Source organism: Oncorhynchus masou, chromosome 11 (assembly GCF_036934945.1).
Source record: "Oncorhynchus masou masou isolate Uvic2021 chromosome 11, UVic_Omas_1.1, whole genome shotgun sequence".
Classification (NCBI taxonomy): Eukaryota; Metazoa; Chordata; class Actinopteri; order Salmoniformes; family Salmonidae; genus Oncorhynchus; species Oncorhynchus masou.
The window spans coordinates 33,685,885-33,830,063 of record NC_088222.1 but is presented as its reverse complement, the minus strand read 5'-3'; the positions used below and the strand labels follow the sequence as shown (position 1 = coordinate 33,830,063).

The following is a 144,179-nucleotide window of genomic DNA, read 5'->3' as shown; positions in this document are numbered from 1 at the left end:
ACTGTTTAAGACATTTTTACAAAACTGAAATACCTTATTTTCCAAATGCACTGTATTTGACCTCTCAGCTTCCCAATCAAATCAAAACATTTCAAGCAGACAACCTAAGAAAATTAACAACCATGACAAATGGTTTGATGAAGAATGCAAGATCTAAGAAAGAAACTGAGAAACCTATACAACCAAAAACATAGAGACCCAGAAAACCAATACAGAAATAAATATAAGGTACAGCGGATCAGAAATCAGCTCAATGGAACTGAAGAATCCATAGAATCTAACCACTTCTAGGAAAATGGGAACACACTAAACCAACAACAACACAAAGATTTGTGTATGGAAATGTATGGGTATACCACTTCTCCAATCGGTTTGGCTCTATAACAAAGAACAAACAGCAAAAACATATACAGTACCAGTCAAAAGTTTGGCCACACCTACTCATTCAAGGGTTTTTCTTTAGTTTTACTATTTTCTACATTTTCTACATACATACATAGAATGTGAAGACATCAAAACTATGAAATAACACATATGGAATCATGTAGTAACCAAAAAAGTGTTAACATTTGAAACTAGGGGGCACTATTTTTATTTTTGGAAAAATAACATTCCCAAAGTAAATGGCCTATTTCTCAGGAGCAGATGCTAGAATATGCATATAATTGACAGCTTAGGATAGAAAACACTCTAAAGTTTCCAAAACTGTCAAAATATTGTCTGAGTATAACAGAACTGATATTGGAGGCGAAACCCTGAGGAAAATCCAATCAGGAAGTGCCCCTTATTTTGAAACCGTTGTGTTCCTATCCACCCCTATTGGCCATTGAAAGGGATATCAACCAGATTCATTTTTCTACGTATTCCCTAAGGTGTCTACAGCCTTTAGACGTAGTTTCACGCCTTTATGTTGAAGAATGAGCGTAAACGACTACATTGCGTAAGTGGCCAGCAGAGGGACCTCAGAGTGATTCTTGCGTAAAAGACAGATTTTTCCACTCGCTCCTACTGAAAAGCCAATTGTCCCGGTTGATATATTATCGAATAGATATTTGAAAAACACCTTTAGGATTGATTATAAAAAACGTTTGCCATGTTTCTGTCGATATTATGGATATAATTTGGATTTTTTTTCGGCATTGTCGTGACCGCTATTTCCGGTGGATTTCTCAACATAACGTGACCAACAAACGGAGGTATTTTGGGTATAAAAATAATCTTTATGGAACAAAAGGAACATTTGCTGTCTAACTGGGAGTCTCGTGAGTGAAAACATCTGAAGATCATCAAAGGTAAACGATTAATTTTGAATGCTTTTCTGATTTTCGTGACCAAGCTTCCTGCTGCTAGCTGGACATAATGCTATGCTAGGCTATCGATAAACTTACACAAACACTTGTCTTGCTTTGGCTGTAAAGCATAATTTCAAAATCTGAGATGACAGGGTGATTAACAAAAGGCTAAGCTGTGTTTCGCTATATTTCACTTTTGATTTCATGAATATGAATATTTTCTAGTAATATTTTTTGACCTTTGCACTATGCTAATTAGTGTAGTTGATGACAATTCTCCCAGATCCGGGATGGGTAGTTCCAAGAAGTTCCAAAATATATTTTAGATTTGAGATTCTTCAAATAGCCACCCTTTGCCTTGATGACAGCTTTGCACACTCTTGGCATTCTTTCAACCAGCTTCATGAGGTAGTCACCTGGAATGCATTTCAATTAACAGGTGTGCCCTGTTAAAAGTTAGTTTGTTAGCCATTCAGTTGTGTTGTGACAAGGTAGGGGTGGTATCCAGAAGATAGCCCTAATTGGTAAAAGGCCAAGTCCATATTATGGCAAGAACAGCTCAAATAAGCAAAGTGAAATGAAAGTTCATCATTACTTTAAGACATGAAGGTCAGTCAATCCAGAACATTTCTTGAACTTCAAGTGCAATCGCAAAAACCATCAAGCGTTATAATGAACCTTGCTCTCATGAGGACCGCCACAGGAAAGGAAGACCCAGAGTTACCGCTACTGCACAGGATAAATTCATTAGAGTTACCAGCCTCAGAAATTGCAGCCCAAATAAATGCTTCAGACTTCAAGTAACAGACACATCTCAATATCAACTGTTCAGAGGAGACTGCATGAATCAGGCCTTCATGTTCGAATTGCTGGAAAGAAAACATTTCTAAAGGACACCAATAATAAGATGAGACTTGCTTGGGTCAAGAAACACAAGCAATGGACATCAGACCGGTTGAAATTTGTCCTTTGGTCTGATGAGTCAAAATTTGAGATTTTTGGTTCCAACCGCTGTGTCTTTGTGAGAATTAGAGTAGGTGAACGGGTGATCTCCGCATGTGTAGTTCCCACCGTGAAGCATGGAGGAGGAGAAGTGATGGTGCTTTGCTGGTGACATGGTCTGTGATTTATTTAGAATTCAAGGAACACTTAACCAGCATGGCGACCACAGCATTCTGCAGCAATAACCCATCTGGTTTGCACTTAGTGGGACTATCATTTGTTTTTCAACACCTCCAAGCTGTGTAAGGACTATTTGACCAAGAAGGAAAGTGATGGAGTGCTGCACCAGATGACCTGTCCTCCACAATCACCTGACCTCAACCCAATTGAGATGGTTTGGGGATGAGTTGGACCGTGGAGTGAAGGAAAAGCAGCCAACAAGTGCTCAGCATATGTGGGAACTCCTGTAAGACTGTTATAAAAGCATTCCATGTGAAGCTGTTTGAGAGAATTACAAGAGTGTGCAAAGCTGTCATCAAGGCAAAGGGTGGCTACTTTGAAGAATCTCAAAAATAGAATATATTTTGATTTGTTTAACACTTTTTTGGTTACTATATGATTCCATGTGCTATTTCATAGTTTTGATGTCTTAACTAGGGTAGCCTAGTGGTTAGAGCGTTGGATTAGTAACCGAAAGGTTGCAAGTTCAAATCCCCGAGCTGACAAGGTACAAATCTGTCGTTCTGCCCCTGAACAGGCAGTTAACCCACTGTTCCTAGGCCGTCATTGAAAATAAGAATTTGTTCTTAACTGACTTGCCTAGTAAAATTAAAATTCTACAATGTAGAAAATAGTGACAATAAAGAAAAACCCTAGATTGAGTAGGTAATTCTATCCAAGATGGCGTAGCAGTCAGACGTCTTTGTCCTTCATCTTGTCGTGTCCCTTGTATATTTTTATATATTTTTCTTCGCATATCTTTTTTATATTTTTCTAAACCTCAACTTCAAAATACTCTCCTGCAACCCGCCTCACCCAATGTGGTGTGGATAGTTTTTTTCTATAGTATTTTTTTTAACCTCGGAACCGGAATCCCCCAACAGAAGCTTGCTAGCTCACTAGCTACTAGCTAGTAGTCAGCTAACCACTGCCAGCGGTCATCAGCTAAACCTTTAACTCGGAAAGCTCTCGCCAGTTTGTACAACGCAACTCAAACCAGACCTATTATCTCTCCATATCCCCAGATTCCTACCGCAAGCTCGGAACCGTTCACCTGGATCATTGCAGCTAGCTAGCTGCAATCCGAGTGACTACTCCTGGCTAACGTCTGTCCCGAAGTAAGCACCAATTAGCCTGGAGCTAGCCCATGCTAGGCCCATTCTCCCGGCTAGCTGAAGAGGCACATCAGCCACTCCTGGGGTACAATACCCGGACCCCTTCTACTGCCGGTACAGGGCACGGAACCCCGCCGATCCATCACAACTCGGCTACTGACGTAACCTGCTCGAGAGGGTACTCAATTGGCCCCTACATTATGACGTCCCCTGAATGCCCATCTGCTAGCATGCTAACCGTGGCCCGCTTGCTGCTAGCCGCGGCCCGCTAGCTGTCTAGAGCATATTGGACTGTTAGCTGAATAGATCCATCGGCCAATTTCTTGGGCCACGATATCTATTTTGCCAATTGGACTTGGACACCTCTGCTACTCGGAACCCTACTAATCCATCACGACTGGTCTATCGACGTCACCACACGCAGAGGCTAAAACGGACTTTCCTCCACCGCTACGTCCCTCTAAGGCCTTTCTGCTAGCTTGCTAGTCCCGGCCTGCTAGCTGTCTGAATCGCTGTGTCTCCAGCCAGCCCAACCACTCACTGGACCTCTATGATAACTCGGCTACGCATGCCTCTCCCTAATATCAATATGCCTTGTCCATTACTGTCCTGGTTAGTGATTATTGTCTTATTTCACTGTAGAGCCTCTAGCCCTGCTCAGTATGCCTTAACCAATCATTTAGTTCTACCTCCCACATATGCGGTGACATCACCAGGTTTAAACGTCTCTAGAGACAATATCTCTCTCATCATTACTCAATACTTAGGATTACCTTCAATGTACTCACATCCTACCATACCTTTGTCTGTACATTATGCCTTGAATCTATTCTATCGCGCCCAGAAACCTGCTCCTTTTACTCTCTGTTCCTAACGTACTAGACGACCAGTTCTGATAACCTTTAGCCGTACCCTTATCCTACTCCTCCTCTGTTCCTCGGGTGATGTAGAGGTTAACCCAGGCCCTGTGTGTCCTCTGGTGCTCTCATCTGTTGACAGCCTTGGTTTAATCCATGTTAACATTAGAAGCCTCCTCCCTACGTTTGTTTTATTCACTGCTTTAGCACACTCTGCCAACCTGAATGTCCTAGCCGTGTCTGAATCCTGGCTTAGGAAGACCACTAAAAACCCTGAAATTTCCATCCCTGACTACAACATTTTCCAACAAGATAGAACTGCCAAAGGGGGTGGAGTTGCAATCTACTGTAGAGATAGCCTGCAGAGTTCTGTCTTACTATCCAGGTCTGTACCCAAACAATTCAAGCTTCTACTTTTAAAAATCCACATATCCTGAAACAAGTCTCTCACCATTGCCGCTTGCTATAGACCACCCTCTGCCCCCAGCTGTGCCCTGGACACCATATGTGAATTGATTGCCCCCCCCATCTATCTTCAGAGTTTATTTTCTTTAAAAGAGATTATTTTCTTTAAAAAAAGGTTGAGTTGCCACAAATACAAATCTAGACACCATTGCCTTAGAGTACACAAAAACTATACATTCCTCAGTCTAAACATCAGTGCCACAAGTAACTTCCACAAAGCTATGAAAGATCTGACAGACAAGGTAAAAAGGGCCTTTTACGCCATCAAAAGGCACATAAAATTCAACATATTAGGATCTGGCTAAAAATACATGAATCAGTTATAGAACCCATTGCCCTTCATGGTTGTGAGGTCTGGGGTCTGCGCACCACCCAATAATTCACTAAATGGGACAAACACCAAATTAAAACTCTGCATGCAGAATTCTGCAAAATATCCTCAGTGTACAACGTAAAACACCAAATAAAGCATGCAGAACAAAATTAGGCTGATACCTGCTCATTACCAAATAAAAAATGAGCCGTTAAATTCTACAACCACCTAAAAGGAAGCGATTCCCAAACCTTCCTTAACAAAGCCATCACCTACAGAAGAGTTCTCTAAGCATGCTGGTCCTGGGGCTCTGTTCACATATACAAACAGGACCCACAGAGCCCCAGGACAGCAACACAATTAGACACAACCAAATCATGAAAAAACTAAAAGATAATTACTTGACACAGTAGAAACAAAAAAAACTGAACAAACTAGAATGTTATTTGGCCCTAAACAGAGAGTACACAGTGGCAGAATACCTGACCACTGTGGCTGACCCAAAACTAAGGAACGTTTTGACTATGTGAGTATAGCCTTGCTATTGAGAGGCTGCCATTGGACTAGACCTGGCTCTCAAAAGAAAGGCTATGTGCACACTGCCCACAAAATGAGGTGGAAACTGAGCCGCACTTCCTAACCACCTACCAAATGTATGACCATATTAGAGGCAAATATTTCCCTCAGATTACACAGACACAGAAATAATTTAAAAAACAAATCCAATTTTGAGAAACTCCCATATCTATTGGATTAAATACCACAGTGTGCAATCACAGCAGCAATATTTGTGACCTGTTGCCACAAGAAAAGGGCAAACTGTCACACCCTGATCTGTTTCACCTGTCCTTGTTATTGTCTCCACCCCCTCCAGGTGTCGCTTGTTTTCCCCAGTGTATTTATCCCTGTGTTTCCTGTCACTCTTTGCCAGTTTGTCTTCTATGTCCAAGCCTATCAGTGGTTTTCCCGTGTTGCCTTTTCTAGTCCTCCCAGTTTTGACCCTTGCTTGTTCTGGACTCTGTACCTGCCTACCTGACCATTCTGCCTGCCCTGACCTCGAGCCTGGCTCCCGCTCTGTACTTCCTGGACTCTGATCTGGTTATGACATTTTGCCTGTCCACGACCACTCTCTAGCCTATTCCCTCTGGATTTATTAAACATCTTAAACTCCAACCATCTGCCTCCTGTGTCTGCATTTGGGTCTCACCTAGTGTCATGAAATAAACAGTAAAGAACAACCATTGTAAATACAACCCATATTTATGTTGATTTATATTCCCTTTTGTACTATTTGCACAACGTTACAACACTGTATATAGCCGTAATATGACATTTAAATTTTCTATATTCCTCTGGAACCTTTGTGAATGTAATATTTACTGTTTATTTTTTTGTTTATTTGTTTATCTTTTGCAATGTAAACATTTCCTATGCCAATAAAGCCCTTTTAATTTAATTGATTGAAATTCCTGGTTCAGGAAAAAGATTGCGGAAGTGGATGCTGAGTTTGAATCAAGCAGCGTGTCGAGCAAAGTTGGTGAAGACGAATGTTCTGAAAGGACAACAGTAGTAGCGAAAACTGGAACAAAATGGAAATCGTCAAAAATTAGAGTGGAGGATACGTGCATGAATAATAATGATTCACTTATTGTTTGGATGTGTTTGTTAAGTAAGGTGTTTTAAACTTCGGAGTAGAGCACCCGGCAAAGGAGTCATCTCAGGGGTGACGACAGATGTTCAGGTTGAATACCTGAAGAAAATTCCCCTTGTGGTTGGTGCCTGGTGTCTGACCCGATGGGTGAATGGAGAAAAACAAGAAGTCTGTCGGTCCTGTTGTTTTTTGATAAAGAGTCATGTAAGATACACTGTAAGAGCCATCGTCCCCAAACTATTGCAGTGTAAGAATTGTAAAGGATTTGGCCATGTTTCAAGCGTGTGCAGACAGAGTATATTGAAGAACGGTGTGTAGAAGGGCAACGGTGTTGCAATTGTGTTGGGGATCCAGATCCCGAGTGCCCTCTCAGGGTGAAGGAGATTGAGGTTAGAGTGGTCAATCTAATCTCCTATGCGGAGGCGATTAAAATAATTGAGAAAACAAGTGTTGCGAGTGAAGATATGGAAGTGGACGCACCCCAGCCTGTAGTAAATGTTTGCTGCCAGTCAAAAGATACTGTTTGTGTTAAAAAGGTGGATTGGCACAAGTCTCAAAGAAGTCTACAAAACGGGACATTATAGTGGCTGCGGCTGAAAAGTTTTTGGGACTGAAACATTTTACATCTGAAGACTTGCAAAGGGTACTGGCATCGGAAGACCAGCCCTCCTAGGTTCCCCTTTAGCCTGGGTAGGGATCAGGTTTTATTTGGTTTTTTTAAAGAAATGTTATTTGATTTAGTTTATGAATGTATTTTTTGGTAGTTTATTTAGTTTTTTGTATTTTGTTAAATCTTTGGGAATCCTGTTTCCATCCTGAAAAGTAGGTGGTGAGATTCACATTCAATTGCAAGATCACCAATATACCACAGAAGAAGAAGACTGAAGGAGGAGAGGCTACTAGAAACTAACTAGGTTTCCCCTTTAATCTGTTGATTAATTGTCAGAGTAGAGAACACATGATTTTGTGTGACTCAAAATGGGTTGATATTCTACAAATATCCAGGGATCTTGTACAGTTCAGGTAAAATATCAACCTAATGTTTATATACTAGGACAAATTAGCTAGTAACAGAAAGCTAGCCAGCTAAATGTCCATGAATGTTTCATGTGTTTCGAACTGTCCCAGAATGAATATAGTTGGTTCAGTGTTCGTTTTGATATTTCAACCTGCGTGTCCTGATTGCGTCCAGATGGACAAAATCAACATGCGTGTGATGGCGCGTGGCCGTTGAAGTCAGCATGTTATAATCACCAATGCTCTAGGTAACATGAAAACAGCCTAACCAGCTCTGCTAGGGCGAGTAAAATGGTCGGTGAGGTTCTCTCTCATTTCTGTCTGGAAGTAGCTAGCAAGCTAGCCAACTTTTGCCAGTTAGCTTGGGTGCTTGACTGCCATTGTGAGGTCAGAACATTCTGATCAACCCTACTCCTCGGCCAGAGCGCCCAGTGTGCGTTCTGAATGCTCCAAGCACGAAATGCTCTGAATTTACAAAAGCCCAGAGCGCACTCTGGCACTCCAGAGTGAATTTACAAGCACACCCATCGTCAAAAACATTTTGAATCATAGAATGTCAAAAGATCAGTAGAACTTGGTTTCCACAGGAACAATAGCAGACAGAGTGTTCAGAAATCATTTGAATTACAACAAAACAATATAGTTCTCCCACCAGAATATTCTTATGTCATAAGGGCCTTCATCCATAGAACATCGTTGCCTCAGGAATGATGCCAAACAGAATGTTCAGAAATCACTTGAATTACAACAAAGCCAAATGATCATTCACCATCTACTCTTGAAAGAAAGTGACATGATTCAATTCCCAACCTCAAAAGACCAACTTCTTCCTGTCAGAATAACTGGTGGCCTCTCTCCAGGTGAGACCTAGCTATATTTTGAACTTAATTGGTAGTTGTTCAAGTGAACGTAGCTTGCTTGGTAACCAAAATGTTGTGCTGTAAATTCAGGGAGAAACTTTCACACTGGGCTCAGAAGTCAGTTCGTCGTCTAGTTTTGATTTACATTTGGTTGAGTTGTCAACTAACAAGAATTCCTTGTGAAATCAACAAAAAATGTCACCATGTTATTGGATTTAGGTTCAAGTTTGGTGAAAAAAGACGTGAAATGACGTCGAAACAACGTTGATTCAACCAGTTGTTGCCCAGTGGTAGTTGACATTCCATATTCATCTCTGTCTAGTGTGTGACATGAGACAAATGAGCTCCTCAGCCATGCTGGACACCACTTCCACGCAGATGCAGGCTCCATACATGTGGCCTCAGCAGCCCAAGGGGTCATGGGTCCACAGTCATGCCCAGGTGTACTACCCACAGACATGGACAGGAAGGACCCAGGGCTACCTATCACAGTCTGCCACCCAGGCCCAACGGGTGTCTGCCCAGTACATGCACAGTGCGCTCTACTGGCTGCCTCAACACCAGCTACACCAAGACCAGCGTGCCACACAGTGGAGGCCTGAGTCAAACAGAATGGCCTACCAGGCTAGGGTCCCCTGGTCCTACAGGCAACACCTCACAGGAGGGCCCATGGATGCTAGGATGTGTCCTATCTTCTCCACAGAGCCCCAACATGCCCCCACTGGCCTCCTCCCTCAGGCCGGAGACAGCAGCACTCACCTGGCCCCTCACCATCAGCTTGGAGGTCACTTCCAGGCAGGCTCCAACCACCCTCTGTTCGAGTTCCAGAGCTATAGCCTCAGGGCTGCAAGAGTCTCCCAGGCCTCTCTGACCCAGGTCACCGGCCGCAGCCTGTCCCTGCAGGGGTTAGGAGATAGTTCCCTGCCTGCAGTCACCTCTCTGGAGGAGGCTATGAAGATTTTCCACTGTGAGTCTGAGGAGGAACCCAGCCAGCAGGCTGAGGTTGGGCTGAGTGTTCTGGTGCCACAGGGAGTGTTGTCCAGCCCCGCCCAAGAGGATTCAGGCAGGGGTCAGTGTCCCTCCACCCTGGATCACTCCCTGGACCAGGAGGACCTAGAGGCCTGTATGCAGCGCCTGCTGAAGTCGCAGGGATCAGAGGGGTCTGTGGGCATAACCGCAGCAGGGGAGTCTGGCATGGAGTTCTTCTATGAGGTAGACAGCCTGGGCAGCCTGTGTGACCTCCAGTTGTTTGGACAGTGTGTGTCCAGCAGCAACACAGAGGAGGGCAGTGCCAACAATATGGATAACTGAAATAACCACATATTTTAGCCTTATTTTCATGTTCATTCATTATTATTTTTTTATTACCAAAGCATTATCATTAAAAATGGATTGTTGAAAAATCTTAAGGACTCATGACTGCTTCATTTCTGAACTACCAAGTACTCTATATATTTTTGAGTGTGAAAATGTTCTGCACATTGTCACAATCAAAAGATGTAGAGATGAGGGCCATTAAGAGGGAGCAATGAGTCATAGCAGTGTGTGTTATTCTCATGAGAGGCATAGAGAGTCAAATCCATTTAAATGCTCTACTTACTTATTCATCAAACACTACAAGGGGGGCACAGTGCAATTATAGGGAGTGTACTTGGATAACAAGCTACTGTGTAAAGTATGTAGAAAGGGTACAGTGAAGGAACATAAATAGAATGCCATGATAAGTGAGGCGGAAGATTGCTGTTACTCAATCTTCCCCAGATTGAGTAACGGAGGTTCTACACCACTGAGGCTTTTGTAGGATCACGCAGCAACAGGTGACACACACAGACACACACACACACACACACACACACAAAAGCCTCTGATTACACAGAACTCACCACTAAACCAGGGCAATTACAAGGCTCGCCGGAGCTCAGCTCAGGAGGGCTTCAGACTCTGGTCTCAAGAGGCCTAGCCCTGCAGGCGTCAACATCAAGGATGGAACGTTGGTTTAGGAGAGTGATGAAAATTTTAAATGGTCTGAGGAATTAGCCAACAGCCTGGAAAGGCAGGTATGTTCCCCCCTCCTCACCCCACTCCCCTCCCACTAACCCACCTGCCTGGCCTGCGATCCCCCCCGAGGGCAGTTCCCATGGATGGTGCCAAGTTGAGAATGCTCTGTAGGGTCTGGGGGAGAGGCAGGCAGGAATGATAAGAATAAACCCGGCTGCAGATAGAGACATGTCCATTCTGCCTGGCAGTGAAGATGGCCATCATTCTTTCATTCACACATTTACAGGGGCACGTGGGTGCGCGCGCACACACACACCGCACACACACACACACACACACACACACACACACACACACACACACTTGTATTGACACTTGTTTTATTAGAGAATATAGCTTATGGACATGTGTAAACATACCAGCTACAGTAAGTCGATAGCAAAGGAAAATACAAATGGCATTCCACAGATAATGTCAACATTATTTTTTACTGGGGGCCATGAATGTGCATATGCAAAGTAGAAAAGCTACACTATTAAGGGAAAAACATGACATGGAGTCTATATTTAACATAAAGGAACAAAGTGATTTATATGAGCTCATGGTTCTCTATACAGTATACATATTTACATTAAAACTTTCCTTCTCTGACAAGATACCAAAGTAATGAAGGGCGGTAACAGGGGCTTTGAGAGGCCCAAATAACCAAATAATCATAACATCTGGAAATGAATGATCAATCACAGACTGCCATAAAAATAAGACACAATCAAAATAGTATGTACAATTTTTTTTTATACAACTGCTGGTCTCTTTAGCTCGAGACACCTCTCCCATCACATCCAAGGGGAAGGGAATAGAAGAGATCCCTGACTGTTTTTAATTCCAGGACAGTTCTGTACAGTCCAGTCACAGCGTGACTCCCTCCTCTGGACAGTCATTTCCTTCACGCTCCGTCAGTTTCAAGATTACAACCTTTCTCTGGAGACACTTGGCCAACGAGCTTGGCTGACAATCCAGAAGCTTTGGGTAGTCCTCTGCTGCTGGTTGCAGTGTGTCATGGGGGATAGAGTCCCGTGGTACTTCCTCTGGTAGGGGTATGGAGTCCTGTGGTACTTCTTGTGATACCTCCACCCCCTGGGCTAGCAGCATACTGGTGATATCTGTGTAGCCTCCTCTCACAGCCAGGTGAAGAGGGGTGAGGCCCTGCTCGTCTGACAGACTGGGACCCTCTGGGCAGTGGACCAGAAGCTCTTTGAAGACCTCACAGTGCCCCCCTTCTGCAGCCAGGTGGCAGGGGGTACGCAGGTTTTGGTTGGTGCAGTAGGGGTCTGCCCCTTCCTCGATCAGCATCTTCACTGTGGGCAGGTGGCCACGCTGAGCAGCGAGGTGAAGGGCGGTATGACCCTGGGTGGTCCGGGCCTGGATATCGGCATCATGCTTGACTAAGAGGCGAGAGGTGCTGGTGTGGCCCGTCTCAGCCGCCACATGCAGGGGGGTGTGGAGGCCCGTGGAGGTCACGTGGACGTCTGCCCCCAGCTCTATCAGGATCCTTGCCACCCTGTACTGCCCCCTATGGGAGGCCATGTGCAGCGGGGTGCGGCCATCAGTGGTCTGCCCATCTACGTCCGCCCTGGCCTGCTTCACCAGCAATTTGACGATGCCCAGGTGGCCCTGCCAGGCAGCCAAGTGAAGCACCGTCCAGTCATCTCTGCCCTTCACATGGACGTCTGCCCCGCGGCTTAGCAGCACCCTGACCACGTTCTCCTGGCCATGCTGGCAGGCGATGTGTGCAGGTGTACGTCCCTGGGCGTCCGTCTCATTGATGGAGGCACCGCGGTCCAGCAGTAGGCGGGTGATGGCCTCGTCCCCGTTCTGAGCAGCACAGTGCAGGGCTGTGTATTGGTCTTCGTCCCGGGCGTTGGCGTTGGTGCTCCGGCGGCCCAGCAGCAGCTCGGCCAGGCCCTTCAGGTGCTTCTCTGTGGCCAGGTGGAGGGGGGTGGAGCCGTGGGCATTGGCCAGGTTGGTGTTGGCATGGTTGAGGAGCAGGAACTTGACGGCCTCCTCGTTGGCCTGCGTGACGGCGTGGTGGAGCAGGCTGTAGCCGCCCTCCAATAGGAGGTCCACGTCCTGAGGCTGCAGGATCTTCATCAGCTTGGACATGTCTTTGGTACGGATGGCGTCACACAGCTTCCTCTTCTGCACCTCCCCAGAGTCTAAACAACAAGGAGATAGAAGACACAGTATAGAGTCAGGGACAAAACCACAAAGAAATTATCCTAAAGTTAAAAGTGACACTCTGCATGCTCCAGAAGTCATTCAGAACTGTACTACTTATATGTAGGATATAACACCATGAGAAACAAGACTTCATGTCATCTGTTAAAGGAAACCATAGACAAGGCACAACCATTCTTACCACAGGTATTCTCTTTCTCAAAGGAGAGCGTAATGGAGTCTTGAGAGGAAAAGGCAGAGTCTACAGAGGAGATTCCTGACAGTCTCTTGCTGGTGTTGTCTTTGCTGGGACAGCGGTCCTCCTTCACATGGTCAAAGCTCCGAGATATCCCAGAGTCTACCTGGCTCAGCAGCTCTGATAGGCTGTAGTCTTTCTCTGGCAACATGGCAGACTTGGGCCTGACTGGCTTCTGCTCTTTATTCTGTTGGAGACACAGCTATGTTAGAAATACAATAACAAACTCCTTGACTCCTTGGCTCTTTGACAACCTTTATGTTGACATGTTGTTAAAACATCTAGTTATGTAGCTATGTACACTACCATCCAAAAGTTTGGGGTCACTTAGAAATGTCCTTGTTTTTTTGCCCATTAAAATAACATCAAATTGATCAGAAATACACTGTAGACATTGTTAAGCTGCCAGTTGAGTACTTGTGAGACGTCTGTTTCGCAAACTAGACACTAAGGTACTTTTCTCTTGCTCAGTTGTGCACCGGGGCCTCCCGCTCCTCTTTCTATTCTGTTTAGAGCCAGTTTGCGCTGTTCTGTGAAGGGAGTAGTACACAGCGCTGTATGAGATCTTCAGTTTCTTGGCAATTTCTCGCATGGAATAGCCTTCATTTCTCAGAACAAGAATTGACTGACTAGTTTCAGAAGAAAGGTCTTTGTTTCTGGCCATTTTGAGCCTGTAATCGAACCCACAAATGCTGATGCTCCAGATACTCAACTAGTCTAAAGAACGCCAGTTTTATTGCTTCTTTAATCAGAACAACAGTTTTCAGCTGTGCTAACATAATTGCAAAAGGGTTTTCTAATGATCAATTAGCCCTTTAAAATGATAAACTTGGATTAGCTAACACAATGTGCCATTGGAACACAGGAGTGATGGTTGCTGATAATGGGCCTCTGTACACCTATGTAGATATTCCATTAAAAATAAGCAATTTCGAGCTACAACAGTCATTTACAAGCAGGGGAATATAAGTGAATGGTATGTGTGGTTCTACCTGGTCAGTGGTTTGTCCATTGCAATGGTTATTCTCAGGCATAGGAGTTTGGTTCTTGGACTCCTCTTGGGGTTTAGAACACAGCTCCTCGGCTTCTGATGTGATTTCTGCAGACAGAAGACAACAAAGGTCAGGTTTGATGTACAGAATAGCAGATGTACAGTACATCATGACTTTGTGTATGTATTACTACACTTGAATTGTGTTCTTCCTGCTTTCAAGCCTCAAGATAAACACAAACAACTAACCCTTACAGGCATAGGCCCCATTGGATGTCTACTCACCCTGGAAGCTGGGTCTGGCATCAGGTAAGGAGGCCCAGCAGCGCTGCATGAGGCTCAGGAACCCTGTGCAGGCTTGGGGTCGACTCCGGGGCACAACATTGAGATCGGGACGCACCCCTCTCACCACCTTCACCATGATCTGCAGGATGTTGTTCTCCCCTGGAGGAAATAGAGGACATAAAGATACAATCAACACAATATATAAGACACATTGATACACTTCATTCATTTCTCTACTGTTCATATGATAACTCAGTCCAAAAGGTGTACCAGGCCCCATTATTCAAAAGAGCCTGGATCATATCAATGAATTATGCCTTGATTGTGTGCTGGTGAAAGTATAGAAAAGCAACATAAATAAATGTCTAGGTAGGGCCAATTCAAGTATATACCCCTCATTATTATAATCTTTCTGTAGGCTCAGATAAGGAAGGCATATAGATGTTTTGTTAGAGTGGTTGAGTTAAATGCCGGAAAACACCTTTCAGTTGAAGGCATTCAGTTGTACAACTGACTAGGTGTCCCCTTTCCTTTCTCTCCCACACCAAGCCTGGAAAAACGTCTCAGACTTTCTTGGTCATGACATCTTTGTTATTAGGCATTGGGATCAGCCAGAAAGCCAGTCAATGATTCAAAGCAAACAGAAGCAGTGGAGTTAAGCTCAGATCACCCTGGCTTCTTCTGTATCTTTAATACCATTCAATAGAAGGATGAGGAACATGGGAGGAGGAGAGTGCTTTTCTAGGGCTTCATTATTGGCGGACACAGGTGCCGGTGCCAAGGATGTCAATGCCCTGAACAAGAGCTTTCAATTCAAAGGATATGCCTGGGGAATACACCTGTCAGCCTGCCTCCCTGGAATTCACCAGGTAAACACTCAACGGCACGGTCAATATGTGCACTGTGACTAAATGTCTGTTACCTTCACTTAGTGAGACGCAGGACGAACTAACATGGGTGGTCATGTCACAAGGAGTCTATACGCATAATCACGGTCCAGGAACCAGGCCTTTTGAGTTTAAGAAAGACTAGGAGTGAATCTTACAAACCCTAAACGACCACAACATGTCTCACACCAATCCTCAACCCATCCATACATTTCCTCAACATGTCTCACCTTGGTAAGGTTTCTTCTGTGTGAGAACTCCCCAGATGACTATCGAAAAGCTGTAACAGGAAGGGAACAACAGGTCAGTAGCAAGGAATACTGATAAAGGTGATCAATGATTGAACCCACTATGTGTTGTCCAAGCATAATTTATAACTGATTAATATACATCCATTTCATATTCATAGTGATTAAAACCAATGTTGTGAAAACAAACAATGAAAGGGAGAATTGAAAAAAAAAAAACATCATGACGAAGCATTAAACAGACAACGTTCCACTCCTCTGACAGACAAGGGCAGAGAGAAGTGAAGGTGAAGAGGCTCACCTGTAGACGTCATGCTTAGTGTCCGATACCCTGTCCTTCTCCACGATGCTCTCCGGCGGCAGGTAGGCGATAGTGCCACAGAACCCGTCACGGCTGATTTCATCAACTCTGGATAGGCCGTTCCATCGGGCCAGACCAAAATCTGATATCTGAAGGGGAGATTGGAGATACAGAATATATCTTATTAAGACAAGAACCTACTTGACCTCTCCCTTTCCTATTGTTGTCATGGCTATGGCTACCGATAACTAACTTTACCCTCAAGCTGATGGCTGAGCCCTTATTGTATTCTATGCACCCAGAGCCCTGATGAGGGTAGAGGCAGCCACGTCCTGTCCCAGTCTGAGGGTGCTTCCCAGCCATGTCCTGTCCTAGCCTGTGGGTGCTCTACTTACCTCTCGTGTCAGGAGTTGAGGCCCTGTTTGACTGTGAGTTACATGTGTGGGCGAGCAGCTGAACACACAGTCAGTCAGTGTTGGCAGAGTACTGTACTCAGCCTGTTAAGACAGGCCCAGGCTCCTTGTTTACATCAAGGTATTAAAACAGATGAGGTTCCCACCCATTTCTCCTCCACCTCCATTAGTCATCCAGTGGGAGGTAGGAGAGCAGGTGGACTGGGAGGGAGACACCTTTCTGCCCGTAGCATGTGTGTGCAGCAGGGCGGCCGTTTAAAGCAAAATTAAAGTGAAATTTTTTTTTCCTCCCTCTATACATCTCAGCTGAAATTCACACCTGAGCAAATCCTATTAAAGGACATACCACATGAAAGCTCTTGAATTTGGGCTGTTGTTTTAAAGACTCACTCTGTAGTAGAAATGACATAATTTGGGTGAAAGTTGGCTAAATGCACACTATAAGGTAAAATCTGACGTTTCTATTCTATTTCTACAGTGTATTGATTTGACATATTTATGTCTCAAATGTACAAGGACTGCCCACACAGTGCCCTGTACGAACTCCAACGAACACACCAAGTAACTGTTGTGTCTCACCTTGACGTGGTAGTGTGCGTCCAGTAGGATGTTGGCAGGTTTAAGGTCCAGGTGCAGGAGGGGTGGGCTCATGCAGTGCAGGAAGTTCATTCCCACCGCCGTCTCGTGGATGATCCTGAACCGCAGCTCCCAGGGCAGAGGCTCAGCAGCCAGCAGGGTCTCCAGGGAGCCTGTCTCCATGTACTCCATCACCAGGCCCTGGGCGTCGCCACAGATCCCATACACTGGCAGGATGTAGCGGAACTTAGCCGCTTCCATCTTCTTAGCCTCCTCCAGCAGCTCTGCTCGCTCCCTACAGAGGACATGCTTGTCTGTTAACTTAGACTTCATCACACCAATTGGACATAAAGCCCTCGTATAGCTGTCTGTTTAGACTGAACTACATAACTCATACACATAACAGTGATTTTAAATGTAGTTGTCTTCATAAATCTGCCCATCCAGCCACGTCCCTCGATCCACAACAAATTCGTAAAATGTTGTTATTTTATCTTACTTACACAGGTATTCAATGGCTTGTTAAAATAGCAGCACTTGAAAAACCCTTTACCATCGACCCAAATTACACGAGGGAATACAAGGAGACAGCAAACTGAGACGCATGAGCTTTCCTATGCATTAACCTGTCTCTCTGACTGGTTAAATCAGTGAACCCCTGCAGACATGACGCATTTATGGGACAGAGATTCTCCAAGTATGGCAGCCAGGCAGATCTGTCCCAGCGACATTCCTCAGAGAGCCTAAGAATCCATCTCAGTTCGGCGTTATGAACACAACAGACCTCTTGTTCTCTGTGCTCGTTGCTCAACCTTTGAACAATGATCTATTTATTACCTTTATCAGTGTTAGCCCGACTAGGATAGCAGACCCAAACAAAGCCGTGTAGCCCATCACCATTGACCTCAATATAGAAATCTAAAGAGAGGTGGCTTTGGAAAAAGACTTGAATAAACTGCTTAATCTCGTGAATAATGTGTGTGTATACGGTAGTGTCTTCACTACAAAGGCAATGTGCAACAACTTGGAATTTCAAAGGATTCATTCAATATTAAATCAGCATGCTGATAAGATCTTAAAAAGTAAAAAGCTAAATAAACAATGTAGTGTAGTCTCTCTGTCACTAAGGCAACCATTTTTTATGTTTCGAGGGGGACAATTCCATGGGAATGAATTACGCTGAGACGCAATATACCAAACAAAAAACATTGATTTCAAAGTTTTTAAAAACCATACAACTCTATGCACAACCACTACTTTTAACAATTTCCACTGAAAAGTTTACAAAAACACATTTACAAGAAGAACTGTGCAGATAAAAGTTTTGTAACAGAAAACTGAGGGAGATTCACCGTAAATCTGTTACCAAACTTTTGCGCATGTAAAGTTTTTCCAGTAAATGTTTCAAAAAAATAATAATTTACTGTGTACATTGTAAATAAATCTGACAAGCATGACAAATCTGTGCAAATGTGAGGAGTTAGGAGAGTGTTTTACACAAGAGACTTTTCTGTTCCATCTACACGGCACCAGTGTCTAACTCACACCAACTCCTCACCCCGACCCCCCACAAAAAATATAAAGAAATACACTAATAGTACCACTCGCACTTTACTTTTTCCCCCCTTACTAGCTCTGACCTTGCTGATAGCTTTGAGGAAAAATGTACTTACAATGACTGTGATATGTGGTTGTCCCACCTAGCTATTTTAAGATGAATGCACTAATTGTTAATTGCTCTGGATTAGATGGCCTGCTAAATTACTGAAATCTATAAATCTAAAATGTAAATTTCAGGCGGTCATTTCAATCAGCTCTTACACTAAAATGGCATTATCATGATTTTCACAGTATTATTCCAACATCATAGTGTGGAAATATATATAAAACAAGTTTTTGAGACAGGTGGGTCCACCCCAAAGTGCTGCATGTCATGATGACACTCACATGTCTCCATCAATGAGAGAAGATTTGAAAGACAAGATGGCAGCATACACATTGTTGGATTACTTCATGGAGCTGGACACTGACATTTTAGAAGGTACATGTTTGGCCGAATCCAGAACAAAGGTAGTATCCCCAAGTTAAGGGTTTTATATATATTTCAACACTGAGGTTGGAATAATACTGTGAAATTGTGAAAATTATGAGAATGGCATTTTAAGAGCTGTTTAAAAAGACTGCCTGAAATTTCAACCTGTTTTGGTGGGATAGAGTTTTGGCCTGCATGGTGATATCAACAGGCGGTAAATTAGTTAGACTAATAAGAAAGAGAGTTCCAAAACTCTTTGCCAATAACAGCTAGTTTTCAGTTTTCCCTTCCCCACAGTCCTAGCAAAATTATTGCTTGAGAAATTGCTCTTTGCTATGAAGCTTTGTGTATTTTTGTTATTTTTGACCATTTTAATTTAAAACAAACACAGTATTGTACTTAATTGTTACCCCCCCCCCCCAAAAAAATAAAATAATAATTGGATATTCAGAAAAACAGTTGCATTGCACCTTTAAAGTTGGTTGAAAATTCTCTGTGTTATGCCAAACAGTACCTATCCTGTAACGGCTAATGGAGCATCACATTAGACCGTTACAATTCACTAGCTAGCTTTGAATCAGAGGAGTGTGTGGAGGCAGGGAGCAGGCAGGCAAATTAGAGTTTATGTACTTTGCAGAGGTGGGTGCCATGAGTCTAGCTACTATTGATTGGAGAAGGATGTCAATGCTTGTCATTGGCAAAGCTAAAGAACTTCCTCCTTGTGCTTTGTATCCGACATATTTTTTTTTCATAATGTTTTTCAAAAGCAATAGGGTAGAGAAGTGAGATAAATGGTCATAGGAAGTAACACAATCAAACACAAATAAAGGAGTCAATACACTCTGTTGTGTTTGTCTGCTAAAGGACGATTCCATGTATAAGTCAACCTGAGAATGAACAAATAAAGTTAGTTATTTCCAAACGAAACCACTTTCAGAATTATCCTTAAGGTCTATATGTTGGAGTTCAGGCTTAGTAGGTGATTGCATGAATTACAGAGTAGGTGGCCAAGTCTCAAAAAAGGCTTTGCAGTCAATGATATTTCACGACTTAGTTAATGAAGAATTATATCCCAAATTGAAGTGTCTTGAGTTTTGTTTTGCGTGTTCTACAGTCTTGTAAAGATAGAAGGTGACTGGGACAGGCAATGTAATATCCATAACCTTTTTAAGGAAAAGTTTAAAAAAACAAACATGCACTACATCAGTTCATCTTGAAACTTTCTCTTTAAAGCCAATTTTCATTATGGTTTTATATGGTCTATAATTGGGATCTCTTTTCATTATCGTATCTTTTTTTCAGCGTTATGATATCTGCACCTTCCATAACGGCTGTGGATGTGATGGATATTGATGTATCATATCTTATCTTCAGAAGCTTGTGCATTCAACACATTTTGTCTGCTTGTTTCGGGATGTATTCTTCAGACTTGTACTGAAGCACTTATTGATATCTTGAAAATTGTGTGTTTCAGCTAAAATTCTCTTGTAAAATATATGCTGAAATGCATTTCTCATACATGGCAGTACTTTTTTAGATAGAAAGATGAGAAGAGTGTTTATCAACAACCTGTGAAAGGTGCTGGACCCAGTTTCCCAAAAGCATCTTAAGGTTAAGTTCATCGTTAGAACCATAGGATTTAATTTATTTTTATTTTTAAATATAACCTTTATTTATCTAGGCAAGTCAGTTAAGAACAAATTCTTATTTACAATGACGGCCTACCCCGGCCAAACCCTGACAACGCTGAGCCAATTGTGCGCCGCCCTATGGGACTCCCAATCACGGCCGGATCTGATGCAGCCTGGATATGAACCAGGGACTGCAGTGACACCTCTTGCACTGAGATGCAGTGCCTTAGACCACTGAACTTAGCCTTAAGATGCTTTTGGGAAACTGAGCCTGCGTCTTTTTCAAGTGAAAGCTCCCCAAAATATACTGACTTCATCCAGTGTCCAGGAAAATGCATTTGCACTACAGGGACATGTATATTGTTTTATTATCATATTTTGTTACAATAGTTCTGAAAAAAACGTTTTATACAAAATTGTAATTAAACTGTTAATTTTGATATGGTCTTGTATGATATTCAGACTACCTGTTATTGTCACGCCCTGACCTTAGCTATCTTTGTTTTCTTTAATATTTTGGTCTGGTCAGGGTGTGACTAGGGTGGGTATGTTTGTTTTTGCATTGTCTAGGGGTTTTTGTAAGTCCAGGTTTATGTAGGTCTATGGTGGCCTGAATTGGTTCCCAATCAGAGGCAGCTGTTTATCGTTGTCTCTGATTGGGGACCATATTTAGGTAGCCATATTCCTTGGGTATTTTGTGGGTTCTTGGTCTATGTTAAGTTGCCTGTCTGCACTACGCATATTAGCTTCACGGTTTGTTGTTTTGCTAGTTTGTTCAGTGTTCTTCTTTAATTTAAAAACAAGTATGCTTACCACGCTGCGCGTTGGTCTCCTCACTATGATGAACGTGACAGTTAATGCAATCTTAAGGTACTATGCCTCCTGTTGACATTTTACAAACATTCCAAATGACAATAAATTATAGATTTTGATCAAGAAATCTGTAAGAAATGAATGTCTATTTCAAACTCTGACATCCATAATGGAGAGTTTAACATCCATAGCGGTTGTTTTTCCTTTCCGAAGTAATATATATATTTTTTTTAATTAGCGTTTTTGTGTTCAGCTAAGCCTTTCCTTCGAAAATGCAATCCATGTTTTGACCTAACACTTACAAATTCACAGACATATGCTAATATGTTCCGTCTTCCCAAAAAGCTTGTCCATATAATGTAACATCCATTCTTACTTGCTTCATTTCTCCAACATATCAATATTTACAAGTCTGCTTTTTGGGGGATACACTCCCCCCAAGGGGCTCTATAGACACACGCATCAAAAGTTTCATTTATATTATTTTGTCCATTCTGTGAGACATTTAAGTTGGGATGTTGCATGCTAATATAATATCCATAACACTGCCCTAAATAACTCAAATGTAATATACACTGAGTATACAAAACATTAAGAATACCTTCCTAATATTGAGTTACACCCCCCCTTTTGCTCTCAGAACAGTCTCAATTCATCAGGACATGGACTCTACAAGGTGTTAAAAGCATTCCACAGGGATGCTGGCCCATGTTAACTCCAATGCTTCCCACAGCTGTCAAGTTGGCTGGATGTCCGTTGGGTGGTGGACCATTCTTGATACACACAGGAAACTGTTGAGAGTGAAAAACCCAGCCGCATTGCAGTTCTTGACACAAACCGGTGCGCCTGGCACCAACTACCATTCCCAGGCACTTAAATCTCTGAATGGCACACATGCACAATTGGTCTCACTTGTCTCAAGGCTTAAAAATCCTTCTTTAACCTGTCTTCTTCCCTTCATCTAGTATGTCAAAGAAAGAACAGGTGTTCTTAATGTTTTGTACACTCAGTGTAAGTGTCTGTGACTAAATCTCTCAACAAATTGTCAACAGCAAAAAGTTCAGCCTGTGGTCTGTGGGTATATTGCCTCAAGTGAAATGAAGTTTAGGAGCAACCTGATCCAATCATTGTATTCAAAGCTGTAAAAGCTCTCAAAACGACAGAGGCCTCTTGAATACAATGCTCCCAACCTCATTCTCTGACACCTTCAGAAACATTAACTTGATATGCCACAAAAAAAAAAAGTCAAATGCACTAATATTTCTCACTGCTGGTGAACGTAAATAACACTTGTTGTGCCAAAGGAATGAAAGGATATTGTACAGATTCTTGAGATAATGTGTTGTAAATCATTTACACATCCACTCCGCTACATTTTAAAATCAAGTAGGAAAGTAAATTTAAGACTTGGTAGTCCTCTTTGAGGCTCCCGGAGGGAGTTGGGTCAGGGTGGTGACATGGCGTTCTACAGAGTGTTGTAAGAGAGGAAGGAGAGTACTAGCATAATGTTGAACTTTTCTCCCCAGCACACCATGTTACACACACACACACACACACACACACACACACAGACACACACTCGGGACAACACCTGGCATAAAGGTCATACTACTTCTTATAATCATGAGTCAAAACAAACATCCCCAAAGGAAGAAGAGGTTTACATTCCAGAGACATGGTGTAATGTCTGGCAGGGTCTCCTGGACAAAGGCCAGGCATTAGAGTAAAGAAGACTGATCTGATCATCGGAGCCAGCCGCCTTTGTGGCTCCGATAATTGTGGTGGTAATGCCACCAGGGGTGAAAGAGTCCTCTTTCCCACACTACAGCAGAGCATGAGAGTGTATCACGTAAAAAAATCTAGTCAAACATTCACAGGTGTACTGCTCAAGGGCCTTCCATTGTAACCACATGTGAATGACTGCTAAGTGCTCACCTCAAAAACATCAACATTTACATAATAGAAATGTACCCCCATACATGTCCACCCTCCAGAACCCACAAGATAATGAGTCTGTGACATAAGGCTGACTAAGTTTCCAGCATACGTCACACCCTCAGATAGATGAACAAACTCAGAGAACTCCTGCTTTTTAGTCTGACACTCACAGAGGTTATCCAACATATAACATGTAATCTAGGCTTAAATACTTTAAACAACATTCTTCACACCCCCACACACCATCAATCTCCGAATAAAAACAGCTGTCCAACATACTTGTCATCTACATGAAGGCAGGGAGGGCACTTGATAGCCAGCCATGTTTTCCACTGTACATGCCGGACTTTGTATACTTGTCCAAAGCCGCCCGAGCCGATCTTCTCCCAGCTCCCAAACTCAGAGGAGTCAAAGGTTCTCAGCAGCCCCATATTCCCATGGGAAGGGTCCGGAACGTCCATATCAGTCTTTAGAAAGGCCCGAGTGGTGTTAAAGTCCCCAAATCCTTATTTTTTCCCTCTCCAACACACATTCAGAAGAAGTAAACACACACACCTGCCTACCTACTGAGAGCTCCCTTCCTTGTTTTTCACCTCTTGCCTAACTCAATCTGGCCCCTCCTCCTCTTCAGGTGAAAGAAGGGGAAGTGCCTATAGTTGTGACATCATTTCCTGGGTCTGGCCAGACAGACATAAGTCTTTCCAGGTAGCAAACCACTGACCAGGTTTATCATTAATCTAAGCCCCTGAACCCAAACTCTCTCATATTTCTGTTCAGAAAAAAATAGTATTTGTAAATAAGATGGAATTCAAGAACAGTGGAATGTTGTGATATCACCCAATACCTTTGTCCACCTGAGAACCCTAAGACTACCAAAGACCCTGTAAATAACCCGAGGAGACATTGGGAATATCCTTCAACAATTGTTGGTTACGTGATATTGCCCAGATGGCTCTGGTTTGGAATGTGTGTTTATCTGGGAAGTATACTAGCCAATTCATGAGTTATACTACCAGGATAAATGTATCCAAAACCACAAGCCTTGTCATATACCTGCCCGATTCCTTTCCTGTTCACACTGAGTGTGAGAGATGCCAGTGACTCAGCAGTTGTCATACATATCAGCAAACATGAACAATGACTAAGTAGAGAAGACTTGTTTCTCAAAAGTACGAGTCGTGTAAAAAGTACCTAATTGCCATATTTTCTTATTAAAGTGAACTTAATAGAAAATGACTCAAACGGAAGTCAGCCAATAATTCTACTTGAGAAAGTCTAAGTATTTGGTTTTAAATATACTTAACTATCAAAAGTAAATGTAATTGCTTAAATGTACTTAGTGCATTTAAAAAGTTTTAAAAAGTAAAAGTAAAAATAATTTCTAATTCCTTATATTTAATCAAACTAGAAGGCAACATTTTATTTTATTTACAGATAGCCAGGAGCACACAAACACTCGCACATAATATTAATAAGCACGTGAACTGGAACATTTTACTGTCCTGCGAAGCATTCAAAATATAACAAATACTTTTGGGTGTCAGGGAAAATGTTTAGAGTAAAAAGTACATTATTTTCTTCAGGAATGTAGTGAAGTAAAAGTTTTCAAAAATATGAATAGTAAAGTACAGTTAGCCCAAAAAAACCAAGTAGTACTTTGGTCTTTTTACTTACAGTGAGGGAAAAAAAGTATTTGATCCCCTGCTGATTTTGTATGTTTGCCCACTGACAAAGAAATGATCAGTCTATAATTTTAATGGTAGATTTATTTAAACAGTGAGAGACAGAATAACAACAAAAACATCCAGAAAAACGCATGTCAAAAATTGATTTGCATTTTAATGAGGGAAATAAGTACTTGGACTACACCCACTCAGAAAGATTTGTCTCCCAGGTGTCTTTTATATAGGTAACGAGCTGAGATTAGGAGCACACTCTTAAAGGGAGTGCTCCTAATCTCAGTTTGTTACCTGTATAAAAGACACCTGTCCACAGAAGCAATCAATCAATCAGATTCCAAACTCTCCACCATGGCCAAGACCAAAGAGCTCTCCAATGATGTCAGGGACAAGATTATAGACCTACACAAGGCTGGAATGGGCTACAAGACATCACCAAGCAGCTTGGTGAGAAGGTGATAACAGTTGGTGCGATTATTCGCAAATGGAAGAAACACAAAAGAACTCTCAATCACCCTCGGCCTGGGGCTCCATGCAAGATCTCACCTCGTGGAGTTGGAATGACCATGTGAATGGTGAGGAATCAGCCCAGAACTACATGGGAGTATCTTGTCTGATCTCAAGGCAGCTGGGACCATAGTCACCAAGAAAACAATTGGTAACACACTACGCCGTGAAGGACTGAAATCCTTCTTTGGCATCAACTCAACTTGCCGTGTTTGGAGGAGGAATGCTGCCTATGACCCCAACACCATCATCCCCACCGTCAAACATGGAGGTGGAAACATTATGCTTTGGGGGTGTTTTTCTGCTAAGGGGACAGGACAACTTCACCGCATCAAAGGGACGATGGACGGGGCCATGTACCGTCAAATCTTGGGTGAGAACCTCCTTCCCTCAGCCAGGACATTGAAAATGGGTCGTGGATTGGTATTCCAGCATGACAATGACCCAAAACACACGGCCAATCCAACAAAGGAGTGGCTCAAGAAGAAGCACATTAAGGTCCTGGAGTGGCCTAGCCAGTCTCCAGACCTTAATCCCATAAATCTATGGAGGGAGCTGAAGGTTTGAGTTGCCAAACGTAAGCCTCGAAACGTTAATGACTTGGAGAAGATCTGCAAAGAGTGGAACAAAATCCCTCCTGAGATGTGTGCAAACCTGGTGGCAATCAGAGGTCAGACGTTTCTTGTAGTTGGCCAACAAGGGTTTTGCACCTAAGTCATGTTTTGCAGAGGGGTCAAATACTTATTTCCCCTCATTAAAATGCAAATCAATTTATAACATTCTTGACATGTTTTTCTGGATTTTTTAGTTGTTATTCTGTCTCTCACTGTCCAAATAAACCTACCATTAAAATTAGACCGATAATTTCTTTGTCAGTGGGCAAACGTACAAAATCAGCAGGGGATCAACTACTTTTTCCCTCACTGTATATACTTTATACCACTGAAAAGTATTTTGTTTATAGTAGCTTGTCCATGAATTAAGTACCATTTTTAAATGACTGGGTTCAAAAATAATTGTTTTCGTTTACATATTCAGAGGGATATCCCCAAATAATTTCTTACAATGCATTTGTCAGATGCTCTTATCCAGGGCGACGTGCAATCAGTGCGTGCATCTTAAAATAGCTAGGTGAGACAACGAATTTAAGTACATTTTTTCCTCAAATAAAGTTAATCAGCAAAGTTTGTGCTAATAGTAAATGACAATAGAAACCCTCAACCTGCGCTTCCAGACCCCCCTCGAACTACAGAACACATCCTGATTTGTATTAGAGGTAAATAGGACATGTGGGAAACAATGAGATCTTAGCAGATTGAGGCAGCCTTACACCACATAGTGATGCACATCACCACAGAGACAGTTTAATGCTTGGGGCTAATAGAGAACAGAGACACTTGACACATCACATAGGGACATTAACAGTTGAGTCAACCCTGAGAATGAGGGTCTTTTGAGGTGATGGTCCATCTAGTGTAGAGGTTCATCCTTCTTGAGGGTGGACACCTTGGCCCAACCGTGGAAGGAGACAATAGCAAGAACCATACATACAAAAGACCAACACTCTATTTTGCAGTCCTTCAAAACAAAACACCTTTCCTAGACAATGTCTCTACATAATCTAATGCACATGTAACTCATGTTATGTAGGAGCTCGTATGTGAAGATAGCTCCCCCTTCTGGTTGGTCCAGGTTCTGACTCCGGGTAAGCTACAGGTGTACAACAGGTGGGCAGTTCATAGTCAATAACCGAATGGTCGCTGGTTCGAGCAGACTCGGTGAAACAGTCTGTGCCCTTGAGCAAGGCACTTAACGCTACTTGCTCCTGTAAGTCGCTCTGGATAAGGGCGTCTGCTAAATGTAAAAAGACTAACTGGTGCTTTTGACACACACACACACACACAACTGAGTACAATGCCAGCCGAGTTTCCCAGTTGGATAAATCATAACGCCCAAAAGTCTAGAAAACAAGCATGTACCATATCTCAAAATGTATTACTCTATTTAAACATTGATATTTAGACAAACAGAAAATGGGCTAAAAACATTTCATTTTTGTGAAATTTAATTGAAAAACAATGGCAATAAAAAAGGCTTCCAGTATTTTTGACAATTGCTCAACAATGGTTTTAAGTTTCAATGCTTTCAGACATTTAAAAATAAAATATGGTTCTCTCTACTGGTTAAATGCTGTGTCTTGGCTGCTTTACACTATCTACTAAAAAATAATAATTAATTGTCTTCTATTAACCTCTTGTACAAGGCATTCAAAGCCATGTGCCAAAATCACTTAATATTTTAACCCCCAATGAGAATGAAAAACAAAAACACTATTGCATCTCCATAACCTAAATAATTCTGCAGTGAAAATATGCAAATATTGCAAGACGTGCATGTTTAAATTCACAAATTAGAATATTCAATTTCTTGCTTAGGTTTATATTACAACTATTACATTGATCTGTTGATTGGTCAAAACTACACCTAAGAAACAATGCACCCAAATCATGTCATTATTTTAACTGCACATGCATCCCTGTAAACTATACAGTTCAACAGCTTCCTCTGCAGGGTTTTTGACTCACGTTGACTCAAGAGAAAGTGGCTCTTGGTTCATGTAAATGCTATCATCCTCCATCAATGTTCTCATTCAAGGGGTGTATTTTGGGGAATATAACAGGCATTTGGGTGAGAGCATTCAAGGCCTCTAGTCCACACAGGCCTTCCATGTGTCTAGTCTATCCACTGTCCTTCACCAGGACTGAGGTGACCAGCACCTCCTCCCTTCAGTCTAGTAGCTGAACATCTGCTGTGTTGTGTTGGCCTGCTGTTGCTGTGCTGCCTGGGCTTGTCTAGCCTGCTCTGGGGTCTGGGTTTCAGAGTCCTGGGCGTCACCTGGAGCCCCCTCTGCTACAGGGGTGACCTGGACCCCCTCAGCCTGCGTGACAGGCCTCCAGGCCAGGGTGGGGGCCTCCAGAGGGTGGCCCATTGGGTTGACGAAGGTGGTAAGGTTGATAAAGTGGGCGACCGACTGTGGCCCAGTACTGGCACCTCCAGGCCCCACAGTCTCGGTCGTGAGCTCGGCGGGCCGGTTGTGGAGCATGGCGGAGCCGCTGACCGTGTCGAAGGTGACAGTGAGGATGGAGCTGTCCAGAGTGAGGGGCCGGTGGTCGCTGGCTGTCAGGTGGCCCACGGCTACAGGCTGCAGGCTGGTGAACTGGGCAGGAGCATGGGTGGTGATGGGGGTCACTGTGATGTTGGTCAGACCCACTGAGCTGTTGGGGGAGGAGGCGGAGGACACGTTGGGGTCGGCCAGCACCACCACCTACAACAGCACCATCCACACTGGGTCAGAGCATATACTACTAACAGTATGATAGAGTTACAATCTACAAACGATGTTGTGGACAATATGGAAAACTTTAAGGCCAGGTGCAGTCAAAAAAATTATTTTCCTGTGTTTTATATACACTGAGAGTACAAAACATAAGGAACACTGCTCTTCCCATGACATAGCTTTCACCTGGTCAGTATATGATCCCTTTTGACGTCACCTATTAAATCCACTTCAAATCAGTGTAGATGAAGGGGAGGAGGCAGGTTAAAGGAGGAATATTAAGCCTTGAGACAATTGAGACCTGGATTGTGTGTGTGCCCTTCAGAGGGCGAATGGTTAAGACAAAAGATTGAAGTGCCTTTGAAGGGGGTATGGTAGTAGGTGCCAGGCGCACCGGTTTGAGTGTGAAAATAACTGCAACACTCCTGGGTTCTTCACGCTCAACAGTTTCCTGTGTGTATCAAGAATGGTCCATTACCCAAAGGACATCCAGTCAACTTGACAACTGTGGGAAGCATCCCTGTGAAACACTTTCAACAGCTTGTAGTCCATGAGGCTGGTCTAAGGGCAAAACGGGGTGCAACTCAATTAGGAGGGTGTTCCTAATGTTTTGTACACTGTATTACAGTGAGCTATGTAAAGAATCCAGTATATAAATAAGCGGTCTGTATAACAGTAGTAGATATTAGAATGAGCAATTTGAAGAATACAGTATATAATTACAGTGGGAGAAACTGCATAAAGGAAACGGGAAGTGTTTTCGGAAAGTATTCAGACCACTTGACTTTCTCCACTTTGTTAGGTTACAGCCTTATTCTCATTTTTTATTATTTTTAAAATACGCTTCAATCCACACACACACACACACACACAGCAAAAACATTTACTAATTTATACAAAATGTAAAATATCACATTTACTTAAGTTCAGACCCTTAACCCAGGACTTTGTTGAAGCACCTTTGGCAGCGATTACAGCCTTTAGTCTTCTTGGGTATGACGCTACAAGCTTGGCACACCTGTATTTGAGCAGTTTCTCCCATTCTTCTCTGCAGATCCTCTCAAGCTCTGTCAGGTTGGATGGGAAGCATTTTCAGGTCTCTCCAGACATGTTCGATTGGGTTCAAGTCCGGGCTCTGGATGGGCCATTCAAGGACATTCAGAGACTTGTCCCAAAGCCACTCCTGCGTTGTCTTGGCTGTGTGCTTAGGGTCGTTGTCCTGTTGGAAGGTGAACCTTCACCCCAGTCTGAGGTCCTGAGCACTCTGGAGCAGGTGTTCATCAAGGATCTCTGTACTTTGCTCCCGTTCATATTTTTTGCGATCCTGACTAGTCTCCCAGTCCCTGCCGCTGAAAGACACCCCCACAGCATGATGCTTCAGCGTAGGGATGGTGCAAGGTTTCCTCCAGACGTGATGCTTGGGATTCAGGCCAAAGAGTTGAATCCGACCAGATAATCTTGTTTCTCATGGACAGAGGCCTTTAACTGCCGTTTGGCAAACTTCAAGCGGGCTGTCATGTACCTTTAACGGAGGAGTGTATAGAGCTCTGTTAGAGTGAACATCGGGTTCTTGGTCACCTCCCTGACCAAGGCCCTTCTCCCCAGATTGCTCAGTTTGGTCAGGCGGCCAGATCTTGGTGGTTCCAAACTTCTTCCATTTAAGAATGATGGAGGCCACTGTGTTCTTGGGAACCTTCAATGCTGCATTATCTTTTTGGTACCCTTCCCCAGATCTGTGCCTCGACACAATCCTGTCTCAGAGCTCTGCGGACTTGTCTTGGTTTTCGCGCTGACATGCGCTGTCAATTATGGGGACCTCATATAAACAGGTGTGCGCCATTCCAAAATCATGTCCAATCAATTGAATTTACCACAGGTGATCAATAGGATGATCAGGATTCACTGGAGCTCAAATTCGTGTCGCATAACTATGGGTCTGAATACATTTAAATAAGGTATAACTGGGTATTGTGTGTAGATTGCTTTTTTTAAATCCATTTTAGAATAAGGCTGTAACGTAACAAAATGTGGAAAAAGTCAAGGAGTCAAACTTTCCAAAGGCACTGCATATACATGGGACAGCAGCGTTGGCTGTGTTTGTGTGAATATAGGCATATGCATGCGTTTGAGTGTATAGATAAATATAGGAGTGTGCTTGTGTATGAGGTGTGTGTTCTTAAGAATGCAATTTCCTTATTGGAATTTGGCCTTTAGGTACCCTCTCTAATGCCAGAGGTCACCATAAAGCATGTCTTACTTAATGGTATCTATGCCCTTGAGCCATTTAAGAAAAATAAATAAATTCAGCCATGGGTGTTTTTAAGCGATTAAGATGTTTCAAATGTATAGTCTATTCAACCCCAAGGTCTCAGCCTTGATTTAATGCTTTGGCACCGGGCAAAGAAGGATGAAACAACAAACAGATAAGGCAAGAGTGTTTAGGTCTGCCCTCCCCTCTGTAGGGGGGAGAGATTTGCTGCGAACCGGTTAGAGTTTGTCAAGAACTGCAACACTGTTGGGTTCACGCTAAACAGTTCCCCGTGTGTAACAACAATGGCCCCCCACCCAAAGGACAGCCTGCCAACTTAACAACTGTGGGAAGCATTGGAGTCGACACAGGCCTGCATCCCTGTGGAACGCTTTAGACAACTTGTAGTCCATGCCCCAACGAATTTGAGGCTGTTGAGGACAAAAGGGGGTGCAACTCAATATTAGGAAAGTGATCTTAATGTTTTGTACACTAAATGTTTATTTCCACACGAGGTTGGACGAGGCACAAGAGCTATTTGAAAAGACTGCCTGAAATTTCAGCCTGTTTTGGTGGGAAAATCACCATGCCCTTCCATGCAGTAATAAATCACCATGCCCTTCCATGCAGTAAATCACCATGCCCTTCCATGCAGTAAATCACCATGCCCTTCCATGCTGTAAATCACCATGCCCTTCCATGCAGTAAATCACCATGCCCTTCCATGCAGTAAATCACCATGCCCTTCCATGCAGTAAATCACCATGCCCTTCCATGCTGTAAATCACCATGCCCTTCCATGCAGTAAATCACCATGCCCTTCCATGCAGTAAATCACCCTTGCCCTTCCATGCAGTAATAAATCACCATGCCCTTCCATGCAGTAATAAATCACCATGCCCTTCCATGCAGTAATAAATCACCATGCCCTTCCATGCAGTAATAAATCACCATGCCCTTCCATGCAGTAATAAATCACCATGCCCTTCCATGCAGTAAATCACCATGCCCTTCCATGCAGTAAATCACCATGCCCTTCCATGCAGTAAATCACCATGCCCTTCCATGCAGTAAATCACCATGCCCTTCCATGCAGTAAATCACCATGCCCTTCCATGCAGTAAATCACCATGCACTTCCATGCTGTAAATTAGTTAACTTCTTGAGTGTAGGGGGCAGTATTTTTGTTTTTGGCAACAAAAAAAGGTACCCATTTGAAACTGCCTATTTCACAGGCCCAGAAGCTAGAATATGCATATCATTGTCAGATTAGGATAGAAAACTCTAAAGTTTCCAAAACTGTCAAAATATTGCCTGTGAGTATAACAGACCTGATATTGCAGGCGAAAACCTGAGGCAAATCCAACAAGGAAGTGCTGATTTTCCTGAAAGCTCTCTGTTCCATTGGATGCCTTGCCTCCATTTAAAGGGATATCAACTATATTCCTTTTCCTATGGCTTTCTCAAGCTGTGAACAGTCTTTAGACATAGTTTCAGGTTTTTATTTTTCAAAATGAGTAAGAAAGAACCAATCGCGTCAGTGGATGGCTGGGTGCCAGCAGAGTTTTTCATGGTAAGGGCCATTTTCTATCTCTCGCCTATGGCAAAAGCTACATATCGGTTGACATTATTGATTATATATTGTAAAAACAACCTGAAGATTGATTATAAACATTTGACATCTTTCTACGCACTTTACGGATACTATTTGGAATTTGTGTCTGCGATGTCGTGACCGCTCGAGCCTGTGGATTTCTGAACATAACGCGCCAAACAAATGGAGGTATTGTGGATATAAAAATAATCTTTATGGAACAAAAGGAACATTTATTGTGTAACTGGGTGTCTCGTGAGTGCAAACATCTGAAGATCAAAGGTAAGTGATTTAATTTATTGCTTTTCTGACTTTCGTGACCAATCTACTTGGCTGCTAGCTGTTTGTAATATTTTGTCTACTGAGAGAGATGTTCTTACATAAACGTTTGGTATGCTTTCGCCGAAAATCTTTATTGAAATCTGACACGCCAGGTGGATTAACAACAAGCTATGCTGTGTTTTGTTATATTGCACTTTTGATTTCATGAAATTTAAATATTTTTAGCAATTTAATTTTAATTTGGCACTGTGCAATTCAGCGGATGTTGATGAAAATGATCCCGCTAACGGATGGGTGAGTCAAGAAGTTTTAATAGACCAATTAGAGAGTTCCAAACCTCTCTGCCAATAACAGTTCATTTTCAGTTTTCCCTCTAGTCAAACCACTCCCAGACAGTCCTAGCAAAATTGTTTTAGAAATTGCTCTTTGCTAAGAAGCCATTTCATCTAACACAATAAGGTACTTAATTGTTACCCAGAAATAATTTGATATTGGGATAAAAACAGCTACATTGGACCTTTAAAATCCCATTATCCACAGCATTAATCAAGACATGTATAATGGACAGATGGACCCAATTGCAATAAATACAATCTCAAACCTAATATAATTGCTAACATAGATGATCTGACAAATACATGACCCACCCACCTGCTGTATACTCTGCACAGCAGAGCTGGTCTCATCTCCCACTATGGTGGTGGTGTACTGTACTCCTTTGCCTGTGAAGTCAGCGTACTCGTCAGAGTCTGACAGCTCCGGCTCCTCCAGCTGTTTCTGCTTCTTCCTGGGCGGCCGTGGGGTCCGCTGGGGTCTCTCCCCAGAAAGAGCCTCCTTCTCCAGGGTTAGAGTTGGCTGTGAGGGTGGTATGAGAACCAAGAGTATTAAAATAGTTCCATCTCTGCATATAGTGTAGTTAGCTCACCACCATAGGCATTGTATGGCACTCCTACCTGCACAATGCTGATGCTTGACTCATCGATTGTTGAGTCTTCTTGGAGCTCGTCAAACTCATCTATTCTCACAGTGACCACCTGGGGTAGGAAAGAGCAAAAGTTTAAATAAAGCTGAGATTTCACCATTAATGACAGGTGGGATAGGAAATTATGTTGAAAAGAGAGCTGGGCCTGGTCTGGAAAACATAATAGAAAATGTCAGTTTCAGCTGACACTAAGAACTCCATTCAAGATGTGGTAGATCTCATGTATATACTGTCCCAGTTCACCTCGGGGTGTCTACGGTTTAACCCCTACTGTCCCAGCTCACCTCGGGGTGTCTACGGTTTAACCCCTACTGTCCCAGCTCACCTCGGGGTGTCTACGGTTTAACCCCTACTGTCCCAGCTCACCTCGGGGTGTCTACGGTTTAACCCCTACTGTCCCAGCTCACCTCGGGGTGTCTACGGTTTAACCCCTACTGTCCCAGCTCACCTCAGGGTGTCTACGGTTTAACCCCTACTGTCCCAGCTCATCTCGGGGTGTCTACGGTTTAACCCCTACTGTCCCAGCTCACCTCGGGGTGTTTGCGCCTCATGTGGCGGTTCATGGAGGCTCGGGTGGACACCTTGGTGCCACACATGTGACAGCTCTGGGCCTCCACCTTCTCATGCGTCAGCTGCACGTGCTTCTGGAGCATGTATTCTGTCACATACTTCTTATCACACACCGCACACGACCACGTCTTCCCCACTGGGGAGCGAGAGAGAGAAATCTAATAACGGTTCTCAAACAGAAGGTATTCGTGGAGTTGTCCAAAACGAAAACATACAATAGGAAACGACGAGTATTCATCCAGGAACTTGCCTGTGTGAATGAGCTTGTGTGTCTCCATGGTGTTCCTCTCACTGAAGGTCTTCCCACACAACTCACACATGAAGTCCTTTATTCCTGCAGGAGTAGAAACGGTACATGAGTGTAAGCCTTAACCAAATAAGCCCTTTGTACCTTTTACACGCTTCATTAGCTTGGTTGTATCTGTAAGATATGACAATGTTCAGCCATGCATGTTAGCCTACAATGCCCAACCCATGTTTATAGATGAAAGTGGCCTTTCTTCACCACTGCCTCTGGGTTGTTTTGTCTAGTTGTTGCTGGGACCATCTTACCCGTGTGTCTCTTGTAGTGTTTCAGCATGTTGACCTTCTGGGCAAACTTGCGGTTGCACTCCTTACACTCGTACTCTTTGATGCCCTTATGCAGCTTCATATGGTGCCTCAGCGCATGCTTGGTCTTCATTCCTGCAGAAAACACATAGGCTTCTTACCCCTGTGGATGCTCTTACCAAAAACAAGTACATGCATGCTTTGATCAGAACATTTTCCCAATTCACAGAGCCACATATTTCTTGCTATTACCATTCACAGTAAGTGCTTGGTAAAGGCAAAAACAGCAATTGGAAAAGCCACCAACAATCTAGGTCAATTTGGTCTCAATTTCTAGTCTATTGTGCAAATGTCTTTTCCCCCCCTAACTATTTGACAAAGACAGTTGTCATGGTGACAGCCTCACCTTTCCCACACTCAGCACATAGGAAGTCTCTGACGTTGTCATGGACCCTCAGGTGTTCCTTTAGCATGTCCTTCCTGGCAAACGACTTCCCACACTGGTCACATCCGTGGCTCTTCACCCCTGTGAGAACCACATTACAGAGGAGATAGCAATCCCCCCCAAAAAGTTGAATAAGCCCATAAAGTTCAGATATTCTTTATCATGCCTTCAAGACAAATATTGGGTGGCTAACATAGTGCCAAAATATGTGGTTCATGTGTGCTAAAGAACTAAATTTAATGTGGTCCAGTATCCAGAAAGTATCTTGTTAAGAGATGAAGGGTGAGGTTCATACCTGTGTGAATGACCTTGTGTCTCTCCAGGTTGCCGATGCTGTTGAAGATTCGGCCACACATTTCACAGGGGTGGATGTACCTTTGGAGCAAAATTAAAAGTGTAACAGACAGGGTTAGTGTCTGGGTGCTAGTAACGAGCCAAGAAGGAGAGTGTACAACAGTGCACCTGTTTCATGTCCTACATCTCTGTGTACTGGTCCTTTTGTCCCTCATATGTCCCTGTCCCTCATACCTCTGCACTGCAGGGTCTGGGAGCTGTTCTCTGTGGATGACCAGGTGGGCGTTGTAGGTGGCTTTCAGAGCGAAGCGCCGGTTACAAATGATGCAGCCATAACCCCTCTCTTTGTGCAGGTCCATAATGTGCTTCAGGTAATCTCTGCCCTTGAAGAATGTCACCTAAAACACAAAGACAGATTCGAACAGAGGCCATGGAGAGTGCGAGTGTGCTTGTTTAACCACCACCGTGGTGCGAGTGTGTTTGCGTGACAGAATGTGTGCCGGGATGTAGGCATGCGCGAGAGGTGCGTGACTGACCTGACACTTCTTGCAGCTGTACTTGTGGGTCTCTTGTCCGTAGTCTTCATCCTCCTCATCAGTGTCGTCGCTGCTGTCCACTGAGATGCCGATCTTCCTGATGAACTCCTCCCTCTCCTGCTCGTCCATCAGGGCTATGTCCTGGAGAACACACACAGGAAGTTGAGCAATGACACCATTATGGACCTAGTGTCAATCTCTATTTCTTGTTTGAGTGTGAATGAAATGTGTGGTTTATGTAGGAGTTCAAAAAGAAGCACGAACTAAACGTTTGATTGCAACATCCACATCATCCCTCTCACCTTAAAGTGCACGTGAATATGGTCCCTCAGGACGTCCACTCTGAAGAACTTGCGTCCGCAGATCTCACAGGTGTACTTCTTATCTCCGTGAGTCAGCAGATGCTTGTTCATGTTGCTCCTGCAGGAAAACACCTGGACACACACAGTCAGGGTAAATGTCTTCTTTCAAGGCTTCTTCTTATTTTGACTCATTTGATCCAATGCCAAAATCAATATATTTTCAGGTATCCGCGTCACAACACCTTGCCACAGATAGGACATGCTGAAGGCTCCTTCCTGTATTTGGTCCCTTCCTCCCCATTGGCCTCCAGCTCTTCCCTCTTCAGGTGCTTTGGGTTTGCTGAGACATACAATAACAGTACAGCTGAGCTCAGAGAGAAGGCTGATTGATCATTTGGGATAGAATACATTTCAGGATCATGAGCCACGCACTTGGAAAAGTTGCAGGCTCTGCTCTGTTGAAATAAACTAATCAAGTACATCATATACTATAACAGACCCACCGGGCAAAAAAACGTAATCAATGTTATTTCCACATTTCAACAACATAAAATCTACGTGGGAAAACTGATTGGATTTGCAAAAAGTCATCAACGGAAGGGAATTTCATCTGTTTTTCACCTAACTTTTAACCTTAATCCAATGACATGGTGAAATGTTTTGTTTATCTCACGTTTGAATTCACGTTAGTTGTCAACAACCCCATTTAAATCAAAACTAGACGTTGAGCTGACATCTGTGCCCAGCGGGGAGTATCACCCAAATAGTCATGAATAGAGATGGATCATGTCCCCCTGGTCCCTCTGCCAGTACTGACCCACAGTATGTCTCTTCTGGTGGTCCTGCATAACATCCTTGCGGTAGAACATCTTGCTGCAGATCTCACAGGCGTACAGCTTCTCTCCGTGCTTCTTCTTGTGCTTAGACAGGTTACTGTTGGTGGAGAAGAACCTCGAGCAGATCTCACACTGGAACGTCTTGTCATCTGCCGCCCACAGGAACAACAAACAATCTGACGTGTCATTCAATGAAATAAATAATGGATGGATAGGATACTGTGTCAGTCATGGATGGGACAACGAAGCCATACAGCACCACAGTAAAGTAACATACAGAAGTACTTCAAAGATGGATAAAGACAGCGAACATCCAAACAAAAATGGCCTGCAACTAAATCATGTTATTTTTCATTCATGCTGCACTTACCGGTTCTACAGTTGTGGAACTCTAATGCATTCTCCAGACGGAAGGCTTTGTCACATGTGTTACATTTGTACCTGTACTCCACATCGGGCTGAGGGAGCGACGGACGGACACACACACACAATGTACAGTGAATCAAGGAGCTAGCCACTGCAACACAAACAGTGACTATCCTGGGCAAAAGCTGTAAAGGCCAATGTTGATCTAGGTGCGCCTACCTCATTTTTGCTGTGCTTGTATGAGATGTGCTGCTTCAAGCTCTCCTTGCGGCTGAACATCTTGTCACATTCATCACATTTAAAGAGCTTATCACCTAAAGAGAGCACAGACAAATAAAACATATGCACTTGTGTGTGTCTGTATGATATGATTAGTAAACACTGATCTCCACATATTCCATCTCTTTTCTCTGGAGAGCGGTGTTAGGAACAGTTCAGTAAGACATCCACAAAAAAAAAGGGGACAAAAAACAGAGGGGGGAGAGGAGAGAGCATTACCGTGGGAGCGGATGTGTCTGTTGAGGTTGCTGCTGTTCTGGAAGACCTTGTTGCAGAGGGTGCACTTGTACAGCCTCTTATGGTCTCCTCCCTGCCTCAGGAACCTCTTCCTCGACCCAGGCCTGAGGAAAAGGGAACAAGGACGAGAGAGAGTGGAGGGAGTGAGAAAGAGAGAGGGACAGGACAGAGTAGAGAGAGTGGAGGGAGTGAGAGAGAGAGATGAGAGGGACAGGACAGAGTAGAGAGAGTGAGAGAGAGAGAGATGAGAGGGACAGGACAGAGTAGAGAGAGTGAGAGAGATGAGAGGGACAGGACAGAGTAGAGAGAGTGAGAGAGAGAGATGAGGGACAGGACAGAGTAGAGCGAGAGAGAGATGAGAGGGACAGGACAGAGTAGAGAGAGTGGAGGCAGTGATGAGAGGGACAGGACAGAGTAGAGAGAGTGGAGGGAGTGAGAGAGCGAGAGATGAGAGGGACAGGACAGAGTAGAGAGAGTGGAGGGAGTGAGAGAGAGAGAGGAGAGGGACAGGACAGAGTAGAGAGAGTGGAGGGAGTGAGAGAGAGAGAGGAGAGGGACAGGACAGAGTAGAGAGAGTGGAGGGAGTGAGAGAGAGAGATGAGGGACAGGACAGAGTAGAGAGAGTGGAGGGAGTGAGAGAGAGAGGAGAGGGACAGGACAGAGTAGAGAGAGTGGAGGGAGTGAGAGAGAGGAGAGGGACAGGACAGAGTGGAGGGAGTGAGAGAGAGGAGAGGGACAGAGTAGAGAGAGTGGAGGGAGTGAGAGAGGACACGACAGAGTGGAGGGAGTGAGAGAGAGGGACAGGACAGAGTAGAGAGAGTGGAGGGAGTGAGAGAGAGGAGAGGGACAGGACAGAGTAGAGAGAGTGGAGGGAGTGAGAGAGAGAGGAGGGGGACAGGACAGAGTAGAGAGAGTGGAGGGAGTGAGAGAGGAGAGGGACAGGACAGAGTAGAGAGAGTGGAGGGAGTGAGAGAGAGGAGAGGGACAGGACAGAGTAGAGAGAGTGGAGGGAGTGAGAGAGAGAGGAGAGGGACAGGACAGAGTGAGAGAGAGGAGAGGGACAGGACAGAGTGGAGGGAGTGAGAGAGAGGGACAGGACAGAGTAGAGAGAGTGGAGGGAGTGAGAGAGAGAGATGAGAGGGACAGGACAGAGTAGAGAGAGTGGAGGGAGTGAGAGAGAGAGAGAGAGGAGAGGGACAGGACAGAGTAGAGAGAGTGGAGGGAGTGAGAGAGAGAGGAGAGGGACAGGACAGAGTAGAGAGAGTGGAGGGAGTGAGAGAGAGAGGAGAGGGACAGGACAGAGTAGAGAGAGTGGAGGGAGAGAGAGAGGAGAGGGACAGGACAGAGTAGAGAGAGTGGAGGGAGTGAGAGAAGAGAGGGACAGGACAGAGTGGAGGGAGTGAGAGAGAGGAGAGGGACAGAGTGGAGGGAGTGAGAGAGAGGAGAGGGACAGAGTAGAGAGAGTGGAGGGAGTGAAAGTGAGGGACAGGACAGAGTAGAGAGAGTGGAGGGAGTGAGAGAGAGGAGAGGGACAGGACAGAGTAGAGAGAGTGGAGGGAGTGAGAGAGAGAGGAGGGAGACAGGACAGAGTAGAGAGAGTGGAGGGAGTGAGAGAGAGGAGAGGGACAGGACAGAGTAGAGAGAGTGGAGGGAGTGAGAGAGGAGGGACAGGACAGAGTGGAGGGAGTGAGAGAGAGGAGAGGGACAGAGTAGAGAGAGTGGAGGGAGTGAGAGAAAGGGACAGGACAGAGTAGAGAGAGTAGAGGGAGTGAGAGATGAGAGGGACAGGACAGGGTAGAGAGAGAGAGAGGAGAGGGACAGGACAAGGTAGAGAGAGTGGAGGGAGTGAGAGAGGAGAGGGACAGGACAGAGGGAATGAGAGGAGGGGGACAGGACAGAGTAGAGAGAGTGGGGTGAGTGAGAGAGGAGAGGGACAGGACAGAGTAGAGAGAGTGAGAGAGGAGAGGGACAAGAGAGAGAGTGGAGGGAGTGAGAGAGGAGAGGGACAGGAGAGAGGAGAAGGAGTGAGAGAGGAGAGGGACAGGACAGAGTAGAGAGAGTGGAGGGAGTGAGAGAGAGGAGGGAGACAGGACAGAGTAGAGAGAGTGGAGGGAGTGAGAAAGAGAGAGGGGAGGGACAGGACAGAGTAGAGAGAGGAGAGGGACAGGACAGAGTAGAGAGAGTGGAGGGAGGGAGAGAGAGTAGAGGGACAGGACAGAGTAGAGAGAGTGAGAGAGGAGAGGGACAGGACAGAGTAGAGAGAGTGGAGGGAGGGAGAGAGAGTAGAGGGACAGGACAGAGTAGAGAGAGTGGAGGAAGGGAGAGAGTAGAGGGACAGGACAGAGTAGAGAGAGTGGAGGGAGGGAGAGAGAGTAGAGGGACAGGACAGAGTAGAGAGAGTGGAGGGAGGGAGAGAGAGTAGAGGGACATGACAGAGTAGAGAGAGTGGAGGGAGTGAGAGAGAGGAGGGGGACAGGACAGAGTAGAGTGTGGAGGGAGTGAGAGAGGAGGGGGACAGGACAGAGTAGAGAGAGTGGAGGGAGTGAGAGAGAGGAGGGGGACAGGACAGAGTAGAGAGAGTGGAGGGAGTGAGAGAGAGGAGAGGGACAGGACAGAGTAGAGAGAGTGGAGGGAGTGAGAGAGAGGAGGGGGCAGGACAGAGTAGAGTGTGAGCATGCCTGGTATCTTTCCAAGTCTATGGAAGAACTGATTGATGTTAACTGTACTTCAAAAGGAAATATGTGTACTGTAAATAAAGCATGCAATTGAAAGGTGAACTGCAGTTGAAGGATAGCAATGGAAAGTGATGACTCGACTAAGAGGAATTTATTTTGTCTCAGTCAGTCATGACATAGTGGAGAGGGCGTTGATCCTTACATCCCAGCTGAGAGCAGAGTGCGGGTCACCCTCGGCATGGTGACAGCCACCCCGTCAGGGCCAATCTCCAGGTCATTGCCATCCAGCATGGCCTCTCCTCCATCTGCAGGGACGGTGTTGAGGGCTTTCTCCGCTGGCTCCAAAAAGGCTGCAACTCGAAGCAGGAAGGTATGAATAGAATTAACATTTTAGGGGAGAATGTGGTGGAAACGGAACAGTGCATGTGAAGGGGTAGTCAATAATGTAACAACATAAGAGGTGGAATCTGTCTCACTTTTCTTCTTTGCTGCTATAGTTGCAGTGCTAGGTTTCCGTCCTCCTTTGGCCCTCTTCCCCGGCCTGCCCAGCCTTCTTTTGGGAGCTGGCAGAGGAGGAGCAGGGATGGGCTCAGCACTGAGGCCATCGTCAGGGGTTACCAGTTCTGCTTCCTCCTGCTGCTGGGACTGGTCGTCAGGGGGCGGGGCTACATCTTTCAATTGCTGCAGATGGCTCAGTAGGTGGTCTGGGAAGAAGACAGGCGGAAGGATGGGGAAATTGAGCCTTTCATGTAAAAACAGAAGAGCACCTCGTCCTCTTCACTACGGTCCTGATTAATACGAGCAATGCAGCTGCCCGTCTTCAGCCAGCTCTGAAGCCCTCAACCATCATGCCTCCCTTCTATGTAACGCAAGTGCTAGTGTTCATGAGGAGGAACTGTGTTTCCTGACCCCAGTTTCAACTGTTCTGCCTGTGGCTATAGAACCCTGACCTGTTCACTGGACCTGCTACCTGTCCCAGACCTGCTACCTGTCCCAGACCTGCTACCTGTCCCAGACCTGCTACCTGTCCCAGACCTACTACCTGTTCACCGGACGTGCTACCTGTCCCAGACCTGCTACCTGTCCCAGACCTGCTACCTGTCCCAGACCTGCTACCTGTTCACCGGACGTGCTACCTGTCCCAGACCTGCTACCTGTCCCAGACCTTCTATCTGTCCCAGACCTACTACCTGTTCACCGGACGTGCTACCTGTCCCAGACCTGCTATCTGTCCCAGACCTTCTATCTGTCCCAGACCTACTACCTGTTCACTGGACGTGCTACCTGTCCCAGACCTGCTATCTGTCCCAGACCTACTACCTGTTCACCGGACGTGCTACCTGTCCCAGACCTGCTGTTTTCAACTCTCGAGAGACAGCAGAGGAGCGGTAGAGATACTCAATGATTGGCTATGAAAAGCCAACTGATATTTACCCCTGAGGTGCTGACCTGTTGCATCCTCGACAACCACTGTGATTATTATTATTTGACCCTCCTGGTCAACTATGAACATTTGAACATCTTGGCCATGTTCTGTTATAATCTTCACCCACCACAGCCAGAAGAGGACTGGCCACCCCTCACAGGCTGGTTTCTCGCTAGGTTTCTTTGTAGGTTCCGGCCTTTCTAGGGAGTTTTTCCTAGCCACTGTGCTTCTACACCTGCATTGCTTGCTGTTTGGGATTTTAGGCTAAGTTTCTGTACAGCACTTTGAGAGATCAGCTGATGTAAGAAGAGCTTTATAAATAAAGTTGATTGATTATAACAGTATGAAACCATCTACTTCTCCTTCCCTGACTTTCTATGGCTAGTCTTGGTGGTGTGGAGGTCACTCCCCGGTCAGGAGCTCTGGCTTCATAAACACGGCCCTTGCCTACTGGACACAAAGCATGGGTCGGGGTCAACCCAGCAGGATCGGGCGTGTGGTTGTTTCTCTAAAACATACTTACAGTCCACTACAGCTGAACGAATCCCTGTGGCCATTATTCATCTCTGAAATGTATTCTGATCATATCATTCATATGAATGATATAGGTAGTTATTCCTCAAAGGTTAATGGGCTGAATAATATGTGGCTGAACTGTTACTGTAACAGAAAGGGATCTGTATTCACTTGTTGACAGCAGAGGTATTTCCTCTAACAGTGGTTTCATGAGAAGGTGTTGATGATGTACGCCTCAGAAAGTACGTGGCATCTCTGGGAGTGAGCTCACCTGCATCATTCTCTCCAACCACTAGGGCCTGTGACACTCCAGCTTTATTCAAAGCCCCCTCTGGCATGGTAGAGGTGGTATCCACAACTGAGAGATAAGGGAGGAACAAAAACAGGACAACACAGTCATACATTTCATATTGATTAAGCGCCTAGCAATCGAACCCTCAGTTGATCTGCGTTAACAGAAGGGTTCACGCTACAGTGCACCCGTTTGCATCTCAGGGGACAATAATGCCGAATCTGGTCTGCCAGAGGGGCTCCATACCTGCTGGTGGTGGATGGACTGGGGCCTTCAGCATGGGCCTCTCCATCTTCTTGGCATAGAAGGCCCCATACCAAACCCTCAGCTCAGACCCTGGCAGCACATCCTGGGGAAAAGACAGAGGTGACCTTATGAAAGAGTAGGGAACCATCTGTGACTCCTGGAAGAGATCTCTCTCCCATTTGTTCACCACCTCGTATGTAGTGATGTATTGGCCATGGACACTAAATAGTATGCTAGTAAATAAAGAATGACCAAAACTGTCCTCAGTTGCTTTGTTTGGGGAGTTGGTATATGATACCTGGGAGGTGTTGAAGTAGACCTCATCGTCTTGCTGGTAAGCAGTCAGGTTCTGGTGCTGATAGTCAGTAGCGGGCCGAACCAGCATCATCCAATTACAGTCATCCTCATTGGCTGAGTCAAAACAGACTACTAGGCCTTCTCTTTGGAAGATCTGTCCAGGTCACAAACAAAACCAAAGAATACAGAGAGTGGGATATTAACACCACCGCAAAGAACACAAACATCTTACTCCATAATAACAGCAGTCTAAGTTGAGAACACACCTTCAGAGGGAACAGGCCTTCTTTGTCCAGGTGGGATATTCTCCTAGCCTCGAAGGGACCAAACCTGGTCCTCTTGACCAAACGTTGGAGGACAAACACTCCCTCCTTCCCATCGGGCACCTGTCTAATCTCCAGACTCTCCGGCAGAGAGGACCTGACCCACGACAACAATACAACATCAATCAATACATAGCCTCCTACACTTCTGTTACTCCAATATCAGGTTCAAGATTTGCTGCTTTAAATACACAATTTGTAAGATGACCAGCTACACTGGAAACCCACTCAACACCCTCTCACTGGGTAGCTTGCAGGGTGAACTGTTACTCACCGTGCTCTGCTGAGAACGAATGAGTCCTGTACAGTCACCACTGGACCCAGCTCTGGACACTCAGAGTCATGATACTGCCCACAGTCCTCACACCCTGACAGGTACCATCAAAAAGTCACATATCAGATACCACATCCTGATGTCTAAATAGACACAGGCATGCAACGTGAAATACACACACATGCGCATGTAGTGCGAGATACACACCACACGCACACATAGTGAGAGAGATACAATACTAAATCAATGTGCACTATGTCTATATGTACATAGCTACCTCAATTACTTTGTACCCCTACATATTGGGCTGGTACTGGCACCATAGCCATGATATTTTTACTATTCCTGCTATTCACGCTTCACTTATTACTCGGTCACTATTTCAATATTGCATGTTTAAATCTTTATATTGCATTGTTGGACAAGAACCTGCAAGTAAGTCTACACCTGTTGTTTACAAAGCGTGTGACAAATAAAATCTGATGCCATTTCAAGGGTATTGAAGTTTTCAGTATACTCACAGATAAACTCATCTGGTTGCTCTGTCATCGTGACAATCTGCACATTCAAGAAAGGGATGTTGTTACTAATCTTTGTAACGTGTGTAATTGTGTATGATTTGCTTGATCTAAATCATAACGTTTAAAGGGGATATCAGCAGTTGATACATCCATTTCTGGACTTTTAAATTAATAATGTATACGCATTGATTCTTGAAGGCTATAACTTTAGTTCAGTGCACGTGTCAAACTCATTCCAAGGAGGGCCGAGAGTCTGCGGAGTTTGATCCTTCCTTGGACTTGATTGATGAATTAATGTCACGGATTAGAAAGGAACTCCCTTCACCTGGTTACCTTGGTCTTAATTGAAAGGAAAAACCTGAACCCCAGACAGTAGGGCCTCCATGGAATGAGTTTGACTTCCCTGGTTTAGCGTAACTTTCCATCAGTACCCCAAATATACGTTTATTTTACTCCAATGTTTGTAAACACTGTATAGCCTCAATATATGCTTAATACTGTTATTTTGATATATTGGATTATCAGGCTTTGCATTAATAGCTCAATTAAATTCAGTGGTTGCATTTCTCCAGGCCCATCCCTCAGATTTTTACGAATAGAGATGGAGTTGCCGCTTTATTTACAGGCTACATTATTACTTAGAGATTATTACTTCATGATCATAGACGATGTAGTTATGCTGCCACTGGTGGTTGTAACATAAACACATTAAGAAATGCCAAATGGGTTCGTCAAATAAATGAATACTTAAGAATGTGTGCAATCCTCTGAAGCAGTTCAAAATAGTGGCAAATGTGAGGCCTACACTTCTTGACTAATGCGGATAACTCAACCTGGAGCTATATTCTGATCAAAACAGCGGTGTGGTAAATGTATGGGGACCTCAATAAAGCAAAGGCCATTCTTCTCCACTGTGCATTCCACGCTAATAACAATACAGCAGTGGAGTAGCTACATATTAATATAGACGATCCAGTAAAGAACGGGATCCAGGATTTTAACAGATTCCAAACTCTAGCCGGGTTTTAACTCCGATCTCAGCCTACTCCGTCTTCTGCAGTCATGCAAATGTAACAAAGAACAATCGGCATGGCGGATGGAATGGGGACGCAAACTCCATCTGGAGCCAGTTAATTTCAATGTCAGAACGGCGTTATACTGGACTCTCCGCGAGATTCCGTGTGCACCTCGAAAACTAAAAATATATATTTCTGCACGGTGGCACAATTATTGTTTGTTTAAACTGCAGAAGTTAGAAATAAACATGTTACCTGTTTTCCAAACGACTACACATTTATTGAATCCTGACTCCGGGTTGCAATCCGCTCCAAGAAACCGCGCAGGACCGGAACTGCAGTGAAGTGCAGCTTGGGAATCGTAGTTTTCTTCAATCGCTCGAGTTATCAATGGATTGCCAATAAAACAGCTACGTTTTCAAAATATCTCATTCATGACTCGATTTCTTTACACAATTAACGCACATATTTGAATGCACTAGGTCTACATTACGTTAAAATGTAATTGCTTAAAACAGGTGTGGCCTCCAAACATAAAATACATATAGCACTATTAATCAGAGAAAGACAATAAGCATTTTGTCACAGAGATTCAAAGAAAACCGCACACTTGAGTGGTTATTCAGTTAATATTTATTGCTCAAGATGTTAAACCTGATATGTCAATAATTAGTCATAATCCCTGCATGGCATTGACTGGAATTAAATATTAGCAGGCAACCAGGTTCTGTACGTTTCACAGAGACAATATAAAATGTCAGCAAGCTGTTTAATAATATACAGGCCCACTGCTTATTGAAATGCATAATCTTGCACTTGTCAGTTGCCATTGATTAGGCTTAGAATCAAGTTTGCATGTTTAAAACTCCCCACATTCTTTTCTGAAGTTTTAACAAGGTTTAAAGATGACTTTGGGTTTCGGCATACACCTCTAGCTGCAAGATGGCTTTAAAAGGGACCTTATTTACTGAAACAAGGAGCAGTCAGCTCATTGGGAACCCTTCCAGGAGCTTACGTCAATATTTGACCCACACTGTACAAATATGTGACCGGTTACAGGATCTGAGGCGTTTGACACTCGTTCATACTTCACAGGAGGGACGTAAAAAAAAGAATAATATGGACACATAACCCATACAGTATCTGCAGCAGACAGAGAACTTAGTTAATGCTGTTGTTCAAGATCAACACAAATGGCATACCCTTTTTTTCAGCAACCAGATACCCCAGTGTAATCAGTCATCCAAGGATATCATAAAAACACAGCTCATTGATTAGGTTTTCATATGGGTTGTTGAGGGGAAATCCAACTGGCTCCTCTTTGTCATTTTAATGCCACTCAGCAACATTCTCAAGTCCTCTGAAAACACCAGATCATAGGTATAGATAGCACAGCTACTGCTGTTCTGGGACAGCATGTCCCAAGTCATTCGAAGACTGGTCATACCTGAAGAATTGACCATTTTCAAGAGGGAATCCCACTACAGTTTGTCACTACTACACAGGTAGAACAACTGTTCTCCAGTCTCTTCAAAAGCCTTGTAAACAGTAGGGCATCTGACTACTATGTCCATGTTGAGTACTGCCATCATGTCCATAACAGTATAGCAGTCCTCTCAGTAGGCTCATTCAATGAGAATAAAAACAGTAGTTGGCAGGGAATTTATCTTAAAACAACTCATTTAATTTACCTGCTTAAATAAAAGTACAATCATTAGCTAGATAAAATCTCAAAGCAGTCAAACCATTCAGATTTCCCAAAGATGTATCATCCTTTCTGTTGAGACAATGTTTAAAGCGCTGATATGTTACATTTCATTTTTAAAACAAAAAACAGCAGAAACGCATGAGTGAATGACCCCTGTGTTTTTAGTGAACACTGCAACAAGTATGCCTTGAGGTAGTGTCACATTCGTTCCCTCTCCCAGCATGATGTCACTGGGGTTCCATTTTCTACCTCACCAACCCCAGGCAGTTGTAGTGTAAGGAATCTTTAGGTCAGAAGACTAGAGGAAATTGCATTTAAAACACTGCAATATTTAAAGGAAAAGTGATAACACAAAGCAAAAAAATATTTTAAAATGTTATCAAACAGAAAATTGCAATTTTCATATTTTCCATAATGTCACTGCACTGTTTTGAAATAGTGTTTATGGTGGAAATTCCCAATTCTTTATTACCAAGTGTAATTTTGGACTTTACAAAACTGTATGAGATAACCAATGACATCAAAAGATAACTTACACAGAACTGCCATAACTGTTGATGTCTGAAATGTTTAGTCTGGCAAGATTTTCTCAGTAGCTCTGAAGTTTGTATACTTTTGATAAGATGTCTTGAATTAAAATGTTAGGCTTTATCATCTCCCACTAGTATCAGCCTTGCAGTGGAACAAACTGTCTCCCTTTGTCAACACAAACTCCTCTCTCAATCACAAAGTGCCTCCACAAACTGCTTGATATTTATACAGAGAGGTTATCACAAGAGCAGTTCAAGTAATTACTCTTAAAAAGCTTTTTTTTTTTTTAAATCACACCTTGAGTGTAAAACCTAGAAAATGTATCTAGCAATGTGTGCAAATCATGTCAACACCACTCTTCTCTCCTTCTTTGGTACCTCTGGGCCACATTTCAATCGGACCCTTTAAGAGGTCAAAGGTCAGGGTTGACCCCACTACCAAATATTTTTATAACCAACCCAAAATAGACCAGAGCCTGTCGTTTCCAATGGGAGCAAATTAATCATACTGGGCAGAACAAACAAGGAGGTGGGCAGAGCCAAGCACGAGCTAGTGAGATCTTATTAGCGCTTTATAGAATTTATTTTAATATTTCCGTTCGGGAACGCCTACTATGAAGTGCGCGTGTGCAATAACAAATCGCCTTTGCACTCCAAAACAACGGCATTTTCAAAACTTTGGCAAAGGGTAAAGTCTACAAAGTGTAGTCCACTCGGTTTGTTACCGATTCTAGTTATGGAAGCAGAAAACTGTATGGACATAAATGTTTAATCAATGAGAAATCTAGCAGGAGGTTGGCCAAAATCCATCTCACTCCATCTTCTCCCGCTGACAACCACTTGGCTTTCTCTCATAACCATATTTGGTAGTGAGTGGAAACACCAACCAGATGCTTCACATTTATACATCCGGTGAAATATCTGTCTCATTGTTCTGTGTTACTACACTAATAGGATGAGGGTGCAGGTTGGCCACAAGTAGATTATTCTTCTGGTTTAGAAGGCCACAAATAGAGAATATGTATTTTTTTTAAATTACAAAAATATTATCATGAAATGGCATGGAGGTGAAAAAAAAACATTTCAAATTAGCATTACCCAAAAACACTTTCAAATATTTCTTGCTACAAAAAAAAGTGAAGTTTGTGGAAGAGCCGGAGGGAGGGAGATAAAGAGAATATTTTACCTCCATACTGCCTTCCAACCAGTAATGGAGGATTCACGGATCAGGAAGTGGAGTCTATCAGTCAGTGCAAGGTGGTAGATGTGGAGGCAACGTGGGGGGATGGAGGACTATCTGAGGGGAAGAAGAGGGTGGTGAGTACTATCTGAGGGGAAGAAGAGGGTGGTGAGTACTATTGGAGGGGTAGGAGAGGGTGGTGGAGTGGGGGGATGGAGGACTATCTGAGGGGAAGAAGAGGGTGGTGAGTACTATCTGAGGGGAAGAAGAGGGTGGTGAGTACTATCGGAGGGGAAGAAAAGGGTGGTGGAGTGGGGGGGTGGAGGACTATCGGAGGGAAAGGAGAGGGTGGTGGAGTGGAGAACTATTGGAGGGGTAGGAGAGGGTGGTGGAGTGGGGGGGTGGAGGACTATCGGAGGGAAAGGAGAGGGTGGTGGAGTGGAGAACTATTGGAGGGGTAGGAGAGGGTGGTGGAGTGGGGGGGTGGAGGACTATCGGAGGGAAAGGAGAGGGTGGTGGAGTGGGGGGATGGAGAACTATCGGAGTGGAAGGAGAGGGTGGTGGAGTGGAGGGGGGGTAGAGGACCATCGTAGGGGAAGTAGAGGGGGACTGGAGCCCCAGAGGGGAAGGAGAGGTGGGCTAGAGGCCTAGAGGAGAAGCAGAGGGTGGTAGGGGTGGTAGAGTGGGGGGGCTGGAGGTCAGGCTGCATGCTGCTCCCCTGGGGTAGGAACAGGTGTCACTGTTTGGGTGGTGGTGGAGCCGTTGGCTGTGCTCTTGCTCGTGGGCAGCAGCTTGCGGTTCAGCATCCGGCTGAAGGTGGACGTGCGTTTCTCCCGGTCTACCGTCACAGGCTGCTCCAAGTACACCAGGTCGTTGTGCGACTGGCTCATCCCCGGGTCTTTGCACTGGCGGCGCCGGCGGAAGAACAGCTTGGCACTCCTGTGCAGGAAGCTGCCTCCTGGTGGGAGGGAGAAAAGGAAACCAGAGGAGGTTGTCCTAAATTAATATAATTAATTTGACATTTAAGTAATTTAGCAGACGCTCGACTTACAGTTAGTGCATTCATCTTAAGACAACCACGTATCACAAATGTACTTTCTATCAGTCAAGGTAGAAGGGGGGGTTAAGTGCAGGTGAAGTTTTTGTAAATTGTTTTTGGGGGGGTATTATTTAAGATGGTGTTTACAAAATTTTCAGAAGATGGCCAGGGACTGCTGTTCTAGCTGACAGTAACTGTCAGATAGTGTCCTCTACCCTCATAATCCCAGTCTATATTCACTAATACAATAGGGAAAAAAACATGAATTCTTGTTTGCACAATGCACCTCATAAATTGGAGCCAAGTTATATGCAAGAGATACTGTGAATATGTGGGCCAACGTTCACCCTTAGTTTAGGAAACTTGACACACGCTTCAATACAAAACATTGCCAGATACATCTAGATACCTATCATTTTATCTTGGGAGGAGAAGAAAGGTGAACCACACCTTTATGCAAACCACATATTGATGAATGGGAGTAAATTAGGGTAAGTGGGTAAACAACAAACACACACAAACACCATTGAACAAGGACAAGCTGAAAACAAGGACAATCAAACACGGACAAAGACAAGGTCAAAAAGAGAAAGTGGATTAACTAATAAACCTGGACTTGAAAAATAGAACCAACCATGACAGAATGCGCCTATAACTGCTCCTGACAACCAAACGAGGCACTGCTCCGGCCTACAATTGAATGGATGTTATACCATCTGAAAGCAAATGTGAATGTCACATTTCACAGAGGGATAGCATTCTAATCTAGTCAAGCTACTAACAGCTGTTCGGGAGGTGACTTACTCTTCTGGAAATCATTTCTGATTAGTTTCCTCTAAGAAGGCAAAGAAGAAAGTGACAAGGGAAGACATGATAAATTGTGTCAGGAGGAAGGAATGATGAGAAATTAGATACATGACATGGAAAGAGAGAGAAAGTGATATGCCCAGTAGAATATTGTAGGAAAGAAAAAGGCCAAAAATAAACCCAGCAATGAGATCTGTCTGCACAGAGCTGGCATAGGGCACATTCCATCACATCTCACCTCTGCTCTTTTTGGATCCAGACTCTGAGATGCATAGTGACATGGAGGTTGTGTCTGGATCTTGGTCTGTGCCCTGTCCTGCTTGGCACTCCAAGTCCTCCGGGGCCTGCTGGGCTTGAGCCTGGGCCACTCCACTGGGACCCTCCTGGGGGTCTGACGACACCTCCAGGGGTTTGCTACTGGCTTTTAGTACTGATGCAGTTGCCACAGCAATCTCCTGAGATCCCCCCTCCGACATAGTGGCATCCATCGCAGCAGCATAGCCCGCCATCAGAACCATCTCATCATCCTGAGACAGAGGAGTCTGGGAAATGGAGTACAGAACAGAAAACCCACTATTAGAGGTAGAGTGTACTGCCTAGCTGCTCTGTAAGGTACATATTTGGCTTTCAGAAAAGCCCTATATAAATCCTATGTATTATGGTACCTTGGTCACTCCTGAGATGATGATAGTGCTCTTCTTGACCGGGGACTTGAGCTTCTGCTTGGCGGACTCGTGGAGTTGGCGGATGGCAGCCTCGGCCACGGGGTCGGTCCCGTTGAGCATGAGTAGCTCTGTGTCGGAGGAGGACAAGGCCTTGCTCCCCATGGTCCCCAGCATGGACGGCTGCTCCGACACCCTTCGTCCTGACACCTTGGACTTGGTGCCTCTGGGAGGATTGGAGGGGGTCTCTGAAAACATACAAGATCACTTGGATAAGTGGCTTATCAACTAATAACTTATACAAATATATATTTTTTATTTTTGATACATTTGATTTAAAATGATCTGAGTCCATCTTCTGTAAGCAACATCTCATAGTAAGGCTTAGCCTAGAGACAGTAATTTGTGTCAAAATGCCCGAAAATCCGGTCTAGGGCGCACTGCATCGCAGCACTAGCTGTGCCATCAGAGACCGAGTTCGCGCCCAGGCTCTGTCGCAGCCGGCCGAGACCAGGAGGTCCGTGGGGCGACGGGCGCAGTGCACGCTAACCAAGGTAGCCAGGTGCACGGTGTTTCCTCCGACACATTGGTGCGGCTGGCTTCAGTGTTGGAGGCGTGCTGTATTAAGAAGCAGTGTGGCTTGATTGGGTTGTGTTTCGGAGGACGCATGGCTTTCGACCTTCGTCTCTCCCGAGCCCGTACTGGCGATGAGTAGCGATGAGACAAGATGGTAATTACTAACAATTGGATACTACGAAATTGGGGAGAAAAAGTGATACAATTTTATAAGAAATAAATAAATAAATAAAAAATAAAAAAAATGCCTGAACATCAAAGCTCCAGAGAATGGTCGTCTGTAGTATGTGGATAAGGACCTCCAAATGAGTCTCTTATTGACATATTTTTAGTGTTCCAGATTAAAATGTTACTTCAATACGTACGCTGGGTTATATTTAGTCCAGGCAGTAGTGGTCGACCTGGTTTACTCTTCACTGCAGTGATTGTGGTGACCACAGTACCGCAGGGCATGACTGTGCGGTCCATCTCCACTCTCTTAGTGGGGGCTGGAGTAGGGGACTGCCACGACCGCACCTCACTGGGTTTCAGGTAGGTCAACTGTGGTACAAAAGAAAGAAGGTAAAGACATGATTATCACACGTGTTCAAGTATAACTGATTGGAATTTCAATAAAACTTCAAAAACATTGTGTGAAACAATGTGTTGGATAGACTTGAATATGATATGCATTAAGTAGTTAAAAAGCTAGTTCTTACCTCAGCAGTAAGTGACCCTGTCACTTGGTCTTTGGTCATGATTGTAAATGTTTGCTGTCCTTTGGGCTGCTTCTTCACCAGATCAAAAGGCACAGATACTTGACCCAGTATGGAGTCTGTCAGGAAGACAACACATCACAATCAGTTTGCGATTACAAGACTTCATACCTACAGGAACAATAAATGAGTAAAATGGCAGACAACATGATACAGAGGACATTTTAACTGTCAGACAAAGCTTTCATTGTTATTAAAAACAATTTCAAAGTAAAACTATTGTGGGTGCGTATGGGACAGATTATTAGCATCATTCCCTCTCCCTGTACCTAAAGACAGAGATTCAAAACAAAGATACACTTACTCTCCTGTGGTTTCCCATCATCCAGCAGCTGAATTTTCAGCTCTTTTGATTGTCCATTCAGCTCACTGATGAGAGAAAGAGAAACATTCACTAAACTGAAAATGAGTAACTAAGACAATGAGGGAGAGAGGAGAACTGTGGGTTGGATATTACGCAACCGGTGGCAAGTGTTTACTAAGCGATTGAGCTCACAGGCTACAAATACATTTTTGCTTTCCCTATAGACCCGGGTCTGTAAAGACGGTTTCTGGCAGCATTGGAGCTGGACTCACAAGATGAAGGGCTGGTCCCAGGCTGGACTGGCTGTGTTCTGTAGGACTGAAGTGGAGAGTTTCTGTGGAGGGTCATCTAGCTGCAGCACACACAGGGGATTCAGACTGCCTGCAAAGTGCAAACAGAAGATGAGTTTAACAGAAATGCATGTTCACATGCAAATCAATTAGGGTTGGGGATAATGAAACACCAGTCAATACAGTACACTGACAACTCAATTTATGAGCATTATGATTTTTGAACATTTGATCAAATTGACTTTAGATGTCTGAACCACAGAACTACAATGAGTTCATTCTACTTCCATGGTCTGAACACTTTAGTTTAATAGCATGCTAATAACTTTGAGTGACTTCGTGACCAGTATCTTTACATGTCAATGACTGAGATAAAGCAGCGCTGGCTATCAGGCTTGTAACAGAATGAATAATGCATCAACTGGTAGAGACACAAGTTGCCCTGGCCATTGGCCAACTAAACACTCAGCTTCAGGCCGGACTGAGGCTAAACTAAGGGGAATGGAGCCATTACAAGATAACAGGAAACTACACTAGTGATTGGCAAGCCAGGCTGAAACTCAATGAAAGGGACCTGGATTGCTTTAATTCATTAATTATCTGCAGTTATGTAGAGCCTTTCAGACAGCACACACCAAAAAGCTGCTGCCTCCTCAGCTTTGGGTCACAGCCAATTTCAAAAATCCTAGCAGCATAATTGTCCACTTTGCTTTAATGAAAAAGAAGCCATGGGGGTGAGAAGTGGTGACCGCCACAAATTAATTTATCAATGGTAATCTATTCAGGGAGATACGCTCTGCCCCTGCTGTGGGGTGATGAGCTACAGCTATACCAGCCCTGCTACTGTAGGAGAGTTTAGAACCACAATGATTAGGGTTCAACAGAGGTCAGAAAATAACAAGTCTCAGTGGCTCCTTGGGTTCATGATGCAGTCATCTCTTCTGGCAGCCACCTCAAGATGAGGCACATTTGGAGCTGTAACAAAACTTCAGTGTTTTGATCATGTTTCCATAGTCGAACCAGGTTGTGAGCCAGTGGTGTCGCTCACCTGCAGCACCGTCCTCCTGCTCCTTACACGTTACCCGGATATTCTTTACCAGCAGCTTCCAGTCGTGAGCGCGGGGGGGCTTGGGCGGTGATGTCACCTTGTTACGGGCCTCCTAGAAAAGGTGACAGAACATGGCGATACTAGGCACTTCCATATGCCATGTAGTGCAGAGTAGAAATGTAGAGCTAGAGGGTGTGCAGGCTATTGTTCCAGCTCAGCACTAACACATCTGACTCAAGAACGTGGGGTGTAGAGACTAAGCAACCTATCAATGTTGCTATGTAAGCTTCAGCACATCAATCAATGGAGAGGTATAGAGATGGCCACGGGGTGACAGGAGCACGATGTGCTGACGCAGTGTTTTTGTTATCGTATGTCTTCCTCTCACCTTGACCTCTGTGGCCTCAGCAGGCCTGCAACTCAGCATAATGGAGGGACGCACCGCACACAGCAGCTGTCTCAGCCTGTCCTTTACTGCAGCCACACTGGGGCCTGTGGCATGGTCCTGACAGAGACGTACAACAAACAAACCAATCAACTATCCCATCATATCACTAGCAATCATCGCCATTACACTTTGACTTGTCTGGACTGATGGTTTTGGGATACATCCTAAAGGAACATGTTCAGGTTTGCAGTTTACACTCAAGAAGTATTGAAGCGCTTACGTCGTTTTTTCAAATGTGTATTGCCTTTAACACTACAACTGAGACGGCAGGCTGTACCTGTGTGAAGCTGGGGCTGAGCTGCAGGTCCCAAGTCTCGAGATGGCACACCCCCCAGACCACCTGCACCTGCCCTTCAGCCTCCCTCATCTGCAAGTCCAACTGGGGAACAGAGGGCAACAGAACCACCATAAGCAACAACACCATTTCACACACACACACACACAGCTCAGAGTGCAAGCCAACACAATCAGCTGTAATTGAGCAGTCCAGCACAGAGAGAGTAAGTGAGAGAGAGTGAGTGAGCGAGAGAGAGTGGAGGTGATCGTCAAAGGTAGAACTGTACTAGTGACTGAGCCATCCTAGGGCTGTTACGGTGACTGTATAACCGGCACACCGGCAGCCACGAGTCATGCCTGCAGTCAAATTACAGTAACTATGCTCCTCCAAGCTCTGACGCTGCTGCTGGTCATTAGTAGCATACCAAACGTGCAAACTGCCTGGTACTCAGCACTCTATTGACCTTCTAACCACTCTGACATCAATGCGAATGTAATTGAAAATCTAATCAAACACTTCATGAGAGCCCATGAGCTCATGCTGTGCAACATTTCTATATGCTTTGCAATTGCATGAGTTTTTTATGGCCTCTACTAAAAAGAGGGTAAGCTTTCTATAGGTTAAGCCTACTATATTTATTTATCCACTTTACTAATATTAAACCCATTGTTTTTCTTTACAACAGGAGTATAGCCTAATTGGCTAGCATAAAAATTAACCACAGGAAAAACATCCTCCATACGCAATTTAAGTGCAGAGATTATTTTGTTCTGAGACCGGTGCATGATAACAGTCCATCCTAAATCAAAAGTAATTTCACACATATATTTAGTATATGTGAAGACAACATTAAATTAAGAAGTCTGATGTGTGACAATATTATCACCTGTGAATGATGTATTATCACTTGTGAATGACACCCAGCATGTGCAGTAAGGCAAGAAACAGTGCATGCCTTTTTTGTTGTTGCACTTTTTCAAATCCTAGTCGCACACCCCATGTCGCCTAGCCCATAATCCTATATGTTTTGATAAGGATTGTATCACAACTAAAGTAGCCAAATAACTTCTTAAAATAAAGCACATTAATCCGCATTACAACCGGCATACATAGTCGGTGCTTGAGCTTCAAGTTCAGCGAAGATGATTTAAACCATAAAAATGCACCTTTATATTAAAGAATTACATGCATAAATCAGATTTGCAGTCACTTTTGTGTTATCCCGCAAATTGATTGCATTTTGGAACATTCGCGCCTACTGCTGTGTGCTGCACTTATAATCTAAAGAAACAGCCTAATAGTTTACCAACCTTTTAAGCTAAACGTTCTGATCTGTTGCATCAGACTCAGTGCTTTTAAAAGAAAAATTGTTGCGAGTGGTTGTATTAATTTGGGATCTATCGCATCACACAACTGTCCCAAACTATGTTTCACTGGAATTGGGGAATTTGGCTTAGATTAATCAAAAAAGTTCTGTACATGGAATTTTATTTTATTTTTTTACTCATTTTTTTCTAATCTTTACTGCCCTGCCCACTTCACTTTTGCTCCAAGCAGTTCTGAAATACATCAGACTTCTGCCTCAGCGTACATGTTGGACCCCAACTATGCTGGCAAGAGCATCCTGTCTGGTGCAGAGATCTTTACAACTGTGTCTCGCCACCTTGGCCAGGATGAGGGCAAGGTTCTTGGCAGTCTGGCGAAGTACACTACCAAGAAAAGGCTTTGGGATGGAGTTGCAATATGGCATATGGCCAACATATTCCATCAGCCACCTGGTGGAAGGGACTTTGTGTATGCAGGCTCTTCCCCTGTTGCATCCATCATCCTCCAAATCCCACCAACATCAGCCGCCTCAGAGTGCAACTGGTCCTTGTTTGGGAACACACACCAAAGCATGCAACAGGCTGACCAATACAAGGGTTGAAAAATTGATGGCCATCTGGGCAAATTTGAGGCTTTTTGAGCCTGTCAACAAGCCATCTTCAACAAGGTTGGAAAGTGACAGTGAAGATGAGGCCACGGAGTCTGATGTTCAAGAGGTGGACATTGAGGAGGTCCAGGCAGAAGACACATAAGCCTGAGAGGAAGTCAACCAAAGCTTTAGTTTCTAGACTATCATTTTACAGATGCAAATGATCATTGGGGGTCATTCAGTATTCCCTTTTGTTGTTCATTGAAATCATCCCATGTGAAGAGTCAACTCATTTAGTTAAAGTTCAATTCTTACCTAAATAGTTATTTTTATTTATATTGGAAGGATTTAATCATTTGCAATTATGTCTACTTATGATGAGGTAAAAGGTTTATGTTTCTGTCTCCATATGATATGGTAAATATATCCAATGCAAGAAAACATCTACATTTAAATGGTATTAATATTCATTTGCATATATTCCCGTTAATTCCCATGGAAAGTTTCCACCTCTGAATATTCCCCAAAATGTGCAATCCTACCCGCCACAGCCCTGGGCTATACTGTCCCAAAATGCCTAGATTCTGCTCTGGCTGTACAGACAAATCTGTGTTACCAAACAAAGGCTTTTTCTGATAGCACTGAAATACCCAGGTAAAAATGCCTGGATTAAGTAAAACAAAAAGTTTGATCAGTAAAAGTAGATTTCGATCAGACTGGAAACAGTGTAGGCCTAAGGGTTACTTAAGTTTGCTTGTACTGTGCTCTAAGTAATGGAGAGCACAACAAACATACAGTGCATTCGGGAAAAGTATTCCGAACCCTTGACCTTTTCCACATTTTATAAATTTTACAGCCTTATTCTAAAATTGATTAAATAAAAAAAAAATCCTGAATCTACAAACAATACCCTATAATGACAAAGCGAAAAGGTTTAGAAATTATTGCTAATTGTATTTTTATTTATTTTTTAATCAGAAAGACCTTAAGTATTCAGACACTTTGCTTTGACTCGAAATTGATCTCAGATGCATCCGGTTTCCATTGATCATCCTTGAGATGTTTATACAACCTGATTGGAGTCCACCTGTGGTATATACAATTGATTGGATATGATTTGGAAAGGCACACACCTGTCTATCAAGGTCCCACAGTTGGCAGTACATGTCAAAGCAAAAACCAAGCCATGAGGTTGAACGAATTGTCCGTAGAGGTTCGTGACAGGATTGTGTCAAGGCACAGATCTGGGGAAGGGTATCTAACAATTTTTGCAGCATTGAAGGGCCGAAGAACACAGTGGCCTCCATCATTCTTAAATGGAAGAAGTTTGGAAACACCAAAACTCTTCCTAAAGCTGGCTACCCTGCCAAACTGAGCAATCAGGGTGAGAAGGGCCTTGGTTAGGGAGGCGACCAGGAACCCGATGGTCACTCTGACAGAGCTCCAGAGTTCCTCTAAGGAGATGGGAAAACATTCCAGAAGGACAACCATCTCTGCAGCACTCCACCAATCAGGCCTTTGGCGGTAGTCGCCAGACGGAAGCCACTCCTCAGTAAAAGGCACATGACGGTCCGATTGGAATTTGCCTAAAGGCACCTAAAGGACTCTGACCATAAGAAACCAGATTCTCTAGTCTGATAAAACAGGTTCGCCAAGCTTGTAGCGTCATACCAAAGAAGACTTGAGGCTGTAATCGATGCCAAAAGTGCTTCAACAAAGTACTGAGTAGAGGGTCTGAACACTTACAGTACCAGTCAAAAGTTGACACACCTACTCATTCAAGGTTTTTTTTTTTGTAGAATAATAGTGAAGACATCAAAACTATGAAATAACATGTAATCATGTAGTAACCAAAAAAAAGTGTTTAACAAATGAAAATATATTTTATATTTGAGATTCTGCAAAGTATCCACCCTATGCTTTGACAGCTTTGCACACTCTTGGCATTCTCTTAACTAGCTTCATGAGGTAGTCACCTGGAATGCATTTCAATTAACAGGTGTGCCTTGTTAAAAGTTAATTTGTGGAATTTCTTTCCTTAATGCATTTGAGCGAATCAGTTGTGTTGTGACAAGGTAGGGGTGGAATACAAATGCCCTATTTGGTAAAATACCAAGTAAAAAACAAAGAGAAATGATAATCCATCATTACTTTAAGACATGAAGGTCAGTTAATACTAGAGGTCGAACAATTAATCAGAATGGCTGATTAATTAGGTCCAAATTCAAGTTTTCATAACAAATAAATGGTGAAAAAAATATACATGTTTTTTTTTTTCCTCAATCGGCCAAATAATCTTTATTTAACTAGGCAGTCAATTAAGAAAGCATTCTTATTTTAAATGACAGCCTAGGAACGATGGGTTAACTGCCTTGTTCAGGGGCAGAACGACAGATTTTTACCTCGTCAGCTCAGGGATTCAATCTTGCAACCTTACGGTTAACTAGTCCAACGCTCTAACCACCTGCCTTTCATTGCACTCCATGAGGAGCCTGCCTGTTACGCGAAAGCAGTAAGCCAAGGTAAGTTGCTAGCTAGCATTAAACTTATCTTATAAACAACAAATCAATCAATCATAATGACTAGTTAACTACACATGGTTGATGATATTACTAGTTTATCTAGCGTGTTCTGCGTTACATATAATCGATGCGGTGCATATCGTTGCTCCAATGTGTACCTAACCATAAACATCAATGCCTTTCTTAAAACCAATACACATAATTATATATTTTTAAACCTGCATATTTAGCTAAAAGAAATCCAGGTTAGCAGGCAATATTAACCAGGTGAAATTGTGTCACTTCTCTTGCGTTCATTGCACGCAGAGTCAGTGTACCTGGGCCGCCTAATTTGCCAGAATTATGACATAACATTGAAGGTTGTGCAATATTTGTTCCTGTTCCCAAGAAAGCTAAGGTAACTGAGCTAAACGACGACCGCCCCGTAGCACTCACTTCCGTCATCATGAAGTGCTTTGAGACCATATCACCTCCACCCTACCTGACACCCTAGACCCACTCCAATTTGCTTACCGCCCCAATAGGTCCACAGACGACGCAATAGCAACCACACTGCCCTAACCCATCTGGACAAGAGGAATACCTATGTGAGAATGCTGTTCATCGACTACTGCTCAGCATTTAACACCATATGACCCTCCAAACTCATCATCAACCTCTCGACCCCGCCCTGTGCAACTGGGTCCTGGACTTTCTGACGGGCCGCCCCCAGGTGGTGAAGGTAGGAAACAACATCTCCACCCCGCTGATCCTCAACACTGGGGCCCCACAAGGATTTGTTCTGAGCCCTCTCCTGTACTCCCTGTTCACCCACGACTGCGTGGCCATGCACGCCTCCAAGTCAATCATCAAGTTTGCGGACGACACAACAGTGGTAGACTTGATTACCAACAACGACGAGACGGCCTACAGGGAGGAGGTGAGGGCCCTCGGAGTGTGGTGTCAGGAAAATAACCTCACACTCAACGTCAACAAAACAAAGGAGATGATTGTGGACTTCAGGAAACAGCAGAGGGAGCACCCCCCTATATACATCGACGGGACAGTAGTAGAGAGGGTAGTAAGTTTCAAGTTCCTCGGCGTACACATCACGGACAAACTGAATTGGTCCACCCACACAGACAGCATTGTGAAGAAGGCGCAGCAGCGAGCCATTGCCTGTTCACCCCGCTATCATCCAGAAGGCGAGGTCAGTACAGGTGCATCAAAGCTGGGACCGAGAGACTGAAAAACAGCTTCTATCAAGGCCATCGGACTGTTAAACAGTCACCACTAACATTGAGTGGCTGCTGCCAACACACTGACTCAACTCCAGCCACTTTAATATTGGGAATTGATGGAAAATGTATGTAAAATATATCACTTGCCACTTTAAACAATGCCACTTAATATAATGTTTACATACCCTACATTACTCATCTCATATGTATATGTATATACTGTACTCTATATCATCTACTGCATCTTGCCTATGCCGTTCTGTACCATCACTCATTCATATATCTTTATGTACATATTCTTTGTCCCTTTACACTTGTGTGTATAAGGTAGTCGTTGTGGGATTGTTAGGTTAGATTACTCGTTGGTTATGACTGCATTGTCAGAACTAGAAGCACAAGCATTTGGAGACTTATCTCCATCACCAACTTTAAACATCTGCTATCTGAGCAGCTAACCGATCTCTGCAGCTGTACATAGTCCATCGGTATATAGCCCACCCAATTTACCTACCTCAGCCCCATACTGTTTTTATTTTATTTACTTTTCTGCTCTTTTGCACACCAGTATCTCTACCTGCACATGTTCATCTGATCATTTATCACTCCAATGTTAATCTGCTAAATTGTAATTATTCACTCCTATGGCCTATTTATTGCCTACCTCCTCATGCCTTTTGCACACAATGTGCTATTGTGTTATTGACTTGTTTATTGTTTACTCCATGAGTAACTGTGTTGTTGTCTGTACACACTGCTATGCTTTATCTTGACCAGGTCGCAGTTGCAAATGAGAACTTGTTCTCAACTACCCTACCTGGTTAAATAAAGGTGAAATAAAAAATAAATAAAAATAAATTTCGCTACCCTCGCATTAACATCTGCTAACCATGTGTATGTGACAAATAAAAATGTGATATTTAGACTTATGGATGCCACCCGTTAGATAAAACACGGAGCGGTTCCGTATTTCACTGAAAGAATAAACGCCTTGTTTTCGAGATGATAGTTTCCTGATTCGACCATATTAATGACCTGAGGCTCGTATTTCTATGTGTTATCATGTTATAACTAAGTCTATGATTTGATAGAGCAGTCTGACTGAGCGATGGTAGGTACCAGAAGGCTCGTAAGCATTAATTCAAGCCGCGTGGAGTGATGGGTAACGCTGCTTCGAGGGTGGCTGTTGTCAATGTGTTCCTGGTTCGAGCCCAGGTTGGAGCGAGGAGAGGGATCGAAGCTATACTGTTACACTGGCAATACTAAAGTGCCTATAAGAACATCCAATAGTCAAAGGTTAATTAAATACAAATGGTATAGAGAGAAATAGTCCTATAATGCAGGGAAACCATCATCCGTTTTACCACATTTCTATCAGCATGTTAAATGTGCAACCTGAGTGGGGAAAAAAATACACAAAAAAATACAACTCTGGACCATCTTTACTCCACACACAGAGACGCATACAAACCTCTCCCTCGACCTCCATTTGGCAAATCTGACCATAATTCTATCCTCCTGATTCCTGCTTACAAGCTAAAATTAAAGCAGGAAGCACCAGTGACTAGATCAATAATAAAGTGGTGAGATGAAGCAGATGCTAAGCTACAAGACTTTTGCTGGCTTAGACCGGAATATGTTCCGGGATTCCTCCAATGGCATTGAGGACAACACCACATTGGTCATTGGCTTCATCAATAAGTGCATTGATGACATCATCGTCCCCACGGTGACCATACATACATGCCCCAACCAGAAGCCATGGATTACAGGCAACAGCCGCACTGAGCTCAAGGCTAGTGCTGCCGCTTTCAAGGAGCGGGACTCTAACACGGAAGCTTATAAGAAATCCCGCAATTCCCTCCGACGAACCATCAAACAGGCAAAGAGTCCTGTATTGACGAAGATCGAATCATACTACACCGGCTCTGACGCTCGTCAGATGTGGCAAGGCTTGCAAACCATTACAGACTACAAAGGGAAGCACAGCCAAGAGCTGTCCATGACACGAGCCTACCAGATGAGCTAAACTACTTCTATGCTCGCTACAAGGCAAATAACACTGAAACATGCATGAGGGCACTAGCTGTTCCAGAAGACTGGCTGTGGAGAGCGTGATCACACAATGCGAGTAAGACCTTTAAACAGGTCCACATTCACAAGGCCGCAGGGCCAGATGAATCACCAGGACGTGTACATGCGCTGACCAACTGGCAAGTCTTCACTGACATTTTCAACCTCTCCCTGACAGAGTCTGCAATAACAACATGCTTTAAGCAGACAACCATAGTATCTGTGCCCAAGAACACTAAGGTAACCTGGCTAAATGACTACCGACCCGTAGCACTCACGTCTGTAGCCGTAAAGTGCTTTGAAAGGCTGGTCATGGCTCACATCAACACCATTATCCCAGAAACCCTAGACCCACTCCAATTTTCATACCGCCCCAACAGATCCACAGATGATGCAATCTCTATTGCACTCCACACTGACCTTTCCCACCTGGACAAAAGGAACACCTATGTCAGAATGCTCTTCATTGACTAAAGCTCAGCGTTCAACACCATAGTACCCTCAAAGCTCATCAAAAAGATAAGGACCTTGGGACTAAACACCTTATGTAACAAGATCCTGGACTTCCTGATGGGCCGCCTCCAGGTGTTAAGGGTAGGTAACAACACATTCGCCACGCTGATCCTCAACACAGGGGCCCCTCAGGGGTGCGTGCTCAGTCCCCTCCTGTACTCCCTATTCACTCATGACTGCACGTCCAGGCACAACTCCAACACCATCATTAAGTTTGCAGATGACACAACAGTGATAGGCTTGATCATCGACAAGACAACCTATAGGGAGGAGGTCAGAGACCTGGCCATGTGGTGCCAGGACAACAACCTCTCAACGTGATAAGACAAAGGAGATGATTGTGGAATATAAGAAAAGAGGACCAAGCACTCCCCTATTGTCATTGACGGAGCTGCAGTGGAGCAGGTTGATAGCTTCAAGTTCTTTAGTGTCCACATCATCAACAAACTAACATGGTCCAAGCACACCAAGATAGTTGTGAAGAGGGCAGGACAAAACCTATTTCCCCTCTGGAGACTGAAAAGTTTTGGCATGGGTCTTCAGATCCTCACAAATTTCTACATCTGCACCATCGAGAGCATTCTGACTGGTTGAATCACTGCCTGGTATGACAACTGCTCAGCCTCCGATCGCAAGGCAATACAGAGCGTAGTGCGAATGGCCCAGTACATCACTGCCATCCAGGACCTCTGTACTATGCGGTGTCAGAGGAAGGCTCTAAAAATTGTCAAAGACTCCAGCCACCCTAGTCATAGACTGCGCTCTCTGCTACCTCACGGCAAGCGGTACTGGGGCAACAAGTCTAGATCCAAAAGGCTTCTAAACAGCTTCTACCCCAAGCCTTAAGAATCCTGAACACCTAATCAAATGGCTACCCAGACTATTTGCATTGCATCCCCCTCTTTTACACCGCTGCTACTCTAAGTTGTTATCATCTATGTATAGTCACTTTAATAACTCTCCCTTCATGTATATATTACCTCAACTAACCGGTGCCCACGCACATTGACTCTGTACCGGTACCCCCCTGTATATGGTCTCCCTATTGTTATTTTACTGATGCTCTTTAATTACGTGTTACTTTTATTTCTTATCCATATTTTTCTTAACTGCATTGTCGGTTTGGGGCTAGTAAGTAAGCATTTCACTGTAAGGTCTACACCGATTGTATTTGGTGCATGTGACCGATAACATTTTATTTGATTTCATCACGTGAGTCACATGAAATGCCTCCACTGCAATCATACTACAGTAATGTTAGAACTATGTGGTTTACATAGCCAAAGTGCACTGAGCAGCGCAACCACAGAGTGTGTGAGGCAGAAAGAGAAACACGCACTGTCTCAATATACTGTATAAATACACTGTGTACAAAAAAAGATTAAGAACACCTTCCTAATATTGAGTTGCACCAATTTGTTGGGGCATGGACTCTACAAGATGTCGAAAGCGATCCACAGGGATGCTGGTCCATGTTGACTCCAATGCTTCCCACAGATGTGTCAAGCACGTACCATCATAACCCGTTCAAAGGCACTTAAATACTTAGTCTTGCCTATTCACCCTCTGAATGGCACACATACAAAATTCATATCGCAAGGCTTAAAAATCCTTCTTTAACATCTCCCACCACCCCCATCATCTACACTGATTGAAGTGGATTTAACAAGTGACATTAATAAGTGTTCATAGATTTAATCTGGATTCTCCTGGTCAGTCTATGTCATGGAATTCACAACGTTTTGTACACTCAGTGTATATCTGTTCACAATTCCTCATGACAAGAACAAGAACCATTCTAGTGTTGGTTAGTCAGTCATTCGTCGCTACGTAAAAAAGGATGAAAATATTTTGAAAGGCCTGTCCCTAGGACTTTTCCAGACCAAACCGAAGAGACCTGTAAAAAAACAAAGTCTCCTTCTACACCACCCAAAAACAACAGCATATCCAAAACAATAACAAAGGTGTCCTGACCGAACTTAATCCAGGTTTCAGCTTATTAAAAGGGATTGCTAACTAGCATTAGCGCAATGACTGGAAGTCTATGGGTAACTGCTAGCATGTTAGTAGATTCCCATAGACGTCCAGTCATTGTGCTAACGCTAGTTAGCAATGGATCGCAAAACTACCTGTAACTTCCTTCATGCTGGACACAGAGACATAGAAATGGTATCCACGAGTCCATCTGACTCTGGGAAAGTAGATACAGGGCCTCATTGCCAAAATCCTAAAAGTATCCTATTAAACCTCTCACTGGATGTGTATTTATGGCAGATTCAGATCAGGCCCACAAATGAGGCAAAAAGCAAAGCACCATATTTCAAAATAACTTTAATTCAAGCAGAGAGACAAAGGCTAGATTGCGTAAACATTGTGGGTAAACCTGAGACTTGACTGTAAATCATGCCCAGTCAGTTATGGGCCGTGATACAAAAATAAATGAATCAAGCCATCTCTACTTGGTTTTGCATGAAAGACCATTATTTTTGGGTGGAAAATTCTTAATTCCATTAGTATGTGATTGTGATTATACTCCAACAATAAAAGTGGAGGTAGTAGGGAAAGTGGGGCACCTTTACCAAAAAATGAGGGAGCTGGGAACTCATCCCCTCCAGTATTTTACATAACACTGACAGTAATTTAAACAAGGTCTCGAGGGCATTTATCAACCTCTGAGTCCTCGCCATTTAATCTGATTCTCGTAGCAGAAGCGAAGCTCTGCTGAAGTGCGTCATGTTCAATAAATCAGAGCTTCCTCCATTAAGACAACCAGGAACCCTGCCACCTCTGACTCTCTCTCCCTTTGTTCGTATTAAGCATAGCTCCAATTGAAATGGGAAGGATTATAGCTGCAGATGTAGTGATCACAACGGTTGTGTTCATTTACCTGCAGTTCAAGTGGAGATATCTTTACGCTGTACCTACAGGGATCTCCTGGAGACATGGCTGATGGTGAAGCACTGAGGGAGAACTGAAGCTTGTCCCCGACCACCTTGCATCGTGCAGCCTATAGGAAGACAAGACAGCAAATAGTTACAATAGTACCATACAATAAGCGAGGGAACACTCAAAAATGTATTTGAGGTAAAAAGGTGCTTGGTGCTAAACATGCCTAACACTGCATACGTGGCTCACATTACAATTGGTTAACCTGTAGTTTTTCCTTAATGGGAACTATGTGTATTGCTTATCTCAGAGTGTGACAACAATGAACTTGAAAGCTCAAACATGAAGCATCTCATTAAAGGAGGGTACTGCCCATTTCTCCCTGCTTGACCCTCCTTGTCATTGGTTCCCTAGTCTCCTTATGGTGCTATCAAGACAACTGGTAACTCTGGGGGGGAAAGGGGTTTCCCACTTGGAGGGGGGGCTAGGTAAAATCATGACATCATTGATCTTCAGGTTGGAGCGCTAGAAAGATGCCAGAGTTTCCCACTTGGAAATCTGAGTTAGATGACCGTTCTAATGATTTTTCCTAGTCGGAGCTAGTTTTTCGCCACTCCAGAGTTCCCGGTTGTCTTGCACACACTGGAGTCAGAAGTTGGAGAACTCGAGTTCTGAGTTGTTTTACAGTGCTGATCTGTACTGGGCTGGCTATAAGGGGACTGCTACATAAGCGTCTTACTGCATACACATACCAATGGAGGCAGGGCAAGGGCACACCTTTGTTTTCTGCTCCCAGAGACTTTGGTGAACAATGAAGCTGCATCTGGATCTTGAATATTATAGAAAAGCACCCAAAAAACTGAGCAGACATTTAATAACACAGACTAGTTTAAATCGTTGCTTAGCTTTGTTTCTCCATACAAAATCTGCCAATGCTATTGTTGAAAATCTTATTGATAACTTGTTATTCATCTTCCTTTTAGAAGAGGGCTGGTTATATAAGGATCCCATAAACTTAGAGCTGGAGAGGAGGTAGTAAAAGTGTGCTTACAGCATGAAAACTGTAAAGAGGCTGCTATTGGCTCCAGCCAGACAATTTCAGGGGAGGGAGAAATGTCTGGAAGTGCCAGTGAAGTTAATGGACATTGTAACTCAGGATATTGGCCACTGCAGACCTGAAATTAAGTTAAATGGCTGTAGCACCAGTAGATCAGCCCCTCTACATTGAATTACAGTGGAAGAGTGGATTGACTACAGAGCTGGGTTATGACATTAGGGCATGTTGATTAGGAAATGGCAACAGCATAAATGCTTGCTTTTCTAGCTGTAATGAATGTCAAAGAGGCCAACACTGCCAAAATATAAAAAATATTTCACTGGCTATAGGAGGAGAATGAGGACGCTGCACTGGGTTCAACAATGACAACATTGATCCAGATTCCTCATCTTAACTCGATCTTGATTTTATCAGGAAAATAAGCATTCAAAAACAATGATAAAACCATGTCTGGGCTATAATGCATTAATGTACTGAGCTTTTCATTGTGTGTGCAATTTATTGAGAACCATTGGATGAGAGCCAGTCCCTGTGTATCAGACTATCTTACCTTCTGACGAGCAGACTTCTTGAAGCTGGACACTTGGCCAACCACCAGTTCTGATGACTCGAGGCCGTCCTCTTCTAATATTAGTTGCACTGGGCACTGTGTGAGTTAGGAGTACACCGGTCAGGTCAGGAGGTGATCAGCAATAGGCTATGCCCCAACAACGGTCATTATCTCAACATTACACTTCATTTTGACAGTTTCAGTCAAAGAGTTAGAGAACATGGAAGAAATGGGTCACCTTTACAATTTGGATCACGCTTACAGTTTGCGGCTACAGGAGCTTCAACTCTTGACAGTAGCTTGAGAGATGAGGTTTCAACAAGGCAGTGTCAATGTATGGGAATCAAGATTGTTGACACTGTATTCCGTGACTGGGAGCCTGTGCTGTCACGATGCTCACATGTGTACTCAAGTCTTGTTAGGTTCATACAGATCCTGTATTGATATATTGTTTGTTTGGCTACAGTGGATTCATTGTCATGTCTACCAGGGACTGACTGACTGACTGACTGATATATATAGCTACAGTCAGCTCTGTAGTAATCTGTTAAGTGAAACAATCTATTGGTCGACATGGGACTTGAATTTTTCAACTAACCTGCTATTAGCGATCCTGTATTTGTTTTCGTTTCGGAGGAAAAGGGTATCTTGTAAATGTTCATGTACAGTTTCAGGTGATTCTACAAAAACCACAGAAAGCTTAGAAATTCCAATTTGTAAGTCGCTCTGGATAAGATCGTCTGCTAAATGACTTAAATGTAAATGTAAATATTTAAATCCACAGTAGCACCAAGAGCAGGTTATTTGAAAATTCCATGGTGGCGTTAAGAATACGCTAACCTGTAACGCCCAGTAATGGAAACATATGTATCACATATATGTCGTACAAACGGTAGTTAGACTTACCCCAGACTTCGTCGATTCCTCATTCAAAGCTCTGCACCAAGCCCCTCTCCATTGACTTTTCCAACTGTTCAGTGAAAGCGCCCATCCCAACAGAACGTCCGCTTCCCCCGAACCAGCATTGTTTTGCTCAGGCATCTGTATCCGTAGATCGCTGTAAAAATACTGTACTAGATACAGTATCAATGTAATGATGGAGGCAATGAACAGCGTAACCATGCAAAGCCATGGCAAGTCTCCCAAACCGGAGTTTGAAGGGAGACTTTCTGAGTCAAATTCTCCCAAATCAGCATTTGAAAGATTAATTTCTGAGCCAGTCATCCTCAGCAATTTTCTTGTTTCGCTAGCTATGTATTTAGCTAATAACAATGGTCCCTTAAAAGTAAGACCATTACAAAAACATGGTCCGATGATCTTTGCAAGAAAGTCCCTGTCAATCAAGACAGCTAGCTAACAGAGGACGAGATCCAACTATTATAGCAATGGGAGCTAGCCTTGCCACCACAAGTTCAACCACTGAACCAGTATGAAAGCTAATGTTAGCCTCTTGTCAATAATATCCTGGCTCCTGATATAATATCCCCGCAACTTTAAACGAAAATAAAATACCCAAGACGAGTAACTTGGCTGGCGACAGACTTCTCAAGGATGTAATATTGCTATCTAACGTTATCTGGTTTGAAAACGGCAGTCAGAAGAATGCTAGCTAGGTAGCTAAAAACAAGCAAGTAAAATACATGGTTTCCTTTATTGCAAGTAGCTAGCTAAAATAACATGAGTGTTATTCTGAGTAACGTTAAGTTTTACCAAGCTTCTAAGTAAGTTCCACAGCTCTAGCTGAACAACATTGTATCAAATGTCTGTCTTTGGCTAGCTAGCCAACAACAGTAAGTCAGCTACACATGGTTACTAGCTTTTCATAAAAGTTAGCTAACTTCAGACCTTTCTTTCATTTGATTGCTAGCTAACGTGTATTCAAGTAAATTGCAGTAGGTAGCTAACAAGCAAGTTCGCTAGCTGCTACCCAGTAACACGTATTCCAAAATGTAATGTCCATGAATCATTTCTGGCGTCCATGGTGTAAAACAAAGTGAAACTAATATGTGGCTAGCTTTAAACGGCGGAGGGGAAAATGATAATTTCGTGAGGTTCTTATAAAGCCTCATCTCAAACTTGCAGAGCATCTCCGATACCAACGATGACCGAAATCAAAAACTTGCCAATACGATATATGTGACATGAACTGTTATTCCCAGAGTGCATAGCGATATCTTAAAGCACCCCAAGTGCGCCCTGTTTTAACCTCTTGCGGGTCTTTCGAAACTGTCAATTATATCTTCAAATACATTTTCTTATATAAGAAAATCAGCTTTCTGATGTGGGAATAACTGCAATTACAGAGCTATTATCGATACCCTTTTTGTTACCTTGCAGAGATACAAGGCTCGGATTGGACCAAACTACATTCCGTAGATTTTCCAGTGTTGTGTTTACAGAAATGACTCCTCCTCTCTAGTAAGAACGACGACATTACACTTTGTGTCAGCAAGTTATTATGAATAAATACATTTAAAGAACATAGATAGCAAGCAACAACATATGTAGCTATATTCATCAAGTGAATCTGAAAGTTGCGCCTTCTCTTGATAACCTTCGAACTTGCTCGAGGGAAATAACGTTTGCTGCGCGTTATAGCTAACTACTCACAATAGCTATCTAGCAGTAGCATCTAACGTCCGCTAGCTAGCTCATTTTGATGTTTAGCCCTGTTTTATGGAACGTAAACAACCATTGAAGGGTGTGTTTCAATAGCTTGCTAGTTTCCCCATATATTCAACCTGCCACTGTGGGGAAGCAGATCATCATGAACTGCCGTTCGGAGGTTCTGGAGGTGTCGGTGGAGGGAAGACAGGTCGACGAGGCTATGCTGGCTCTGTTGCACACTATCCTATTGCATCGCAGCACTGGAAAATTTCACTACAAGAAAGAGGGCACCTACTCCATTGGCACTGTTGGCACACAGGACATTGACTGCGACTATATTGATTTCAGTTTTGTTCGTGTTTCTTCAGATGAGCTTGACAGGGTCATCAGGAAAGCAGTGGGCGAATTCAAGGTAAGGCCTGTCTGATTATTTTGATTGTTTGGCTATTGAAATTATACATTAAAACATGTAGCTAGCTGTATTTTTTTTTTTTAACTGGCATCCATTGACCTCTGGATCTATGTTGTTCTTTACAGGATGCCATGGGCAACGGGACTGATGGAATGGGACAAATCTCACTGGAGTTCTACCAGAAAAAGAAGTCTCGCTGGCCTTTCTCTGATGAGTGTATTCCATGGGAGGTCTGGAGCATTAAGGTCAACGTCGTCAACCTGGCCAACGAGCAGGAGAGACAGATCTGCCGGGAGAAAGTGGGCGAGAAGCTGGGCGAGAAGGTGATCAACATTGTGGAGGTGATCAACCAGCACGAGTACCTACCCAAAATGCCCACACAGTCGGACGTGGACAATGTGTTTGACACCAGCCTCAAAGACGTACAGCCTTACCTGTACAAAATCACTTTTCAGATCACTGATACGCTGGGCACCTCAGTAAGCACCACCATGAGAAGGCTGATAAAAGACACCTTAGCACTATGAGGGAGCCTCAAGATGATTTGCATCGTAAAACATGGCTGTGGGTAGCCTGGTTCCAGATCTGTTTGTGCTGTCTTGCCAACTCCTATGATTGTGACCATAGGATGTTATTAAGACAACACAAATGGATCAGGGGCTAGGCTGTGTACTTTATTGACTATGGGATGTAATTGCTTCATTGACATCGGCATTTGCAGGCCTGTGAGTGTCTTAAATATTAGTTAGAAGCACTGGTAGTACGCTAGAAGTATCACCATCAAATGTCTAATCCGCTTTATTCACATTTGTAAGCAGTCATTTTAGGATCCTACTTATCTATCCCTATTCTTTCACAAAATGCCTTTGTCAACACTGAAACATGACCTTTCACATCCGATAGTACAATTTGAGCTTTTATGTTTTTGTATGAAGAAAGTGCTGCAAAAGTAGCATGTCTGTCTGAAACAGGTTTTCATTTAATAACTGCTTTAAGTAATTGTAAAGTAACTATCTTATTTATGTTTATGACATTAGCTTTTGTTATTAGAAAATAATGTGCAGAAAGGTGTTACACTTTTGAAAATAAAATTGATAATCCTAATTGACTTCACTTTGTTATTCTAGAAAACCACCTGGTTCTGTGCTTACTGATGTTAATTAAGGAAAAGACAGACCAACGCGAACTTCGGCCTTGCGCAGTGGGTGGCCGTCCTATTGCGTCTGACCACAGAACATTGGTCATCATTTTCTGTTAATTTCCTGACTACACGTTGACTTGCCGCGCTTCTTCCACACCAAGCAGGTGATTTACTGCAGATGACTGACATTCATGTTAGTCTGTCTTCTCCTTTACTAGTTCAGATTTGTGCAGTATATTCAAAGACAGTACAGTATGAAGATAGGCAGAAACTGCTTCTACAATAGACAGTGGCGATTTTAGCATGTAAATGTTGGGGCCAACTCCCCACATTTTGTTTTAGATGCATGTCATTAAAGCCACTACACAACACTAAACAATACATTAATTGGACTATAACGGTGACAAACGGTGTTGGGACTGCTGCCCCAACACCTTTCCAATTTTACTCCTGGCTATCAGCGGAGCCTTGTCTGGCAGTGAAACAGTTCATTCAGCCTCATTTACTGCCTTAAAAAACATATCTCACATGGCTGACTGGCTTAAACAAATGTGGTTTCTACTGACAATTGAGATGTACAAACTATGGCATAAGGGGACGACGAGAGGGTAAATGGTAAAGACAATGAGCGAGTTAAGACGGACATAGTCAATATAACTAGTTGTTCAGCACTTTTTAAACGTACGATGACAAAATTCAGAACATGGGCCGTTCTTACAGTATTCTCCCTGTACACCAAGTCAGAACCATAGGGTAAATAAAGGGGGATATAAGCAGACAATTAAATTCTTACAATATTCAATGATGACATTTCTCTAAAACAGGCTATAGGTTACATGTGCACCACCAAGTCAGAATAGTAGACTAAATTATGAGGGGAAATGGCCCAAATTATTAGGGTGGGACACATGGGCTACTAAAATTTTTCCAAACCACTCATTGTTGAATTTGCCATTTCCAACTTGTTGTGTAATGTCAATGTCCAGTGGTCGATGAGCATCGATACGTTTTATCTATAATTTATCATCATATGACAAGGATTTAAAAGGATTTGCCAGTAGGTTGTCGACTTGATTCGTGATGATGACTTACGTAGCTTGCTAACTAAGATTTTGAAAGTTGATGTTGACATGATCAGTCCAATCAAAGCTACTGTGATTTGACGTAATTTTATCTGTGGCCAATGACTTTGAGCCTTCTTGCATGGGCACTTCTAATGTAACTCTATGACAGCACCCCCTGTGCTTGAATTTTTGAGCTCTCCCCATAGATTTTGCAATTACGTGGCATCCCTATGAGTGACAGAACACTGAGCCAATTACGACGCAACAAGAGAACATTACCAACCCCTACGCAGAAAGCACTGAGCTGGGCTGAAACACCTGCATTTTGGAGCTGCCAAACTCAAGAAAGCAAAAAAGAGACCATGTTTGTATGTGGCTTTATTAACTCAATTATTATTTTTTATATTTATTTTTACATTGTTTGCAAACTGATATGTGACACGTATTAATGCCAAAACAACATGCAAAACAGCCAAAATCATAGCTAAACAGGTGGGGTTCAAAACACGTGGGGCTCTGGCCCTGAATGATGTGTCGCTACTGATAATAGAAATCCCAGATCACACTTATAGGCAATGTCATGGCGATGTTAGCTAGTTCATGCACAGAAACGCGTCATCAGGTTAAAGGTAATCTCGTGCCGAACTGCACATGTGCAGGTCTTCAATTCATAGGCACTCCTTCGATATAAACCTGGTTTGTTAGGTCTATTTCGCAAGTATTCCGGGAAGTCTCGCCATTTTGCCTCTCTTGGTAATTATCGACCTCATACAAACTATTTCAGACTTAATCATACTCGTATTGAGCCGACAGAGAGTAAAATCCACATGTTCTTAGCCATTCAAATTCACTCTTGTGAATTCCATTCAAATTCACTCTACTATACAAGTCGCTTATGTGCTGTTGTGTTTGTGTACCAAATTAATAATTAAAAACATCTACCATACACCACACCCAGTATATATATAATATATATCATTTAGAAACTGTGTTATACTGTATACCAAGCATGCAGCTTCAGACAGGTCAAGTTGTAAAGATGTTGAGGAAATCTTCAAATAAAGAATTAGTAACTAAACAGTCAAGGCATTTTTTAGGTTGAGAGGCAAGATGCTATATTCAAAAGCAGTATTTGCCATGCAGCTGTGTGGATGTTTTTCCTCATCTAAGTTGCAAAGGTTTCCTCTCCAATCATGTATTTTTCATTCACAGGATGACCTTGTACAATAATGGAGAGCAAAGCATTTCCAGTCTCTATATTCTCAAGGGCCACAGAGCAGACAGCAAATTCACTTCCAGAGTCACAGCCAAAAAATTAGTCACCACTGTCCAAGTGGCTAAACAGTTTGAAAAACATATCTGTGACCCACGGCAGTGACCATTTGTCCAAGGACAAACTTTGGCACCATTTCTCTGTCATATTAGTTAATTTTAATCTACTTTGCATTGTTATCTGTAACAGCTTTGGTAATGCCTTAATAATGGTGCAACTAGTGCAAACATGATAGCAGTTTCAACCATTCCATAGTGGAAACGAAAGCCAACTAGAGACATTACTAATTTAAACACATACCAACTTCTCCTGAAAACAATCATGATTCCAGGTAGTAATGGGGGCGAATCGCTGCAGTTACATTTAGGGATATTATTTTTGACGCTATATCGTATAGTTTGGACAATAGAACAATATATTTCTGGCGTTAATTGGGTGTACCTGCACCAAAACTTCATATTTTTAAATAGGGAGCCAATTTGTTTTCAGCACTTATTTCCATGCCTGATAAAAACGTGTTTTCTCATGACTCTCTCTTATCCCTCTGCAGCAGACTTATGGTGAGCAATATGTTTATTATATCTAATCGCAATAAAATCACAGTATTGAATTGCAATATATATCGTATCGGCACCTAAGTATTGTGACAATATCGTATCGCAAGGTCCCTGGCAATTCCCAGCCCTAATTACAGGGTGTTAGTTTCTTATAAGCACAATACAAACAATATACACACTCAATATCAAGGCAGCTACTGAATTATCAACTCTTTATTACAGAAAAAAATTCAAGCACAAAAACTGTAGAAAAAACTAAACGGCTGTAGTTCATGTAGAGCAACCATACAAATATTAATCATTGCAGAAATAGCACAGTAATACTAAAAGTATGTATTTTCATAAACAAACAAATTATAGGTACACAATTATACAAACGCTGCCATATACACAAAATTATATTTCATTTCTTTGCACTCAATTTCATTTTTTAATGATCTTGCATAAAATCCAGAGCACATATATAAATATATACTTTGTTTGAACCTAACCACCGAATTTCAAAATCCCTTTTCCATGTGTAATTAAGAAGCCATCACCACCACAGCAAAAAGTATACACTTAAACAACCAAAATACACACTTTAAATTCTGACTCTGTTATAGGACAGGGAATTATTTTCCAAACCCCCCCCCCCCCCAAGGGACAACAGTCTTGCTTTCACATGTTCTTAATTATTATATACATATATATTTAATTAACTTTGAACAAGGCACACCTGTTAATTGAAATGCATTCCATGTGACTAGAGTGTGCAAAAGTGTTAACAAATTCAAAGGGTGGCTACTTTGAAGAATATAAAATATATTTTTTAACACTTTTTTTGGTTACTACATGATTCCATGTGTTATTTCTTAGTTTTGATGTCTTCACTATTATTCTACAATATGGAAATAGTAAAAATAAAAACCCTGGAATGAGTAGGTGTCCAAACTTTTGACTGGTACTATATATATATACACACACATACACACACATTTATTGGCTCTTGGTTGTAAATATCCATGTAAAAAAAGTTAATATGCAAAAACACTGACTGTGCTTCATTTTAACAGATCTATTGTAAAATTGTCTCAGGATGCATACGCTAAGGCCATGCAATCAATTCATAGGATTACTTGTGTATTTATCAACAAACTATTTCACACTTAATCATACTAGTATTGAGCCGACAGAGAGTAAAATACCCATGTTCTTATCCATTCAAATTCACTCTACAAGTCGCTTGTGTGCGGTTGAATTTGTGTAACAAATTAATAATTAAAAACAAAATCTACCATACACCACACCCAGTGGGCAGAATGTAAACAAAACTCCTTTCCCAAAAGTACATATTTGCCATATTCTTTACACAATAATCCACTAATGATAATCTGTAATTTAATGAGTGATAGCTAAAATTAAACAATAAATTATTTATTTTACTCAGGATTTAAAATAACTAAAAAAAAAGTGTCAGTTGAAATACTGCATGCGCTTCCAGTTCTTATCCCCCTGCTAATCTAACTGGTCTTTGGTCTTGTTAACTTGTATAATCTACATGAAATATCATTGAGGCCATGACAAAATCAGAATGAAGAATTAACACAAATCGTCAATATGAAAACCATACTTTTATGGTACAAAACAGATTACAGCTGAAATGTTAATGGAATGCAGAGGATCCAAAATAAAGATTCATATAACTGAAATTAAAATCAATGTAATTTGACCATTATAAGTAATGTAAATATTGAACAGAATTGCAAAGTGCATATCAATAAACATGATGCCTGAGGCCACTAATATCATCTTCATAATGTCATCTTCACACATCAATCAACAGAAATTCACAACGTGCAAAAGCACGGAACTGTTCTTGAATTGTACAGTACAGCAATTCCTAAATAAAGCACTTTCTTGAATCCAAAAAAATAGTTATATAGGTAAATCCAACTGAAAGAGAGTTACTGAAATAGGTCAGTACTGTGTAAATCCAATATCAAAGGCAAAGTAACCATTGTAAGGAGCTGATGAGTCAAATAGCAGTTCATTGCAGACATTCACTTTCTCACCTCTATGACACATGGCCACTGGAAAAGATAACATGAAGGCAAGCCAACTACCAACAGCAATAGATACATTCAAAATCTTTCTTGTGCCGGCTGAGTTGTATTTGATCTCTTACGATGCTGTGAGCATAAAGTATCATCTCAGAGGCTCAAAACGGAGTACAGGTGTTTGAGTGAGAAACATTTAAATATGACTATGGCTCTTCTCGTGGCTCCAAAGACTAAAGGCAGTCTTGAATGTTCTGTGGCAGAGCTTACACATGTACTGCCTCTTAAATGTGAGGGCAGAGAGAGTGGGGGCATGGTAAAAAAGGGTTTCTGATTCCTGAGGGGTGAGGGAATTATCCACACTATCCATTTTGGGTAGGGGGCTACTGTGTGATCTGTCCATCTCTGGCCTCTTGGTCCTGGGCATTGACGATGAGCTTCCAGGCTTCTCCTTCTCTTTTGCTACCACAGCTTTAGCTACCACTGAATCTGCCTCCATTGGTTTAGGTGGAAAAACTTGTGGGGCAGGACATCCAGTTGCATGTGTGACTGCTGGTGGTGGTGAGGGGGAGGGAGACAAAGGGCGCCTGTCATCAACCTCTCTCGTTACAGGTTCGTCAGAGGTTGACATGTGGGACTGGAAGTGGCTCCAAAGGCGGAAGTTGGTCCTGAAGGCCTTGTTGCAGATGTGACAGATGAAGGGTTTGATGTGGCACAGCAGCTCCTGGTGACGCTCCAGGTCTTTGTGGCCACCAAAGAGCTTGCCACATTTTTCGCATGGCCACACGCCTGGCTCCTCAGGTTCGACGGAGGCCCCAGACGTCATGTCCTCCCTCTCGCTCACGGCCTCCTCAATGGGCTCATCCTTCACGGTCAGCTCGCCGTGATGTTCGTTGTGACACTGGCTAGCATTCAGGTCCTCGGGCACGAATGATGAAGAATCCTCAGAGTCTAACATAGGCGGACCTGAGGAGTCACTGTCGATGATGTCCTCTCTGGAGCTCCCCACTCCCACAGACTCCTCGGTATAGAGAGGCCTTCCAAGGTGGTCAGATACCTCTCCATTGTTCTCCTCTTGATGGCTCAGCTGCTCCTTAACAGTCATAATATTGTGGTTGTGAACCTCCACCTGGTGTCTCCATATGCTGAAGGAAGACTTGAAGGTCCTCATGCACTCCAGGCAGGTCAGTTTCTTGTACTTGCAGTGTGCTTCATGCTCTTTTTTAACCGCTGGGCTGGAGAATCGGAGGCCACAGTACGGGCACACGGTTGCGTGTCGACAGCCCCTCTCGTGGTCTCCCTGCTCAAAGAGAGAGGACAGCTTCTCATTGCAGAGCCTGCAGGAGTAAACCTCTGTGTCCGTGTTCTCTCTCTGACTGGGTTGGTCCTTTTGGCAGAGACCGCTCTCTCTCTCAGTCTCTTGGTTGTCTCTCTCCGCAGGGTGTGTCTTCAAATGCTGCTTGAATTGATAGAGAAAAACAAACAATTTCCCACAGTAAGGGCATATCATATTTGACTTGGACCTCAGGCCACCTTTTTTGGCAAATACCTGAGACTGTGAACCCTGCTTATTTCTCCTCAGCTTCATGAGCAAGGCTTTCTTTATTTCTCTCTCCCGCACAATATCAATCAGCTTCCTCTGAAACTTCTCATCCAGCTCGAATGAGCTGGAGGATGAAGCAGGGTTTTGTACCACTCCATGCTGGGTTTGGCAGTGGGTCCAGACTTTGAAGTTAGTGTGGAAGCGTTTGTGGCAGATGTCACAAGCATATGGCTTATCTGGGTTGTGATACATGTTAACATGACGGTGCAATCCAGCACTGGATCTGAACACTTTCAAACAGATCCAGCATTTAAACATCTTGCTCTTCCTGGGATCATCAGTCCAGTCATCATCATTGTCATCCATGTTGGAGTTGTGAGGTACAGATACTGACATATTGTCATCGTCATCTTCACATGGGAAATCATGTTCGTTCACCCCTTTAGACTTTTTGAATGGGTACCTTCGATTGTCTCTCCTCACCCTTCTCTTTCCAGGGAGTTTAGAAAATGGCTTAGTAGGGTCTTGGTCAAAATTCATTTCATTGTTTTTGAGGTTAACTGGTAGAGAATCCCCAACTGTGATCCTAATGATCTCCGAGGGGTCAGACAATGGGCTGCTCGGCTCGGTCTTCACATGGAACTCCTTTCCTGGAGTTTCATCTTGATCATGCCTGCTGTGGTGCCTTGACTTGAGAAGAAGCGACGGAACTACTTTCACACTTTGTTTGTGCTCTGTCTGAATCTCTTCCTCTGTATTTGCCACCATCTTAACAACAGGCTGTTCTCGGCCTTGCAGTTTATTGAGCTCCAGTGTGGGGGAGAAGACTGGGATGGGACTGTCCATGGATAAGGACCTGCGCAGCAGGCTTTTTATGAGTGGGCCACTCCTGTCAATGGTCTGACTAGGCTCCCCTACCTGGCCCTGAAATTGTGGTTTGGATCTGTAGAGCCTCTGCTCCTCCTCCTCTTCTTTAGTGGTTAGATCAGACTGTAACATGACTGTTGAAGATTCACTGAAGGAGACTGAGGAGGTGAGCTGTGGCCTTACTGATGACCCTGTGTGTGATGTCTTCCCCTTTAAGATGGAGGCATATGAACTGATGGGCTTGCTATCAGAACCCTCACCAGTTGCTTCAGCAGATTTTCTGGGATTGGATGCAGTGTTCCTGGCTGATTCGTTTGGTTTCCTGTGTCCTGAAGCTTGAGTCTGTTCTCCTTGATCATTTGAACCATAGCATCCGGCCCCGGGAGCATCACCCCTTCGGCTCTGGCGCACAATGACACTCCTCAGCTGGATGTCGTTATCGTCCTCTGAGAAGGACAGCCTTTTTCTGGAGACGCAGTAGGACACATGCGGCCTTGTTGACATAATGTTGGTTAGAAAAGGGATTCCTAGACTGTAGCCCAGCTCCTGGATGGCTGCCAGGCTGCCTCTGTCCACGAAGAGGGAGGATGAGTATATGTAATTCAGTACTATCTCAAAGGTGTCAGGCTCACAGAAGTCCAGCTGTATCACTTTGTGGGGCTCAGACTCCCTTCGTGTGAACAGTGATTGGAAATACTCACTGCTAGCAGCGAGCACACTCCTGTGGGCCTGGTACCGCTGATCCCCCACAACCAAGACTGTGTCACAGAGCTGCCCCCTCAGGCGCTGCTCATTGAGCACCCCCAGCACAGAGAGGCCATGGGATGGACTACTGTAGTGCACCAGACTCTCCATTCTGGCTGAAAGGCAAGAACAATACAGAGATCCTTTTAATTTAAAGACCTGCATTTTGATTCACATGTTTTCAGTAAAAAAGTTACCTAAAAATGTATAGGCCTATACATAAAATCAAACAAATAAATCAAATCTGAAGAAATATATAACAGCAGAAAAGTTGCAATAAGTATAAGAATCTAATAGCATTATGCCAAATTCATATTTGACCATGTTTCAGAAAAGTATGAATGAGATACAGATGAAAGCATGTATATTTATTGCTACTGTATTTATTTTGCTATGCAGTCTGTGCCAACTGATTGATATAAATATATTAGTGAAAATAGACTATTATTTCTCGTTATATAAATCATTCATTTTAGAATACCAAAACACATATTATTTTGAATAAAAGTATGTTAAATGTAATTGAGTAGTTTAGATAAATCAGCTACTGGTAGGAGTTAATGTATCTAGGCCTATCTGTGGTAAAACGCAAATAACATGACGCATGCGCACTTATAGGTTCTATTTCGATTACATCATGTCTTTAAATCAGAAGACATGGCATGCCATGGGGTCATATTTAGCAGGGACGCAGGCAGCGTTCATTCCGTTCCACACACACACATAACTGTGGACACGGATATCAATTTCACATGATAAATAAACGTGTCTGACACGTTCCATATCAGGAAAGTTTATAACGCTGCGCGCCCATAGAATGTGTCTGATGGGAAGTCAGGGGAGCAAGCATTAGATCATATGCGAGACGTGGCTTAAATTCCCGATGACACGTACGTTAAGAATGAAACTGGTTTTATCACTCTGGCAAGTATCTTCCTCGTTATGGTATACATTGGTGAATGAAAATGTAAACAAATAATGCATTGCGTGGTCTGTTTGTTACTGTTGCTGGCAGTGATATCACATGATCACTTGGTGTTGCAATGTTTCCGAAAGTGTAAAGTTGCATCCGAAATGCGCATTCTGAGAATGATTCAGGACTTTCAATGGAACACAATCAAACCCCAGTCCTCGAGAAACGAGTGCGTGGTCAGTGAGTGTGCGCGCACACACCCGCTACTGTATTTTCGCCCTCATTACAGCGCAGACGCAGCATCTACAGCACACATAGGGCAGTTGATCGTGAGGCTTATAAAAATAAGAAACAACCCCCTCTGAGTTACGTCAGGAAAAAAACCTTTTCTCCAAAGAAGACTTCAATATAAGGCACTACCGCCAGATAGTCTAAATCAAGTAGTTTTATGGCTTTCTAAACTTACCCCTATGTCTTCGTTCTGTTCCCAAAGAGCACACGAACAAGAATTTATATCAGAATTCTGTTGAGTGTGTGGTAGTCGTGATTCCATCCATCTTGAACTTGACGTCATCCCACTCCAGGGATGAGGTCATCAAATACAGCGCTCGTCACGTGTGCTGCGTTCTGATAGGCTGCTTTATACCCGTAGGCGGGAATGTAGGACATGACAGGCAAATTTAAACCTCTTAAAGTGGCAGGTCATATTTTCGTTCTTTGAGACTTAAACATTTCATTGGGAAGCAATACGAGTTAACATAAAAAAACAACAACATATTCCTATCAGATCAACATTGCTGTCTCAGTGGCAAAGTATCAATATTCTGTAGGTGAGAATGTGATTCTCTAAAACCATAGACAGATAGCCTACTATTGATTTATGTGGAATTACTGAATGGAAATGCATAATGTATTTTGCTCTTATTACTAGTTATGTTAATTTATTTTTATATATCTAATGAATGACAACAATCATTTGAGGAAAGCATTAGATAAAATCAGCATTTGACATTGGTGGATGAATGTGTTTCTCTGTAACCAGATCCACTGTACCACTGAAACTAATTAGAGAGGTGTGATTATAAGACATCACTATGGCTGTATTTACACAGGCAGCCCAATTCAGATATTTTTTCCACTAATTGATCTTTTGACAAATCACATCAGTTCTTTTTCATAGCTGCTCTGATTGGTCAAAAGACTAATTTGTGAAACAATTATCAGAATTGGGCTGCCTGTGTAAACGCAGCCTATGGCACGTCTGCTCTCTTTCATTGCATATATCCAGAAGGCACTTGATGCTGTGGTCTTCTTGCCATTTCTGTATGGACCTTGCTTTGTGCACTGGAGAATTGTCATGCTGAAACAGGAAAGGGCCTTCCCCAAACTGTTGCCACAAAGTTGGAAGAACATAATCGTCTAGAATGTCATTGTAGGCTGTAGCGTTAAGATTTCCCTTCACTGGAACTAATGGGCCTAGCCCGAACCATGAAAAACAGCCCCAGGCCATTATTCCTCCTCCACCAAACTTTACAGTTGGGACTATGCATTTGGGCAGGTACCGTTCTCCTGGCATCTGCCAAACCCAGATTTGCCCGCCGGACTGCCAGATGGTGAAGTGTGATTCATCGCACCAGAGAACGCGTGTCCACTGCTCCAGAGTCCAATGGTGGCGAGCTTTACACCACTCCAGTCGACTCTTGGCATTGCACATGGTGATCTTAGGCAGCTCTAGCAGGGAAGAAATTTGATGAACTGACTTGTTAGAATTGTTGCATCCTATGACTGTGCCACGTTGAAAGTCACTGAGCTCTTCATTAACGCCATTCTACTGCCAATGTTTGTCTATGGAGGTTGTGCTCGGGTTTTAGACACCTGTCACTAATGGGTGGGGCTGAACTAGCCAAATCCACAAATTTGAATGGGTTTCCACATATTTCTGCATATGTAGTGCATGTGCATACACTGGATAGAACAACCTGAAACTGAGGGTGAGGCACTGTGATTGTGGTGCTGCAGATGATGGCCATTACCATCATCTGTGGAACTACGTAATGTGATGCCGACACCTTGAAATGGTTATTGTGCCACTCAGGTTGAGCCACCACATTCCTATTACTGATGGTTAAATTGCAAATCACATTAGAATTACAAGATGTAGAACATCCCCAAGCCAGTAAGGAATGTGCTGTGATGAGTAAAACTTTTAAATTCCAGAGGATATAGAGATCTTTTTCTGAAGGGGTGGAACATTTTTTATTTTTTATTACAGTCTTTGTGGGAAATGGGACAAAATCAATACCCCTCCTGCCTGCCTCCCTGTCGGAGGCTGTGGGTGAGGAGATGAGTGAGGATATGAGAGTAAACACTGCCATGGGGACCTGAGTAGAAACCAAGTCACCTGGGACAGACACTGCTGCTCTCATCTAACAGATACCATTTTTCCCATCTCATCTCACAGCCACCATGTTGTTTGCTGGCACTGACAGTACCATGGCAGGTCATAACACAACCAGTACACAAAAGCAAAACTACAAATGTGTACAAATGCTTGTATGGTTATATATTATAACTTTTTGGGGTGATAATTTGCCACAGTTAACAGTAGTTTTACATCCCTGAAATACTCTGTCAAAACATACAGAAACATAGGAACATACAAAGGAATCAATTTGACTCCAAAAATGGCCCTTGAACCAAATGTGAATGAATACACCCTCTCCATGTAGTTGTATAATCTCTCCATCTAGATTCTACATATTGCCATGCAGTGTGTTACACTTGGGACTGTGGGAGCAAGGGAGAAGGTGATCAGGGGGTGTGGATGATGAGGGGAAAGAAACTCAGAACCGTTACCAACAACTTAGCTCTGAAAATGGACGTGCAGCAAGGTCCTTGAATGCATGCCATATTTGATGTATTCAAGATGAGTTGGATGTCCTTTCTCTGTCTGGCCACAGCCTTTCTGGACCTCTGTAGGGGACACAACACTTTGTTTGAAGGTAGGAAAATAAGCCAAATGAAATTATGACACAATCAATATGATAATGTGTATGCTCTACTGTTTATTACCATGTTCCATGATATATCTTTGTCAATATGTACAAGAAGCCCTATGCAAATTATTTACTGTACCTGCATTTACTGTACCAGCATTGATACTGCGGGCGCTCCTTGGCTGTGGGCACTCCTATGAATGCTCGCAGTTGTGGAAATGAAAACCTTTTATTTGTTTGCGTTCATATATTCTGTTATTTATGCAACATTGATCTGCAAATACTTATTTTCCAATATTATGTTTTTATGACTGTTTTTTTGGAATGCCCTGCCCATTTGTCTTAGATTCTGCAAACATAAAAACATGGATAGTCTCCATTAGATATATAATATAACTATTCCTGTATTTCAGGATATGACCTGTCTATGTCCAGCTACCACCTGTGTACTCGACATGAGAGCACGGTGGTGAGTAAAGTGTTGTCCTATAAGATCTCTTACACGGTCAGAAGGTCATGTGGCGGCTGGTTACCCTGGAAGATGTGTGAGGTCACAGTTTACAAAAAGGCATATCGGACTGAGTACATGAATGTCATCAAAGACGTTTTGAGGTGTTGTGATGGCTATGAACAAGTGGGCAGCTACTGTGCTTTACGTGAGTATTCTTGCTTGTATTTTAGGATTATAAAAATATATATATATATATATATTACCTTTATTTAGCCAGGCAAGTCAGCCTAGGAACAGTGGGTTATAACTGCCTGTTCAGGGGCAGAACGACAGATTTGTACCTTGTCAGCTCAGGGGTTTGAACTTGAAACCTTCCGGTTACTAGTCCAATGTTCTAACCACTAGCCTACCCTGCCATCTCCTCATGTTGTTCAACACGAAGAGAAAATATGTTTAGGAGAACACAGATGTATCTAAAAAGTGTAAGAAATGTTCATCAGTACTATGGGCCTGCCCTAATACAATCAGGACCAGTCGTCATGGAGACTTGTTTATATGGAGCAGCTAACAAAGAACACTAGATGGGGCTGTGGACCAAGAACACAGCTATAGTATGCTATTTACAGTGCTCTTTGTAAACATTTAACCGGATACTCACTCTCTCTCTCTCTCTCTCTCTCTCTCTCTCTCTCTCTCTCTCGTTCACTGCTAAGCCAGGGTCCTGTCCTGAGGGTGTTGTGGAGGCACCCAGGAGTGGAGGGTGTGAATGGGACTTAGACTGCCCAGGCTGGAAAAAGTGCTGCCAGAGAGAAGGCCTTTCTCTCTGTACTGACCCTCAGTCTGCAGGTAAGTATAGATCAACTTCATAGTGATCAAAGATATACAGGTAAATGCCAAAATAAAGGATGGGCCACTACGAACCAGAACAGCTTCAATGCTCTTTGGTATGGATTCTATAAGTGTCTGGAAGTCCATTGGAGGAATGAGACTCCATTCTTCCATGAGAAATTCCATAATTTGGTGTTTATTTAATGGTGGTGGAAAATGCTTTCTCGGGTGCCGCTCCTCATATGTATATTCATTGTATAGTACAGTCACAAAAAAAATATATTGTAAACATACTAGTATTCTTAATTATTTCACTCAGGCAGTAGAAGCTGGTGCTTTCACGTCACTGTGACAGCGAAGATAGATTACCAGCGGCTGATATCCATGGACATGGGAATCCTGAACCACACAAGACTGCTGCACTCTGTGGTAGGTTCCTGTATCTCCCTATGTTCTTCTCAATGATGGTCCATTATATAGTCCCTATATTTCTCACCGTATGTGCCCAGTATAGGCCATGACCATTCTGTATTGGCTTACAGGTGACTGGAGCGCTGGACTCTTATGACGTCTCTGTATACTATATCAGATCCTGGCCTATATGGCCATTTAGAACCTCCTCCTCTCTGCTGATTAGTTCCCCTGAAATTCTGTCCCTGTCCAACACGACCACAAAGCTGCACCTTCTTCTCATACACATTGAAGAAGTCACCTCGGTGTCAGTTGAAGGTAAGGGGATACTGTACTGTACTGTGGGGCGTAAAACACACAGGGTTTTCTGGTGGATATAAGGATGTGTGTGTTAGAGTTGTTCTCTTGTTACTGAAAACCCTGCTCAGGAAAAGCTGACTCAGTAACACCACGGTGTCCCACTCTGCCTCCACTTCCTCTTTACACTCATCTGTGACATGTTTCCTCTGGAAATGGAAAACTGGCCGTTGACACACACTCACAAAAACACACGCCAGTGCGAACACACACACACAAAACAAATAGACACACACACTGAATAATGTATATCCTGTACACAGTATCTACTACACATTATGCTGCTGTCCTTTCAGACATGAATGAGTGTAGCCATGACGCTCTCAGCAGCTGCTCACATCAGGCAGACTGTACCAACACAGAGGGCTCCTACAGCTGCACCTGCCATCCAGGATTAATTGATCTCAACCCCAACAACAAAGGGGTACACTGCCAAGGTAAGGACAGGGAGTGGTGTGTACTTACTCTGGGTTATATGACGTTCATGGAAAGATGTAAAGGTTTGTAGCTAACACTCAAACTGCTCATTCTCTTTTCAGCTGCTGATCCTGTGACCTCACTCGTGCCCAGTAATGCCACTCATATGTTCTGGTGGGCCAATGCTACAGAGTTGCCACCCAACAGTACCAGCTATCAGTCCTGGGTTTCCAGCTTTACTGATACCCCAACAGCCATAGCCACAAACAGGAGCATGATGCTGAGCTCGAGCCATATACATGCCACCACACATAACCCAGTTAATGCCAGCTCCAACAGGTCTGAGACCAGTACCGCAGTGACACCCTCGAGTACTGTATTGACCACCGGCAGGCCTGAAATCAGTACAGCTCTCACATCCTGGAGTAGTTCCACCTCACTCCAGCATACCACTAACCCCAACTCTCCAACCCCAACCCTCTCCACCTCGGCCCCCTCTGTACCGGCATGGCAGACACATCACCAGCAGACCAGCACTATGCCACAAACCAGCCTGGAGCCCACTCTGGTGGTGTCCCTGAGTGTTTCACCACCATCTCCATCCACATGCTGTATGGAAATCAATAACACACCCATTATACATTGTACAACGGCAACAGTTTTAAGCATATGGACTTTTTTAAATATCACTTCTAATATTTTGCTGATAGAAATTCCCCCAATGACTCCCCTGCTGTTTCTAAGAACCCCTGTGGCTGTTTGCATAATATTCTCCAAAGTGCTCCACATACATCTTTAATAATCATTATTAAAAAAAATAGACTCACAAAGTCATTGATAATTGATAAAATTATATTTCATAGAAGTTGAGATTGATTACTGTATCCCTTCTCCCCCAGACCCCACCCCCATCACCAACCTGCAGGCTTCCAGCGTCACTGGCTCATCCTTCTACGTGTCCTGGATGACGGGCCAATCCCAGAGCGGGTTTAGCTTTCTGGTGGTGCTGATGGAGGGGTCAAAGGTCAGGGGACGTTGGGAGACGGGGCTGTCAGTCTGGGAGGTGACATTGTTGAAGCCTGGGGTTCTCCACAACGTTACTGTCATTTCCTGTCCCTATGGGAGTCAGGGGGCCAGCCTGCTGGTTAAGACTGGTAAGTTCCATGTAAAGAATGCGTTTAAAATGTCAACTTTCTGTCATCTTTTTCAGTTTTGTTATGTCAATATCACTTAAAATGTGTGCATACTTAAACTGATGCAGTACATTTTAGCTATATGTGCTTTATGCATGAGGAGGCTGATATGGTGTGCCCTATGCTGCTAGCCAAAGCCATCTGAACAAGGACAAGAGGAAAGCCCTCTATTATTCATTATACACTGACACAGCAATATGATTTGGTTTCACTTACGAGAGCACTTTCACGTTATGCTGACTCTTATAGCAGATATGAAACTGTTCTAGTGACCACAGTGCTTTGGCTGGATGTGTGTATCCAATTCACAGCTGCACAGACACTTGGAGCAACAGCTCACTTGACCAATGTGCAGTTCACTGATGCCCTGCTGGACCCTACTAGCCAGATGTATCAGAATCTTAGTCGTAGTATTATGGAAGAGGTAGGAGCCTTCCACACAACGGCTGCTTTGACAAATGTTTTTTGAATGTTTACAAATGTTGAATGTTTGAAAGTTGTCATTGTCCTCACTCATAGAACGTGGAATGAATGAAATACACTTAAACATGTTTTGTAGTTGTTACATGTTGTAGTTTCTATCAAATGGCAGACACGAACACACTGTCTCCTCTAACTGTCCCACAGATCCTCCAGTCTCTCCCTCCTGATATTCTGGCCCTGGTAAACTCAGGAGATGTGAGAGTTCAGATCACAGGTCTGGCCCCCGGCAGTGTAGTAGTGAACTTCACCATCATCTTCACACCCAGTCAGTCCCTGGACATCCTGAAAGTGTCCTCTGTTCTGATGCAGGCCCTACAGAACAGCTCCAGATACACTGTTGACAGCAACAACACCAGCATAGATGGTAACGCTGTCTTAACTTTGTACAGTTGTAAGAATACGTAGTCTTGGATAAAAGGATGTGTACAAGATAATGTGCCAGGTTCTCCAATGGACCTTTCTTGAAAATTATTATTTGAATTAATGTGACTTCCTGCTTAAATATAGGTTGAATATGAAATAAGATAACTCTGTTAGCATTAAATGGAGAGAACATTTAGTGATACCAATCTGCATAAACTGTTAACCTGATATTCAATGGCAGATTTTTGTTGTTGTTTCTAACAGATGTTGATGAGTGCAGTACAGGGGACATGGATTGCGCCCCATGGGCCCAGTGCACTAACACCTGGGGCTCCTACAGCTGTCTCTGTCTGGATGGATTCACGGACTCTAACCCCTCTAGGCCGGGACGGGTCTGTTCAGGTAGACAAAATGGAGTAATCGCTTTCACTTTTTTGATAGTCTAAATTCAGATCTGGATATGGTTACTAGAGTATTCGTCTCACACTGCCTAATCAGTTCAAACTGTAATTGTCTTTTTTTTTGTTTCCATACAGCTCCTTTGACCACAACCACACCTATGTCCGCAACCACAACAAACACTCCGGTTACAACCAGCAATACAGTGTCAACCACTACCACCTATAATACAACCTCAATTACATCCAACAATACAGATGAAGCTACAATGAACGCACCCGTTACAACCACTGTCAACAATACAGTTAGAATCAACAACACAGTTTCAACAAAAACTCCAGTCACAATCACAACCATGGCGCCAGTTACAACCTCAACCATCACTGAAGTTCCTACAAAAATGCCCAGCGGTCTCATTAAAACCAGTCTGCAGCCTGAGACTCCTACATCTCTGGCTCCTCTGGTCTCTTATACAGAAGCCATCTCAGTGGAGTGCAGGGCCAGTGCCATCACGGTGACAGTGGCCAGGGACTTCCTGTGGTCGGGGCACATTGGGGACTCTTCCCTGTTCCTAGGGAGACAGGAGTGTGGCGTGAACGGAGGGAACAGTAGCCACGTCCAGCTGACGGTGGCTTGGGACGAGTGTAACACACAGCTCTTATATGTGAGTCAGTAAACTTGTCAGTCAGTGGCTAGAGGGTGCTACCTACTGCCCCCTTGTGTCACAAAGAGCATAGTCTGTGGTGTGTTTTGGCTAAATAAAAGGTTATTCTATAATGCACAAAACAGACCTGGATTGAACAGGTTAAAATGTCCTTATTTATGTACCATTTATTCTATACATTAAAAACGTGAAGCCTGTGACCATGGTATCTTGTAGGTGCAGGTGTTGGATGACCAAACTAGATCAAACTGTCCTCATGGTCTGTTAGAAAATAAAATAACCAATTTCCCATTTGAACTTTTGCAATTCAGAACAGCACTCACTACACTGCTCAGGTGAATCTGTACAACTTGCCTGATGACACTACAAGGGTTCCCACAGTGTGGCTGAAGGTCCCCATCATGTGTACCTTCAGGAGGAGCATCATCATCTCATCTGGTTACAGCACCGCAGGGTACGCTCTGCCAGGCGCCATGGTTACCTTATCTATGTCACTATGGTCACATGATATATTTAGCTATTTATTTACATCATATCTTATGGTGTATTGACAGGTATGATATGACCAATGATGCTGTCATGGGCTCAGGGACGTTCTACGTGACATTTCAGCTCCTGAATGGAATGTCACCACTACCCCAGAACTACAGCCTGTCTCCTGAGGAGGACGTTGTGGTCGAGGTCAGCGTTGACTCCACGGTTGCCCATATCAAAGTGGTCATCAACAAGTGCTGGGCCACCCAGAGCAGCAACCCCTTAGAACCAACAACCTATGTTTTTCTGGAAAACAGGTCTGTTCTACAATTGCTTTTGAAGGTGCCCTATTATAGTTAGCTTAGATGCTCGGTTTTCATTCCGTGGCATATAATAGAATAACATTTATATGTATTGTCCAACCGAGGATGGACATTTGCTTGAAGATTCAGATGTGTTTGGGTACTTTCTAAGCTTTGTGCCGGTAATCTCTCTCTCTTTCTTATCAGCTGTCCCCTCCCAAACACATACACCACAGTCGTGGAGAACGGCAACTCCAGCAAGTCTCGCCTGTCTCTTCGCATCTTCTCCTACATCAACCTAAATGTCATCTACCTGCACTGCCAGATTCAGATCTGTATCGAGACTGGCTCGGCCACCTGCCAGCCTGTGAGCATCTGTCCAGATTTATTCATACTGTACTATTCAAATATACAGTATTTACTTTGATGTCTAGATTTACTGTCCAACCATGGGTTAAATGGGGTATTTGGAGGTGGGGAAGCTCTGGCAGGTTAAATAAAAGGATTATGCCAAGATTAGGGTTAGAATTAGGGTTAGTGTTACTGCTGTAAGTACAATGTATTACTATTCTAGGGTTTGGGTTAGGGTTACTACTTTTTATCCTACTCCCATAAGGTGCTGGAGCTCGGCTCTGCCTGGCTCTCGCTTTGATCCGGGTATCTCCAGTTCAATTTAACCACTGTTTTCAACCTCTTTGATATGACTACCTAGAGGCTCTTGAAAAATGCTCTACTTGGAGAATGTTTAATTATACTGAACAAAAGTGTAAACAAAACATGTAAAGTGTTGATCCGATGTTTCATGAAAGATCCCAGAAATGTTCCATATGTACAAAAACCTTTCCCTCTCAAATGTTGTGCACAAATGTGTTTACATCAAATCAAATTTATTTATATAGCCCTTCGTACATCAGCTGATATCTCAAAGTGCTGTACAGAAACCCAGCCTAAAACCCCAAACAGCAAGCAATGCAGGTGTAGAAGCACGGTGGTTAGGAAAAACTCCCTAGAAAGGCCAAAACCTAGGAAGAAACCTAGCATCCCTGTTAGTGAGCATTTCTCCTTTGCCAAGATAATCCATCCACCTGACAAGTGTGGCATATCAAGAAGCTTAAACAGCATGATCATTACACAGGTGCACCTTGTTCTGGGGACAATAAAATGCCACTCTAAAATGTGCAGTTGTGTCACACAACACAATGCCACAGATGTCTCAAGTTTTGGGGGAACGTGCAATTGGCAGGCTGACTGCAGGAATGTCCACCAGAGCTGTTGTGAGAGATTTTAATGTTCATTTCTCTACCATAAGTCGTCTCCAACGTCGTTTTAGAGAATTTGGCAGTACATCCACCCGGTGCACAACCGCAGACCACGTGCAACCGCGCCAGCCCTGGACCTCCACATCCGGCTATTTCACCTGTGGGATTGTCTGAGACCAGCCACCTGGACAGCTGATGAAACTGTGGGTTTGTACAACCGAAGAATCTCTGCACAAACTGTCAGAAACCACCTCAGGGAAGCTCATCTGTGTGCTCATCATCCTCACTAGGGTCTTGACCTGACTGCAGATCGGCTTCGTAATCAACTTCAGTGGGCTAATCTCACCTTCAATGGCTACTGGCACGCTGGAGAAGTGTGCTCTTCGCGTATGAATCCCGGTTTCAACAGTACCGGGCAGATGGTAAACAGCTTGTATAGCGTCATGTGGGCAAGCAGTTTACTGATTTCAACGTTGTGAACAGTGCACCATGGTGGAGTTATGGTATGGCAGGCATAAGCTTCGGACAACGAACACAATTAAATTTTATCGATGGCAATTTGAATGCACAGAGATACCTTGACCAGATCCTGAGGCCCATTGCTGTGTCATTTATCCGCTGCCATCACCTCATATTTCAGCATGATGTCGCAAGGGTCTGTACACAACTTCTGGAAGCTGAAAATGTCCCAGTTCTTCCATGGCCTGCATACCCACCAGACATGTTGCTCATTGAGCAGGTTTGGGATGCTCTGGATCTACATGTACAATAGCATGTTCCAGTTCCCGCCAATATGGAGTAACTTTATGCGATGGAGATGTGTTGCGCTTCATGAGGCAAATGGTGGTCACACCAGAAACTGACTGGTTTTCTGATCAACATCCCTACATTTTTTTAAGGTATCTGTGACCAACAGATTCATATCTGTATTCCAAGTCATGTAAAATCTATAGATTAGGACCTCATTTATTTATTCCAATTGACTGATTTCCTTATTTGAACTGTAACTCTGTAAAATCTTTTAAATATTTGCATGTTGTGTTTATATTTTTGTTCAGTGTCGTTCAATGTTGTTCTCTTTCCATAATCTTTTCCTTTGTCAGGATTGCTTTGGGCGGACAGAAAGATTCTCCAATCTAATTGGAACAGCAAAAGCATCCTGTGGACCATTGCTTAGATCACACAAAGGTACAGTAAATGCATTTCAAAGTGTGACTGCATCAAAATAAGCTATACTGTGACAACGTGATGACTAGGCTACTGATAATTTCATAGACAGCCAAGTCCAAAATTATTGGCACCCTTGATAAAGATAAGCAAAAAGAATATATAAAATAAATCATGCCAATACAGAGCTATAAATAAATGGGAAAGTATATTATTTTATACTAATACAATTGCTCACCCAAAAGAGATGGTGTAACTTGTAATATTTTTTTCTCTCAAAAGGATAGGGGTCAAAATGATTGTCACCCATTTTTAATACCTTTCAATACCTCACCTTGCGAGGATAACGGCACTGAGCCTTTTTCTAAAACGTTTTAGGAGATTGGAGAACACATTGGGAGGGATTCATGTCATTCCATTTTGAAGATCAACGGCATCATGAACTTTACCCAGTACCAGAACATTTTAGACAAAAACCTGGTTGGCTCTGCCAGGAGGCTGAAACTTGTCCACAGGTGGATCTTCCAGTAAGACAATGACCCCAAGTACACATCAAGAAATTGTTCATTGGCCCCCCAAAAAATCAACATTTTGCAATGGCCATCTCAGACTTGAAACCCATTGAAAACCTGTGGATTGAAATGAGGAGGGCAGTCCATAAGGGTAGATGAAGGATATCAAGGATCTGGAAAGATTCTGTATGGAGGAATGGTCTAAGATCCCTCCTAATATGTTCTCCAATCTAATAACACATTTTAGAAAAAGGCTCAGGATGGTTTGTACGAGGCTACATGATGTATAGGATGATCAACTGTACATATTGTGGAGTTAATATATTCTGACGTGTTTTCTGTCAGTGTCCGTCGAAGAGAGATCTGATACACTTCGTCTGGTGGGCTACAGTTTACTGGGAATAGGACTATTCCTCCTCTTTATCGGGAGTCTCTCTTCCTTGTTCTTCAGCCACAGGAAGCGAATTGGAACCTACAGCTTCAGCCTCAAACCCAAAGAAGATAACTATACCTATCATGTTTTCAATACTTAGGGCTAGTTTTAGTGAACTCAAAGACATAGTAAAGTTGGTATTTCATTTCTTCAAGCTGTTGCCTAGTAGTCAGAAATGAAGAGGTCAATACAGATCATTATGATTAAACTAAAAGGCATATTATTAAAAAACTAAGTGTATCAAAAGGGCAGAATTCATTATTAATTTGGATGACATCAGGGTCTCTTCAATTTTTTCAACATTGATACATTTAAATACATACTGTATACAAAGCACTGTTTGCCTTGGAAATTAATGTTGTCTTGTTAGGATTTGTATAGTGAATCTTATTTAAAAAATATCATATTGTCACGAATATTACCGAAGGTGACTCCCCTTCTGGTTCGGGTGGCGCTCGGCACTCGTCGTCGCTGGTCTACGAGTTGCCACCGATCCATTGTTCTGTGTTTGTTTGGTTTCTTGTTTGGTTGTTAGGGTGGGGTTATTTAAGTTAGTTCAGCCCGCTTCTGTTTGTGCGGGCTTGTTCATCTGTATGTGTTAGAGTGGTTGTGTTTTTGTACTTTTTTTTCCTTTTTTCGCTGTCCTGTTAATTCTTCACATGTGTTGTTCGCCTGTTTTTGTTTGTGTGATTTTCTGGACATTAAAGCGTGTTTTCGCCGTATCCTTGCTCTCTGCGCCTGACTCCACACCTATTCACTCATTTACCGTTACACATATATTCTGCAATCCCTTCATTTTCTTTTAAACTGATATTTTTCTATAACTGAGAAAATCTACCATTTATAAATATGGAAAATGCATGTATTTTATAAGTATATCCTGAAGTCTTATAAAGTCAATAGCAGAAACATCCTGAAATATTGACTTGCTAAAATATGTGAAATATGTTCATAAACGAACAACTAGAAATAAAAAGGAATTATTTGTATATTGGAACATTTGTAGCAGAGGGAGAGAATATTCCCCCAATCTTTATTTATGAGGTGAAATGCTGAATTTGTGATACAATCTAAGAACTACTGTAATGATCCATACACTAGAGGACACTGTTGGGTCATTGCATAAAAAATAAACATAGGTAGGACAACAGATGTTGTGATTTCACAGTGTTATGATATCATGAATGAGATATGGTCACACTATAAACATTTCGGATGATTGACATTAGCTAACATGACATGAGGGTATTGCACATTTACCAAATACATCGAAGACTTGGTGGTCTATATGTCTGTGCTGCGTGCACGTGTAAATGTGCAGGCCGGGCCCATCATGTGTATGATGACTTCACACCACCACTTCACACACACCTTTGTGACACACACACCTTTCTCTCTCTGAGAGGCGAGCCCTGTGGAGGGATACATGGTAAACAGCAGGAGGATGGTTTCTTTCAGAGGCGTACCCTGGAGACCAGGAGGGTGGTGGGATGGGGGGGTACAATCTGTGTGGACGAGGACTGATAAACCCTACCCCCAATTAACCCATACAACCCCAACCCACCTTCCTACTGGCAACTCATTTCTATGGAAACATGAAGGGGGGGGGGGGGGTAGAAGTAGGGAGGAGGATGTGAGGGGGGATGGAGGAAGGGAGGGTGAAACGGTGATCTGAGGCAAAGTATCAAAGGAACAGACTTCCATCAAAAGAAAACAAAAATAGTTGATTGTTATGAAATGCTTGCTTACAAGCCCTGAACCAACAGTGTAGACATTACCGTGAAATGCTTGCTTACAAGCCCTTAACCAACAATGTAGACATTACCGTGAAATGCTTGCTTACAAGCCCTTAACCAACAGTGTAGACATTACCGTGAAATGCTTGCTTACAAGCCCTGAACCAACAGTGTAGACCTTACCGTGAAATGCTTGCTTACAAGCCCTTAACCAACAGTGTAGACATTACCGTGAAATGCTTGCTTACAAGCCCTTAACCAACAGTGTAGACCTTACCGTGAAATGCTTGCTTACAAGCCCTTAACCAACAGTGTAGACCTTACCGTGAAATGCTTGCTTACAAGCCCTGAACCAACAGTGTAGACCTTACCGTGAAATGCTTGCTTACAAGTCCTTAACCAACAGTGTAGACCATACCGTGAAATGCTTGCTTACAAGCCCTTAACCAACAGTGTAGACCTTACCGTGAAATGCTTGCTTACAAGCCCTTAACCAACAGTGTAGACGTTACCGTGAAATGCTTGCTTACAAACCCTTAACCAACAGTGTAGACCTTACCGTGAAATGCTTGCTTACAAGCCCTGAACCAACAGTGTAGACCTTACCGTGAAATGCTTGCTTACAAGCCCTTAACCAACAGTGTAGACGTTACCGTGAAATGCTTGCTTACAAACCCTTAACCAACAGTGTAGACCTTACCGTGAAATGCTTGCTTACAAGCCCTGAACCAACAGTGTAGACCTTACCGTGAAATGCTTGCTTACAAGCCCTTAACCAACAGTGTAGACGTTACCGTGAAATGCTTGCTTACAAGCCCTTAACCAACAATGCAGTTCAAGAAATTAAGTTAAGAAAATATTTACAAATAAGCTAAAGTAAAAATTTTAAAGTAACACAATAAAATAACAATAATGAGGATATGTACAGGGGATTCCGGTACCTAATCAATGTGCGGGCGTACAGGTTAGTCGAGGTAATTTGTACATGTAGGTAGGGGTAAATTGGGGGGGTCAATGTAATAGTCCAGGTGGCCATCTGATTAATTGTTCAGCAGTCTTATGGCTTGGGGGTAGAAGCTGTTTAGGAGCCTTTTGGTCCTAGACTTCTCGCTCTGGTACCGCTTGACATGCGAAGCAGAGAGAACAGTCTATGACTTGGGTGACTGGAGTCATCGACAATTTTTTGGGCCAGCCTCTGACACCGCCTAGTATATAGGTCCTGGATGGCAGGAAGCTTGGCCACAGTGATGTACTGGGCCTTATGCAGTACCCTCTGAATCGCCTTACGGTCGGATGCCGAGCAGTTGCCATACCAGGCGGTGATGGAACCGGAAGTTGCCATACCAGTACCCACCAGTATGATATAACATCCTCCTTCAATCAAATTCATTCAATGATTTTCAGCACCATAGGTTTTATTCCCAATTATCCACTTCTGCAATTTTGTTGATTTCATTTCACTCCAAAAATTAACAAGTAGGTGTTTTTCCCCTGATCTAATGACCTAATTAAGGATTCCTTTAGCAATGAATCTGGCTTTAAGAACATTAGCCAGGGTTTTTGTTCACCCCTGTGGTGTGCAGATGTGTTGGATCATCCATAATATTCACAGAGTGAATAAGAAAACACTGCACTGAATTTCCAAAGAACCCCAATTGTTAAATACCACTATGAGTGTCTGGGAGTCCTTTCCAAACATATTACATCGAATCTGGGGACTAGGCAGGGCCACAGAAGACTAATGTCTTTCTTTTTAACATCCCAATAAACAGTATTCTAAAAGGCAGCTGAGCGAAACATCCATGTAATGGCGGCAAATTGATCTTTCTGTCCTTTTTTCCTTCATCCTTCCCCTCCTCCTCCTCTCTTCCATCCTCAGTCCATTTGGCAGGTAAGAGGCACAGACAGCATTTATCACCCTAACTGCTGGTCTGTCTGTCATCTCCCTGGGCTTTCAGACCATTACTAATTCATGTTCTCTCTTCCTCTTACTTTCAGCCCATTGTCTGTTCATTTGCCATTAACAGCCAGGGCCGAATCTAAGCACCTCAACTACATAATTACTGCTGGTGGTGAGGATATTCACCACGTGCGTGCGCCATCGTGCATACATTTATTTTGTCCCCCTACACCAAATGCGATCATGGCACACAGGTTAAAATATCAAAACAAACTCTGAACCAATGATATAAATTTGGGGACAGTACGAAAAGCATTAAACATTTTTGGCAATTTAGCTAGTTAGCTTGCACTTGCTTGCTTATTTGTCCTAGATATAAACATTAGGTTGTTATCTTACCTGAAATGCACAAGGTCCTCTACTCCGACAATTAATCCACACGTAAAAAACGTCAACCGAATTGTTTCTAGTCATCTCTCCTCCTTCCAGGCTTTTTCATTGTTTAACTTATATGGTGATTGGCATCTAAACTTTAATAGTATTACCACGACTACTGGCAGCAGTTCGTCTTTCAATCACACACGTGGGTATAACCAATGAGGAGATGGCACATGTGTACCTGCTTCTATAAACCAATGAGGAGATGGGAGAGGCAGGACTTGCAGCGCGATCTGCATCAGAAATAGAAAGGACTATTATTTTACATTTACCAGACCGGACACGTCGCGTGCGCGAGCGTCGCAAAATAAATGTAGAAATCCATGTTATTCAATTATTGCACCCACACTGCTCACGCACCAACGAGCGTCTGCGTTGCCAAGGACCAAAACAGAACTCCTTCCTATTTCTGACGCAGATTGTGCTGCAAGTCCTGCCTCTTCCATCTCCTCATTGGTTTATAGAAGCAGGTACACACGTACCATCTCCTCAATGGGCACTCATTGGTTATACCCACGTGGGTGATTGAAAGACGGAACTTTGTTGCCAGTTGTCGTGGTAATATAATGAAAGTTTAGATGCATCACCATATAAGTTCAATTATGAAAAAGCCTGGAAGGAGGAGAGATGACTGGAAATGATTCGGTTTGCCGTTTTATGTGTGGATTAATTGTCGGAGTAGAGGACCTTGTTCTTTGAAGAGCCTCATCAATCGCTCTGGCATCACTGAAGGCTAACTTCTTAAACCTGGGGTCAAGTGCAGCGGTTTCTAATAGCACGTGATTATATTCCATTCTGTATAACTTTCTGTCCATTGATGAACATAGGGTGTCCATCAACTCTGTCACATGTCCTGTGGTTACATTTGCTTCTCTCTGGTGTCTGGCTGTGATTCACTGCAGACCCTTACACAGGAGTATCATTTTTGAGGCTGTCACATAGCTGAAAAGAGAGAACAGTACCTTATTAGTTCAGGTTCATGTTTTGTCTACTGATACTACATACTCATCTACTGCTCATATACGTATATAATACTGGATTAACTAATGATATAGTAATAACTGCTTACTGTACCTCTCTCCACTGATCTCCACAGTGCCCTGCTCAAAGGGTTCCAGGACTCTGCACATCTCCTCCACCACCTCCCATTCCTCTAGAGTCAGAGCATCAACAGGTGCATTGACAATGGCCAAGGTTGAGATGATGGCATCCTTTGACTCAATAAACCGCTTCAACATATACAATGTTGAATTCCACCTTGTAGTGCAGTCATGTTTAGGCCACAGCTCAGGCATCCCCATCTGGTGTTGTGTAGACTTTAGTTTTTCAGCAACTACTGTGCTCCTGTGGAAGTATTCCCCAGCTGCGTCCACTTTGTCCACAGTGGGCTTCATCACCTTCAGAGCATTTCTTTGTCATGTCTTGTTATGTCTGTTCCTGTCCTTTCTCTTCACTCTGTCTCTCTCTACTGGTCTTTTTAGGTTACCTTCTCTGTCTCTCATTCTTCAGCTGTTCTACATCTCCCCTAACTAGCTCATTCACTCTTTCCCACCTGTTCTCCCTTCCCCCTCTGATTAGGTCTCTATTTCTCTCTCTGTTCCTGCTACTTTCAGTGTCTGATTCTTGTTTGTGTTTTTGATGCCAGAAGCAAGCTGTCGTCCCGTTTGCTTCCACCTTGTCCTATCCTGTCGGAGTCCGCCTGGCAGGTGCATCCTGCATTATACTAACGTTCTTTTTGTTCCATTGACTACGTTGGAAGAGGATTTATGCCATTCCTGTTTTTTCATTAAAGAACTCTGTTTTCTGTTAAAACCGCTTTTGGGTCTTCACTCAAGTACATAACAGAAGAATCAGACCAAGAATGGACCCAGCGGCTCCGGACCCTTTTCACTCCGCCGTCGAGATCCAGGGAGCGATGCTAGGCAGACACGAGGAGGAATTGTCTGCTGCTCGACATGCCGTTGAGACCCTGGCCGTCCAAGTCTCCGACCTCACAAGACAGGTTCACCAACTCCACCTCGTTCCACCGCCCACTTCCAGGGTTTCCGAGTCTCCGGAGCCCAGGATCAACAACCCGCCGTGTTACTCTGGGGAGCCCACTGAGTGCCGCTCATTCCTCACTCAGTGTGATGTGGTGTTCTCTCTCCAGCCCAACACTTACTCCAGGAGCGCAGCCCGCATCGCCTACGTCATTTCTCTCTTACCGGACGGGCGCGTGAGTGGGGCACGGCAATCTGGGAGGCGAGGGCTGAGTGTATTAACCAGTATCAGGACTTTAAGGAGGAGATGATACGGGTTTTTGACCGTTCTGTTTTTGGCGAGGAGGCTTCCAGGGCCCTGTCTTCCCTATGTCAGGGGAATCGATCCATAACGGATTATTCTATTGAGTTTCGCACTCTCGCTGCCTCTAGTGACTGGAACGAGCCGGCTTTGCTCGCTCGTTTTCTGGAGGGTCTCCTCGTCGAGGTTAAGGATGAGATCCTCTCCCGGGAGGTTCCTTCCAGTCTGGACTCCTTAATAGCTCTCGCTATTCGCATAGAGCGACGGTTTGATCTTCGTCGCCGAGCTCGTGGAAAGGAGCTCGCGTTCTCCGTTGCTCCCCTCTCCACATCACTGCCACCTGCCGCATCACTGCCACCCTCCTCCGCCGGCTCGGATGCTGAGCCTATGCAGCTGGGGGTATCCGCATCTCGGCCAAGGAGAAGGAACGGAGAATCACCAATCGCCTCTGTCTCTACTGCGGCTCCGCTGGTCATTTTGTCACCTCATGTCCAGTAAAAGCCAGAGCTCATCAGTAAGAGGAGGGCTACTGGTGAGCGCAACTACTCAGGCCTCTCCTTCTGGATCACGCACTACCTTTCCGGTCCATCTCCGCTGGCCCGGTTCATCTGCTTCCTGCAGTGCCTTGATAGACTCTGGGGCGGAGGGCTGTTTTATGGACGAGACCTGGGCTCGGGAACATGACATTCCTCTCAGACAGTTAGGGAGCCCACGGCCTTGTTCGCTTTAGATGGTAGTTCTCTCCCCAAGATTCAGCGTGAGACGCTGCCTTTAACCCTCACTGTCTCTGGTAATCATAGCGAAACCATTTCTTTTTTAATTTTTCGTTCACCTTTTACACCTGTTGTTTTGGGTCATCCCTGGCTAGTGCGCCATAACCCTTCTATTAATTGGTCTAGTAATACTATCCTATCCTGGAATGTTTCTTGTCATGTGACCTGTTTAATGTCTGCTATCCCTCCTGTTTCCTCTGTCTCTTCTTCACAGGAGGAGCCTGGCGATTTGACAGGGGTGCCGGAGGAGTATCACGATCTGCGCACGGTGTTCAGTCGTTCCAAGGCCACTTCTCTCCCTCCACACCGGTCGTATGACTGTAGTATTGATCTCCTTCCGGGAACTACTCCCCCCGGGGTAGATTATACTCTCTGTCGGCTCCCCGAACGTAAGGCTCTCGAGGATTATTTGTCGGTTTCGCTCGACGCCGGTACCATAGTCTCCTCCTCCTCTCCCGCCGGAGCGGGGTTTTTTTGTTCAGAAGAAGGACGGGTCCCTGCGCCCATGCGTGGATTATCGAGGGCTGAATGACATAACAGTTAAGAATCGTTATCCGCTTCCTCTTATGTCTTCAGCCTTCGAAATCCTGCAGGGAGCCAGGTTTTTCACCAAATTGGACCTTCGTAACGCCTACCATCTCGTGCGCATCAGGGAGGGGGACGAGTGGAAGACGGCGTTTAACACTCCGTTAGGGCACTTTGAATACCGGGTTCTTCCTTTCGGCCTCGTTAACGCTCCAGCTGTCTTTCAGGCACTAGTTAACGACGTCCTGAGAGACATGCTGAACATTTTTGTTTTCGTTTACATGGACGATATCCTGATTTTTTCACCGTCTCTCTCGATTCATGTTCAGCACGTGCGACGATCCTCCAGCGCCTTTTGGAGAACTGTCTTTATGTGAAGGCTGAGAAGTGCACTTTTCATGCCGCCTCTGTCCCTTTTCTCGGTTCCGTTATTTCCGCTGAGGGCATTAAGATGGATCCCGCTAAGGTCCAGGCTGTCATTGATTGGCCCGTTCCTAAGTCACGCGTCGAGCTGCAGCGCTTTCTGGGCTTCGCTAATTTCTATCGTCGTTTCATCCGTAATTTCGGTCAGGTGGCAGCTCCCCTCACAGCCCTTACTTCTGTTAAGACGTGCTTTAAGTGGTCCGTTTCCGCCCAGGGAGCTTTTGATCTTCTTAAGAATCGTTTTACATCCGCACCTATTCTTGTTACACCTGACATCTCTAGTCAGTTTGTTGTTGAGGTTGACGCGTCAGAGGTGGGCGTGGGAGCCATTCTTTCTCAGCGCTCTCTCTCTGACGGCAAGGTCCATCCTTGCGCGTTTTTCTCTCATCGCTTATCGCCGTCAGAACGTAACTATGATGTTGGTAATCGCGAACTGCTCGCCATCCGCTTAGCCCTAGGCGAATGGCGACAGTGGTTGGAGGGGGCGACCGTTCCTTTTGTCGTTTGGACTGACCATAGGAACCTTGAGTACATCCGTTCAGCCAAACGACTTAATGCGCGTCAGGCTCGTTGGGCTCTGTTTTTCGCTCGTTTCGAGTTTGTTATTTCTTATCGTCCGGGCTCAAAAACACCAAGCCTGATGCTTTATCTCGTCTCTTCAGTTCTTCTGAGGTCTCCACCGACCCCGAGGGGATTCTCCCTGAGGGGCGTGTTGTCGGGTTGACTGTCTGGGGAATTGAGAGGCAGGTAAAGCAAGCACTCGCTCACACTCCGTCGCCGCGAGCTTGTCCTAAGAACCTTCTGTTCGTTCCCGTTCCTACTCGTCCGGCCGTTCTTCAGTGGGCCCACTCTGCCAAGTTAGCCGGCCACCCCGGCGTTCGGGTACGCTTCGCTTCCATTCGTCAGCGTTTCTGGTGGCCCACTCGGGAACGTGACGCGCGTCGATTTGTCGCCGCTTGTTCGGTCTGCGCGCAGACTAAATCTGGGAACTCTCCTCCTGCCGGCCGTCTCAGACCGCTTCCCATTCCCTCTCGACCGTGGTCTCACATCGCTTTAGATTTTATCACCGGACTGCCTTCATCAGCGGGGAAGACAGTTATTCTTACGGTTGTCGATAGATTCTCTAAGGCGGCTCATTTCATTCCTCTCGATAAGCTCCCTTCTGCTAAGGAGACGGCTCAGATCATTATCGAGAATGTTTTCCGTATTCATGGCCTTCCGTCTGACGTCGTTTCCGACAGAGGCCCGCAGTTCACGTCTCAATTTTGGAGGGAGTTTTGCCGTTTGATTGGGGCTTCCGTCAGTCTCTCGTCCGGCTTTCATCCCCAGTCTAACGGTCAAGCCGAACGGGCCAATCAGACTGTTGGTCGCATTTTACGCAGTCTTTCTTTTCGTAACCCTGCGTCTTGGTCAGAACAGCTCCCCTGGGCAGAGTACGCCCACAACTCGCTTCCCTCGTCTGCTACCGGTCTATCCCCTTTTCAGAGTAGCCTCGGGTACCAGCCTCCGCTGTTCTCATCTCAGCTCGCCGAGTCCTGCGTCCCCTCCGCTCAGGCTTTTGTCCAGCGTTGCGAGCGCACCTGGAAGGGGGTCAGGTCGGCACTTTGCCGTAATAGGGCGCAGACTGTGAGGGCCGCTAATAAGCGTAGGACCAAGAGTCCTAGATATTGTTGCGGTCAGAGAGTATGGCTCTCCACTCAGAACCTTCCCCTTAAGACAGCTTCTCGCAAGTTGGCCCCGCGGTTCATTGGTCCGTTCCGTATTTCTCAGGTCATTAATCCTGTCGCAGTGCGACTTCTTCTCCCGCGCTATCTTCGTCGCGTTCACCCGGTCTTCCATGTCTCCTGTGTTAAGCCCGTTCTTCGCGCCCCGCTCGTCCCTCCCCCCCATCCTTGTCGAGGGCGCACCCATCTACAGGGTTCGTAAGATTTTGGACATGCGCCCTCGGGGGCCGTGGTCATCAGTACCTAGTGGATTGGGAGGGGTACGGTCCTGAGGAGAGGAGTTGGGTTCCCTCTCGGGACGTGCTGGACCGTTCGCTGATCGATGATTTCCTCCGTTGCCGCCAGGTTTCCTCCTCGAGTGCGCCAGGAGGCGCTCGGTGAGTGGGGGGGTACTGTCATGTCTTGTTATGTCTGTTCCTGTCCTTTCTCTTCACTCTGTCTCTCTCTACTGGTCTTTTTAGGTTACCTTCTCTGTCTCTCATTCTTCAGCTGTTCTACATCTTCCCTAACTAGCTCATTCACTCTTTCCCACCTGTTCTCCCTTCCCCTCTGATTAGGTCTCTATTTCTCTCTCTGTTCCTGCTACTTTCAGTGTCTGATTCTTGTTTGTGTTTTTGATGCCAGAAGCAAGCTGTCGTCCCGTTTGCTTCCACCTTGTCCTATCCTGTCGGAGTCCGCCTGGCAGGTGCATCCTGCATTATACTAACGTTCTTTTTGTTCCATTGACTACGTTGGAAGAGGATTTATGCCATTCCTGTTTTTTCATTAAAGAACTCTGTTTTCTGTTAAAACCGCTTTTGGGTCTTCACTCAAGTACATAACACTCTTACAATCAGGTTGATTGTGTGGGCAAGACATGGATGATGGGTCCATTTTAAAATTTTCATGGCTTTGGTTATGTTAGCTGCATTGTTGCGAACACAACAGACCACTTTTCCATCTACTTGCCATTGTCTGGCCACTCTCAACAGCTCCTCTGCCAAGTTCTCTGAGGTGTGTCTGTCGCTGAACTCAAAGCAGTCCAGAAGACAGCTAGACATCGAAAAATGTTCAATGAATTGACATGTAACCGACATGTAAGAAGTGGTTACCCTTGATGTCCAGCAGTCAGTGGTAAGGCAAACTGCTGTTGCTTTTTGGACTCTTTCCCACACTGAAGCCTGTGTGCTCTCGTACAGCTGTGGAATAAGGGATTTGAAAGGGTTTTCCTGTTTGGAATGGTGTACATTGGATTTAGACTATTGCTATAATTTCTAAAATCTCTGTCCTCCACGATCGAAAATGGCCGGAAATTGGTGGCAATCATTTTCGCCAATGCAATCTCAATATGGCCTTGTTTTGCTACTTTGGGAGATAGACATATATGGAGTATAAATATTGTAACACAAGAAAGAGATACACTTATAGAGTGCATTTGCCATTCTGGTCAAATACATTGTCCATTGTATAGGAGAGGTGACCAGAGGAGGCCATAGATGTATAGAATAGTTGAACACTAAACAGACCACATGAAGAAGAGACATGGAGGTGCCAAGACTGCTGGACACACCAAAAAACTAGATGAAACACACAGTCTGCTGATCCGAGATAAAGACACACATACAAAAGAACACATGGAGCTAATTACAGGGTCAAAGCATAGGTCATAGGTTAGAGGGATGTATATTAGTTTTAGGTCAAAGCAAGGGTCTTGCCATTATTATAATCTAACGGAAAGCAGATGTGGGTGTTAGTGGGCGGAAGCAAGTAGGAAGCCTGAACTAAAAAGATAATGATAAACAAAGAATCAGGGAAATATGTTTATCTGCATATGGGGTGGACCGATATGAGATAGGTGGATAAATACTGTAGCCGGGGCTCTGGGAAGTGGAGTGTGTTCCATGGACCTTCCCGGCTTGCTATATTCTTGTATTAAAAAGCCGAATTGACTTCACAAGTTCTGTAATGCGTTGTATTTGATCCGATTTTCTACTACACTACAGACATAGACTTTGGCATAAACTGGTCTATAGAAGAATGCATTGCTGTGGGCCGCGGAGTAGACCTACTTGACTGAGTGGATACATCTCCACGTGTGGAGGTGCTGGCTCCACCACTTTCACTAGCAGGCCCGCTAGTTTCCCGGAGCTCTGCTACAGCTAGCTTCACAGTTGGGTGCACACTTCGCATATGCTGGTGTAGGTTGTGCGTAGAACCAGCTGTATATAAGATTTTGTTTTGGCAAATTCTACACTGTGCTCTAACATTGTCTACATTATTAAAACGCATCCAAATGCTACTGTGCTTCCGACTCATTTTCCAGCTTTTGTTTTCACAGCTGACCTTCCTCTCTTTCCTCGCTGCGAAATGTGTGACTGTGAGTGAGTTGGCTCCGCCCTCCCTCACGCATCTTTCGTTCATTGATTGACACTGCGTGTCTGATTGACAGGAACAACAGGTGAGGCTGTTAGTCTGAGCAGACAGTCAGAACGAATGCGTGCGCTTGAGCATTTAGGCCTATATTATTATTATTTATTTTTTGTTCTTTGAATTAGTTTTATTCTATTCAATTAAATCTTTTGATTATTATTATCTTAATTTTTTATATTTTTTATAAATAGATTTGGCTCTTCTGATATGCGAGACGGCTCCCAACGTTCACCTACAAGAGCCGGCTCTTAGACCCAATTCGTTCGCGAACGACCCATCACTAATAGTGATGCTAATGATAAGCCTAGCAGTCTTCTGGTAGATGGAAAGGCTTTCGCAAAACCTTCTCTATTAAATGTTAACTAGCTAGCTACAAAGTAACCCTTAACACACTAGCCAGTAAGCATCCTCATAATCGTCTCAATTATAATTTAAAGATAATTTAAGAAATATGTAAATAATGTAATTTCAGTATACCTGTCAAAATGTAATGATTATTTGCATTAATCCAGTGGCTTTTTCTTTTGCAAACTCCATCTCATGTACAACAGAAACACTGCTAACCAAACAACAGTGCTAGGTGCCTGCACATTTGAATTAAAGGGAAACTACTAGATTTTTTTCGAGATTTTTTCCAAGACCTCCTGATGTTGTTCAAATATTGTTATGGACTTAGAACATGCAATTTTGTTGTATTTCTGTTGTAAAAGTGTGACTTCGAGAGCGAAAACAGTTGACAGCCTAATTACTTTGTTTCAATAGTAGGACTACTATTAGCCTTCTTGCACAGTGCAGCTTGGGTTGGTCTGACTGTGAAAGACCAATATGAGATTTATGATTTTAGGTCATTCAGAGTGAATGTCCCTGTTTCTCATCCCAAAAAATTCACACAGGGTGCCTTTCCTTCACCGGGCGGACCATTTGGAAATGTTTTGGCAAAATTTGAGTATACCCACTTTTACAGGCACCACTACACCACTGGACGTTTTTGTTTGGACTTCATGAGTTTTTTCCCCGGCTGTTCGGACACAGTACATTTTTTTCTGAAGTCGGTAGTTGAAGTCCGCGCCCCTTCGTTGGTGATTGGTCAACAGTAGGGATTATTCAATAAAGTCTTTGTTGTCATTCAATTCAATTATTGCAAAACATTTCTTTGAGAAATACTGCACCAAACATCTTAGTTAGATGTAAAATTGTGCGACTAAAATCTCCTCTGCAAAAACGTCTAAATTAATGACAGATTTCTTGAGTTATTTTAGATTAATTCTGACTATTTTGAGGAAATTTATACTGGCTACGGCGTCTCAAAATTGGTGAACAATACTATGGACGTTTTTTTCTCGTTTTTCAAGCGAAGGTCTTTTATGCGAGTATGCGAGTTCGGCCAGCCGAAGTGATGCACTTTTACATATATTTGGTCCAGTATTTCTCAAGTTAAATAATGTGCATGAAAACTAGTCATCTGCAGTTGAATGACAACAAACACTTCAATGAAGAATTCCTACTGTGGATCATTCACCGACGAGGAGGCATAGACATAGACATAGACCCTGCCGAATGCTGCCGAACACCAAAACAAACAAAACATTTCTGCATAATATATGTGCGAACTGTTTCGACTGGGAAGCATAAAGTAAGCTTAAGGGAAGATGGTGATTGCCATACAGTCACTAGGTCAAAGGTCAATACGGGTCAACACCGTGCTTTCCAATACTGGAGAGGATTCATTGGTGCCCCTCCCCTCTACCCTGATCCTGTCATAGACAACAGTTTTATGTGGACAATTGCTGAAAATCTCCTCTAATCATTATGATCGACAATAACTGTACAAAAAGATTCTAGCTGGAAGGTTTGTAGGCTATGATTTCCTATTCATTGCTTTTGAACATTGTAAGTACTGTAGATAGCAAAATGTTTACTGGTAGTAGGAGGAGACTTATGTGTGTTGTATTTATATTTATTTTTCCTTCATTTTACTAGGCAAGTCAGTTAAGAACAAATTCTTATTTTCAATGATGGCCTAGGAACAGTGGGTTAACTGCCTGTTCGGGGCAGAACGACAGATTTTGTACCTTGTCAGCTCGGGGATTTGAACTTGCAACCTTTCGGTTACTAGTCCAATGCTCTAACCACTAGGCTACACTGCCGCCCCAGTACTCTTCCGGGGGTCCAGTAAAATTAAGGCAGTTCTACGTTTTAAAAACATTACAATACATTCACAATAGATTTCACAAAATATTAAGTGTGTACCCTCAGGCATCTACTCTACTACCACATATCTACAACACAAAATCCATGTTTATATGTGTGTATAGTGTGCATGTTATCATGTGTTTGTATGCATGTGTCTATGTGTGTGTTGCTTCACAGTCCCTGCTGTTCCATAAGGTGTATTTGTATCTGTTTTTAAAAATAATTTTACTGCTGGCATGAGTTACTTGATGTGGAATAGTGATGAGAGTGAGACACAGCCTATGGGAGGAGACTCATCCTTCCATGACTCATCCTTAGAGATACGAGTCCTCCATGTAGTCATGAAACACAGCCTATGGGAGGAGACTCATCCTTCCATGACTCATCCTTAGAGATACGAGTCCTCCATGTAGTCATGAGACACAGCCTATGGGAGGAGACTCATCCTTCCATGACTCATCCTTAGAGATACGCGTCCTCCATGTAGTCATGAGACACAGCCTATGGGAGGAGACTCATCCTTCCATGACTCATCCTTAGAGATACGAGTCCTCCATGTAGTCATGAGACACAGCCTATGGGAGGAGACTCATCCTTCCATGACTCATCCTTAGAGATACGAGTCCTCCATGTAGTCATGAGACACAGCCTATAGGAGGAGACTCATCCTTCCATGACTCATCCTTAGAGATACGAGTCCTCCATGTAGTAATGAGACACAGCCTATGGGAGGAGACTCATCCTTCCATGACTCATCCTTAGAGATACGAGTCCTCCATGTAGTAATGAGACACAGCCTATGGGAGGAGACTCATCCTTCCATGACTCATCCTTAGAGATACGAGTCCTCCAATCCCGATGAGCAGCTCAAGTCTTTGTGGCATCGTGAAGATGTGAAGGCTTCACATAAAAGTATTGTGTGTGTGTGTGTGTTTACTCCTCTGGGGTAGGCACATTGAGGAGAATGAGTCAGCAGAGCACATCTGTGCAATCAGATAACAAATGTGCATACTTATCATTTTATCATCCAATACAAATTAATTCTCATCTTTCACTTCATAATCAAAGAAAAGGGAGAGGGGTAATGAAAAGCAATATGAAGGTCAACAGAGAAATAGCTGCTTTAGCCAAGCCCTTAAACCCCTTTCACACAAGTGCTTACCCAGAGTAAACAGAGCATACAAGCACTCTCACACAAATATTCACTAGACTAGAATGAGTCATACAGTAAATAAAAAAGGAATATGTGTCCTAAAGCATTTAGAAAGGGGTCGCCCGAGAACCTCAAAATTAATATGTGAGTGTGTTTCACATGTTTCATTTTGAAGTGTGTTTATTGTAGGCTATTTTCCACTGTGCTTTTCAGTGTCAGTTCTTTCTTCTTCAGTGTACTCTGAGTTGTGGATAGCTTCTTGGTCTGTTCTAAACTAACACCAATAAGTCACACACCAATAAAAATACAACACAGATTAGCAAATCAGCAAGTTATCTATATTTATTTGCCTTTGAATTGATCAATATACAGTTCTTTTTTTTCTTTCAATAAGCACTTTATGTTTTGGCATTTCTAACATCATTACCAAATTAAAACATTCTCTTAAAACAAAAGCATGAAACGGAAATTAAACTTATAGCACCTTTTGCATTTGCATTTGCTCAAACAGCTATGACCGCACTGCCCTAAAGCTGTTTCAAACACGCTACGTGCATCCTATTTTGGTTAGCCTCCTCACGCAGAGGAGTTGTTAATGGGGTATTTCTCTTTTCCCAATAGAACTGAATTGAAAATACTATATATGTACAGTACAGAACAGGACAGCAGTCCCTCCCTGTATACCATAGGCCTACAGTACAGATCTAGTGGATCTACTCATACTTTACATCTGGGGCAAAGTGCACAACTACGCCGCTCTTCCGTGGTTCGGGTCTTTCCTCCAGTGGTTCTGGTTCTCCTCCAACGGCACCCTGGGAATGATGATCACCGGGTCGGAGAACCTCGTCATTAAGCTCTCTAGGAGGCGAGGCAGCACAGAGTTAAGACACAAAGAAAAAGACAAAAACAAAGAGACACAAGATGAGGCATTTCTCAGAGGCAATTCACAAAGATTTTTGCTGAGTTGAGTTGAGCACCCTGTGACTACTCATATCAGAGGGCAACATTATACTGCCACAGTGGGGATGTGAAGCTACTAAAGCTCTCTCTTGGTTTCTTATCACTTCAAACCTAAAATAGCACAAAAAAAACATAGTTCGCCCGCCTACCTTCCTCAATTCCAAACAAAAGTTAAAATGTTTCTTCAATCAAAGTTAGGATTTTGCGTTATGTTCAGATCAATAAATAGCCACTGCTCTCTGAGTTTGAATCCAATCTGTCAGCTGAAACCTTCTCAGACTAAAAGCTAGAGCACACGAATGGGAATAATGAGAGTCTAATGAGAGTCTCAGGGTGTTCAAGGATAAACAGCCACAGAACATTCAGGAATAATCTAATCTAAAATGAAACTTGAGGGGACTAAAACATGCACTTACTATCTTCTCCAGTAGCAGAGCTGGCTCTCTCCAATGCTAGAACTACTGTACCTCCCCACTCTATTCCGACCATGCACCCCAATAAACATTGAATCGACATATTTTCAATAAACAATTCAGATTTAGCACCAAGTCCAGCCCATATAAAATAACCACACATTTACTAATATTATATAACATTTGGATTGCAGGTCCCATTCAGACACCAACATTACATCAAATGATAAAAATGATCAAACCGAAAAGGATAACTATGTGTTATTATAAACATATATCTGTAGGTGTGTTTACCCACAGGTTTATTAATAATGCATATATAATCACACTGGTAACATGTGTAATTACGATATCACTTTGATATAATATCAAATAATGTTATATCAAATAATAGTGGTTGCACGGTAGGGTTAATCTAGTTGCTCTAAAGATAGAAAAGGATGGGCGATCTCTAGTCATCTGTGTGAATAATTCAAAAGTCACATTTTACTAACCAGCCATGCAATTTGTTTAGCCTTGGCCTATTTCTTATAACCAGGAGCAATGAATGCATCTAGCATCTTCCAGTAGCTCAGGGAGGGATTCCAAGATGGTCTGTACTATAGCCATTCTACTACAACCAAGCTGACCCAAGGCCTCCTTAAGAGAGGAACCTTAAGGAGACATACGTACATTATAGGACATGACAGCCAAGCATTCACACAGACAGACATCCCCACACACTCATTCCTCTACTCTAGTTTCCATATGGAAGAGAAATATATGAGGGATCTGACCTGGTGGGAACTGTATCGGGGTACAACGATTTTCAAAACAAAACTGTGCCACTATCAAAAAATAAATAAAAAATCACGACTTTGAAATACATCTTATGAGCACATATGAATGAGGGATTTGTGGCTTGTGGCGGCTGGGTGTGTTTTTAGGTTACCTTGGAATGGGTAGTGTACAGCCCCACAGGTGTTGCTTTAGCGTCTGCACCCAGCCTGTATCACGGATTGGCTGACAGAGCTGTATGTAGTGGTACTGTTTTAGCACAACCCTTCAAATGAATCAGAATGTCACTTGTTAGGTTTTCTAGAGGTAGGATTTCACCTTGCACAGTATATCCAAATTTGACATCCTCGAAAAGCTAATAACGATACCAGATGAAGCTGGAAAATATAGTAATTACATGATTATAATGATTTTAGAAATATCCAAATGTCACATTTGTTACACGCTGAGAAAGAACATTTCATTAATCATACAGTTTGTTGGCCCAGTAAATACATGACATCCGATTCTGGAATAATGTTCTACCCATCCTTAACTTGCATATTGCTGTATAATTTGGGCAAGGTCTTTGAATATATTTGGACACATGATGCAAAATAATATATTCCTCAGCTCTCACACAGTGTAGCAGCAATATGCAAGCCCTTGGAAGAATGTCAGAACTCATGCCAGAATCTCTTTGATAAGCGCTAAAGAAAACCTGAAGGCAAAATTCTCTTCCATGTGGATTCACTCACGAAAGAGCATCTCATGTCTCACAAAGACACAAAAACAATTCAACAAATACCTGCAACCACTGTTCTTTTACCCTCCTCCTCCTCCATACGTTTCAACATAAAGAACCAAGAGGACACAGCTTTTTCTGCTTTTGCATTTATTCATAATATTTCAGTAAATAGGAGCAAGCAGAGAGAAACACAAGCACGTCACAGTAAAATATTTGTGTCCAATACATTCTGGAACTTCTTTGTACCATGATTCTTTTCTATTGTTTTTTTGTTTCTAATGCTTCGATTAAAGATCGATAGCACCGGGTGTGCTGTGTGTCAGTACTTTACATGTATGACCCCCCCGACACCCCTTCCTGTGCTACGAGAGAAAGACCCCCCCAACCAAAGGCTGCAAAATGCTAATGAGATGGCCCTCACCCTCCGCTCCGTGGGCACATGCTCAGTCGAAGCGGAATATGGCATGGTGGTTCATTGTGACATACTAACTCAAGACACCACCATGGCAAATGGAGAGACAACACACTCCAGTATTCAAAATGGAGGGGAGGGAGCCAGGGGGCTCTGACTAGCACAACAGATGACAACAACACAAGAGAGAGACTGGGGAGTGTGGGGTGGCCCATCACAAGCAAGTCCTGCACAGCACAATGCACTGCTTTATTGTGGTCTACACCATCCCAGGAGTCTGAAACGTTGTTCTGGTCTTTACTACTGTCTGCTAAGACACAAGTAGACATGTGTAGTAGCCAATAGAGCTCTACTGGCACTATACAACCAATACAAACCTGATTCATTTTGACATAATGAGGCTTATGTTTGCAATACAGATAATTTTCCTTGCTCGCTCAATATATCCCATTCAAAAAACTGCATACATATGCAGAAGTATGATACAAATGTAAACCAACTATAAATGTAGTTTCGCTGCTTGTCCTAATTCAATCAAGTCGTTCTACATTGGTAGCCTATGCCTACTATATTTAGATTGCCATAGAAGGCAGCAGAGGAGAGATATATTTGGAGTTGAATGTGTTTAATATAATCTTGACATCTACACGTAATCTTCTCGAATCTAATGAAATCCACACACACACATGCACGCACGCACGCACGCACGAACACACACACACACACACACACACACACACACACACACACACACACACACACACACACACACACACACACACACACACACACACACACACACACACACACACACACACACACACACACACACACACACACACCCCTGGTCCAGGGAAGAGGCCAGTTGTTTGAGGCCCATGCTCGACAGAAACATAGAGACACAGCATGCATAAACCAAAAACAGACAGAAACAATATGTCCAGAAAAATAAACATTCCAAACGGCCAGCATTCAACTTACCATAACATCGCAGACACATTTTTGGGGGTATGTTACAATAATGGTATTAGCAGAAGTAATTAGTGTTTTATACCCAAATAAATAGATGAATAAATAAAACAATAAATAACATATAATTATAAAACCATGAATCTGCTGAAAGAGAGAAAGAGTTTTAACTCGTATCACATCAAGCCATGCACCTCTTTAGACCTCTGGGATGTGAATATTGTTGTTGGCTTCTCTCATCTGCTAATGCCATAGGGGCCTAAATAATCATGTTGGTTCCAGTCAACCATGACTCTGTGTGTGTGTGTGTCCTAGCTATAGCTACATAGAGTGTATATCGGCTGGGTGAAAGCATAGCTAAAGACCATAGAGCCACAATATCAAATTCCTATCGTGACTCAGTGAAATGTAATGTCGTTTTTTTTTAAATGCTGAATGTAATTATAATTGCATGATAGCAACATTTTATTCAGTGGGAATTCTCATCTGCTGTGCAAATGACTGGTCTAGTAATGCATAATAATCACGTTACAGTAACCCAGATGGCTCCCAGCTTGGCAACAAGGTTGCTGAAACAAGACAGCCTTGTCTGACCTCTAAAATACCTTGATGAATGAATTTGACTGCAAAGAGAGAGAACAATTTGAATGAGAGCGTATGACGTTGTAAATGCTGTCCTGACAATTATTTGTTCAAAACCATTCCCACATCATCCACAATCAACATCGTTATTAGGTTTACAAAATTAGACATTGCATTCAAGAATGATGGCAAAGTTGAACAAAGCATCTTTGTAATGCCAATCTGAAAACAGACAGACTTGGAGCCCTGCTCAAGAAGACAGCATTCAGGAAATAAAGAGCAGGCACAAATTCAGCCATGGATCGATACACTCAAAGCTGCATATTTATCAAAGATTTTCAGACCGTTATCCTAGATGAGTATCTAATGTGTCTATGCATACATTTATAAATGTATCTTTGCATACATTTGAAAGTTACAGCTACAGAAATCGAGTCCAGTCACTGAGCCAATTTTCATGGTCTTCTCATTCCCAAAAATCCTTGATAAACTCAACAAAGCAATCTGTTCAGTTGGAAGATGGAAGCCAACCACACAGGCTTGCTAGTCGGTGGGCTCATGCAACAATAGCACGTGCCATTCATTGGCTAACCGGGCAGCCGGTAGCCATGGTAACCTTGAGATGGAGACGTGGAGAGAGGGGGGTGGAGGGTGGCATCGGGGAGCAGAGGAAGCGGATGAACACGCCCCCTTGTTACTACGGTGATCTAATGTAATGTGAGGCGGGGAAGCAACGACATGTCATGTCACAACCCTGACATTTACTGTAACTACATCTAATTTAGCCAAGAGGCAGAGAGAAGAGAGAGAAAGAGAGTTAGAGAGAGACGAGAGAGAGGGAGAGAGACAAAACATAAAAGGGATGAGAACTTCTAATTAATTTTGCAGCCTTCGTGTTCTTTCCCCAAAGAAGAATAAAAAGTAGTGCTAAATGATTTTTACTCTTTTGCCTCAGCCAGTTTGTTGTTCATCTCTTTACTTTTCTCCTTGTCCCCCACCGCAGGCCTGGACTCAGTGGGCTGGTTCTCAGAGGTCGTCTTCTTGGTGCCCCGCAGTGCTGTGCTGCCCGGCTGCTTCTGCTCTTTGGCCTTCTTGACAGGTTTGCCGCCCTGACTAGCTACCGTGGTGCCCGCCTTTTTGGGTTTGGATCGGGGAGCACTGTTAACCCTCTCAACCTAGGCACAAGGGATGGGGGAAGATGGAGATTATTTATATATACCATCCCCCAAGACATTAGCAGCAGGTTTAAATAACTCTGCAAAGATCTGTAACTCCTCAGTTTGATATTGCGTTTGCTTCAGTATTACTGATATGATTTGCCATCACAACATACACAGTAAAGAGAACAGCAGAAAGATTCTGCCATTACAGTGGGTTTGAAAACCCACTCTGCATGGCTGTGGTTCTGAATAGGTGATTAGCTGCATTATGGCTGTACCATGGGATTAGTCAATAGGACATGATCTAAAACGTTCTCACCTTGGTCTCTTGTATCCCTTTGTAGGGCTCATTGTACAGGCTGCGTATCCTCCTCCTGTCCACAGCCTTGTTGTCGTTGGGCTGCTGTTTGCCCTGCTCTCCCCTGTAGGTGGCGCTATAGCTGGTCTCCAGGCTGGTCTTCTCATCAGGGGGAAGGTACTGAGACTTGGCTCGGATCAGCTTCACTGGCTTCACATCCCTGTGGGCTTTGAACTCCGTCCTACGAGAAGAATCAGCACCAAATACACTCAGTAAAATAGCTCTCTTCACATTCCAACCTACAATCTATTTATAGAGGAGAAGGAGAGAATAGAAGAGAAGACTAAACCTGTATTGTCCCAAAGGGCAATTTGTGTTGCAGCATGTAAGACATTTAAAAACCCCATGAAATATGAAGCAATCACTTACAAACAAGTACATTTACATAGAACTGTTTGGATATAGAAATAGATGTAGTGGAATGACTGGGTCTCCCCCACAGTATGAGTGAGTGAGTGCATGTAATGCATAGGAGCTGGGTGGTGACTGCGCCAGGCAGCCGGCGGCTCAGGTGTTTAATATAGTCCAGACACAGCAGTTCTTCAGAAGGTCTGCTCCATGGCTTTCACACAGAACAACCTGACCTCTAGTCTGTCTCATAGAGGGGTTCTGTACGGGACGAGCCAACCTCCAGACACATCCAAGAGCAATTAATGATAGGCATCAAAGTGAGATATGTTCACTATCAATTCTATAGCAGGTATATAAACGAACAGGTTGCTACTAATTTGAGTTTTAGATTGAACTGCCCATCATAGATAAAGTTGATTGTAAAAGTTGTAATGGATTTTGAACTCATAAAAGCAGACCTAATTTTCCATAAATGACTACATGATAGTCTTCTCACTGATGGGCATCTGAAGGCTGGGACATGACATATTAACTTATACTCACTTAACTTATTGGAAGGTCAGGTGGAAACATTCATTCATTATGTTTTTTATTTATTTATTTCACCGTTATTTAACTCGGTCGGCAAGTCGAGAACAAGTTCTCATTTACAACGGTGACCTGGCCAAGATAAAGCAAAGCAGTGCGACAAAAACAACAACACAGAGTTGCACATAAACAAACGTACAGTCAATAACACAATAGAAAAATCTATGTATAGTGTGTGCAAATGTAGAAGAGTAGGGAGGTAAGGCAATAAATAGGCAATAGAGGTGAAATAATTACAATTTAGTATTAACACTGGAGTGATAGATGTTCAGATGATGATGTGCAAGTAGACATACAGTGGGGAGAACAGGTATTTGATACACTGCCGATTTTGCAGGTTTTCCTTCTTACAAAGCATGTAGAGGTCTGTAATTTTTTATCATAGGTACACTTAAACTGTGAGACGGAATCTAAAACTAATATCCAGAAAATCACATTGTATGATTTTTACGTAATTAATTTGCATTTTATTGCATGACATAAGTATTTGATACATCAGAAAAGCAGAACTTAATATTTGGTACAGAAACCTTTGTTTGCAATTACAGAGATCATACGTTTCCTGTAGTTCTTGACCAAGTTTGCACACACTGCAGCAGGGATTTTGGCCCACTCCTCCATACAGACCTTCTCCAAATCCTTCAGGTTTCGGGGCTGTCGCTGGGAAATACGGACTTTCAGCTCCCTCCAAAGATTTTCTATTGGGTTCAGGTCTGGAGACTGGCTAGGCCACTCCGGGACCTTGAGATGCTTCTTACGGAGCCACTCCTTAGTTGCCCTGGCTGTGTGTTTCGGGTCGTTGTCATGCTGGAAGACCCAGCCACGACCCATCTTCAATGCTCTTACTGAGGGAAGGAGGTTGTTTGCCAAGATCTCGCGATACATGGCCCCATCCCAATACGGTGCAGTCATCCTGTCCCCTTTGCAGAAAAGCATCCCCAAAGAATGATGTTTCCACCTCCATGCTTCACGGTTGGGATGGTATTCTTGGTGTTGTACTCATCATTCTTCTTCCTCCAAACACGACGAGTGGAGTTTAGACCAAAAAGCTCTATTTTCATCTCATCAGACCACATGACCTTCTCCCATTCCTCCTCTGGATCATCCAGATGGTCACTGGCAAACTTCAGATGGGCCTGGACATGCGCTGGCTTGAGCAGGGGGACCTTGCGTGAGCTGCAGGATTTTAATCCATGACGGCTTAGTGTGTTACTAATGGTTTTCTTTGAGACTGTGGTCCCAGCTCTCTTCAAGTCATTGACCAGGTCCTGCCATGTAGTTCTGGGCTGATCCCTCACCTTCCTCATGATCATTGATGCCCCACGAGGTGAGATATTGCATGGAGCCCCAGACTGAGGGTGATTGACTGTCATCTTGAACTTCTTCCATTTTCTAATAATTGCGCCAACAGTTGTTGCCTTCTCACCAAGCTGCTTGCCTATTGCCTTGTAGCCCATCATAGCCTTGTGCAGGTCTACAATTTTTATACCTGATGTCCTTACACAGCTCTCTGGTCTTGGCCATTGTGGAGAGGTTGGAGTTTGTTTGATTGAGTGTGTGGACAGGTGGAGAATGAGTGGAGAACAGGAGGGATTCTTAAAGAAAAACTAACAGGTCTGTGAGAGCCGGAATTCTTACTGGTTGGTCAGTGATCAAATACTTATGTCATGCAATAAAATACAAATGAATTACGTAAAAATCATACAATGTGATTTTCTGGATTTTTGTTTTAGATTCCGTCTCTCACAGTTGAAGTGTACCTATGATAGAGATTACAGACCTCTACATGCTTTGTAAGTAGGAAAACCTGCAAAATACTTGTTCTCCCCACTGTACTGGGGTGCAAAAGAGCAAGAAGATAAATAACAATATGGGGATGAGGTAGTTGGGTGTGCTATTTACAGAATGGCTGTATAAAGGTACAGTGATCGGTAAGCTGCTCTGACAGCTGATGCTTAAAGTTAGAGAGGGAGATATGTCTCCAGCTTCAGTGATTTTTACAATTCGCTCCAGTCATTAGCAGCAGAGAACTGGAAGGAAAGGCGGCCAAAGGAAGTGTTGGCTTTGGGGATGACCAGTGAAATATACCTGCTGGAGCGCATGCTATGGGTGGGTGTTGCTATGGTGACCAGTGAGCTGAGATAAGGCGTGGCTTTACCAAGCAAAGACTTATAGATGACCTGGAGCCAGTGGGTTTGGCGACGAATATGTAGCGAGGGCCAGCTAACGAGAGCATACAGGTCGCAGTGGTGGGTAATATTTGGGGCATTAGTGACAAAACGACGGCACTGTGATAGACTACATCCAGTTTGCTGAGTAGAGTGTTGGAGGCTATTTTGTAAATGAAATTGGATTTGTTGCGAAATAGGATGCCGATTCTAGATTTAATTTTGGATTGGAGATGCTTAATGTGAGTCTGGAAGGAGAGTTTACAGTCTAACCAGAAACCTAGGTATTTGTAGTTGTCCACATATTCTAAGTCAGAACTGTCCAGAGTAGTGATGCCAGTCGGGCGGGCGGGTGTGGGCAGCAATCGGTTGAAGAGTATGCATTTAGTTTTACTAGCATTTAAAAGCTAGAAAAAACTTCCTCATCCCTTTCCCACTGCTCCTTCATACTATCTTACCACTGTATAAAACGTTTACATTTTTCTTCCGTTTGATTTGGCTTTTCACAGTGTATTTCCTTCCTTGCCAATGTCCATTGTTCATGTGACTAAGGTGGCAAACACCAAATGACAACAGATGACTCCCGCCCTGGTCCCTGGACAAGGACAAACTACCTGTCAAGGCTCTCCAGTGACCCCACTCTGTGCAGCAGGAGACAACCACACAACACACACAAAGAGAATAAAAGACCACAGTGAAAAATTAAATGTTCCCTCTGTGGACTACAGCAGTGAAGGGAGGGGGGATTAGGTAACACTATTACTGGCCTGGATAGAGGAAGCAGTCCAGGCAGGCTCAAGTACTACAGACTAGGGTTGCACATTTAGGGGCATATCAAGAGGTGGCAACTTTCTGTGGGAATTAATGGGAATATATGGGAATTAACAGGAATATATGGGACTTAATTTTAATACCATTTAAATGTAGATGTTTTCTTGCATTGGATATATTTACCATATCATATGGAGACAGAAACATAAACCTTTTACCTTATTAAATCCTTCCAATAGAACTAAAAATAACAATTTAGTTACAAATTGAAATTTAATTAAACGAGTTGACTCTTCACATGGGATGATTTTACTGAACAACAACCCCGGTTCCGGGTTGGAGCGAGCGGTCGCATCTACACTTCGGTCCGCAGGTAGTATAACTTTTCATTACATTTTCATTACATTTCATTATAGTACAACGGTTTGATTTGTCTAATCTTAGCAATTTCTTCTTAGCTAGCTACATAGCCGTCTTTGTATCAAAGATAATTGCGTAATTATCGTATTTCGTCGTCCTAACGTAGTCTACACTGCTATCTGCCCAGCAGCTAGCTATCGTCCACCGTCTACTAGCACTGTAGAAACTATTACACTCAACTGAACGACTCGATTAGTGTAGTGTTAGCTAGCTACATAGTTGTCTTTGCTGTCTTCGTATCCAAGATAATTGTGTAGTTTAGAGTGTGTAGACTTAGAGTGATTATCTTAATTTACCGAGGTTAGCTAGCCAGCTATTTGTCGTCCTTAACGTAGGAGCTACTGCTAGCTAGCTAGCCAACAGCTAGCCAACGTCTACCGAATTGAACTTCAACTACCCGGTCAACATTCCGCTTCGCTCCACAGGTAGTATCACATTTTCATTTCACTTCATTACAGTACAACGGTTTGATTTGTTTGATCGTAGCTAGCTAGCTACATAGCCGTCTTTGTATCTAAGACAATTGTGTGTAGTCTAGAGCGATTTTCTAGGTTAGCTAGCCAGCTATTGTCGTTCTTTTAACGTAACGTTACGTAATCAACACTGCTAGCTAGCCAGCTAGCCAGCTAGCCCCCGAATAGCAGCACTGTAGAAACTATTACACTCGACGGAACGACTTGATTAGTGTAGTGTCAACAACGCAGCCACTGCCAGCTAGCCTACAAAGTCAACAACGCACCCACTGCCAGCTAGCCTACTCCAGCAGTACTGTATCATTTCAATCTTTTTAGTCATTCGAGACGTGTAGTCCACTTGTCATTCCAATCTCCTTTGCATTAGCGTAGCCTCTTCTGTAGCCTGTCAACTATGTGTCTATCTATCCCTGTTCTCTCCTCTCTGCACAGACCATACAAACGCTCCACACCGCGTGGCCGCGGCCACCCTAATCTGGTGGTCCCAGCACGCACGACCCTCGTGGAGTTCCAGGTCTCCGGTAGCCTCTGGAACTGCCGATCTGCGGCCAACAAGGCAGAGTTCATCTCAGCCTATGCCTCCCTCCAGTCCCTCGACTTCTTGGCACTGACGGAAACATGGATCACCACAGATAACACTGCTACTCCTACTGCTCTCTCTTCGTCCGCCCACGTGTTCTCGCACACCCCGAGAGCTTCTGGTCAGCGGGGTGGTGGCACTGGGATCCTCATCTCTCCCAAGTGGTCATTCTCTCTTTCTCCCCTTACCCATCTGTCTATCGCCTCCTTTGAATTCCATGCTGTCACAGTTACCAGCCCTTTCAAGCTTAACATCCTTATCATTTATCGCCCTCCAGGTTCCCTCGGAGAGTTCATCAATGAGCTTGATGCCTTGATAAGCTCCTTTCCTGAGGACGGCTCACCTCTCACAGTCCTGGGCGACTTTAACCTCCCCACGTCTACCTTTGACTCATTCCTCTCTGCCTCCTTCTTTCCACACCTCTCCTCTTTTGACCTCACCCTCTCACCTTCCCCCCCTACTCACAAGGCAGGCAATACGCTCGACCTCATCTTTACTAGATGCTGTTCTTCCACTAACCTCATTGCAACTCCCCTCCAAGTCTCCGACCACTACCTTGTATCCTTTTCCCTCTCGCTCTCATCCAACACTTCCCACACTGCCCCTACTCGGATGGTATCGCGCCGTCCCAACCTTCACTCTCTCTCCCCCGCTACTCTCTCCTCTTCCATCCTATCATCTCTTCCCTCTGCTCATACCTTCTCCAACCTATCTCCTGATTCTGCCTCCTCAACCCTCCTCTCTTCCCTTTCTGCATCCTTTGACTCTCTATGTCCCCTATCCTCCAGGCCGGCTCGGTCCTCCCCTCCCGCTCCGTGGCTCGACGACTCATTGCGAGCTCACAGAACAGTGCTCCGGGCAGCCGAGCGGAAATGGAGGAAAACTCCCCTCCCTGCGGACCTGGCATCCTTTCACTCCCTCCTCTCTACATTTTCCTCCTCTGTCTCTGCTGCTAAAGCCACTTTCTACCACTCTAAATTCCAAGCATCTGCCTCTAACCCTAGGAAGCTCTTTGCCACCTTCTCCTCCCTCCTGAATCCTCCTCCCCCTCCCCCCCCTCCTCCCTCTCTGCAGATGACTTCGTCAACCATTTTGAAAAGAAGGTCGCCGACATCCGATCCTCGTTTGCTAAGTCAAACGACACCGCTGGTTCTGCTCACACTGCCCTACCCTGTGCTCTGACCTCTTTCTCCCCTCTCTCTCCAGATGAAATCTCGCTTCTTGTGACGGCCGGCCGCCCAACAACCTGCCCGCTTGACCCTATCCCCTCCTCTCTTCTCCAGACCATTTCCGGAGACCTTCTCCCTTACCTCACCTTGCTCATCAACTCATCCCTGACCGCTGGCTACGTCCCTTCCGTCTTCAAGAGAGCGAGAGTTGCGCCCCTTCTGAAAAAACCTACACTCGATCCCTCCGATGTCAACAACTACAGACCAGTATCCCTTCTTTCTTTTCTCTCCAAAACTCTTGAACGTGCCGTCCTTGGCCAGCTCTCCCGCTATCTCTCTCAGAATGACCTTCTTGATCCAAATCAGTCAGGTTTCAAGACTAGTCATTCAACTGAGACTGCTCTTCTCTGTATCACGGAGGCGCTCCGCACTGCTAAAGCTAACTCTCTCTCCTCTGCTCTCATCCTTCTAGACTTATCGGCTGCCTTCGATACTGTGAACCATCAGATCCTCCTCTCCACCCTCTCCGAGTTGGGCATCTCCGGCGCGGCCCACGCTTGGATTGCGTCCTACCTGACAGGTCACTCCTACCAGGTGGCGTGGCGAGAATCTGTCTCCTCACCACGCGCTCTCACCACTGGTGTCCCCCAGGGCTCTGTTCTAGGCCCTCTCCTATTCTCGCTATACACCAAGTCACTTGGCTCTGTCATAACCTCACATGGTCTCTCCTATCATTGCTATGCAGACGACACACAATTAATCTTCTCCTTTCCCCTTCTGATGACCAGGTGGCGAATCGCATCTCTGCATGTCTGGCAGACATATCAGTGTGGATGACGGATCACCACCTTAAGCTGAACCTCGGCAAGACGGAGCTGCTCTTCCTCCCGGGGAAGGACTGCCCGTTCCATGATCTCGCCATCACGGTTGACAACTCCATTGTGTCCTCCTCCCAGAGCGCTAAGAACCTTGGCGTGATCCTGGACAACACCCTGTCGTTCTCAACTAACATCAAGGCGGTGGCCCGTTCCTGTAGGTTCATGCTCTACAACATCCGCAGAGTACGACCCTGCCTCACACAGGAAGCGGCGCAGGTCCTAATCCAGGCACTTGTCATCTCCCGTCTGGATTACTGCAACTCGCCGGTTGGCTGGGCTCCCTGCCTGTGCCATTAAACCCCTACAACTCATCCAGAACGCCGCAGCCTGTCTGGTGTTCAACCTTCCCAAGTTCTCTCACGTCACCCCGCTCCTCCGCTCTCTCCACTGGCTTCCAGTTGAAGCTCGCATCCGCTACAAGACCATGGTGCTTGCCTACGGAGCTGTGAGGGGAACGGCACCGCAGTACCTCCAGTCTCTGATCAGGCCCTACACCCAAACAAGGGCACTGCATTCATCCACCTCTGGCCTGCTCGCCTCCCTACCACTGAGGAAGTACAGTTCCCGCTCAGCCCAGTCAAAACTGTTCGCTGCTCTGGCCCCCCAATGGTGGAACAAACTCCCTCACGACGCCAGGACAGCGGAGTCAATCACCACCTTCCGGAGACACCTGAAACCCCACCTCTTCAAGGAATACCTAGGATAGGATAAAGTAATCCTTCTCCCACCCCTTAAATGATTTAGATGCACTATTGTAAAGTGGCTGTTCCACTGGATGTCAGAAGGTGAATTCACCAATTTGTAAGTCGCTCTGGATAAGAGTGTCCGCTAAATAACTTAAATGTAATGTAAATGTAAACAAAAGAAAGGGAATATTGAATGATCCCCAATGATCCATCTCCCAAAAACATTTTCAACATACATCTGTTAAATGATAGTCTTGAAACTAAAGCTTTGGTTGTCTTCCTCTCAGGCTTCCATGTCTTCTGCCTGGACCTCCTCAATGTCCACCTCTTGAACATCAGACTCCGAGGCCTCATCTTCACTGTCACTTTCCAACCTTGTTGAAGATGGCTCGCTTTGAGGCTCAAAAAGCCAAAACTTTTCCTGGATGGCCACCAATTTTTCAACCAATTGGTCAGCCTGTTGCGTGCTTTGGTGTGTGTTCCCAAACAAGGACTAGTTGCGCTTTGAGGTGGCTGATGTTGGTGGGATTTGGAGGATGATTGAGGCAACAGGGGAAAGAGCCTCAGATCCACAAAGTCCCTTCCACTAGGTGGCTGATGAGATATGTTGGCACGACTGCCATATTGCATCTCCATCCCAAAGCCTTTTCTTGGAAATGTACTTTGCCAGACTGCCAAGAACCTTGCCCTCATCCAGGTAAAAGTGGCCGAGACACGATAGTGATGAAACCATAGGCCTTGTTGATCTCTGCACCAGACAGGATGCTCTTGCCAGCATAGTTGGGGTCCAACATGTACACTGCGGTCTGTATGGGCTTCAGACAGAAGTCTTCACGCTTTTTGATGTATTTCAGAACTGCAGTTTCCTCTGCTTGGAGAAACAGTAAAGTGGGCAGGGCAGTATGGATTTCTTCTCTTACATCTGCAAACAGAGTCTGAACATCAGACAGGATGGCATTGTCACCCTTAATCTGTGCAATGGCTACTGCTATAGGGTTCTGGAGTTTCAGGCTGCTTACCACTCTCTCCCAAAATACATGATCCAGGACGATCCTCTTGATGGGGCTGTCAATATCGGCAGACTGTGATATGGCCATTTCTTGGAGAGACTCCTTCCCCTCCAGGAGACTGTCAAACATGATGACAACACCATCCCAACGGGTTTTGCTGGGCAGCTTCAATCTGGTGTTCTTACTCTTCCTACTTTGCTAGGTGAGGTAGATTGCTGCTATAACTTGATGACCCTTCACATACCTAACCATTTCCTTGGATCTCTTGTAAATCAAATCAAATCAAATTCTATTTGTCACATACACATGGTTAGCAGATGTTAATGCGAGTGTAGTGAAATGCTTGTGCTTCCAGTTGTTGTTGAGATGTTGTTGCCTACCCTCACCACCTGGGGGCGGCCCGTCAGGAAGTCCAGTACCCAGTTGCACAGGGCGGGGTCGAGACCCAGGGTCTCGAGCTTGATGACGAGCTTGATGATGAGCTTGGAGGGTACTGAACTTGTGTATCCATTGTTTTCAGTGCCATGATGTCCTTGAGGAGCAGATTCAATGGATGAGCAGCACAGCCAATGGGTGTGATGTGAGGATAGGACTCCTCCACTTTAGACCAAGCAGCCTTCATGTTCACAGCATTGTCTGTCACCGGTGCAAATACCTTCTGTGGTCTAAGGTCATTGATGACTGCCTTCAGCTCATATGCAATGCAGAGACTGTTGTGTCTGTTGTCCCTTGTGTCTGTGCTTTTGTAGAATACTGGTTGAGGGGTGGAAATGATGTAGTTAATTATTCCTTGCCCACAAACATTCGACCACCCATCAAAAATGATTGCAATACAGTCTGCTTTCTCTATGATTTGCTTGACCTTCACTTGAACTCTGTTGATTTCTGCATCTAGCAAATGAGTAGATAAAGCATGTCTGGTTGGTGGGTGTATGGGCGAAAAGAACATTCAGAAATCTATTCCAATACACATTGCCTGTGAGCGTCAGAGGTAAACCAGTTGCATACAGAGCTCGAGCAAGACATTTATCAGCATTTGTCTGACTAAGTTTCTCCATTGGGTAAAAAATAACTTCTGATTCCAGGAGGACCATGAGCTGTTGCTATCGATAAGGTGTCTGATTCATCATTTTCACCTCGAATAGAAGTAGATGAAATTTTGTCAGAGGTTGCTTGTTGTGAGTGCTGAGGGAACTTTATGCACTTGGCCAGATCATTCTTTACATATGATTTGGCACAGTATTTACAAATGTACACCGCTTTTCCTTCTACATTAGCTGCAGTGAAATGTCTCCACACATCAGATAGTGCCCGTGGCATTTTCCTGGAAAGATTAGAGAAACATGAGTAAAACAAATAAAAAATACAATTCCATGTACAGATAAATAATTAAGCAGTTAGATTAACCAACTCAGTTGTAAGATAAATGTTTTAAAATGAAACATATATGGAAACAGGTGAACAGGTAACACTCCTCAGTTAGCAGGCTCAAGCAAGCTAAAACCCACATGGGAGAAAAAACTAAATAGCAGAAATTGTTAACAAGTTAGAAATGATTTAAAAACACGTTGCTGTAGGCTAAGTGTTTACTCGTTAACAAAAAATAATGTATGTCATATTAAATACATTCACCCCACCCAGTATTGTAATCAAAACTGACCAGAAAGCATGTAGTCCTTGGCTCAGACAGTGTAGTAGTGTGGGCTCAATAGCATCTCATTGGTGTGCAAGATCTTGAGAATCAGCTGTACATGTGATGGAAGAATGCACTATACATGCAGAGGGTTGCAATTCCATTGAATTGGGGATAGTTTAACCAAAAAAAGCCACAAGACCTAGAATTACCTTATGTGTATCCCACAAAAAAGTCTCACTGTTATAAGCTAACTTTTTTGATGAATTTAAGCAAAATCCCCCAAATTCCAGGGCTTAACTTCCCATGGAAGATGTCAGAAATTTACCGGAAAGTTTCCGACCCTTTGCAACCTTACTACAGATCCATTATAAAAATTAAACTGCTGCTGAAGATCACGTAGAAAGATATGAAATCTATCACACTATAGCTCAACCCATGGCAGCTACTGCAGCATGGCCATGGATGGATGATGAGAAGGCTTAAATAACAGCCAGCCAGCCTTAAAGACCACTAGGTTATACACGCTGTCCTATGTGTGGAACAAATGAGTTTCAGGCTGAAAATAAATCAGGCTGCATCTGTAGCTGGCTCTTTTCCATCACAGTATGAATCAAAGCTGGATCCATACCACAGAGATCCTCTTGTAATAGGTTGTCATGGGATCGAATGTGAGTGGAGAAAAATAACAGAATGCGTGGTGATAAGGAGAATGCCTCAAAGAGAAAATGATCTGCATTCTCTTATTCTGACACCATTGGAACATCATCTGCTGCTCTGCCTTCAAACCACAACTTGGGCGGTGGCGGTCATGATATTTTGTCAGATGGTGATCGTCAAGCAAATAACTGTCGGTCTCACGGTAATTGACCGTTAATTAATATAAACACATTTAGCATTTTCTGGCTTCAACGCATAGCCACTGATGTAGAACTTTGGAACATCTACATTTTAAAAAGTCTAATAAATTCAAGTAATATAGCCTGCACCATCACAATAAATGCATTATTTATTTCAGACAAGTAAAAAAAAACATGATATGAAGAAAATGTAGTCTATTTCGGAAGAACAGAATAGAATACTCTGAGTTGTCGTTATGTTAGGCCCTGATCTGGCTATGCCATGTGACTGTGGGCTACACAATTAATTTAGCAGACAAGATTTGTTGGGCTATATGGTGTGACTTTTAATACATTCTAAGGCTGCATAATGCGTCTCTAATGATGATTTTGAAAAAAGTCACATGAAATGCATGAGCTCTGCTTAGTTTTTTTTGTACAGGCTGTACACACTTCATCAGTCTCCCATTCACAATTTGACAAACACTTGATAAGGCCTCAAATTTACCGGCTGCATCCCCTTTGTGTGGTCGTAATGCCCCCTAAAAAAAATCCATGCCTTTTGCAGCCAGTGGCCATTGTGCCCTTGGGCTGAATATAACAATTATAAGTCCCTTCTCCCGGCCGCGTGCCGAAGCACTTCTCACTTCAATGGCTATCTGTCACGTGAAGACCGACACATCTGGGATGCAACTGCGCGCATGTCCTTATCCAATTCCGAGGTGCATAATGAACATATTGGAAAAACTGTCCACATTTACTTTTCGTCAGCCAATGAGATGAGTAGGCCTAACGAACAGCAAAAGCACTAATCTATGTCAATCTACTATCCGCCATAGTACAAAAGTTTACCTATTTTATTCTGTACGAGAAATAAATATTCTAAACATAGCCTGGGACAGTTATGGGATACGATAGATTCCGAATGATAAAAACCACTAGCATCAAAAAACTTCTTTAAGCAATGAGCCTGACGCAACAGATCAGAACGTTTAGTTTAAAATGTTGGTAAACTATTAGGCTGTTTCTTCACATTATAAGCACACCAATGCGCACACGGCAGTGTTCCATTAGCCAGAAAACACCATTCTCAAAAGTGACCACAAATGCAACTATGCATGTAATGCTTTTATTATAAAGGTGTCTCGAATTAGGTGAAAAAGTTCTTCCCCAAACTTGAAAATCACACACTGCGTACAGTATGTACTGTATGCCAGTTAGGCTCTACACCCATTGTAAAGCAGATGAATGTGCTTCATTTTAAGAAGTTCTTTGGCCACTTTAGTTGTGATACAAACCTTATCAAAACATATAGGCCTATGGTCTAGGCTACATGAGGTGTGTGACTATGATTAGAAGAAGTAGCAAAATAAGGCATGCACTGTTTCTTGCCTTAAGCTGGACATCATTCACAAGTGATAATATATCATTCACAAGTCTAATACTGTCACCCATCTGTCACGTCTGCTCCTGCTCCTCCCCTCCGGCCTACAACGTCGCCAGAGTACTAACCACCTGGGATTCATCATTATGATTCACATCTGGACTCCATTACCTTCATAATTTCCTCCCATTTATATGTCACTCTCCCAGGTTCACTCACCAGTTGGTATTATTCTTGTCTTGGCGTTATTGTGTTCTTGGTTTTGTGGTTTTATTAAAACGTTATACCTGTACCTGCTTCCGAATCACTGCCCCATCATTACACCATTAGACTATTCTTGATTTATGCTTGTTTTTACATATACTAAATACTATACGCGTGAATTTGTATTTATTTAGAATGGACCATTATCAAGCACCTGTCTCGAAGCAGGGGGAAAAATACATGTTATCTATGCACTTAAATAGCGAACGTGTCACGACTTCCACTGAAGTCGGTTCCTCTCCATGTTCGGGCGGTATTCGGCGGTCGGTGTCGCCGATCTTCTAGCCATCGTCGTTCCACTTTTCATTTTCCATTTGTTTTGTTTTGTTTTCCTACACACCTGGTGTTCATTTCCCTCATTAATTGTTGTGTATTTAACCCTCTGTACCCCCCATGTCTTTGTGTGGTATTGTTTGTGGTAAGTGCTTGTGCACATGTTTACTGGTGCGCGACAGGTTTGTTATTCTTTATGCCGTTGATTTTGCAATTAAACTGCTCCGGCTATTGCCTAGTTCTGCTCTCCTGCTTCTGACTTCCCTGCCACCAGTTACACACCCCATTACAGAACGGTGTAACGGTTTTCTTGAGGTGAAGGAGAGGCGGACTAAAAGGCAGCGTGGTGGTTATTCATGGTTCTTTAATATAAACACTATACATGAATAAACTAACAAAACAAGAAATGTGAAAAAAACAAAACAGCCCTATCTGGTGCAAACACAGAGACAGGAACAATCACCCACAAACACACAGTGAAACCCAGGCTACCTAAGTATGATTCTCAATCAGAGACAACTAATGACACCTGCCTCTGATTGAGAACCATACTAGGCCGAAACATAGAAATACCCAAATCATAGAAAAACAAAAATAGACTGCCCACCCCAACTCACGCCCTGACCATACTAAATAATGACACAACAAAGGAAATAAAGGTCAGAACGTGACAAAGGGGAGACGTGTTTCCCGTTTGTAACGATGTGCCCTGAGAGTCGGGAAGCAAGTTCAGGGAGTGAGTGTCTTAATAAATTCTACAAAATAAGAAACACGAAAAATGCACAGACATGACACAGGAACAGAAACAATAACGCCTGGAGAAAGAACCAAAGGGAGTGACATATCTGCAGTTGAAGTCGGAGGTTTAAATACACCTTAGCCAAATACGTCTAAACTCAGTTTTTCACAACTCCTGACATTTAATCCAAGTAAAAATTCCCTGTCTTAGGTCAGTTGGATCACCACTTTATTTTAAGAATGTAAAATGTCAGAATAATAGGAGAGAATAATTTATTTCAGCTTTATTTCTTTCATCACATTCCCAGTGGGTCAGAAGTTGACATACACTCAATTACCATTTGGTAGCATTGCCTTCAAATTGTTTAACTTGGGTCAAACGATTCGGGTAGACTTCCATAAATTCCTCCTGACAGAGCTGGTGTAACTGAGTCAGGTTTGTAGGCCTCCTTGCTCGCGCACGCTTTTTCAGTTCTGCCCACAAATTTTCTATAGGATTGAGGTCAGGGCTTTGTGATGGCCACTCCAATACCTTGACTTTGTTGTCCTTAAGCCATTTTGCCACAACTTTGGAAGTATTCTTGGGGTCATTGTCTATTTGGAAGACCCATTTACGACCAAGCTTTAACCTTGCAGCAAAGCACCCCCACAACATGATGCAGCCATCCCTGTGCTTCACGGTTGGGATGGTGTTTTTCAGGCTTGCAAGCCTCCCCCTTTTTCCTCCAAACATAACGATGGTCATTATGGCCTAACAGTTCTATTTTTGTTTCATCAGACCAGAGGACATTTCTCCAAAAATAACAATCTTTGTCCCCATGTGCAGTTGCAAACCGTAGTCTGGCTTTTTTATGGTGGTTTTGGATCAGTGGCTTCTTCCTTGTTGAGTGGCCTTTCAGGTGATGTTGATATAGGACTCGTTTTACTGTGGATATATATATACTTTTGTACCTGTTTCCTCCAGCATCTTCACATGGTCCTTTGCTGTTGTTCTGGGATTGATTTGCACTTTTTGCACCAAAGTACGTTCATCTCTAGGAGACAGAACGCGTCTCTTCCTGAGCGGTATGACGGCTGTTCGGTCCCATGGTGTTTATACTTGCGTACTATTGTTTGTACAGATGAACGTGGTACCTTCAGGCATTTGGAAATTGCTCCCAAGGATGAACCAGACTTGTGGAGGCCTACAATTTTATTCTGAGGTCTTGGCTGAAATACATCCACAGGTACAACTTCAATTGACTCAAATGATGTCAATTAGCCCAGCAGAGACTTCTAAAGCCATGACATAATTTTCTGGAATTTTCTAAGCTGTTTAAAGGCACAGTCAACTTAGTGTATGTAAACTTCTGACCCACTGGAATTGTGATACAGTGAATTATGTAAACAACTTTTGGAAAAATGACTTGTGTCATGCACAAAGTAGATGTCCTAACCAACTTGCCAAAACTATAGTTTGTTAACAAGAAATTTGCAGAGTGGTTGATAAGAGTTTTAATGACTCCAACCTAAGTGTATGTAAACTTCCAACTTCAACTGAATATAGGGAAGGTAATCAGGGAGGTGATGAAGTCCAGGTGAGTCTGATGTGCAGGTGCGTGTAACGATGGTAACAGGTGTGTGCAATAACAAGCAGCCTGGTGACTTAGAGACCGGAGAGGGAGCACACGTGACATCGTGGTTCCTTTAAATGGCAGTTTAGGCTATATTCCTGTTTCTAAAGAGAAGCAATGTGCTTAATATTTGGAAAGTTTATAAATCAACATATAGTAGGCCTAGCTTAAAGAAAGCTGATGGGATTCTCTTTTTAAGAGGCCATCACTGTTTTCTCATGCAATTACATAGCCTATAGAAATGTTGCACAACATGAGCTCATGGGTTCTCATGAACTGTTTGATTAGATTTTCGATAACATTTGCATTGATGTCAGTGTGATTAGAGGGACAATATATTGCTGAGTACCAGGCTGTTAGCAAGTTTTGGTAGGCTAGTAATGTCCATCAGCAGCATCAGAGCTTGGAGAAGCCTAATTACCTGAACTAAACGGCTTGAGACCGCCAGTGTGGAGGCAATACAGTCACCGTAATAGCCCTAACCACAACATCCAAACTTGGTCCTCTATCTACATCAGCCCTCTATCTCGAGCTATCCTATACAGTTAGGAGAACAAGTATTTGATACACTGACGATTTTGCAGGTTTTCCTACTTACAAAGCATGTAGAGGTCTGTAATTTTTATCATAGGTAGACTTCAACTGTGAGAGACGGAATCTAAAACAAAAATCCAGAAAATCGCAATGTATGATTTTTAAGTAATTAATTAGCATTTTATTGCATGACATAAGTATTTGATACATCAGAAAAGCAGAACTTAATATTTGGTACAGAAACCTTTGTTTGCAATTACAGAGATCATACGTTTCCTGTAGTTCTTGACCAGGTTTGCACACACTGCAGCAGGGATTTTGGCCCACTCCTCCATACAGACCTTGTTCAGATCATTCAGGTTTCGGGGCTGTCGCTGGGCAATACGGACTTTCAGCTCCCTCCAAAGATTTTTCTATTGGGTTCAGGTCTGGAGACTGGCTAGGCCACTCCAGGACCTTGAGATCCTTCTTACGGAGCCACTCCTTAGTTGCCCTGGCTGTGTGTTTCGGGTCGTTGTCATGCTGGAAGACCCAGCCACGACCCATCTTCAATGCTCTTACTGAGGGAAGGAGGTTGTTGGCCAAGATCTCGCGATACATGGCCCCATCCATCCTCCCCTCAATACGGTGCAGTCATCCTGTCCCCTTTGCAGAAGAGCATCCCCAAAGAATGATGTTTCCACCTCCATGCTTCACGGTTGGGATGTTGTTCTTGGGGTTGTACTCATCCTTCTTCTTCCTCCAAACATGACGAGTGGAGTTTAGACCAAAAAGCTCTATTTTCATCTCATCAGACCACATGACCTTCTCCCATTCCTCCTCTGGATCATCCAGATGGTCATTGGCAAAGTTCAGATGGGCCTGGACATGCGCTGGCTTGAGCAGGGGGACCTTGCGTGAGCTGTAGGATTTTAATCCATGACGGTGTAGTGTGTTACTAATAGTTTTCTCTGAGACTGTGGTCCCAGCTCTCTTCAGATCATTGACCAGGTCCTGCCGTGTAGTTCTGGGCTGATCCCTCACCTTCCTCATGATCATTGATGCCCCACGAGGTGAGATCTTGCATGGAGCCCCAGACTGAGGGTGATTGACCGTCATCTTGAACTTCTTACATTTTCTAATAATTGCGCAAACAGTTGTTGCCTTCTCACCAAGCTGCTTGCCTATTGTCCTGTAGCCCATGCCAGCCTTGTGCAGGTCTACAATTTATCCCTGATGTCCTTACACAGCTCTCTGGTCTTGGCCATTGTGGAGAGGTTGGAGTCTGTTTGATTGAGTGTGTGGACAGATGTCTTTTATACAGGTAACAAGTTCAAACAGGTGTAGTTAATACAGGTAATGAGTGGAGAACAGGAGGGCTTCTTAAAGAAAAACTAACAGGTCTGTGAGAGCCGGAATTCTTACTGGTTGGTAGGTGATCAAATACTTATGTCATGCAATAAAATGCTAATTAATGACTCACAGTTGAAGTGTACCTATGATAAAAATTACAGACCTCTACATGCTTTGTAAGTAGGAATCACTGCCGATTTTGCAGGTTATCAAATACTTGTTCTCCCCACTGTATGTACAGAGTAACGCTTCCTTTTGTATGGCATGTTTATATGGAAAGCAATTTTTTATTTATTTAACTTGGCAAGTCATTTAAGAACAAGTTCTTATTTACAATGCCGTCCTACCAAAAGGCAAAAGGCCTCCTGCGGGGACGGGCTGGGATAAAAAACTAAGAACATTTTACAAAACGCACATCACGACAAGAGACAACACTACATAAAGAGAGACCTAAGACAACAACATAGCATAACAGCAACTAATGGCAACAACATGGCAGAACCACAACATGGCAGCAGCACAAAACAGGGTGTAAACATTATCTGACACAGACAACAGCACAAAGGGCAAGAAGGTAGAGACAACAATACATCACGTGAAGCAGCCACAACTGTCAGTAAGAGTGTCCTTGATTGAGTCTTCCAATTTGAGTGTTTTTTTTTGCAGCTAGTTTCAGTCGCGAGCTGCAACAAACTGAAAAAAGGAGCAACCTTTAACAGAATGTGACTGGCAGAACAGTTGTTGTATGTGGAGGGTGAGGACTGCAGTTGGTATCTCATATAGGGGGAGGGTGGCCTACGAGGATTTTTTTAAATAAGCATCAACCAGTGGGTCTTGCGATGGGTATACAGAGATGACCAATTCACAGAAGAGTATAGAGTGCAGTGATATGTCCTATAAGGAGAATTTGTGGCAAGTATGATGGCCGAATGGGAAAGTAAACCTAGCCGCTCGAGAGCACCCTTACCTGCCGATCTATAAATTATGTCTCTGTAATCTAGCATGGGTAGGATGGTCATCTGAATCAGGGTTAGTTTGGCAGCTGGGGTGAAAGAGGAGTGATTACGATAGAGGAAACCAAGTCTAGATTTAACCTTAGCCTACAGCTTTGATATGCGCTGAGAGAAGGACAGTGTACCGTCTAGCCATACTCCCAAGTACTTGTATGAGGTGACTACCTCAAGCTCTAAACCCTCAGAGGTAGTAATCCCACTGGTGGGGAGAAGGGAATTCTTCTTACCAAACCACATGCTCTTTGTTTTGGAGGTGTTGAGAACAAGGTTAAAGGCAGAGAAAGCTTGTTGGACACTAAGACAGCTTTGTTGTAGAGTGTTTAACACAACATCCGGGGAAGGGCTAGCTGAGTATAAGACTGTATCATCTGCATATGAATGGATGAGAAAGCTTCCTACTACCTGAGCTCTGTTGTTGATGTAAATTGAGAAGAGTGTGGGGCCTAGGATCGAGTCTTGGGGTACTCCCTTGGTGACAGGCAATGGCTGAGAAAGCAGATGATCTGACTTCATACACTGCACTCTTTGAGAGAGGTAGTTAGCAAACCAGACCAAAGACCCCTCAGAGACACCAATACTCCTTAGCCAGCCCAGAAGAATGCAATGGTCTACTGTATCAAAAGCTTTGGCCAAGTCAATAAAAATAGCAGCACAACATTACTTAGAATCAAGGGCAATGTTGACATCATTTAGGACCTTTTAACGTTGCAGTATCACACCCATAACCTGAGCGGAAAACAGATTGCATACCAGAGAGAATACTATAGACATCAAGAAAGCCAGTCAGTTGATTATTGACACGTTTTTCCAACACTTTTGATAAACCGGGCAAAATTGAAATTGGCCTATAACAGTTAATATGATGTATGACGAAGCTTGCCTTTAACTAACCCAATAGATAGACTGAAACACTATCTCTGTGAGCCCCCAATGTTTTGATGTAGTGTAACACTCCTCAGAACTGTAACCTTATCAAAGTTGTTCATGTATTTAATTGAACCTTTATTGGCATTTGATAATAAGATCTTACTGTGTGGCATTTAAAAAATATCTAACTTAGGACACTGCAGTTATATATCAGTCTACATTTATCAATACAACTAAATTACCCATCAAACTCTAAAGTTTAAGCATTTGGTCAGATATGATAAATTGCCCCAAACAATTTTATTTTCTCATAAAGAAAACTGCCCAGGATGTTGATGAGTGGACTAGTGGTTAAAGTAAGAGCGGCTGGTGGTTAGATAGTTAGATCTAGCTCCAGTGGAGTGGAAGTGAGATGGAATCACAGAGTTGTTACATAAAAGGATTGAAGTCCACTTTTAATGCTTGGGCAGGAAAAGAGAGGAGAGACAGTACAAGGTCAGATTATACAATGTCTGTGGCCAAGGGCATAGAATGCTACTACCCGCGCAGGGTGCAATTGACGGGGTAGTGGTAGGCAGAGAGAGAGTCAAACACAAGTCTATACTGTACATAGCAAGCTGGACAACGTCATACTCATATGACTGGTAACAATTAAGCTAGTGTCTTCCAGGTCAGTGTGTGCTTGGTACCTAGTCTACTTCCATTTCTTTCAAAACAGATCTTTGTCAAAGACAAGTATGAAAATGTTTGACATATGATGTGATTTGCGAGGTTTCTTGAACATACTTGCTCACCTCTTACACACATCTAAAACATCTTAACAACTCTAAACCCCTAATAAAGTCTAATTTTATGTATCTTTACTCCCTCTATTATGTGGTGCTAAAATGAAACTTTCCTCTGCCAAAACAAGCTGTTATTTGATGAGGTCTTACCAAGTTAACATACTGCATTTATTACTGTAGAAAAGCAGGTCTTGCCAAGATAATGTCAGGACCCGGTTTCGAACCTGGGTCTCCGGAGTGAGAAACAGTCACTTAACCAACTGAGCCACGAATAGTCAGCAGAACCCAGAAGATGAGGCAGACACAGCAGTACTTAAGACGGTGTATTTAATAAAGAAAAAATCCTAAAATACAAAAAATGGCAAATCCAAAAGGTGGTAGGAAAAACACAAAAAGACCTCAAAAGAAACTCACCAAAAATAAACAAAAAACAAAAAACAGAATACCACAAGAACTTCACCCGGAATCGACAAGAGCACACAGAACACTAGGGCAGGGTGCTAACATACAAACACAGAGCACAGAACTGAGGGAAACAAAGGGTTTAAATACAATCAGGGGAAACGAGACACAGGTGCAAATAATAATGGGGATTAAGGGAAAAACATAGGGACAAAAAGCACAATGGGGACATCTACTGACCAAAACCCGGAACAACCCTGGCCAAATCCTGACAGATAACATACTGTTTTTCTTACTGCTGTATGGCTATCCACTAATGGTTCTGCCTGGTACCTGGAGCTGACCCTGCTGACCCTGCAGGAAAGGGGAGATATGTTGTGAAAAGCGCCGTCACTATGACGTTATGACACTGGCACTGACAAGTGGTGGAGGGATGCCAGGGAACAACACTGCTAAGATACACATGCTACCCTTCTCTAACATAGCATGGCAGGCAACAGCCAGGCAACAGCCAGGCAGACAGGGAACAATCTGGCACTACTCTCTTAGAGACTTAGAAAGGGCAGAGAACGGCAAAAGGACCATTAGCACGCATAGCTACAGCGCTAGTCTGAACAAATCTATTGCCAAATAAAATCTCTCAGCCTTAATTAAAACATGCCATGGCAGTTAGGTTACATCCATTCATGAGAGGATATGGAATAAATCCAATTGATTGCAGCATTTACATTGGACAGCAAAGTATCATCAGTGTTAAATACAAATAATTATCATAATCATAATTATCACAGCCAGTCTTTTTTACTGTAAATTTACCTTCCTACGACATCCCACTTTGGCAGGACAGACATGCTAATCCGAAGCCCATCCGACTGTGACACAGAGTTTCCAATAAACAATAACATACACATCTGAAATGATTGCACGATTTACTACACGGCAGAATCAATAATAAATCATTACATAGTACAGTACATAACAGCTGAACGCAGCCAGACATTCTCTAAACACTTGAGGTGAATCAATCAATCCCAGGGTACAGTAACAGTGCCTTGATTTACTGACACGGCTTCTTTTTGTATCAGTCAGCCATTACATGTAGCCAACTGCTGATTGTTCCTTATCAATACTCTCTCCCCCCTCTGGGATCAGCTTGCCTCTGGCGTTATGGTAGCTGAATCTGTAGCCTGTCAAGATTGCCCATGCAGTCAGATGGCTATTGGCTACACTGTGACATATTGCAACTCAGTGAAATCACCACAGAGTGTGTTGTACGTTCTGATGCCTGGCTAAACCTCGGATGTACCCACACCTTTAATAATGTCAGCTGCGTCAAGCATTTAGTATAATAATGTTATTTGGCAGACATCCAAATAACTTATCCTAATCAACTTACAGTCATGCATGCATATGTTTTACTTGTGGGTGGCTCTAGGACTCAAACCCACAATTCTAGCGGTGTAAGCGCCATGCTCTACCAACTTAGCCATCATGGTTCTCCCAACTATTTCATAGCAGCAGTGACATTTTTTACACAAAATAAAACACGTCTTGTGAGAAGTGAGAAAGAGCAATGTAAACTGCCTCAAGCTGGTTATGCTAATTTCTTGGCTTTATACAGTACATTATATGCATAGACACTAACTGAATATTGAATGACCATAATCCTAAAATTAATGTTTAACACTTCAATTAGAGAATCCTTTCTTCAGACTATCATGTAATGCCTCACCTCTGATCCTAACCTGCCTGCATCTGTAGGGAGTTCCTGGAAGCTAAGCTTTGCGAGGAGAGATTGAGCAGCATGTCCTGCCCTCCCTCTCTTTCTCCATCACTCTCTCCCCAGTGTGGTTAGATTCAGTGATTCAGCACGCATTGCCTGCATGTCGGTGGAAATACCGGGCTTTACAGGCCTTCTAAGAGGATCATTTTTAAATCCACTCAAATCTGTTGGCCTCTTTACAATATGTCAGCCACTACTGCTGCTCTGCTCACATGCTACATTCATTCTGCAGGCACACTCATCTGCATTGGGATCACCCTGGCCTGGACTGGTTGGCAGTGTGCAGAGAAGAGGTCCCTATGGCTAGTGAATGACTAGCCAGTTGTCCATCTAACCATGATGAGAGTGAGGTGGGTATTGAATGAGTCAATGGTGTTTGTAAAATAAAATAAAAATCGCAATAAATTAATTAATTAATCAATGTTGGCATGAACATGTTGTGCTGTGATGCAACCTGAAAACATCTCAAATAAACAATTCATGGCCTCTGTCTCGCCCCCTCTGAGCTAAAGGAAACTAAGCTAAACTACCTGTCTCCCTTAAAGTAATGCTACCTGCTCCCCATTCATCATCCACAGCTTATTGCACATTATGCAATAGAGGAAGACGTAATTGCCTCTGAAAGCATTTGATTGTTTTCTAATTAGATTGCAACAAAGGAAAATAACTGCTTAATGAGAGGAAGAGAAGAAGTGTCTGTGCTGTTGCTCACTGTGTTTATTGTCTGATTACCCCAGCAGGAAAAGGCTGGTGGTTGGTGTGGATGATGATGATAGTGGAGTAAACAAAGCATAACAACTGCAGGTGAGGCCTGACCCTAGGGTTATTCTCATGCAAAAGTGACTTTCAAAGCGTAAACATGGAACAAAGCAGGAAGGCAGCTGAGCGGAGGGATCTTAACCTCTGCTCTGCCTGAAGTGGCAGCAGGTTCCTCAGTCACAGCTAATACAAATCCTTGAGGTCTACACAATGGTGGCTTTGATGGAGATAGAAAATAGAGGTCTTTTGAATCAAATTTTATTGGTCACATACACATGGTTAGCAGATGTTAATGCGAGTGTAGCGAAATGCTTGTGCTTCTAGTTCCGACAATGCAATAATATCTAACAAGTAATCTAACAAATTCACAACTACTACCTTGTACACACAAATGTGAAGGGATGAATAAGAATATGTACATATAAATATATGGATGAGCGATGGTCAAGCGGCATAGGCAAGATGCAGTAGATGGTATAGAATACAGTATATACATATGAGATAAGTAATGTAGGATATGTAAACATTATTAAAGTGGGGTTATTTAAAGTGACTAGTGATACCATTATTAAGTAAATTTATTAAAGTGGCCAAGAGGTTTGAGTCTGTATGTTGACAGCAGCCTCTATGTTAGTGATGGCTGTTTAACATTCTGATGGCCTTGAGATAGAAGCTGTTTTTCAGTCTCTTGGTCCCAGCTTTGATGCACCTGTACTGACCTCGCCTTCTGGATGATAGCGGGATGAACAGGCAGTGGCTTGGGTGGTTCTTGTCCTTGATTATCTTTTTGGCCTGCCTGTGACATCAGGTGCTGTAGGTGTCCTGGAGGGCAGGTAGTTTGCCCCCGGTGAGGCGTTGTGCAGACCGCACCACCCTCTGGAGAGCCTTGCGGTTGCCATACCAGGTGGTAATACAGCCCGACAGGATGCTCTCAATTGTGCATCTGTAAAAGTTTGTGAGGGTTTTGGGTGACAAGCCAAATTTCTTCAGCCTCCTGGGGTAGAAGAGGCACTGTTGCGCCTTCTTCACCATGCTGTCTGTGTGGGTGGACCATTTCAGTTTGTCTGTGAGGTGTAGGCTGATGAACTTAAAACGTTCCCCCTTCTCCACTACTGTCCCATTGATGTGGATAGTGGGGTGTTCCCTCTGCTGTTTCCTGAAGTCCACAATCATCTCATTTGTTTTGTTGAGTGAGAGGTTATTTTCCTGACACCACACTCCGAGGGCCCTCACCTCCTCCCTGTAGGCTGTCTCTTCGTTGTTGGTAATCAAGCCTACCACTGTAGTGTCGTCTGCAAACTTGATGATTGAGTTGGAAGCGTACATGGCCACTCAGTCGTGGGTGAAGAGGGAGTACAGGAAAGGGCTGAGAATGCACCCTTGTGGGGCCCCAGTGTTGAGGATCAGCGGGGTGGAGATGTTGTTTCCTACCTTCACCACCTGGGGGCGGCCCATCAGAAAGTCCAGGACCCAGTTGCACGGGGCGGGGTTGAGACCCATGGTCTCGAACTTAATGACGAGTTTGGAGGGTACTATGGTGTTAAATGCTGAGCTGTAGTCAATGAACAGCATTCTAACATAGGTATTCCTCTTGTCCAGATGGGATAGGGCAGTGTGATGGAAATTGCATCGTCAGTGGACCTATTGGGGTGGTAAGCAAATTGGGGTGGCTCTGGGGTATCAGGTAGGGTGGAGGTGATATGATCCTTGACTCGTCTCTCAAAGCACTTCATGATTACAGAAGTGAGTGCAATCGGGCGATAGTCGTTTAGCTCAGTTACCTTAGCTTTCTTGGGAACAGGAACAATGGTGGCCATCTTGAAGCATGTGGGGACAGCAGACTGGGAAAGGGATTGATTGAATATGTCCGTAAACACACCAGCCAGCTGGTCTGCGCATGCTCTGAGGACACGGCTAGGAATGCCATCTAGGCCCGGCAGACTTGCGAGGGTTAACACGTTTAAATGTTTTATTCACGTTGGCCATGGAGAAGGAGAGCCCACAGGCTTTGGTAGTGGGGCATGTCAGTGGCACTGTATTGTCTACAAAGCGAGCAAAGAAGTTGTTTAGTTTGTCTGGGAGCAAGATGTCGATGTCTGCAACGGGGCTGGTTTTCTTTTTGTAATCCGTGACTGACTGTAGACACTGCCACATACGTCTCGTGTTTGAGCCGTTGAATTGCGACTCTATTTTGTCTCTATAATGTTTCCAGTCGCCTTGCTTTCAGTTTTGGGCGAATGCTGCCATCCATCCATGGTTTCTGGTTAGGAAAATAGTCACAGTGGGTACGACATCGCCGATGCACTTGCTAACAAACTCGCTCACCGAGTCAGCATATGCATCATCAATGTTATTGACTGAGGCTATCCGGAACATACGCCAGTCCACGTGATCAAAGCAATCTTGAAGCATGGAATACGATTGGTCAGACCAGCGTTGGATGGACCTGAGTATGGGCGTTTCTTGTTTTAGTTTCTGTCTATAGGCTGGGAGCAATAAAATAGAGTCATGTTCAGGTTTGCAAAAGGCAAGGCGGGGTAGGGCTTTGTATACATTGCGGAAGTTAGAGTAGCAATGATCCGGAATGCTACCAGCTCGTGTCACACATTCGATATGGTGATAGAATTTAGAAAGTTCTGTTCTCAGGTTACCTTTGTTAAAATCCCCAACTACAATAAATGCAGCCTCAGGATGTATGGTTTCCAGTTAACATAGGGTGGGTGGGGTGGGGGTGGGGGGTGTTGTTACTATAATCGAAGAGAATTCTCTTGGAAGATAATGTGGTCGGCAATTGATTGTAAGGAATTCTAGGTCAGGTGAACAAAAGGACTTGATATCCTGTATGTTGTTGTGATTACACCATGAGTCGTTAATCATAAGGCATACACCCCCACCCTTATTCTTACCAGAGAGATGTTTGTTTCTGTTGGTGCAATGCATGAAGAAACCAGGTGGCTGTACCTACTCTGACAACATATCCCGAGTGAGCCATGTTTCCGTGAAACAGGGAATATTACAATCTCTGTCTCTCTGGAAGGCAACTCGTGCCCTAATTTCGTCCACCTTGATATTTCCAGATTGGACATTGGCAAGTAATATGCTTGGAAGCGGTGGATGGTGTGCTCGCCTTCTGAATCTTGGGGCGGCAGGGTAGCCTAGCGGTTAGAGTGTTGGACTAGTAACCGGAAGATTGCAAGTTCAAATCCCCAAGCTGTCGTTCTGCCCCTGAACAGGCAGTTAACCCACTGTTCCTAGGCCATCATTGTAAATAAGAATTTGTTCTTAACTGACTTGCCTAGTTAAATAAAGGTTAAATAAAACATCTGACCACTAGGTTGCTCCAACTGCCTCTCCTGCGGTGACCATGATATTTTGGGTCGGCCTCTGGGATAAGACCCCATGTCCAGGGTGGAGGTCCGAATAAAGGATTCACTTCGGGAAAGACGTATTTATCCAATAGTTCTTCCCGGCTGTATGTAATAACACTTGAGATTTTCTGGGCTAACAATGAAATTATACATAAAAAACAAATAACTGCATAGTTTCCTAAGGACCTGAAGTGAGGCTCCATCTTGTCGGCTCCATCTTGCACAGGCGCCATCTTGATCACATCTGTCACAGTCCATACCATCCACCATGTCATGCACTCATGTTATTGTGAAATAAAAAGAAAAAGGTGAGAAGTGAGGAATGACTGAAAGGCTTTCATCATGAATGCTACTTCTTTGGGGCATGCAGGCTGCACAGAATCATTTCAGATGGCCTACATTTTGAAAAGACCGCTGCAGTACAGGCATAGTTCTTGGTTCAGCTTCAGTACTTTTGTTTTTGAACCGTGAGGGCAGTTTTATTTACTTCACGGTGCCATAAACAATCTTCTCTGAGAGACAGCTATTTTCCATTGTTTTGGAGAAATGGTCGACTGGCTGAACACAAATTAGAATGTGGCCCAACTATCCAGTCAGGTTCCATCTGTAACTTGAAGTCAAGAAGCTTCATATTCTATTCATATCCATATCCACATCCTGACCATAGAAAGCCTTTATTTTCTATGGTAGAGTAGGTCAGGGCATGACTAGGGGTGTTAATCTAGTTTATATTTTCTATGTTTGGGTTTTGGTATGATTCCCAATTAGAGGCAGCTGGCTATCGTTGTCTCTAATTGGGGATCATACCTAAAGTAGCATTTTTTCCACCTGTGGGTTATGGGATATTGTTTATGTTTGGAGTTAGTGCACATAGCACCTCAGTAGTCACGGTTTGCTAATTCCATTAGCATGGCTGAATTGGGAGCAACCACTAGATGCAGAAAATCTCATTCACATCCCTCATTTGTATGAATGTCACGTCAATCTCCAACCATGCAGTGGCATACAGTGACACAAAGTTTTATCATACACAATTATAAACAGTCTCATGAAAGCAAGGTGAATGAAGTCGCTCTGAGCAGTTAAAAGCCCAGTGCAGGGGAAAAAAAGTGTTTTTCCTGTGTTTTATATATATTTTCACACTATGAGGTTCGAATAATATTGTGAAAATACCGCCTGAAATTTCAGCCTGTCTTGGTTCGATGGAGTTTTGGCGGTAAATTAATGAATAGACCAATAGCACCTAGTTTTCAGTTTTCCCATTCCCACTCAGACCACTCCCAGACAGTCCTAGCAAAATTATTGCTTCAGAAACTGCTCTTTGCTTAGAAGCTATTTTTGTTTGTTTTCAATTAAAATTGTCAAAAATAATCACAGTAAGGTACTTAATTGTCACCTAGAAATGATTTGATAT

The 144,179-nt window shown here is 43.6% G+C and overlaps 7 protein-coding genes across 10 annotated transcripts in view; 2 read left to right on the top strand and 5 right to left on the bottom strand.

The window, feature by feature from the left end:
* Positions 1-11,079: 11,079 nt before the first annotated feature.
* On the bottom strand, positions 11,080-23,929 carry ripk4 (receptor-interacting serine-threonine kinase 4). Its single transcript, XM_064978324.1, has 8 exons — positions 23,597-23,929; positions 16,907-17,198; positions 15,915-16,063; positions 15,596-15,645; positions 14,479-14,637; positions 14,195-14,301; positions 13,149-13,389; positions 11,080-12,945 (listed from the first exon to the last, which is right to left on the bottom strand). Exons 1-8 carry the CDS (start codon positions 23,776-23,778, stop codon positions 11,639-11,641), a joined length of 2,487 nt encoding a protein of 828 aa, XP_064834396.1. The 5' UTR covers positions 23,779-23,929; the 3' UTR covers positions 11,080-11,638.
* A 2,913-nt stretch (positions 23,930-26,842) lies between these two features.
* prdm15 (PR domain containing 15) lies at positions 26,843-46,270 on the bottom strand. Its single transcript, XM_064978321.1, has 25 exons — positions 46,202-46,270; positions 44,931-44,967; positions 44,410-44,503; positions 44,079-44,232; positions 43,814-43,966; positions 43,516-43,618; positions 43,249-43,335; positions 41,512-41,739; positions 41,238-41,391; positions 38,343-38,464; positions 38,064-38,158; positions 37,849-37,936; positions 37,460-37,627; positions 36,885-36,982; positions 36,643-36,774; positions 36,341-36,481; positions 36,039-36,202; positions 35,806-35,885; positions 35,472-35,591; positions 35,069-35,200; positions 34,767-34,850; positions 34,477-34,652; positions 33,918-33,998; positions 33,616-33,819; positions 26,843-28,828 (listed from the first exon to the last, which is right to left on the bottom strand). The coding sequence occupies exons 2-25, from the start codon at positions 44,956-44,958 to the stop codon at positions 28,295-28,297; spliced, it is 3,420 nt and encodes a 1,139-aa protein (XP_064834393.1). The 5' UTR covers positions 44,959-44,967; positions 46,202-46,270; the 3' UTR covers positions 26,843-28,294.
* A 291-nt stretch (positions 46,271-46,561) lies between these two features.
* On the bottom strand, positions 46,562-70,604 carry LOC135548574 (C2 domain-containing protein 2-like). Its single transcript, XM_064978322.1, has 13 exons — positions 69,210-70,604; positions 68,304-68,399; positions 66,698-66,817; positions 55,571-55,672; positions 55,234-55,350; positions 54,846-54,957; positions 53,780-53,888; positions 53,508-53,572; positions 53,147-53,262; positions 52,814-52,988; positions 51,876-52,120; positions 51,449-51,752; positions 46,562-50,322 (listed from the first exon to the last, which is right to left on the bottom strand). Exons 1-13 carry the CDS (start codon positions 69,525-69,527, stop codon positions 50,063-50,065), a joined length of 2,139 nt encoding a protein of 712 aa, XP_064834394.1. The 5' UTR covers positions 69,528-70,604; the 3' UTR covers positions 46,562-50,062.
* Positions 70,605-70,707: 103 nt separating this feature from the next.
* LOC135548575 (autophagy-related protein 101-like) lies at positions 70,708-72,426 on the top strand. The gene is made up of 2 exons (XM_064978323.1): positions 70,708-71,322; positions 71,448-72,426. Exons 1-2 carry the CDS (start codon positions 71,071-71,073, stop codon positions 71,847-71,849), a joined length of 654 nt encoding a protein of 217 aa, XP_064834395.1. The 5' UTR covers positions 70,708-71,070; the 3' UTR covers positions 71,850-72,426.
* Positions 72,427-76,950: 4,524 nt separating this feature from the next.
* On the bottom strand, positions 76,951-82,018 carry LOC135548572 (zinc finger and BTB domain-containing protein 21-like). Its single transcript, XM_064978320.1, has 2 exons — positions 81,930-82,018; positions 76,951-80,666 (listed from the first exon to the last, which is right to left on the bottom strand). Exon 2 carries the CDS (start codon positions 80,659-80,661, stop codon positions 77,593-77,595), a length of 3,069 nt encoding a protein of 1,022 aa, XP_064834392.1. The 5' UTR covers positions 80,662-80,666; positions 81,930-82,018; the 3' UTR covers positions 76,951-77,592.
* Positions 82,019-85,672: 3,654 nt separating this feature from the next.
* On the top strand, positions 85,673-94,894 carry LOC135547972 (uromodulin-like 1). The gene is made up of 14 exons (XM_064977175.1): positions 85,673-86,167; positions 86,281-86,467; positions 86,803-86,943; positions 87,046-87,534; positions 87,823-88,077; positions 88,428-88,540; positions 88,744-88,963; positions 89,227-89,364; positions 89,499-90,025; positions 90,337-90,479; positions 90,580-90,816; positions 91,009-91,168; positions 93,164-93,248; positions 94,085-94,894. The coding sequence occupies exons 1-14, from the start codon at positions 86,123-86,125 to the stop codon at positions 94,270-94,272; spliced, it is 2,928 nt and encodes a 975-aa protein (XP_064833247.1). The 5' UTR covers positions 85,673-86,122; the 3' UTR covers positions 94,273-94,894.
* Positions 94,895-110,050: 15,156 nt separating this feature from the next.
* LOC135548571 (microtubule-associated protein 6 homolog) overlaps positions 110,051-144,179 on the bottom strand; it is a 37,858-nt gene continuing 3,729 nt past the window's right edge. For 2 of the 4 annotated variants that reach the window (XM_064978316.1, XM_064978315.1), the window contains 4 exons: positions 116,046-116,265; positions 115,509-115,741; positions 112,031-112,141; positions 110,051-110,584 (listed from right to left, as the gene is read on the bottom strand). In XM_064978316.1, coding sequence (XP_064834388.1) covers positions 110,440-110,584; positions 112,031-112,141; positions 115,509-115,741; positions 116,046-116,265 — 709 coding nt within the window. In that variant the 3' untranslated portion in view covers positions 110,051-110,439. The remainder of the gene's footprint in view (positions 110,585-112,030; positions 112,142-115,508; positions 115,742-116,045; positions 116,266-144,179) is intronic. The other 2 variants (XM_064978317.1, XM_064978319.1) reach the window with 2 other exon arrangements.

Excerpts from the sequence above, each read along its gene's own strand:
- ripk4 (XM_064978324.1), bottom strand. The coding sequence starts at position 23,778 with ATGGACGTTCCGGACCCTTCCCATGGGAATATGGGGCTGCTGAGAACC. Across the intron at positions 14,302-14,478 it reads TGCCAGACCCAGCTTCCAGG|AAATCACATCAGAAGCCGAG; the intron begins GTGAGTAGACAT and ends TTCTGTCTGCAG. Across the intron at positions 13,390-14,194 it reads ATGGACAAACCACTGACCAG|AATAAAGAGCAGAAGCCAGT; the intron begins GTAGAACCACAC and ends TGTCTCCAACAG.
- LOC135547972 (XM_064977175.1), top strand. The coding sequence starts at position 86,123 with ATGGACATGGGAATCCTGAACCACACAAGACTGCTGCACTCTGTG. Across the intron at positions 88,541-88,743 it reads GTCGTAGTATTATGGAAGAG|ATCCTCCAGTCTCTCCCTCC; the intron begins GTAGGAGCCTTC and ends ACTGTCCCACAG. Across the intron at positions 93,249-94,084 it reads ATTGCTTAGATCACACAAAG|TGTCCGTCGAAGAGAGATCT; the intron begins GTACAGTAAATG and ends GTTTTCTGTCAG.
- LOC135548572 (XM_064978320.1), bottom strand. The coding sequence starts at position 80,661 with ATGGAGAGTCTGGTGCACTACAGTAGTCCATCCCATGGCCTCTCTGTG.
- LOC135548575 (XM_064978323.1), top strand. The coding sequence starts at position 71,071 with ATGAACTGCCGTTCGGAGGTTCTGGAGGTGTCGGTGGAGGGAAGACAG. Across the intron at positions 71,323-71,447 it reads AAGCAGTGGGCGAATTCAAG|GATGCCATGGGCAACGGGAC; the intron begins GTAAGGCCTGTC and ends TGTTCTTTACAG.
- prdm15 (XM_064978321.1), bottom strand. The coding sequence starts at position 44,958 with ATGACAGAGCAACCAGATGAGTTTATCT. Across the intron at positions 44,504-44,930 it reads GCAACCAGATGAGTTTATCT|GGTGTGAGGACTGTGGGCAG; the intron begins GTGAGTATACTG and ends GGTACCTGTCAG. Across the intron at positions 36,203-36,340 it reads ACAGCTGCAAGAAGTGTCAG|GTGACATTCTTCAAGGGCAG; the intron begins GTCAGTCACGCA and ends TTTGTGTTTTAG.
- LOC135548574 (XM_064978322.1), bottom strand. The coding sequence starts at position 69,527 with ATGACTGGCTCAGAAATTAATCTTTCAAATGCTGATTTGGGAGAATTT. Across the intron at positions 68,400-69,209 it reads AGGAATCGACGAAGTCTGGG|TGCCCAGTGCAACTAATATT; the intron begins GTAAGTCTAACT and ends TAACTCACACAG. Across the intron at positions 52,989-53,146 it reads CAGGGTCACTTACTGCTGAG|TTGACCTACCTGAAACCCAG; the intron begins GTAAGAACTAGC and ends TTTGTACCACAG.